The following is a 144,179-nucleotide window of genomic DNA, read 5'->3' on the forward strand; positions in this document are numbered from 1 at the left end:
CATGGCCAAGGATTCTAGGATTCTGACAATAGTGAGGATGAAATTGTTTAAATTGCTATGAAAGATGAATCTAATAATGATAAGGAGGATAAGATGGCACTTATCTCTCATCTAGGAAAAAATGATACATGGATCATAGACAGTGGTTGTTCACATCATATGACTAGTGATAAAACTAAGTTTAAACATTTTGAAGACTATGATGGTGGTAGTGTGAGGTTTGGTAATAATGAACATTGTTGCATAAAAGGAAAAGGAAGAATCTCACTAACCAAAGAGCTTGTATGTGATAATGCCTATTGGGTTGAAGGACTACAAAACAATCTATTGAGTGTGGCACCGCTAATCAATATTGGATTCAAAGTGGAATTCATGCATGGAAAAGAAAGATTGTTGGATGACAAAGGAAAGCTGATTGGATCTGGCATACAAACAAAAGGTAACTTGTTCTATCTTGAACTTGGTGAATGCTCATGTTTTATTGCTCAAGTTGAAGAAAGTTGGTTATGGAAAAGAAGGTTATGTCACGTGAATTTTGATAACCTAGTGAAAATAAGAAAATTCAAAGAAGTAGGAGGCATTCCTAGTATAAAGAAACCTGATGTTGGTCTATGCAAGAATTGTCAGATTGGTAAGATGGGAAAGACTAGTTTTAAAAGTAAGAATTATCAATCTAAAGAAGTTTTGGAAATTGTGCATACTAATTTTTGTGGACCTATTGGAATTGAGAGCTATATTGGAGAAAAGGGTTCTTGAATCAACATTTTATTCCTCGATTCCTTTGATGAGTTTTAGAGTTATTGGTAAAAATCAGTTTTAGGAGACCTAATAGGCTACTAGGTATAAAATTGCAAGTTAAGTTGTGGGTTGTTGGGAGTACAACCAATGGTTGATTTTCCTTATTTGTGTTGAGACTAAGTTGTCCCAAGCCCTTTCTAGTGGTGGAAAAGCCTAGAATAGTAAAATCCTCATTGTACCCATTTTGACTAATCAGTGCATGTATGTGATCTCCATGCATGCGTGCCTATCTACCATGATCCAACTCTTCACCATGGTACAAAGAACCTAACTAGTGTAGGGCACCAAGACAAAGTTGCATAGAAATAGGTTAAATGATGTAATCTTGAAGAGTCAAGACCACATATAAGGTTGCATAAAAATTGTAAAAATGCAAGAAAAGTTGCTGATTGCAAAAAGTTGTTAAACATCAATTTTTGCAAAATAAGTTGTTAAACTGTAAGGGATGTGTATGGTCCTCCCAACCATTCAAAAATTGTTTGTGACTATTGGAAGACATCTATTTAAGGTTTCCACAAGAGGAGAAACCCATCGTATGGATGGGTGAACAACAAACATTGAATAAAACTCAAAATTTATGCCTTTTTCTATATTGTTTCAATTCTATATGGCCTATACAGATTGGTAGGAGTGAAATTTTGGTATGATTGGATAGAGGATTGAGTTAGTGTTCCATTACATTTGTTTTTAAGACTTTATCTTATCTAAAACAAAAGTTACATCAGTTTTTGTAAAGGTTGGTCAGATTTACCCTAAATCTGAGGGTTTCTTCAAGATGGCCTCCTAACTTGCAATTCCATCATGGGATTTCAATGCCACTTTGGGGAATGAAAGTTAGGAGATGCTACTTAGAGATGGCAGAGATTTATAACTATAGGTTTAGGTTACCTATTTTTATTAGAAAGCCCTAGACTGAACATTGTTATATGTCTAGTCTAGATTTGAAAAAGAAAGAAGGTTCAGGCTTCCAAACTAATTGATTTGACCCAAGTGAAGGGTATAGGAGGATTAATTGGATTTGAAGAAGAGTTAAAAGGGTTGGAGTCAGGTCTATGAACCCATTTACTCATACTTCCTTTGTAACCCTACCTAATCTAGCCAATTAGGTCTGTGACTCAAAGTGGGTGTTAGTTGGTGCTGGAACATAGTTAGAATTTGATCTTTTTGAATCTCTAAGAGGTGTTTAAAGGGTGTCTAAAGAGGTGAAAAGATAGTGTGGACCTTTGAAAAGTTTTGGAGTTTGACCAAGAAAGCTAGGATTAGCTCTATTAGAAATGCTGGTAACAATTATGCAAATAAGTTGTTGGGGGTTTGAGAACTTTAAAGTTGGGTGTTTTTGAGAGATTAGGTACATAGAAACCTTTTCTATCATGAAATTTGAGTTCTAAATCCATCTAGGGAGAGTTTTCCTTTTTAGTCTTATTGGAGAAGGGGAATCCCTAAGAAGTTGTGATTGATCTAAGTTAGTTGAGAACCCTAGGTTTGAGGGTTGGGCATGTAGAGTGGAGTCCACTTGCAGGGTAGAGTATAACTTTTTTAAAAGCCCTTTGGATAAGTCTACAACCTTTAAGGAAAGTTAAGGTTCTATTTGGAAATTGGAAGTGCATTTGGTTCTTTTGGCTGCAAGCTCTGCATCACTAACCCTCTTTCTTTTCATGATGTAATAAGGATCTCCCTATGACCCATCCACCTTGTAATGGACACAAGACCCCATGGTACGACTATAAGCCTTGGGCATCAGTTGGCCCAATAATTGGATTTTTGGTCATTTTTATGTTTTATAGTAACATCTAGGTGTTTAGAACATTAATAAGGTTCCTACGAGTGAGTAAAGTCCATTTGCAAACATTCTTGCAATAAAACATGTCATAAGTGCAAAATTGCTAAAAAGTTGCTTAGCAACTTTTGCATTTTTGCTGACAACTTTTTGAAATGCAACTTCCAATGGTTCAAAATTTTTAAGGGATCATTAAAGCTATTTTAAATTTCCTATTTAGGCTTAGATAGTTCGAGGATGGTGAGGGTGTGAAGATTCAATTGTATTTTGCTCCCAAAATCAATAAAATTTGCTGATTTCCTATGCAATTTATTGGTTTTTTTTCCATATAGTTTGAAATATAAGGTCTACAAGATGATCTTTGGACTCTAAGAATTTGAAGCTATCTTTTGAGAATATTTTGGTGTTGGTTTGGAGTTTTCATTATTTACCTTGCAAAAGTTATCAAATTTTTTCGAGTGTGGGTCTATGAAACCCTTAATTTCAGGGTTTGGTCATAAAAATGGCCCTAACTTGAGTTCCTACTGGTGGATTTCCTTCTTCCCTAGTATGGAGAAAGTTAGGGATCTACTCTATTATATTTTGGTAGTTTGGGAGAAGGAAGTTGTGTTGGTGATTTTTTGGGATGAGCCCTAGGTCAAATATTCCCATGTATCTGACTTTTGTTTTGGAGAAATTCGAGTGGATAGACTGATGGAAAGGGTTTGAGGACCTAATGTGTGAACAAAGTGCCCTTTTTTTAGTTTGAAGAATAACCTAAAATTGGATACTATATTCCATGCACCCATTTTTGACAACTTGCATTGAAAACCAAGCCTAAAGTAGCTAATTAGGTCTATGTACTTGGTTGTGGTTAGGATATGCTAGAGTGGAGTTGGTCCCTGCAACATTGGAGTTAGTAAGAAATAGCAAAAGGGTTCTTAAATCTATAATTTATTCCTTGGGCCCTTTGGTGATTTTTAGAGTTATTGGTCAAAATCAACATTAGGAGACCTAATAGGCTTCTAGGCCTAATCTTGCAAATCTGGTTGAGGGTTATTGGGAGTGCAACCGATAGTGGATTTACTTTATTTAGCTTGAGTCTAAGTTGTTCCAAGCCTTTTCTAGAATTTGTAAAGCCTAGAACAGAAAAATCCCTATTTTTCCCATTTTGAGGGAGTTGGCTCTATTTGCTCAAGTTGGGTTTACATTAGCTTTGTGTCTTGCTTGGAGTGGTGAGACTTGAAACTTTCCTCAATGATTCCTAGGAGGGATATACACCTGTGAGAGTAGAACATAACATCAGTTCAACCCTTGGAGCAAATTTGAAGGTTGTGTGAGATTTTGCTTATTTGTTGGAGCCCTTCAACCACTTAAAGTAGTTGTAAATGTACATTATAATCTTAATGCCTTGTTTTTTAGCATGAAAATGGCTAATTTAACAAAGAAACTCCCAATATAATAGACTTCCAAACCTTTTAACTTTCAACAGTCATCATTCATTACATAAAACCCCCAATTCCATAAGCAATGTTTCCTAGACCTACTAGAACCCCAAAACCCAAAATTACCTTTTTTCAAACCCTCAAATCTAGGGTATCACCAATATCACCCTTCCATGTTGTTGGCTACAAATCTAAATGTTGATTGTGCCTAGAATGCCAATCACTAGCACAATAGTCCCTTGCTTTAAATCAATAAAAGGAAATCAAGATAACATAACACCAAAGGAAATGTCTTAATGACCCCAAGAAATGCACTTACAACATTAAATAATACAAATTACATTCAATCCAAAATACAACTTTCTGTTGCAATGACTGCCACGGGACAGTGAACATTATGAAATGCAGAGAATTAAATTTTTATTGCTGTAAACCATTGTAAATTTGTATTAGTGCTTATCCCTCAGGATTCCCTCTTCATTCTCATATTTCTCTTCCCCAAATAGACTCCACACATCAAGAAAATGATAGTAACTAGATCCTAACTATCTCTAACTATGACTTTGATGAACCAAATACATTAGATTTGACTATGACATTAACATTCAATGACTTTTAACTCCTTAAACCTCACGTGTGTCATTTTGGCCTAAGTTTTCCCATTCTTGGCAATATATTACAAATTTGACAATTGTGTGCTTCTCTTTAATGCTTAGGTTTTGTGGGAGAATATGGGGTCTATTATATAAAGGTGGCAAGGGAATATGGTGGATCGAAGGTCCAAATACAAACTCAATCAAATGCACAATTGAATCTAGTGACCAAAAGTGTCTTCAATAAGTGAACTGGTAAATTATCCATCAACAAGTCTTATGATGTGATTTGATATCCCTAAAATATGAAATCCAAGGTACTTTAACAGTTTTCAAACTTTATTCAATGGTTTAGACACCAAAACTTCAATATTCCTCAAACTACGCCTAATAGCATGCCTTGTAGCCCTACAGCAACACTCACAAGGATTTTTCATCAACTTTTTCCAAAGAACTAGCCAAATAAATTATACATTTGAGTACCCTTTATGGATTAACTTAACATACCAAAAGGATAGGGTAGGTTTCTTTGGAATGTATATGATTGTTTTCACTGTTTCTCAAATTTTTAAGGCTTAATTCTCATGCATTCACAAAGGAAGTGCTAACCATTCTAACTCTCAAGCTCCAAATATTTTCATAGTGTCATAAATAGGTTCAAATCAAATTAATATGAAGTCAATTTGACTCCAAGAGGTTTCTAGGTACCAAAGTCCCAAATTGTGCCCTCGAAACCCTTAAATTTAGGGCTTTCTCAATGTCACACTTCCCAAAGTTTCTGGCAACAAATAAAGGTTGGAACACCTTTTATACAACATTTCTATACACATTCCATCATAAAATAGTTCCCTTGTTTGGACAAAACTCTCTAACCTTCGGCCTATCCTCCAAATTCACTTAGTTTCTTAGTCTTCTTTATGGTGATCACCACATAAATTAATCAAACTTGCATTTCCAAGATTAGTAAGATAATATACATGTTAAATTGATATTATTTATGTTAATAAGATTTCATTCTATGAGAATCAAAGTGCTACATTCATAGAATGACATTCATAGTGTGAAATCTACAGAAAGTTGTCTTAAAATCAAATTTTCCAAAGATTGAACAGTACCAAAATGATTAACAATGACTATAGTAAGGATTTTAGAACATGAAATAATTCAAAGAGATAAAATATGAATGATCAAAACATTTTCCAAGGAAATCCAATCAATAAAAACTTTGAATCATACCAAAAAACCCTTTAGCTTTGCAAGAAATCGGAATTTTTTATTTAATTTGTTGTAGCAGTCCCTACCATGGATTCTCTACCCGTACAATGGATTTGTCAAACATTTAATAAACTCCAATCAACTACCCCAACTGATCCAAATTTTTTGGATGGTTTAATTTGGCTCAAAACAATAAAGAAACTAATTCCCTCCTAAATGTCCATGACCATTATAATTTGAAAATTCAAATTTATAACTTTGTAAGTTTTGAATTTTTGAAATTGCTAAGTGATAAAATTTTACCAAATCATTTAAATGGACCTATTAACGTATTAAAAAAAATAGTTTATCCTAAGGACCCTAGGACCTAAATTATCCTTATTTAAGGTATTTCTACCTATTTCCCTAGATACTAAATTCCCTATAGGTCTTAAGGACTCAAGGTTTATAGAAACACCAATGAGTCTCAAGCCTTTACGAATGGGCTGATATCAACTTGAAACTAGTCCTAACATTCTAAAACATTATAAGATCCATCATGAGCCACTTAGGAAGGTAGTGCTATGAAGGATCATTGCAATATCTTGTGAAATGCCTTGTATTGTCTTTGTAGAAACTATTTTTAAAAGTGTTGGGTATGTTAAGCAATTTGAGAAGTTTCCAATACCTATGCACGTTCTTCATATATTTTTGAAGTGAAGCCTGACTCCCAAAGTCTACTAATCAGTGTGTGCACATGATCTCCATGCATTCTACATTTTCAAGATAAATAAGTCAAATGTATACTCAAGTTTAGTTTAAAACCAAAAATGGTATTTTGGAGTTTACATACCAAAGGTTCATCATTTGAACTCCTTGCACCTGTATCTGATGATATCCCTATTTGGTCCTAATCTGTAATAGTTTTCACTTCCTTAGCTCCCTTAGATTTTCTTCCATTTCCATTTGTAGGTGTGTTCACAGATGCAACTTGTTTACTCTTTTTTCTTTGTCCTCCTTCAGTTACAAACCAATATTACAATCACATTAAATGTTGGAACAAAATCAAGAAATACAGTAAAAGTTGTTAACATAGGAACCATTTTATGGAAGAGTAAATTGATTGTTTGTATACTTTTAATTCTTGTCAAATCCATCAATAAAAATTTAATATCCTAAAATATCAAAAGTTCCATTTGTTTTCAATAGACTTAAATAGTCTTTTGGTTCTCTCAACTTATACATTGGCCAAACAACATTATCCTTAAAGAGAACTATATCTGTAACTACCCCATTATCATCAGATTGAGACCTGTTTTCCTTCTTACTTTTTGATGATTGTGATCCTTTGCAATCCTAGGCATAAGATGATTAACACACAATGGTACTTGAAAAAATCACTAATAAACATTGAGGATGTGAATTGATAATACCATTTCATAGATGATTTTGGCATCTCACCCTTTATCACTGGTGCTTCGACTTTATTAGCCCTCTTCTTTGGTGACCTACAAATGAAGAATTAGCACGATAAAAAATCTAAGATAAGATTAATCCACTAAAATTAGAGAATGAAAAAAATTGAATCTGGCTTGTCATTAAGAATTATCCATTTGTACAAATCCTTGCTTTCTGAGTTGTATGATAACCCTTGCTTGTGGAGTATTGGAAACTTCTCCCATCGTATCCTTGCGTTTTCCATTTTGAAGCTTTTGGTTACATGCACACAATCATGACTTTACATCACAAAGCATTCACATTCTAACAATTTTTATGGTCTTTATTACATTTTGATCTAAACAATAAATTCTAAACTTTCACTTATTCAAATGACTAATCTGAAAATGGGTCCTATTAAAGAATCTAATATAAATTCAAATAATGTATCTAGATTCTAAACAAATAAAAACATAAAATCTATGATTTAAACATATCTCATCACTTACACATAATAACAATACCCACCTTGTCATGTGGACAGTCTTGGGGGAGAGGTTGCAACATTGTATTTGGATCCAATTCAATCTAATGAGCCAACTGGATCTGCTCTACATTTTAATGTCTCAAGTTTTGCCTCATGGTCTAACTCGCAAACTTTCCAAAGAATCTTATTATTTGGTTTTCAACCATATTTTTTCAAGTGGACATTTTATGTGACAACAAGGTTTGAATAATGAAGAATCTTCCTCTCTGTTTGCCAATCCTTGAATAACCACAAGTTAGGGTTCTTCACAGAATATCGTCTAAGTCATGTGTCGGTTACAACCACTGCACTAACATGGTACTCTAAAACTTCACCATCTATAACTGAGTGATCCAATTTTTGTTTGGCTTGGACACAATGACACAAATAATAATCTTTCCCTTCTTCATTTTTTTTAGGTGCAATAACAGCAAAAATATGGCCTGCAATGACAAATGTACAAAATGCTGTCATTAATTTAGAAAATACTTAGGTAAAAGTTATAAAGTTACATATTGAAATTACAAATATATATATATATATCTATATATATATATATATATATATATATATATATATATATATATATATATATATCTATATATATATATATATATATATATATATATATATATATATATATATATATATATTACCAAGTTGCACTAGATCAGACAAGCAGTCAAATTCAATAGACAAATCCATTTGTACCATTTCCAGTGCTTACGGTGGATGATAGGTGTTAATTGAGTCCAAAACCCGTATATCCCATTTTTCCACCCATTCAATTGACTCATAGTCATCCCAATTTTCCTCTGCACATGATGGACAATAGCATACCATTATTTATGTGTGGATACTCCATGAACCTACATCAAAGTTTCTAAAAGAGTGCAACTCACTAGATCATGTTAGTGTGCAACAATCTTGATATGGTGGAATGTTATCTATCAACCAAAAAAATCTACGAATCGTAGACTCACCTTCCTTAACTAGACCCATTGTAGCATTACACCACTAGACGATGGATTTTGCATCTATCAATATTGCTCCATCTTTGTACTTTAGTTCTTCAAGAGCTAATTCTCTTTTGATGCATGTTCCTACACCATCATGCCTTCCCTTTCCATGACTAGCCTTTGTGAAATTCTACATATATTGAATTCTACACAACCTGTGCATCTTGTTCAACCAATATAACATTCATGCATTCTTGAATTGAGATACGCAATTGTCTGACCAAATAATGTGATGCCCCTATTAGCCAAATCTCCATAAAATCATTAAAAACAACCTTGTACAAACTCCATAGAATTTGGTCGATCACTGCTGATGTAAAAATGGTACTCCCTCAAAATCTTCCTGTCATCCTCTGTACTTGTAGGTGAATGCATGAATGTTACGTGAACAAATATGGAAACCTACTGAGAAGTATAATACTTTGCTTGCACCTCATTTTGTAGTTGTAGTGTGTAGTTTTCTATGAATTCTACAACCGAAACAATGGTATATAGTGGAAATGTATCCTTGCACAACTTGAATTGCAAATCCAACCATCGAGCTCTATGTGTATGCCTTCCATACTCGTAAATAGTCTTTTCATGAAAAATCTTCATGAACTCAAACACTAGAATCTTTTCAATGACTAAACCACATCTTTTTCCATGTTTCCCATCTTTTAGAGTATATGTCACTATCTTAAATTTTTCGTAATCTACTATTTCATTTCCAATTGCATGTGTACTATCCATATGTTGACAAGTTGATAAAAGTTGCAAAGAACCACAAAATAAGCATGTACCATCCAAGCATGATGTCTTGTAAAATTGTTGGTCATCCCCTATTTCACATAAAATGTTGGATATGAATTCTCTTGAAGATCTTGGTGGCGCATTCATGTTACAATCTTACAAAACAAAGTTAGAATGCAAAAACACACATATATGCCTAAAAACATCAAAATGGTTAGAAAATTCAATATATATCCTACAACAAGAAGTTGTGCGTGTGTGATTTATCTTGACATAAAAATGTTTACCCATCCCAAAAAATATTTGACTTATTTGAATTTGAGGATACATACCAATAAATTTTGCAAAAAATTGTATCTAAGTTGAGTCCAAAAAATGTTTCGCATGTGGGTCGTGATTTTGGCTACCAATCCTCCTTGTTACAACATCTCTTTGATTAGGGGAAACACGTGTGTTATTTTTCCAAAAATCTTCAATCAATGATTTCAAAGCTTCACTAATTTCTTTATCCTTTCATGGTAGTCTACAGCTAAATGTCCATAACTCATTTTTTGTTGGATCTTCCAATCTCTCATGCCTTAGCATGGCTCTCCTTTATGTACCTTTACCAATTTTTAATATTTTTCTTGTCTTTATGATGAGTCAAGCTTTCTTCATTTGGCTACTTACTATTGTCGATGTAAGTACTTGTCCTATGATATTACTATCTTTGGTGCATGATTTAGAACTCACTTTGTCATAAGCACTCATTAGATTCTTTACAATGCTTTTTTCATTTATTCTTAGCCCAAGAATCTTCATGATAGACCTAAATTTCAAATTCCTCATCATTTCAACAAATAATTGGCATTGACCTATACTATTTAATTCTTCAAAAAATAATCTCCACATACGATTAACTTTTCTTTGACAAGTACGCTTGCTAACCTTATTAGGCATTGATTTCAAAATGTTAATATCAATATCAATCAAATATTTTGGTCTTCTAAAATGAATTCTAGAAGGTGTTATAATCTCGTCCATTCCCTTAACATTTTGAACATCAACATAAGGTTGAGTTTATTACGTACCTTGAACTGAAGATGATTTGCCTTGGCAATAAGATGCAAAAGATGGAATATCACCTACTTGATGTGTTGATGTTGTGTCTTCAAGATGACATGATGGAGTGTGTATATCATTGGATCTACAAATTAGTGTCTCTTCAACGTGAGAGGATGATATGACTCCAATATTGGAAGATGGTGTAGCTTCACAATTCAATTGTCTCCTTGAGCGTAATAGTCTCATTCATTCTCTGTCTTTCCTATTCTTCCTCTTTGTTTATTTGTATCGGTGGTTCTTGATCCTCTTCAAAAGTCAATTCTTCATTATTGCTTTGTAATTTTCTTTGTTTTTATTTTATCTCTTTTAATTTCCAAATCTCTCTCCCTATCTTCATTTGTTTGAGTTTTTGGTTTCTTCCTTGGCATGATGATGATTCCTACATGTCAAATTATTCAAACATCTGAATTACTTACAATGTATAAATTATAAATCATTCAAATACATATAAAAATTACAATTATTTGAATGAATACACAATATATATCAAACAACTAGTGAAATTTCTAAACATTTTGAAATAACATTTCATTCAAACATATAAATTTCAATGAATTCACTATATATTAAACAAAATGTCAAATTATAATAAAATATGTATCTATATAACAATAAACAATATCTAAAAATGATTGCAATAGCCTTTTCTATACAAAGAAAATTCAAAAAGTCTTCAAATTGTGTATCCAATGATTGAATTTGTTGTTTGCTAGCTTCAAAAAGTCTTCAAATAGTGTTTTCTATGTTGAAACCCATGTTTTCTATCAGAACAATAGAATGCACAATAGACCAAAAGTAGAGAATGGATGAAATGAGACCCAAACTTTCTTTTTTACCATTTTTGGGTGATTTGACATAGTGCGTACACACTATAAAGTGTGTACGCACTATGTCAAAACACATCTCTCCCTATCCCACCATCCCCCATCCCCTGGTCTCTCTCTCCTCTCTCATCTCCTACTCTCTCAATCTCTCTCTCCTCCCCCATCCCCTACTCTCTCTCTCACTCTCCCTCTCCTACTCCCTCTCCCATCACCTACTCTCTCTCACTCTCCCTCTCCCACTCCCTCTCCCATCACCTACTCTCTCTCTCTCCCATCCCCTACTCTCTCACTCTCTATCCTCTCCCATCCCCTCCTCTCTCTCTCTCCTCTCCCATCCCCTACTCTCTCTCTCACTCTCCCTCTCCCATCACCTACTCTCTCTCACTCTCCCTCTCCTACTCCCTCTCCCATCACCTACTCTCTCTCTCCCATCCCCTACTCTCTCACTCTCTATCTTCTCCCATCCCCTCCTCTCTCTCTCCTCTCCCATCCCCTACTCTCTCTCTCTCTCTCTCTCTCTCTCTCTCTCTCTCTCTCTCACTCCCATCCATCCCTCTCTCTCTCGGGCTACTCTCTCCCATCCCCTACTCTCTCTCTCTCTACTCTCTCTCCCCTCTCCCATCCCCTTCTCACTCTCTCTCTCCCCTCTCCCATTCCCTACTCTCTCTCTCTCTATCTCACTCTTCCTCTCCCACTACCTACTCTCTCTCCCTCTCCCACTACCTAGTCTCTCTCCCTCTCCCATTGCCTACTCTCTCTCACCCTCTCTCCTCTCCCATCCCCTACTCTCTAGATCTCTCACACACACTCCCATCTGCCCTCTCTCTCTCTCCCTCTCCCTCTCCTACTGGCTACTATCTCTCTCTCACTCTCTCTCTCCCTTTCTACTCTCTCTCCCATCCCCTACTCTCACTCTCTCTCCTATCCCCCTACTCTCTCTCACACTCTCCCATTCCCTACTCTCACTCTCTCTCTCCCATCCCATTCTCTCTCTACACCACCTCCTACTCTCGCACACTCTCTCCCATCCCCTACTCTCTCTTACACATGCTCCCATCCCCCCTCTCTCTCTCCCTCTCCCACTCCCTCTCCTACCACTTAGTCTCTCTCTCCCATTTTTTACTCTCTCTCTCTCTCTTGGGCTACTCTCTCTCCCCTCTCCCATCGCATACTCTCTCTCTCTCACTCTCACTCTCACTTTCTCTCTCTGTCAATCCCACTCTCTCCCTCTCTACTCTCTCTACCACCCCCTACTCTCTCTCACATTTTCATACTCTCTCTTATCCCCTACTCTCTCTCTCTCTCTCTCTCTCTCTCTCACACACACACACACACACACATTTCCATCCCCCTCTCTCTCCCTCTCCCACTCCCTCTCCCATCCCCTACTCTATCTCTCTCCCATCCTCTACTCTCTCCTGAGCTACTCTCTCTCTTCCCCCTCTCCCATTCCCTACTCTCTCTCTTTCACACACATGCACTCCTATCCTTCTCTCTCTTGCTCTCCCTCTCCCACTCTGTCTCCCACCACCTACTCTCCCTCTCCCCCATCCCCTACTCTCATTCTCTCTGTCCCATCTTGTACTCTCTCTCTCCCCATCCCCTACTCTCAATCTCTCTCTCCCACCCTGTACTCTCTCTGCTACCCCTACTCTCTCTAACACTTCCTCTCTCTCCCATCCCCTACTCTCTCTCTCTTACACACATTCACATTCCCCCCTCTCTCTCCCTATCCCACTACCTACTCTCTCTCTCTCTCACATCTCCTACTCTATCTCTCTTACACACACTCCCATTCCCCCTCTCTCCCCCTCCCACTCCCTCTCCCACCACCTACTATCTCTCTGTCTCTCACTCTCTCCCTCTCTACTCTCTCTCCCATCCCCTACTCTCACTCTCTCTCTCTACCACCCCTACTCTCTCTCTCACTCTCACACTCTCTCCCATCCCCTACTCTCTCTTACACACACTCGCATCCCCCCCTCTCTCTCCCTCTCCCACTCCCTCTCCCACTGCCTACTCTCTTTCTCTCCCATCCCCTACTCTCTCTATCTCTCTCTCCCCTCTCCCATTCCCTACTCTCTCTCTTTCACACACACACCCATCCCCCCTCTCTCTCCTCTCCCATTCCCTACTCTGTCTCTCACTCTCCCTCTCCCACTCCCTCTCTGACCACCTACTCTCTCACTCTCTCTCTCTCTCTCTCTCTCTCCCTCTCTCTCTCTCTCCCTCTCCCCATCCCCTACTCTCAATCTCTTTCTCCCATCCTATACTCTCTCTTTGCCACCCCTACTCTCTCTCTCACTTCCTCTCTCTCCCATCCCCTACTCTCTCTCTTAGACACAATCTCATTCCCCCCTCTCTCTTCCTCTCCCACTCCATCTCCCACCACCTGCTCTCTCTCTCTCCCATCCCCTACTCTCTCTCCCCCCTCTCCCATCCCAACTTTCTCTCTATTCATAGTTTTGCATTAAAACCAAACCTAAGGCTTAGTTTTTCCTTGCAGATCCAACCCAAAGGTTTGGAGTTTATAAATAGGTCTAAGATGTGTTTTGTTGCAAACATACAAAAAATGATTGATTTTTCTTGTGTTCTCTCCTTCAAGATTCCTCATGGTTGGGCATTGATAAGATCATGTTACATGACATTGTAGGTCTTTGTGTTAGCTATATAACCATATAAAAAAAATTAATTTGAACTATTTCAATTCTTTCATCTATAATTTCTTTTGAATGTATGTCCACTTTTATATCAAAATCCACCATGTACTAATTGGGCTATAGATTCTAGCTCGTTCATCAAATTTTGCAACAACTTAGTTTTTTAGAAACTAGACTCCATTCTACACACTTTGAAAAAAAATATTTTGATTTTAGATTTATTTTCAATTATTTATAGGGGGAGCACACAAATATTTCATGTTTTTGGGATGTGTCTACTTTAAAAATTCATTGAAAAAAAATACACATTATAAAATTACCTGAAAAATCTAGGATAAACTACATAGTGTTAAGTAACTTTTGAATGGAGTGATTAAAAAATTTCAAAAAAAATGTTAAAATTTTAGGGTGGCCACACTTTGTACTATGTTATGTTTTTTGGAATAAACAGTACCACTTTCTGTGGCCCCCTTTTTTGAGGACCTAAAACTAAACCATTTTGAAAAAAAATTAGTAGTTTAGAAACTAGATTCAAAATGTTCTTATCATATCTTAAAATTTTGAGCATAAATATCTTCAAATTCTTGTTGAGTTTAGAAATTGTTGATTTTAGGAAAAAGGTGTCCACTTATAGCCCCCTTTTGGCATCACAACTTGGTGCACTTACACCATTATGACCATTTAAAACATATTAAAATCCATTAATGCCTCTTAGATAATCTTAAGGGGCATTTAAGACACACTAATGGGTTATAATATGCCCTAATGGGTCCCAATGTGTCTTAAGGGGTTCTAATGTGTTTTAAGTGATCCCATGAGCTTTTAGGACCTGTTAGGAACCCTTATAATCCATTAGGGGCCATTAGGACTCATAAGAACCAATTATAACCCCTCTAAACACATTCACCATCATATGATACATTACTATGTCCAAAGGCATTATAATAGTTCCTAAGTGGTTCTAATCAATCCTAATGTTTCCTCTTGGATTTTAAACTATGGTCTTCGTATATCATGAAGGGTCATAATGGGTTCTGAGTGGTCCTAGGACATCTTAAGGTCTATTAGGATCCCTTAGAACACATTAACTATAATAGGAAACACAAATGGGATGTTAATGATTATAATGTATCATAAGTGGTCATAATGGATTGTAAGTTGCCCCAGGACCCATTACAAAACCTTAGAATATCTTAGGACCAATCAGGACACATTAAAACTACCTCAATTTGATGTGATATTTATCCAATAATCTTTTTAATATTAGTACTAATGTTCTATAAATAGTTAAAATTATGTCAATTAGGAGTAGTACTTTAGGTCCTAATTTTAGATTAATTTTAGGTACGTTATCCATACATGTGTGTCGTAAGGGGACATAGGAGTCCTAATAGGTCATAATATTTTTTATAGGTTCTAATAAGTCTTAATATATATTATTAGGATATAATAGGTCATATTAGGTAATAATAAGTCTTACATTACCAAACAACACATAAGAGCCCCTTATGATACATTTCTAGGTACTTAGATACATATCTGTATTAAGGGGACCTATAGAGTCTTACTTAGTCCTAATATGTGCTACAGGTTCTAATATGTCTTAACATGTCTTAGTACGTAATAATTAGTCTTACATTAACATAAAACACATAAGGACTCCTTATGATACATTTCTAGGTACTCTGATTCATATGTGTGTTAATAGGACTTAGGGAGTCCTACTAGGTCCTAATGTCCAAAGGCATTATAATAGTTTCTAAGTCGTCTTAATATATCATGAAGGGTCATAATAGGTTCTTAGTGGTCCTAGGATATCTTAGGGCCTATTAGGACCCCTTAGAATACATTAACTATGATAGGACACACAAATGGGATGTTAATGATTGTAATGTATCATAAGGGGTCATAATGTGTGAAAGGAAGGGTATCATCCATCATTTCATTAAAAAAATCTTCAATATTTACCTAAATTTTATAAATTTGAATTTTTAGGATGAAAAATATTTATTTAATAGTAGGTAAATTTTATTTGTATGAATCTCAATGCATAAATTTGATGTGATATTTATCCAATAATCTTTTTTATATCAGTACTAATGATCTATAAATAGTTAAAATTATTTTTCATCTAGCATATATACGTACAAAATGTGGCATATGTTCATGAATAAAATATGTCACAATAAAGAAAATGGTTTGAATACTTAAAACATGATGAAACATAATAATATATACTACATACACAAGCATGATAAGAAGTCATAAAAAAATAGTACATGGTCTAACATACATCATAACATGATCTATGAAGTTAAAAAATACATATATAATACAGTTTTAACTTTCCTAACACAAAGAGTATCAAAATATACAATATGTGTCATAAAAACACAATCTATAGGTTCCAAAAAGACCTAATCTATCTAATCAAATGTCATCTTTACTCCATGTGAAGAGGACTCAGATGGATCATTATAATGGTTATGACTTTAATGTTAGCAAACTTACCTAGGATTATGGTTTTAGTTAGAATTATAATTAGGTTTTAGATATTTATTATGGTGCTATTGTTTAAAGGATATATAATAGATGGCGTTAGAATGAGAGTTAAGCTTACAATTAGAATGAAAGCTTAAAGATAGAATTATGATTTGATTATTATTTATGATTATAGTTCATCCTAAATATTATCCGCTTTAATGAAAACTATAAGTCTATATCATCCTAATTCTAATACATGAACCCTATCCCTAACCATAATAATCGTAATTCTAATCATAATACTTAAACTTATATTTAATATCTTCTTTAGTAATTTAAATCCTATAGATTATCATTTAACAATTGTTATGAATTGCTAATAGAACTTTTCTTCCCTCTAAATCTCTATGTTAGAATGTGTTATATTAATTGCATTTTCTAATTATGACCAAAGTCTTTTTAATATTAGAAAACTTGCATTATATTACTTGATCACATCTTTTATAATTACTTTTGGATTCTTACTTGTCTTCCACCTGCGAACTACTCTTGGCTCATCCAAACATTAGCCTTAGTAGTTTCAAAATTAATAAAATATGTTTTCATAATTCTGATTTGTAGGTGGAAGCAACTACATAAATTATCATTTTTCTTAAGGTGTTTTAATGAGTTGTTGGATATAAACCTTAATTATAAACCCTAATCATAAATCTTAATTATAAACCTTGATTATAAACCTTAATCATAAATCTAAATATACTTATTAAATCTAAATTATAATACTTAGATCCTATTTATATTCTATAATTAAATACAAATCCTAATACTAGATCTTAATCTTAAATGTTAAATGTTAAACCCTAACCTTATACATGTAAATCATAGTTAAGGTCAAGATTACAGTTTAACATTTAAGCTTAATATTTTTATTTAGAATTAGGAGAAGGGCTTAGCATTTATGATTATTTTTAGGATAAAGGTTTAGCATTTAGGATAACTTAGTTAGTCTAAGGGTTAAGAATTTAGGATATAAAGGTTTAGGATAATGGTTAGACTTGACATAATTAGAATTTAAAACTTAATGTCAAGGTTTAATATTTTATAAATTAGGCACATATAATCATAAAATGGATGTAATCATGAACTCAAGTCACACTAAATAAACCCTACATGATGCTAGAGAGGTATAAAGTGTAATGAGATTATGATCTTGTAATATGGATTAGCTCTCAAATGCCCATAATTCACTCAAAAGCAATTGCGAATCACCTAGAATGATTTGCATAACCTTATTACAAAAATGTAGATATGTCAAAAGCTTGAGTTGATGACACATTTATAGAAATCTCTAGGAGTTCAATGGTTTGTATTCATTCTCCATGAGTGGTGGAGGTTGAATCCTTGATTGATCAATACATGATTAAGCTTTATTGGTGAGAATTAATTTTATTTTCTATTAGTGATGATATGGATAATTTATCATTTTAATTAATTCATTTAATTAATATTTCTAGCCGTAGGATTTAAAAACTTGATTTGATTAATGTTGATTCCATTTAGAAACTCCACCTCATATGCATTCCCTAAATCATGTTTCTTCCAAATCTTGCATGGACCAAATTTCTTCATCTTCAGGTTGTTGTAGGTGCCCAATGGAAACCATTCTTTTCTCAAGTACACCATAGCATGATCCCCAACTTTGAACTCATTATGCCTCCTCTTTTGATCTACCCTATCCTTATACTACATGTTAATCCTAGTGATATGCTCTCACACTTCTTCATGTAGGTCCTTGACATGTGCAACAAATTCCTCTTCCTCAACACTAGTCTTTCTACCTTGCACCATCTTCTTCAATTTTGGTGCAATCCTTGGACCACTCCCATACACAACTTGGAATGGTGACCTATTGAAAATGATTGAGTAAGATTATTAAAGAGGGATATTGATATATCTATTTCAGTCATTATTTTGTCACTAATGTTAGACTTGTTATTTGCTGGTAAGACAACTACTTATATGATTTAAGTACTATCACTTATTTGATTTATGAAGTGGATTTCATCAAAAGATGTAACAATAGCACCTAGAGGAAAGGTTGAATTATGATTATGTAAAGGAGTATAAGAATTAGTTAAGACAATGATAACATGATGCATTGATAATCTACTTAGGGTTACAAAGGTTGGAAACACTAGGAAAGTTTAGAAGAAAAAGTTACATAAAGTTTGTTTGCAAAGCTTAACCAACTGGACAGTAGGTGCTGAGCAAAGTCAGTACAAGTCGAGCATAAAATTAGTTGGAGTTGAGTAAAAGAAAAATCTATTGCATGCCAAGCAAGTCATTTGATGTCGAGTAAAGTTTAGTTGATGCCAAGTAATTTTATAGAGGATGTCAAGTAACACAGTATGTGTCGAGCATTACAAACAAGAAATTTTTGGGTTGCTAAATTATTTCAAAGATCATGGATTTGATGAATATGAGCTGACAAGTTTATTTTCTTGGATTGTGTGAACCAAGTGGAAGATAAGGATGATGAGTTGGGGGCACAAAATTCAAGGTAAACTATTTTTAGGTAATTTCAAAGAGGATCAAAGGAGAAGTTTCTAGAAGAGATATGGAATATGGGGTAGATACATTGTATCCTACCTAACCCTAAATTGGATGATGGAGAATGAGAGGCAAAAGATCTTAATTTACTATTTATAGGGATGGTTGGTCATGAAGCAAAGGTTGTCATGTGTGAGAACCTAAGGAAGAGAAGGAGATAAAGTTTTTAATTCATCAAGTGACTTAGAGAAGAATCTGCATTTGCATGTTAAGAAAGACGGTTTAAGAGTATGAATTCTTGAAGGGTGAACAAGCTAAAAAAATTGCAATGAGTGAAGGCCAAGTAGAATGGAGGATTGAAATAGAGATCTATAATCTACAACTGAAGTTGTAAGTTTGTAAATCCTTTAATTGGGAGACATTCCAAGTGAATGGTCTAAAGTCATCTAACAAGGCTCACTCCTAATAGGGTGATTGAAATCCTTTAATAGGGTCACATTTAATAGTATGTATTGTAACTTTTAACAAGGTTGCCCTTTCATAGGGCATCACTTCACTAGAGTGAAAAAGAGTAGCATGTTACTAGTGGTTTTTCCCAAATTGGATTTCAACATAAATCATTGTGTCAAATGTGTTGTTGAATCTTTTATGTTTCATGTTTACATTTTTACAAGTTGATTTGATAGCAACATATAAGTATATAAGTGATTGCATAATCTCATAGATGCATGCATTATGGTAAATGTTTTATGGGTTCACTAAGATGTAAAAAGTTTTATTTATACATCTAGACCTTGGATAATTGCTTCAGCCACCCTCTCAGTTATTCTAAAGAATTTCAACAATTGGTATTAGAGACATCTTCTTAAGAGGGCTAGTTTGAAGGTACTAGAAGTAGAAAGATCAAGATGTCAAAAAGAGAAGTACCCAAGCTTAACAAAGAACTTTCTTGCATGGAAAATTTTGATGAAGCTACACCTTGGAGGACTTGGAGATCATGCATAATCTACTATTACTACTGAGCATGTTGATTCTACTAATGCACTAATTGTTAAAGATTTGATAAAGAAGAAATAACACAATCTTGCCTTTGTCGTAAGCTATGCCAAATTTGATGATATCAAAGGCTGTGATAGTGAAAAGAAAAAGTAGGATGCTTTACACACCATCTATGGAGGAGACACTAATGCTCAAAGAGCTAAAGCTAAGAGTCTTAGAGGTAAGTTTGATGGTATGAGAATGGAAGTAGGTAAGAATATTGCTCAATATGTTGCTAGGATAAAAGAAGTTATTAATGCAATAAGAGGAGCTACTAGTCATATCGATGATGATATTATGCTAAGAAAAGTTTTGAGAACACTACTACCTATTTATGCTATTAGAGTTTCTAAAATTCAAGAACTAAGATGTATACCAAGGAATAATCTAACCCTTGAAGGTTTGGTAGGTAGGCTCACTACTTTTGAGCTATCTAACTTTGATAATTAAAAACTTTAGAGTCTTGAATCTACTTTCAAAGCTAAGTTGTTATTGAAGGATTATGATGAGAAGAATTAGAAGAAGAAGAGAAAGTTAAAGTATGTTTCTAGTGATAGTGATATAGATGAGGAAGATGTTGAACAACTTGAAGTACTACTAGCAAGAAGATTCCACGGAGGTAAAGGCAAGTTCAAAGGTAAATTACCTATCATTTGTTTCAATTGTGATGAGGTTGCTCATATTGCTGCTAGATGTACAAAAAAGTAGAACTACAAAGGTGGTGACAAGTACAAGAGCAAAAGAGATGATGATAGAAAGGATTAAAAAGATCAAGGCAAAAATTCATGCTACATTGCTAAAGAGGAAATAAAAGATGAATTTGATGAACATGATGATGAAGTGGTGTATGTTGCAATGAAGGATGAATCTAATGAAGATGAGGCAACTACACTTGTGACTTGTGTGAACAAAAATGATAGATGGATCATTGATAGTGGGAATTCACATCACATTATTGGAGAAAAAAGTAAGTTCATTACCCTAAATTATTGTGAAGGAAATAGTGTAGTATTTGGTAATGATGCACCTTGTTTGATAAAAGGAAAATGTTCTATCAAACTCATAGATAAGATTTCATGTCACAATGCTTACTATGTTGAAGGATTGAACTATAATCTTTTAAGTGTGTCACAACTAAATAATGTAAGATGTAAGGTTGAGTTTGAAAACAAGATTACTAGGATATATGATACTAATGGTAAACTAATTGGAAATGGTGATCAAACTAGGAGTAATCTATTCTACCTTGACATAGAGGATGCTACTTGTCTAGTTGTAAAATTTGATGATGTGTGGCTATGGCACACATCATATTGGAAAGGGTGATCAAACTAATGGTATATGATACTAATGGTACTAATGGTAAACTGATTGGAAAGGGTGATTAAACTAGGAGTAATCTATTCTACCTTGACATAGAGGATGCTACTTGTCTAGTTGTAAAATTTGATGATGTGTGGCTATGGCACAAAAGGTTGTTTCATGTTAATTTTGATAACATTGTTAGTATCAATAGCATGAAGAAAGTTAGAGGTTTTACTGAGTTGAAGAAACTTGACAATACAATGTGCAAACAATGTCAGTTAAGAAAAACAACAAAGTCAAGTTTTAAGAGTAAAACTTATACCTCTAAAGGGATACTAGAGATTGTTCATATTGACTTGTGTGGACCTATTGATGTGCAAAGCTATAAAGGATATAAGTATATTATGCTATTTGTTGATGAATATTCTAGGATGATGACAGTCATGTTTTTGAAATAGAAATCTAATGCTTTCCAAATGTTTAAGTAGTTAAATAGGTTAAAGTTTGAAGTGTTTGAGATCTAATAGAGGAGGAGAATTCACATCACATGAGTTTGAGATGTTCTATAATGATAGAGGAATGAAACTATAGAAATTTTCTCCTAGAACACCTCCACAAAATGGAATTGTTGAAAGGAGGAATAGGTATGCAATGAACTATGCTAGGACACTCATGATGGAGAAAAATGTTGTTTTGAAATACTGGTGAGAAGCTGTAAGTATAGTTGTCTATAACTTGAACCATGTGCAAGTCAAGAAGTGTACCCATTCAACACCTTTTCAAGTATGGTACAAACACTCATCCAATGTGAAATATTTTAAGGTATTTAGAAGCAAATGTTACATTCTTAAAGACTTCAAGAATGGTAAACTTGATGCAAAAGGTGAAGAAGGTATATTCCTAGGATATTTTACAACAAGTAAAGCTTATAAATGTTTAAATACTAACACTAACAAAGTTGTAGAAAGTGCAAATGTAAATTTTGATGAATATATAGAAGTACATGAGGGTGAACATATGAAAGAACCAGAAGAATAAAAATAATTTGTATACATTTATGAAGGTATGTCTGTTGAAGAAATTTCTACAAATCAAACTGCAAATCAACAACAAGTTTCAATGACTACCAAGTCACATCCTATGAATGTCGAGTTACATTAAAGAGTTAAGATACATTTAGATGCCAAGTTACAAAATGAAGTTGGTACACATTCTGATTCTAAGGTCAATGTACATGAAAGAGATGTTGAGATACCTGACATAGAAGTACATAGTGACTCTGAAACTGAAAGACAAATTGAAGAAACTAAAGCTGAACCAAGATTGTCCAAATATGTCAAAAGACATCATCTTGCTACACAAATTATTGGAGATAAAGATTGTATATCAATGAAAAAAAATAGATTGAGAAATGATACATATTTTTTGAGTATAAAGGAACCTAAATCATTGAGAGATGCATTAGAAGATGTGAACTGGAGTAAAGCCATGGAAGAAGAGATTGAACAAATTGAGAAGAACAAAACGCAAAGTCTAGTTCTTAGATCAGAAGACAAAAAAGTGATTGAAACTAAGTGGGTATTTAGAAACAAGCTAGATAAAAATGGTGAAGTCAAAAGAAATAAGGCAATATTAGTCTACAAAGGGCATGCACAAGAAGAAGGAATTGACTATGGAGAGACATTTGGCCTTGTTACAAGATTAAAAGGAATAAGAACTCTACTTGCTTATTCTACATACAAAGGTTTCAAAGTCTATCAAATGGATGTTAAATTTGAATTTCTAAATGGCATATTGGAGGAAGAAGTTTACATAGAATAGCCAGAAGAATTTGTTGATGTTAACAATAAGAACATGGTATGTAGATTACAAAAAGCTTTATATGGTTTGAAACAAGTACGAAGAGCATGGTATGAGAGACTTCATAATTATCTTGTGAAGATTGGATTTGACAGGACTAATGATAACAACAATCTGTACATGAAGACAGATAAAGTCAAAGGTATTTTGTTATCTAAAATTTTTGTAATGCCTTGCTTGGGAACCCAAGAGAAATAAACCTAACATATTACAATGTTTACTAAACTATTTTTTTTTAAAGTTTATACAACATCAAATTAACAACGCAGAAGCAATATACATATACACAACATTTACACAAATGTAATTACAATATGGATTTCATTCCTAAAGGGTTCCTTTGTGTTGAGTCATGTTTAAGAAATTTTTATTAACTAGTTAAGCCTCAAATACAATGTTCATGATCATAAGGAAAAAATAGATACATCTCATAAGCCAATACATAAATACAACTAATACAATGAAAGTACATCCACTGCACATGTTGTAGGTTATGCGAGAATATATACAAGATGTTAGAATATATGATAACATAAATACATCAAAGGAATAGAAAGTATCCAAGATAGTAATAAGAATTATAAAGGTACAATTGCATCTATAAGCATCCAACATCTATAAGCCTAAGGGGGACCCAAATGGTAAGAAGACACTACCTCCCGACTATGTGATTGCCTAGTCAAGCTACCACTCCCACCATGCAGGGAAGATAATGAATGATGCATATATGGTTAATCAATCATGAAACATTCCTAGGAAAGTAATCCTAATAGTTAACAACTACCTCAAAGGTAACACATACTACTCAAGAAGAAAAGATAATCCAAATACAATGAACACTCAATCCAGTACAAACACCACAATCGAAACAACATACATTTACCAAGTAGAAATCAAAAGCCAAAATCCTGATATACAATCACAAAGGATATCCACCTCATAAAAAAAGCCACATGTTAACAAAAAATAACCATCAAATAACAACTGTCATCAATAAAAGTAAATCACCAACAATAAGTACATCACCAATAAATATACCACTTGAGGAAAATAAAAAAACTATGGAGGAGACTAAGGCTACATACTAGGGAGTGTCATTACATGGTCAAACTACTTGAGTTACCATGGACTGGTCTCTCATTAGACCCCAGACCCTCAAGCATTGAGTTACCTTGGACTGGTCACTCTAGACCTCGGACCCTCAACATGACACATGTGAAACTAGAATAACCTCTCATGAAGATGAGAAAAAAATAGTCATACCTCCCACTAGGTATCATCCCATTCCCATCCCTCACCTATACAAGCACTCAAGGCATGTGCGAGGGAAACATCTCTAACTTATCTTTTTAGTGTATTTCAAGGAAAAAGGGCTAGGCAAGATATTTTAATTACTATGTTATCACTTATTACACAACTTACTATAGGTTATCTTGGTACTAACCACTTTGGGTCTAGGACCCCTATTGCAAGCCACTCCCAAAGACATGTACAACCTCCCCAAAGCACATAACCCACAATCGTGTCCCATATCACAACACTCATAATGACCAAATTTGGTTCTTTAATAGACAACCCAAAAATAAGTTGGTTCTCAAAACCCAAATTATCATATATGCTCACCAAATAAAAATCTCATAAACATAAGCCTCAATTTTGAATCATCAAGTACATCTTGACATCTAGTCAAATAACCACCATAAAAGAAATCTTAAAAGATGCCTCTGGTGCACATCCTAGTTTGGTCAGCTAAATAGTTTACATAAAAGCCATCACAAAATAAAACATCATATTAAAATTTCTAAAACCCATCACAAAAAAAAAAACCACAAAACCTCAAATAAATACACATCAAATAATACAAGGTTACATCGAATGATTTGGATTAGATTGTTTTGAAATTTTTTTTTTGAATTATATAAAGGTTATAAAAGTTTAGATAAATTTAGTTTGATAATTATCTAATAAGTTTAGAATTAAATATTTTATATGTTAAATTAATAATATTTAAAATAAAGATAAAACATTTTCAAGGTTCATAACATTGAGTTTTTATGCATTTTCTCTATGTAAATCAATTTGTATTTTAAATGTTATAATCTCATATGGAAAGGTAAAGATCTGCAACCTATGTTGATGGAAAGATAATTTAATTTCATATATTATTTGTTATTATCAATCCTAAAGAAAAATTTATTTGAATGGTGTAAAATATGAATCTTCCTAGCAGCACTATTCAGATTTGAAGGTTACCAGTTTACAAGAAAGAACATAACTTTTGTTTGAACTGTTGGATCTTCATGAAAATAAATTAAATTATTCATAATAGACTTATTTAAAATAAAAAAGAAGATATTTCTTAAATAATTATTTTGCAAGTAATTGTTCGTGTATCTAATTGAAAAATCAAGCTCAAATAGGCCTTGTTTTAGCATGATAGTCAATCTTTGACTATGTTTGTACAAAACAATCATACATAATTTTTATATATGTTAAATAAAATCTAAATGGGTGTCTAAAAGTATCTTTATATTTTTTATAAAATATATGAAATAAAAGTTATAGGAAAATCACATCTTTCAATCCCTCAAATTGACACACAAGTAACTACAAACAAATTTATTCATAATCAGGAAAACACGAAGAAGAAAATCTTTCCAACATAAATTGCAAAGAGATTTTAAAACCCCTACCTTCAAACACCAAGTTGATTTGTTAAGAAGATGAATAAAACCCAATTGTAGACTTTACTCCCAAGCTTTGAAAACAATCTTTTACATCAAAATCTGAATGCTTAACCTGTAACTTGTCTCCTTAAATTTCTGTTCTAAATTATCTTATTGTTCTCCAAAACAAATTCTCCCCTCAAAAGACCAAAATCACCTCTTAATAAGTAATAAATAAATAAAAATAAAACTAATAAAACTAAGATTTCTAAAATAAGTAAACTTACAAAAGAAAGTAACACAACTAAAATAAAATAATAGTTTCTTTTGTTTTCTTATATTTAAAAAAAATAAAAAAAATCTGTTTATTTATTTTTTGATAAAAGAAATACATAATTTCTACATTTTTGCCCCCTTCTTTTAATATTAAATAAAGACACATTCTTTATTTATTTACTTTTGTTTCACATAATAAATTTATCTTTTTAATAATAAATTAAATAAATATCCTTTCTTTTAAATTAAATTATTTATTTCCAACTCAGAAATCTTATTTTAATTTTATTAATTAATGTGCAATTAAATTGCATATAATTAGTTTAATCATTAATAATAATTAAAGCTCATTAATTATGTGCAACTCTAATTTTATTATCATTGATTAAATATTCATGATAAATCAGTACTTAATATTTAATATTTTAATTTATCTTTTTTTCCAACTTTCATATTTAGAATTTTTAAATCAAGTCTTTTATATAAATAAATAAACAAATATTTAATTAATTTAATTTTCCAATTAATTAAATATCCTGATATTATAATTTTTCTTATTATTTAAATAATTTTTAATAATTCTTATATTATGTGATTGATCTAAATATCACAATTAAACATTTTAGCAAACAAATAACATAGTCAAATCCATAGAAGAAAAACTATTCAAAATCCAAACTCAAACAACACACACAAAGACAAACTTGGGGTTTAAAAAGGGGTAGAGAGTCAAATACGAGTCCTCCTTACAGGACAAGTGTTTAGGCTATGGTTGGGATTGGACCTGATCATTATCTTCCCATTTGTACCATTGAATTATTGTGATAGGGTAAAATTACCCTAGCAATTCAAGGAAGTCAATGCCTGGTCCTACAACCTGCATAAAAGACGAGCATGTACATATGCATATATATAACTAAACTATATAGGCAATGATAGGGTGTGGTACATCATTTAGATCCTGACTAGCAAGTGACTATGACTCCTTCCCTTAACCACAGTAGACACGTTAGACATAAAAGTAAAATAGACATGCACACCATACACATGCAAGTATGGGGTAATTACCATAATGAATCACAAGTCAACTCATCAAATGCTTAGATATAACAATGCATTACTATGAATGTAAAACAACCACCATTAAAGACATATCATCTAACATCATTATGAAAATAATCATATTTACTAACTAAGAATCATTAAAGCAACATTAACATGTAAGTAATCACAATCATTATACAACACATGAAATATAATCAACTATGTAATCATAAATGGTATTTTTAAGTAATGAAATAACATCATACTATATATCTCTAAAACTAACACATGTATGAAATAGGCCTAAAAGAGTTCAACATATATAATATAAAGAAAACTATGGGTGGGCATTACATCACTTTTGATCCCATGATGAATGGTTAGAGAGATTCACCAGTTGGTGACTTTGTACTAGCCAACATGGTGTAGGGGCACATAGTCAAACTCCTTATTTTGATTTCTAGTTTTGATTTTCACCATTGCTGACTCTAGCCAAGTCAAGAGTCTGAGTTTAGACCTTTCAAGTTTAGGTTTTGTCTCCTCCTAGATGGATTGTGTTTGGTTCAATCCAGTCTAGAGCTTTTGGTCTTCTTTGTTGTTTAAGGGGTTTTGAGAGAAAACTTAGGAATAGGGGTCCAATGCCTTAAAAATATTAGTAAATTTGGGATTTTATCTACATATGTCCTCTAAGGTGTTTTTACATCTTTTTTTATAGTTTAGAGGTCACAAGTTGTCATTTGGGGAAAGATTGCATAAGTTGTCAAAAATGTTGCAATATTGTCAACTAGGCCCAAGAGGGAAAAAATATGAACTTGCATTAAAAATGGTGGTCTGAAGGTTCAAACATGATTAGACATCATTAAGGAACCAAGTCAAGGGTGTGTAGAAAGTTCCAAGTGTTAAAATGCAAAGATGATTAGAAATGCAAAATGTTACTCATGACAAAATTGCATTTTGTGATATTGTCATGACAACATTATGACAACCTTTACATTTTCTCATCCTAATGACACATGGGTCTAAGAAATAGTTAGGGCCAATAGGGAAAAGGTATTTAATCACCTCCAAATGACATTGTAAAATTTGGATATTGTAAGAATGAAGTTTGGTTATTGAAAGCCATGAATTCTATCACATGTTTCAACAATTTTTATGTTTTTGGTTTGCATGGTCATAATAATGGATTGAAGGTTGAATTTTGGAAAAAGGGTACTTGAATCCATGATTTTTTTATCACCTTTTTTAGAGAAATTTGGAGTTATAGTCAAAAAATCCAAGTAGGAGGGCTAATTCAATTAGGACTATTTTTTACAGCTTTTTGGTAGATGCAAGGAACTTGGAGAAATCTTGTGGATTTTGTGTCCAAAATCCTTGATAAAGACTAACGTCATATGTATGAACCTCTCACTCCATGTAGTTTTGGAAATGAATAAGATAGATCAAGAATTGAAGTTGGCAAGTTAGTTTGTAGAGACATTTGGTGAATGAAGAAGCAAAAATCCTTGGTGTAACTAGGTAGTGAGAAGTTGGAGGACAATGTAGATATCCTCTAGAGGTTAGGGTATTAAAGTGAACCCTAATAGGCTAAGAGAAAGCCTGAGCAAGTTCAAGAGAAGATATAGAATAAGCAAGAAAACTACCTAGACTTACATATCAACACTACAAGTTTCAGCATCATACTATTAATTTTTATTTACAACTTAGCTCTGAAAGGCACTGATAGGAAAGAGGTAAGAGAGAAAACCTCTAGTCTTTCCTAAAAAAAATATATGAAATATAAATGTTACATCAAATTTTTTTCATAATTATATTCAATATAATAAACTAGTTGGATTTTCTCTACATTTTAATATCTCAAGTATTGCCTCATGGTCTGACTCGTGAACCTTCAAAAGAGTCTTATTATGTGGTTTTCCTCCATTTTTGAAAAAGTGGACATTTTATGCAAAAACAAGGTTCAAGTAATGAAGAATAATAATGAAGAACATTTTATGCAACACAAATAATAATTTGTCCCTTCTTCATTATCTTCAAGTGCAATAATAGAAAAAAACATGGCCTACAATGATAAATGTACATAATGTGCTCATTAATTGAGGAAACACTTAGGTAAAAGTTAAAAAGTTACATATTGAATATATATATATATATATATATATATATATATATATATATATATATATATATATATATATATATATATATATATATATATATATATATATATATATATATATATATATATATATATATATATATATATATATATATATATATATATATATATATATATATATATATATTACCTAGTTGCACTAGATTAAACAAGGGGTCAAAGTCAAAGGATGAATCCACCTCTACCATTTCTAGTGCTTATGAGGGATGATAGGTGTCAATTGGGTTCAAAACCTGTATATCCCATTTATCCATCTATTCAATCGACTCACACTCATCCCAATTTTCCTCTACACATGATGGACAAATGCATGCCAATTTTTGTATGTGGATACTCCATAAAGCTACATCAGAGCTTATAAAAGAGTGCAACTCACTTGATCATCTTTATACACAACAATCCTTATATGGTGTAATGTTAGTATTATCTATCAACCAAAAAAATCTACGAACCATAGACTCACCTTCCTTACCTGGACCCATTGTAGTGTTACACCATTGGATGATGGATTTTACATCTATCAATGTTTCTCCATCTTTGTACTTTAATTATTCATGATCCAAGGCTCTTTTGGTGCATGTGCCTACACTATCATGCTCTCCCTTTCCATGACCAACCTCTATGAAATTCCACATATATTGAATTCGAGACAACTTGTGCATCCTACTCAACCAAAAAAACATCTCTACATTCTTGAATTGAGATGCACAATTGTTTGACCAAATAATGTGCTAGCAATATGGTATGCCCCTATTAGCCAAATTTTCAAAAATAGTTGAAAAAAAAATTAGAAACTCCATAGAATATGATCAATCATTAGTTATGTAAAAATAATACTCTCTCAATATCTTCCTATCATCCTTTGTACTTGTAGGTGAATGCATGGATGTTATGTGAATAAATATGGAAACCTCTTGAGAAGTATAATACTTTCCTTGCACCTCATTTTGTGGTTGTAGTGTGTAGTTCTCTATAAATTCTATAACCAAAATAATGGTATCCAATGGAGATGTATCCTTAAACAACTTGAATTACAAATCTAGCCATGAAGCTCTATGTGTATGCCTTGCATACTCGTAAATAATATTTTCATGAAAAAATTTCATGAACTCATACACTAGAATATTTTCAATGACTAAATCAGATCTTTTACCCTATTTTCCATCTTTTAGAGAATATGACACTGTCTTATATTTTCCATAATCTATTATTTGATTTCCAATTGGATGTGTACTATCCATATGTTCACAAGTTTAATAAAGCTTCTAAGAACTGCAAAATAAGCATGTACCATCTGAGCATGATATCTTGTAAAAATTTTGATTGTCCCCTATTTCACATAAAATGTTGGATATGAATTCCCTTGAAGATCTACATGGCTCATTTATGTCACAATCCTGCAAAATAAACTTAGAATGTAAAAATACACATATATGCCTAAAAACATCAAAATAGTTAGAAACTTCAATATGTAAATTACAACAACAAGTTGTGCATGTGTGATTTATGTTCAAATAAAAGGTTTACCCATCTCAAAAAATCTTTGACTTATTCAAATTTGACAATACATACCAATAAATTTTGTAAAATATTGTGTCTGAATTGAGTCCAAAACAAATTTTGCATGTGGATTGCAATTTTGGCTACCATCCTCCTTCTTACAACATCTCTTTGATTAGGGGAAACACATGTGTTGTTTGCCCAAAAATCTTCAATCAATGATTTCAAAGCTTCACTAATTTCTTTATCCTTTCGTGATAGTATATCACTAAATGTCAATAACTCATTTTTTGTTGGATTGTCCACTCTCTCATGCCTTACCATGGCTCTCCTTAGAGTACCTCTACTAATTTTCAATGGTTTTCTTGTCTTTCTCATGATTCAAGCTTTCTTCATTTGGATACTTACTATTGTTGATGTAAGTATGTGTCTTGTGATATTACTATCTTTGGTGTGTGATTTAGAACCCACTTTGTCATATGCACTCATTAGATTCTTTACAATATTTTTTCATTTGAATCATCCATCATTCTTAGCCCAAGAATCCTCATGATGGACCTAAATTTCAAATTCATCATCATTTCAACAAATTATTTTCATTGACCTATCACATTTAATTCTTTCAAGAATAATCTCCACATATGATTAACTTTTATTTGACAAATACGCTTCCTAATCTTGTTAGGAATTGATTTCAAAATATTAGTATCAATATCAATCAAATATTCTAGTCTTCTAAAATGAATTATGAAAGGTGTTACAATCTCTTCCATTCTCCCAATATTTTGAAGATCAACATAAGGTTGATTGATTTGTGTACCTTGAACTAGAGATGATATGCCTTTGCAATAAGATGCAAAAGATGGAATATCACCTACTTGATATGTTGATGATGTGCCTTCAACATGACATGATGGAGTATGTACATCATCAGACATAGAAATTGGTGTCTCTTCAACATGCAATGTTGATACAACTCCAAAATTGGAAGATGGTGTAGCTTCACAATTCAACTATCTTCTTGAGTGTAAGAGTTCATTCTCTTTGTCTTTCCAATTTTTCCTCTTTGTTTCTTTGCATTGGTGGTTTGTGTTCCTCTTTGAAAGACAGTGATTCATTATTGCATTGCAATTTTCTTTGTTCACATAGTAGTTTCATTTCATCTCCTTTAATTTTCAGTTCTCTCTCCCTCTCTTCCATTGTTTGAGTTTTTGATTTCTTCCTTGGCATGATGACTATTTCTATATGTCAAATTATTCAAACATCCAAATTATGTACAATTTGTAAATAACAAATCATTCAAATAAATATACAAATTATAATTATTTCAATGAATACACAATATATATCAAACAACTTGTATAATTATAATGAATTATTCATACATTAAAATTTCTAACCATTTTGAAATAACGATTCATTCAAATATGAAAATTTCAATGGATTCACTATATCTTAAACAATTTGTCAAATTATAATGAAATTTGTCTCTATAGTAACAACTAATATTTAAAAAGGACTACACTAACCTTTTATATACAAAGAATATTCAAAAACCCTTTGAATAGTGTATCCAATGATTGAATTTGGTGTTTGCTAGTTTCCAATATCATGAAACCCATATTTTCTATCAGAATAGCAAAACATACAATAGACAAAAAACATATTATGGGTCATTAGGGACCCAAACTTTTCTTGTAACCATTTTTTGGGTGTTTTCATATAGAACATAAATACTATGTGAAAACTCTCTCTCTCTCTCTCTCTCACACACACACACACACACACACACACACACTTGAGCTCTATCTCTATTTATCTCACTCTCCTCCATTTCTCCCTCTCCATTCCCTACTCTCTCTCTCTCTCTCTCTCTCTCTCTCTCTCTCTCTCTCTCTCTCTCTGTGCATCCTATCCCATGCTCTTTCTCCATTCCCTTCTCTCTCCATCCTCTCTCACTCTATATCCTATACCCTACTCTCTCCCCATCTTCTACTCTCGCTCTCACTCTCTACTCTCTCTCCCTCTCTACCTATCTCCTTCCCTCTCTCCCTATCCATTATCTATTGAAATATAAGGCTTACAAAGTGTGTGTACACTATAGCATGTGTCATTCAACCCTTAAATTTAAAAATGCTTTAAATAGCACACACATGTTATTGCATGCACATGCTATATAAAGCATTGGATACCACCAAGCCTAAATCTTGGATTTTCCTTGGGGATCCAACTTAGAGGTTTGGAGTCTCTAAACTAGTCTAAGACATATTTTTCAGCAAGCTTACAAAAAATGCTTGATTTTTCTTCTGTGCTCTCCTTCAAGTTTCCTCGCGGTTGAGCATCCATAAAATTAGGTACATAATATTTTAGATCTTCGTTTTAGCTATATAACCATATAATTTATTTCAAATTCATACTATTTCAAGGATTTCAACTATAATTTCTTTCGAATGTATGCCCATTTTCTCTCAAAAACCAACATGTACTAATTGGGGTGTAGATTTTAGTTCGTTCATCAAATTTTGCAACAACTTAGTTCTTTAGAAGCTAGATTCATTCTACGCACTTTTTTTAAAAAAGAATTTTGGATTAGTTTTCAATAATTTCTAGGGGAGAACATATATATTTCACATTTTTGGGATGTGTCCAATTAGAAAATTCATTAAAAAAAAACACACATTATAAAATTATCCCAAAATATGGGATAAAATACACAGTTTTATGTAACTTTTGACAAGAGTGATTAAAGATTTTTTTTTTTAAGTTAAAATTCTTGAGGGGGCACACTTTGCACTATGTTATGTTTTTTTTCTAAAAAGATAGTACCACTTTTTGTGACCCCCTTTTTGAGGACCCAAAACTAAACCATTTTGAAAAAAAAAAAAATAGTTTAGAAAATAGATTCAAAGGACTACTACTTTTGTTTTTGTCATATCTTAAAAATTTGAGCATAACTATCTTCAAATCATTGTTGAAGTTCAAAAATTGTTGATTTTAGAAAAAGAAAGTGGCCACTTATACCCCTCTTTTGGAACCACAACTTTGTGTACTTACCCTATTTGTGGGCTTCATTTTTGGCCTTAGTTGTCACAAGATGTATATAATTTTGTGTAGAGTTTTTTAGTGTGTTAGATAGCTAAAGGAGTCAGTCAGAATATAGGACTCTATGAACCAATGCATATTCCATCAACACCTTGGGAAGGCATAAGTATGGAATTTGTTCCTAGGTTGCCAAGGACACAAAGAGGTAATTATTTAGTATTTTTAGTGGCTACCATGTTTTCAAACATGGCTCATTTTATTGCTTTCCACATGATCCATGATGTGATTCACATTGTATATTTATTTTTAAAAGAGGTGGTGAGGTTACATGACCTTGCAAAGAGTATTATTTCAAACTGAGATGCAAATTTTGTTGGGTATTTTTGAAGAACCTTGTGGAAGAAGTTGAAGATAGATTGAAGTTCAGTTCTACACATCACCCACAAACTAATGGGAAAATTGTAGTAGTGAATATAAGTATGAGTAATTTTCTAAGGTGTTTAGTAGGTGATAAGCCCAAGGAATGGGATTGGATTCTACCATAGGTATAATTTTCTTACAATAATTTTGTGAATAGGAGTACTAGTAGATCATGTTGGAATTCTTTAGAATAACTAAGAAACGGGGGGGCACAAATCAGCTATCCAAGGTCCAGATGTATAAATAAAACTTTTCACAGCTTGATGAACCCATAAAACATTTACCATCATGCATGCATCCATAAGATTATGTAATCACTTATGAACTTTTAGGTTATTGCCAAATCAACTTGCAAAAATATAAACATGAAATATGAAAGATTCAGCAACACATTTGACATAATGATTTATGTGGAAACCCAATTTGGGAAAAACCACTAGTAATATGCTACTCTTTTTCACTCTTCTGAAGTGATGCCCTTTGAAAGGTTAACCTTGTTATAGGTGACCCAGTTAAATGATTTCAATCAACATGTTAGGAGTGAGCCTTGTTAGAGGACATAAGATCATTTACTGAGAATGACACCCAGTTAAAGGATTTACAAATGACTGTTAGGTCAACCTTAATCAAAAGGATTTTACCCTAGACTAATACAATCATTAGAGAGTAATAGTAAGGCTTGATCTAATATAAAATTACAACTTCACTTGCAGATTATAGATCTTTTTTTTAGTCCTCCATTCTACTTGACCTTCACTCATTACATCTCTATTAGCTTGTTCACCCTTCAAGAATTCATACTCTTAAGCCTTCTTACTTAACATGCCAATGCAGACTCTTCTCTAGGTCACTTGATGAATCTTTATCTCCTTCTCTTCCTTAGGTTCTCACACATGAAGACCTTTGCTTCATGATGAGCCATCCCTATAAATAAGAAATTAAGATCTTTTATTTCTCATTCTCTATTGTCTAATTTAGGGTTAGGTAGGATATAATGTATCTTCCCCATATTCCATGTCCCTTCTAGAAACTTCTCCTTTGATCCTCTTGAATTTGCCTAAAAATGGTTTATCTTGAATTTTGTGCCACTAGCTCATCATCCTTATCTTCCACCTAGTTCACACAATCCAAGAAAATAAACTTATCAGCTCAGATTCATCAAATCCATGATCTTTAAAATAATGCAACAGCTCAGCACTATCTTTTTTTTAATACTTGACACATATTGTGTTACTCAAGATCTTCTATAAAATTACTTGGCATCAACTAAATTTTACTAGTGCTTGACATCAAATAAATTTTACTCAACATCCACTAGATTTTATTTTTACTTGGCTCTAACCAATTTTTTGCTTGGCTTGCACTGACTTTGCTCAACACCTACTATCCACTCAATCAAGCTTGGCAGATAGACTTTGTGTAATTTTTTCTTCTAGAATTTCTTAGTGTAGCTAGCCTTTGTAACCTTAAGTAGATTATCAATGCATCATACTATAACTATCTTAACTAATCCTTGTACTCCTTTACATAATCATAACTCAACCTTTCCTTTAGGTGCTATTGTTACATCTTTTGATCAAATCCTCTTCATCAATCAAATAAGTGATAGTACTTAAATCATACAAGTAGTTGTCTTAATAGCAAATAGCAGGTTTGACATCAATGGAAACACAATGATTGAAACATATATCAATCTCCCTCTTTAAAAATCTTACTGAATCATTTTCAATAATCTCCCTCTTTGGCATTGATGGCAAACCAAATTGATCAACCAAAACAACCAGATGGTAAACACCTTTGTTCAACCAAACTGACTAAGTTAAAATAGTAAGACCAACAAGATACCAAAAAGTAAATAATTCATTGTATTGAAATCTTTCCTTCTATCAAAAACTTTCATCTTTTAAATAGGTTACAAAAATCTTATAACTCCCACTAAATCACTTCTATATCTCACTCATATTAGGTAGATATTAGGATTTCTCCCTCTAGGATCAGTTTCTATCTTCAATTATTAGCAACTCTCTCTGTTTGATGATGATTAGTTTAATACTCTTTCTCCCTCTTTGACAAAAATGTCAAAGACCTATCATCTTTACATGCAGATATAAACTTCTTTAGTTCATCCCTCTATCACCTTGTAGTTTCAACACTTTGATTACTTTAGGTAGATCATAAAGTAAGATCCACTAAATCACTTTGTAACATATGGAAATCAACTTGTTTGATGCAAGGAAACTCTCTTTGTTACTTAAATAGCCTTTGATAGGGGTATCATCCCTAGTTTACCTATTAGATACTCATGAGCATCCTTAGGTAATGCTTTTGTGAAGATATCAGCAATTTTCTCTTTTGTGTTAATGTATTCCATCTTCACCTCTTTATCTTGAACTAAGTCCCTCAAGTAATGATACTTGATTGGAATGTGCTTAGTCTTTGTGTGCATCTTAGGATTCTTTGATATTTTAATAGCACTTGTATTATCACATTAAAGTATCACTGGTTTTGTGATCGCTTTCTTTATTCTTTTGAGTAGTTGTTTGATCCATACAACATGTGTACAATTTACAATAGCAACAACATATTTAGCTTCAACAATAGATTGTGAAGTGCAGTTTTCTTTCTTACTAGTACATGTAACTAGTCTCTTGCCTAAGAAAAATGCTCCTCCATTGGTGCTCTTTCTATCATCAATGTTTCTAACCCAATCAACATTAGTATAGGCTCTAAACTCAAATTTCTCAAATTTCTTATAGTATAGACCAAACTCTTATATTCCTTTTAGATATCTCATTATTATCTTCACAACCATTAAGTGCTTCTCCCTGGGATTAGTAGAGAATCTTGCAACTATCCCTACAAATAATGAAATACCAGGTCTTCTATGTACTGAATATTGCAATTTTTCAATCATAGACCTGTATAGTGTTTGATTCACTTCAACAGAATCATCATTCTTTGATAACTTGTGTCCTATCACCATAGGTGTAATTACTGGTTTAAAAACTTCCAATCTAAAAAAATTCAACATTTTCTTGACATATTTTGACTTAGTAATGTATATACCATATTTCATTTGATATACTTGCAAAGCCACAAAAAAATTGATCTCTCCAAACATAGACATCTCAAATTCTTGCATTATTTCATTTGCAAAAGTCTTGCATAAAGAATCTTGACCACCAAAAATGATATCATCAATAAAAAATTTAGATAATAAAATGGGGCATTACATCATTCTATCTACTTTTTTTATCACTGAGGTTAAACCCTAATCCCAAGCTCATCCCATTCTGTTGACTGCTTGAAAATTCATGGGCATGTTGAATGGATTAACCTAAGAGTCAGTAAATGCCATAGGGTAGCGATCTTTGATAGGGAATATCGTGGAGCTCATGTGAGATATGGATGTAATGTAGAGCACTACAAGATTGTGTTGTCAAAACATACAAAAACCTCTCTCTCTTTTTGCAAATTTGATTTTGTTTTGCTTTTGCACTCCCATCTTGGGCATGACAAAACTTGTAGTGTTGGCTAGTACAAAGTTTTCAACTATGAATCTCTCTAACCATTCATCATGGGATCATATTAGCTACTCTTTTATCTCTAAGTGGCTAGGTAAACCCTATTCCCAAGCTTGTCCCACCCCATTAACAACTCGAATGTTCTCAGGCATGCTAGAAAAAATTAACCTTGAGAGTCACTAAATGCCATAAGGCAATGATCTTTGATGAGGCATATCTTGGAGCTTATGCAAGGTATGAATGCAATGCCAAATCCTACAAGATTGTGTTTTTTACACCTATAATAATCTCTCTTTCTTTTTGGAGATTCGATTCCACTTTGATTTTGCAGCCCCATCTCATGTGATGCTGAAACTTGTAGTGTTGGCTAGTACAAAGTTGCCAACTAGTAAATCTCTCTAACCATTCATCGTGGGATCAAGCTATCTACTTCATTAGCTTTGAGTGGTTAGAAAACCTTAGTCCTAAGCTAGTCTTATCTCATTGACTACTTGAACATGCTTGAGCATGTTGAACATAATTGACCGAAAGAGTCACTAAATGTCATACGATAGTGATATTTGATAAGGCATATCTCAAAGCACGTATGAGGTATGGATACAATGTTGGGTTCTACATGATTGTGTTGTAAATTTTTACAATAACCTCTATCTCTTTTTGGAGATTCAATTCTATTTTGATTTTGTGGCCCCATCTCATGTGATGCTAAAACTTGTAGTGCTAGCCAGTACAAAGTCACCAATTGGTGAATCTCTCTAACTGTTCATCATGGGGTCAAACTATCTACTTCATTAGCTCTAAGTGGATGGGTAAACCCTTTTCCTAATCTTGTCCCATTTTGTTGATCGCTTGAACATTCTTGGGCATATTGAATGAAAGTGACCCTAAGATTCACTAAATGTTAGAGGGAAGTGATCTTTGATGGGGCATATATCAGAGCTCATGCAAGGTATGGATGCAATGTCAAGTGTTATAGGATCATATTTTTGACACCTACAATAACCTCTCTCTCTTTTTGGATATTCAATTCTATTTTAATTTTGTGGCCCCATCTCAGGTGATGCTAAAAATTGTAGTGTTGGCTAATACAAAGTCGCCAACTGGTGAATCTCTCTAAAAATTCATTGTGGGATCAAACTATCTACTCTATTATCTCTAAGTGGCCATGTAAACTCTAGCCGTAAGCTCATCTTATTTCATTGACCACTCGAACATTCTTGAGAATGCTAAACAAAATTGACCCTGAGAGTCACTAAATGCCATAGGGAAGCAATCTTTGACGGGGCATATATCGAAGCTCTTGTGATCTATGGATGCAATACTAGGTGCTATAGGATTGTGTTATTGACACCTAAAATAACCTCTCTTTCTTTTTGAAGATTTGATTCCATTTTGATTTTGCAGCCCCATCTTGGGTGATGTTGAAACTTGTAGTGTTGGCTAGTACAAAGTTGCTAACTAGTGAATCTCTCCAATCATTCATCATGGGATCAAATTATATGCTCTATTATCTTTGATTGGACAAGTAAACCCTAGTCCTAAGCTCATCCCACCCCATTGATTTCTTGAATGTTCTTGGGCATGTCAAACAAAATTGACCCTAAGAGTCACTAATGTCGTAGGGTGGCGATCTCTGAAAAGACATATCTTATAGCTCATGTAAGGTATGGATAAAATGTTGGGTGTTAAAGGATCATGTTATTCAAACCTACAATAACCTCTCTCATTTTGGATATTTGATTCCATTTTTATTTTGTGGCACCATCTTGGCTGATGTTGAAACTTGTAGTGTTGGCTAGTACAAGATTTCCAACTGGTGAATCTCACCAACCATTCATCCTAGGATTGAACTATTTTATCTATTAGCTTAGAGTGGCTAGGTAGACCCTAGTCCCAAGCTCATCCCATCCTATTGATCACTGAAACATTCTTGAACACACTAGATAGAATTGACACTAAGAGTCACTAAATTCCATGGGGCAATGATCTTTGACATGGAATATTTCAGAACTCATGCAGTGTATGGATGAAATGTTGGGTGCTATGGGATCATGTTTTTGACACCTACAATAACCTCCCTCTATTTTTGGAGATTCAATTCCATTTTGATTTTGTGGCCTCATTTTGTGTGATGCTAAAACTTGTAGTGTTGACTAGTACAAAGTTGCCAACTAGTGAATCTCTCTAACCGTCTATCATTAGATCAAACTATTTTCTCAGTTAGTTTTGAGTGGCCAAGTGAACTCTAGTACCAAGCTAATCCCACCCCATTGAATTTTCAAATGTTCTAGTGCATGCTAGATGTAATGGACCCTAAGTGTCACTAAATATTGTGTATCGATACTTGGAAGAATGAAAAAGATATAAGAAGTTCAAGATGACATCCTAGGGGTATATAATCTATCACCATACAAAGGAGTTCAAAGATAGCATAGTCAATGCATAGTGGATAATGACACACAAAAGACATGCAAGAAAAAATGCAACAACTATAGCTATAGGAATCATAAGAAGAGCATTTATAATAAGTTTATATGAATGAAGCTCTCGAAGAGATGGATAAGCAAGCAATATTGATATCAAATACCATGAGTAAAATAAAATCTCTGTTTCAAATCTTCTCATGTTGTGAAGATAAAGCATATATAAACCCTTGACATGCTTATTATGACACTAAGATTCAAGCTCAAATATTTACATAATGCAACCAACTCAAGATTCAAATTTCAATGTTAATTGTATAACAATAATAAGAATTCAAGTTTCACTATTTTCATCCCAACAAAAACTCCAAATAAGTTACTCATAATAAAAATTACTCATAACTTGTACAATCTAAATACAAATTAATATTATGAGCCTTATTCACATGTCAAAAGATACTATTAAAGCTTATTATAATGATTCTTGCCCTTATTTTGGATGCAAATTACATTAAAATGAAATACTTAAAATGTAAAAAATAAAAACAAGATATATATTATGATAACCAATAATGTCATACATTAATAAACAAATGCATCAAATTTGTAATTATAATAATGTCATGCATCAAATATATGTCATACATCAAATATCTAATGGCATGCATACATCAAACATATGTCAAATATGTCAACTAACATAAAATCCAAGATATATGTCCACTAATGCCTATACATGTGTCCATCCCTATATCTTCCTATTCCCATGAGGGAAAGGAAAAAAATCCCTAGAGGTCTTTAGTCATTGCATGGAGGGAGATGATGGGGTCTTCCTCACATGCTCGCTCGTCCTCTTGTTTAGGATCCTCTCTAATTGGAGCTGATACAAAAAAAGTTCATATGAATCAATAATTATTATACATTGAAATTACATATATGTATGAAAAAAATTAATTATTTTCTTACCTCCATCAAATAGTCCCTCTATACATCCACCTCAAAGGCTTTCGGACGATCATGAGTAACAAGGCCCTACAACAATTCAATAAATATAATCACTTGATCATAATTATAAATACCATTTCAAATTTAAATTCTAACTATTATAAATAAATTAAAACAATGAAAGCTCTTTCATACCTTAGTCAATGACTTTGAACTAGCCATCGTGACAACAGCTCCATGATCGAAAGACTGGCAAAGATGAGGAGGAGTCTTTGATGTCAACAATTGCAAATCATATAATACAATTTAAATATTTTTTTATAGAATATAATATAATAAAAAGAATTAAATTAACATGAAATAAATGTACCTCTATGAAGCTCATATCATGCCTAGGCTTAGAATCCCTTATGAATTTTGATGGTCTAGTAGAGAACTAATGCACATGGATAAATATTTTTTCTGAATCCTTCATATAATTACTTAATAAATATATGTATTAATTGAAAGATTAAATCAATATACACTTTTCGGCGATAAGTAAAATGGGACTGGGGAATCTATACTAGGGTCATCAACACTCTTACCCTAAATTTTGAACAATGTCAAGATATGCTAATTTATTAGTCATTCATTGTACATATGAAATGTGATCAAATTCTATTTTATTATAATTGTAATTTTCCTATGTGTCAATGCCAAATGTCTCACTCAAGAAATCATTAGTGACTATCCCATCATCCATAGTGTCTCCAATGTGCCTCCCAAATGTGCATAAGGATCCACATGATGTGCACATATGACCATGGCATAAATAAGGCCCCTCCTCAACTAGTGGACTAGTGCAATGAATGAGGGTCTATGTCAAAGAATTGATAGTCCCTAGAGTACCAGTCTCTACATGTTCCTTCATAATTGAAGGAATAATGACATGCTCAACTTGTGGCTTGACAATAGGTGCCCTAATTTCATTAGGGTCACAATATACCCCCGACCTCTCGAATGACAACCCCCCACTTCTACCCTGAGAATCTAACATGTTTAAATAATTGGAGACCTCCTCGAGGAAAAATATACAATATAATTTTTGTCAAATATATATATTGAAACCTCATGATTATTGTAGGGAGTGCATCAAAGACCATCCACCATCTATCCCAAAATTTATTTCGAATATCAGCATGGATGCACCAGTGGATGGGGAACCTTTTAATTGTAATTTTAATAGTTTTTTATTCTCCCATATTTTTAAACAATGCAGATATGTTACCTTTCATTACATCCTTTTCTCTACATCTTTGTAGGATAATTTTTTTGCATAATATCTTCTTTATTCTTCTCTCTTAAAATGCCAAATATCCAACTGATGTCACCATGCTCTTAAGGGAGGATGCCAATTGTTCTCTTATAGGATTAGTTTTTCTGAAATCTTTTAACCTACCAATAATTATTTCTAATTATTTTTTCCTCTTTGTATTTCATTCATTATATTGTCTTGGGTGCCAAGAGGAGGTCTTTCAATCAGTGGAGGTTGTGGAGGTTCTTGCTCTTCCTCAAAAGGGTTTTCATTTTGATCTTGTGGAGGGTTTTCATTTTGATTTTATGGAGGATTTTGTTGATCAAGTTGGGGATTTGGTGGTTGATTATTCACATTTCTTGATAAGAAACCAATTGCATTTTTAGAAACTAAACAAACATGAAGCTAAACTTTAAAAAACATACAAAATAATGCAAAAAAAAGGTTAGAAGACATACTTGATGAACCCGATCTTGATCTCTTGCAACAAGGAGAAATTTTGAGGATGATAGTGAGAAGATATTTCATCTTCTACAACCTGCATGTGAACTATTGGGGGTAGAGAAGGAAACCAACAAAAGAAATGGAAGAAAATGGTATGGGCCATGGGTTGCAGTCTTTTAATATGATTTTGCATAGTCTGTGCGTGCTATGGCTTGGGCTCCACAAGCCTTAGGCTTGTGGAGCCCAAACTATATCACATGAATACTATAAGAAAATTTGAAAAATGAATATGGTTGTGGCTTGTGGAGCCTAGGCCATAGCGTGTGTATGCCATAGGAAATTCTAAAAAATGTATATGGGTGTCATCTTTTTGGTACCACAACTTGGTGCATTCGACCAACAATGGTGATGGTTTTTTTTGAACCAAGGTGTCCTATTATTCCTCCACTCTATTCCAATTATAGTTTCAAACAATCTCTTTCTTTGGCATTGATGGAAACACCTTTAGTTACCATGCAAATGAAAAAGTGTTCACTTGATTTTCACTGTCAACTCCCTCTATGTGTTATAATGTTTAGAATAACTGAGAAGGGGTGGATGGGGTGAATAATTTATCTAAGATCTAGATGTACCAATTCAACAAACATACATTTGAAAAACTTCAGATCTTAACATTCAATAGCTCGACCTCTATAGTAAAATTTAGTAACATAAACTAGTTGTTTATTGTCCTAAATATAATAGAACCACATAATGTAAACATTAATAGTAAATCACCAAAAATAACATCCACACAAGTTTGAACTACAATTTAACATGAAAACCCAATTTGGGAAAAACCACCAACAACATGTCACCAATCTTTTCACTCTTTTGAAGTGAGATCTATTAGGAGCCAACCCTCTTAAAGGTTACATAACATACTATTAAATGTGACCTTCTTAAATGATTTAATCACCCTATTAGGAGTGGCCTTGTTAGAGGACTTTGGAACATTCCATTAGATTTCCACCTTGATTAAAGGATATACATATGATTGTTAGGTCAAATTTGATTAAGTGATTTCAAAATGATACAATGGTTAGAAAGTAACAATATATTTTGATCTAACAAATACATCTGACTTTGCAAATAGAAATCTTAGTTAAGCTCAAATGTTGATCCACTAGTAGGCCTTCACTATCATCTCACTCTCTAATTCTCCTAGAAACCCTTCAAGCAATCACGCTTCACCTCTTCTCAACTCTTCTCAACGTTCTCCTTAAGTTTTCCAGTCAATAGCATCAACAACTAATCCAACCTTAAACCAATTAAAGGTTAGCTCTTGTACATCCTTAAATAGGTAATTCTAATCTTTTTCTACTTGGACACTACCACATATCTTAGGGTCAGGTCAGATTCATTGAATCCTTCTAAAATTTTATCTCTTCCTTTATGTTCTAGAAATTTCTCCAAACTTCTCCTTGAATCCTTGCTAGAAATGTGCAAACATGATTTCCCTTAATTTAAATATTCTAGGTCATCAATCCTTATCTTCAACATGTTTTATATATTCCAATAAATTAACTTTGTCTCCTAGAAATTATGATTTCTTATAAACTATCAAAATGTTGTCCCTTGACCAACACTATGTTATAATACTCAATCATCACTAGGTTACTTGGTCACTAATAAATTTCTATTTGACACATATATTGATGCTCGACCAATAATAATACTTAGTCAACACTATTTATACTTGGCTTATACCATGGCTCGTTTGACACTAGCATCACTTGACATCTACTTTAAGTTCCGTAATATTTTTCTCTATTTCTCAGTCAAGCCTATGCTTTTGGTCAATCTTTGATCACTTCTTCAAGACTTTAGTAAAAGTTTTTTCTACACTTGCAACATGATTTAAACAATCACTTTATCTTGTCAAAGTCTAATTAATCAAGTAATTTCTTCTCATAACTCAACCTTTTCTATAGGTTCCTTTGTTATGACCAACTTCTCAAATTGTCTTCATCAATCACACACACACACGCGCGCGCGCGCGCGCGCGCGCGTGCTCAAATTAGATAGAAAGTTATCTCACCAATAAGTTTTGACATCAATGACAACATAATAATTATTCTAATTGTATTTTCCAACAATCTTCCTCTTATGGCATTGATGGAAACACCTTTAATGACCATGTACTGAATTGATGAAAATCCCTCTATGTATAGTATCAGATCTTCATTAACATCCTTAGTTTCATTTTGATTCACATCTCTATGTCTAAAAATCTCTTTCTTTAGTTCCATTCTAATTCTCATCCATGCAACTCTAATATGCAACACATAATCTCTCTTTATCACATCATATCATGAAATCAATTAGATTCTTTTGTATTGCTAGCGACACCTTGCTTCTCTCTCTCTCTCTCTCTCCCTCCCTCTCTCCCTCTCTCTCTCTCTCTCTCTCTCTCTCTCTCTCTCTCTCTCTCATTGATCACTTAAATCTTATATCTCCCTCTTTATGGTAACTTCTTCACAATATCTCCCTCTTTGACAACAATGCCAAAGAAAATTTTTCTATCCCATGCATATTTTCTGTAGATATCTTAATGTAAGTTCCAAATTCATCATTTTTCATCTATTTATGACTAATAAAACTTTTTGTCCTTCTTCCTTCACTGTTACTTTAGGAATCTCCTAAAATAGGACTACCTACATCAACTTGTAAGATATTATGATCAACACATTTGATGCATAGTACCATCTCAACTTAAGTAGCCTTGTCTAGGGAAATTTCCCCTAGTTTACCTCTTAGATATTCATGAGCATCCTTAGGTAAAACTTTAGTGAAAATATTAGCTATTTTTTCCTTAGTATTCACATACTCCAATCTTACTTCTTTGTCTTGAACTAGCTCTCTCAAGTAATGATACTTGATAGAAATATGCTTAGCCTTTGTGTGCATTACATCATTCTTTGATATGTTTATAGAATTTTATAGCATTAGTGTTATCACAATAGATAACAACTAGAATAGTAATTTGTTCCTTTATACCTTTCAACAATTTCTTGATCTATATAATGTTTGAACAATTTCCCAGTTGTTACCACATATTTAGATTCAGCTATTGATTGAGAAATGTAATTTTGTATCTTGCTTGTCCATGAAATTAGTATGTTTCCTAGAAATAATGTTCCACCACTTGCACTTTTTTTTCCATTAGCATTTCCTACCCAATCAAAATTAGTGAACACCTTTAGTTCAAACTTATCATTCCTCTTGTAATACAATCCATAGTCTTCTATCCCTTTTAGATATCTTAGTATCATTTTCACTAGCATCATGTGATTATCTTTAAGACTTGCAAGAAATTTCATAGCTATCCCAACCACTAATGCAATATTAGGTCTATTGTGAATAACATATTATAGTTTTTCAATCATTGATCTATACAATGTCTAGTTCACATAAGTAGAATCATCATTCATAGATAACTTATGTCTAGTGGCCATAGGTGTAATGACTGGTCTTGAATCTTCCATTCCAAATGATTTCAATATCTCCTTGATGTATTTGGACTGAGTAATTAAGATACCTTTCTTCATTCGATGTATTTGTAACCTAACAAATAATTTGATTCACCAAACATAGATATTTTAAATTCCTTCCTCATCTCATCAACAAATGATTTTCATAATACTTCCTTGCCTCCAAATATGATATCATCAACAAAGAATTTAGATAATAATACCTCATTTTTCTTACTAGTCTTCAAGTACATATTGATATTATCATTATGGTAAGTGCACCATGTTTTTGTGACAAAAGGGGGGTATAAGTGGACACCTTTTTTCTGAAATCAGCAATTTTTGAACTTCAACAAGAATTTGAAGATAGCTACACTCAAAATTTTAAGATATGACAAAAACAAAAGTAGTAGTCCTTTGAATCTAATTTCTAAACTAATAATTTTTTTTCAAAATGGTTTAGTTTTAGGTCCTCAAAAAAGGGGGCCACAGAGAGTGGTACTATTTATCCTAAAATTTAAACTTCTTTTTTTGAAATTCTTTAATCACTTTGGTCAAATGTTACTTAACACTATGTAGCTTATCCCAAATTTTTTAGGTAATTAAATAATGTGCAAGTTTTTTTAATGAATTTTTAAACTAGACACATCCCAAAAATGTGAAATATTTGTGTGCTCCCCCTATAAATGATTGAAAACTAATCTAAAATCAAAACTTTTTTTTTTCAAAGTGTGTAGAATGGAGTCTAGTTTCTAAAAAACTAAGTTGTTGAAAAATTTGATGAATGAGCTAAAATCTACAACCCAATTAGTACATGTTGGTTTTTGACAAAAAAATGGACATACATCCAAAATAAATTATGGATGAAAGGCTTGAAAAAGTTCAAACAAAAAATAAATTATATTGTTATATAGCTAACATAGAGACCTAAAATATCATTAACCTGATCTTATTGATGTTCAACCATGAGGAATCTTGAAGGAAAGCACACAAGAAAAATCAATCAATTTTTGTATGTTTGTAGCAAAACATGTCTCAGGCTAGTTTATAGACTTCAAATGTTTGGGTTAGATCCCCAAGGAAAAACCAAGCCTTAGGCTTGGTATAATGAAAAGGTTTGGATAGCATGTTAACCCTATAGTGTGTATGTGCTATAGTGCATACATTCTATTTAAAGCTTTTTAAATTTTGGTCTCAATAGAATGTGCGCACTATAGTGTGCATGCACTATTGAGACCTATATAGTGCATAGAGAGGGAAGAGAGGCAAATCAAGAGAGAGGGGGGAATGTGTGTGTGTGTGTGTGTGTGTGTGTGAGAGAGAGAGAGAGAGAGTAGGGGATGGGAGAGAGAGGAAGTGAGAGAGAGTAGGGATGGCAAAGAGAGACTACAAGATGGAAGAGAGAGATTGAGAGTAGGGGATGGGAGAGAGAGGAAGTTTGAGAGAGTGAGTAGGGGTCGCAGAGAGAGTACAAGATGGGAGAGAGAGATTGAGAGTAGGGGATGATAGAGAGAGAAGGTAGTGGGAGAGGGGGAGAGAGAGAGAGAGAGAGAGAGAGAGAGAGGAGGATGGGAGTGTGTGTGAGAGAGTAGGGCATGGGAGAGAGTGTGAGAGTGTGAGAGAAAGTAGGTGTGGTAGAGAGAGAAAGTAGGGGATGGGAGAGGGGAGAGAGAGAGTAGGGGATGGAGGAGAGAGAGTAGAGAGGGGGAGAGTGAGAGAGAGATAGTAGGTGTGGGAGAGGGAGTGGGAGAGGGAGAGAGAGGGGGGGTGGGAGTGTGTGAGAGAGATCTAAAGCATATGGGATGGGAGAGGAGAGAGGGGGGGGGATGGGAGTGTGTGGGTATGTGAAAGAGAGAGAGTAGGGGAAGGGAGAGGGGAGAGAGAGAGTAGGGGATGGGAGAGAGAGAGAGTAAGTAGTGGGAGAGGAAGTGGGAGAGGGAGAGAGAGGGAGGAATGGGAATGTGTATAAGAGAGGGAGAGTAGGGGATGGGAGAGAGAGGAAGTATGAGAGAGAGTAGGGGTGGAAGAGAGAGAGTACAGGATGGGAGAGAGATTGAGAGTAGAGGATGGGGGAGAGAGAGAGTATAGGATGGGAGAGAGAGATTGAGAGTAGGGGATAGGGGAGAGAGAGTAGTTGGTGGGAGACAGAGTGGGAGAGGGAGAGTAAGTGAGAGAGGAGGATGGGAGTGTATGTATGTGAAAGAGAGAGAGTAGGGAACAGGAGAGGGGGGCAAGAGAGAGTAGCTTGAGAGAGTAGGGGATGGGAGAGAGAGAGTAGGTGATGGGAGAGGGTGTGGCAGAAGGAGAGAGAGGGGGGATGGAAATTTGTGTAAGAGAGAGAGAGTAGGGGATGGGAGAGAGTTTTAAAATGTGAGAGAGAGTAGGGGGTGGTAGAGAGAGAGTAGAGAGGGAGAGCGTGAGAGAGAGTGAGAGTGAGAGTGAGAGAGAGTAGACAGTGGGAGAGGGAGTGGGAGAGGGAGAGTGAGTGAGAGATAGAGTAGGGGGGATGGGTGTGTGTGTGTGTGTGTGAAAGAGAGAGATTAGAGAATGGGATAATGGAGAGAGAGAGTAGGTGGTGAGAGAGGGAGTGGTAGAGGGAGAGAGAGAGGGGGATGGGAGTGCATGTAAGAGAGAGAGAGTAGGGAATGTGAGAGTGTGAGAGTGTGAGAGAGAGTAGGGGTGGCAGAGAGAGTAGGGGATGGGAGAGTGAGTGAGAGTAGGGGATGAGAGAGAGTAGAGAGGGATAGAGAGAGAGTAGGCAGTGGGAGAGGGAGTGGGAGAGGGAGAGAGAGGGGGAATGGGAGTGTGTGTAAGAGAGAGTAGGGGATGGGGGAGAGTGTAAGAGTGTAAGAGAGAGTAGGGGTGATAGAGAGAGAGTGACAGTAAGGGATGGGAGAGATAGAGTAGAGAGGGAGAGAGTGAGAGAGAGAGACAGTAGGCAATGGGAGAGGGAGTGGGAGAGGGAGAGAGAGGGGGGATGGGAGTGTGTGCACTAATACATTAGGGGTCAATTTGCAATGACAGGAAAATGTTATGTGGTTTTGGCTTTTTTTTTTCAATTATAGCCCGACGACATCACAATTGCGATGATAGGGAAATGTATGTGTCGCAATTACGACATAGGCGAGCTATAATTGAAAAAAAAAACATTTGGTAGGTTTTCGACATACATTAATATATGCACGCCATTGTAAACATTTCATGTCACATACAAGCATTGGTCAATTCATTTGCATCTACGAGTTATCATCCCACACGCTACGAGTTAAAATAATCTAAGTTATCATCCCGCATGCTACAAGTTCAATAATCCAAGTTCAAACCTCTGCAATTGAATAGGGTTTGACTGCAATGCCTGTAATCCAAGATGCGTGAGGGTGATAAACATGAAGCCCATCATAATCTCCTTCCTCTACATTGTAATGAGCATCCCACAGGCTTAAACATCCATTGTTGTCTCCACTCACCACTATAGCCCTTTCTCTGTAAGGAAAAAACTCGACACACGTGATTTCGCTTGGAGCAATTTTAGATATATGCTTATAGTCTAGCGTTAGGTCCTCCAACTTAAACTCAGGCATATGGTATTTCATATCCACTGAAGAGGCAATATTTCTGAGACCTTTGAACTTGTCAATATCAAGATTTTAAGGCACTAGCATTTTGCGCACTTTGAGGCTGCATTTTTTCAAGGCAGGGCACCGTTTGCAACCTACGTGGATGTTTTATCAAATGGGAGCAGTTGGTTGAAGGAAGGGTGATTAGCAGGAAGAAGGATCTCACTGCCAATGTCTGGCATGTACATGTAAATGTGATAAATTTGTTTATTATTTCTGTGTTTTTTGGATTACTGATTATACATACCTCTATCAATGAACACATTTATTCCACCAAATAGGAGTCGACATCTTAGGGTAAAGCTGATGTGCATATTTTATTACACAATGCAATTGTTCATTATTAATTCTCAGCTACTAAAAAGTAGAAAATATTTTTCTTTAGAAATATAAATCATTTTAAACAACATCCCCCTACTAACTATTGACAATTAAGTGCAAAATCACATATCAACATAATCAAAATTTCACACAAGCAAAGTTTAGTGAAATGAATGCCAGGATAAGCATCATTTAGGGCATCCAAAGCTCAACAATTAGAATAGTTAAAATGCATAAAGAACAGAATAATAATGTCACATATTGTTTAGGCGGGAAGGCCTTTGTATTTATAAATATAAACTTAAGATGACATAACCTACATACCTTGAGAAATTACCTAGAGCTATACAACAAAATTAGCCACTTAAGTGAACCTTATAAGTTAGTTTTTGTTACTTGGAATAATATACCAAAACACACCTTGGGTGACCTTATAGAATGTAGTATTGACTCTCCATCTCCCCTATTAATGATAACTTCAGCAAGTCCAACAAGATCTCTAAAATCGAGAATTTTAACCTTAAACAACAAGCTACCCAAAGCTGGTATCTGGTAATGGCTTCTACAATATCAACTTCAACCATCCTATCCAGCTTGTACGATCAAATACTCTACTGATGAATCTCAATATGTCTGTTCATGGTGTTTAAAACCCAATCACCCTTGCTTTCAGAAAATAGTACCACTAATTACTTGGAGATTCATAACCCAATACTCACAATAATCTCGAATCAATGCAATTGTGGGTTTGTTCAAATTTGTGACAGGAAATATTGCAATATTTAGAAGAAATTGTTCTTTCACTAAAGAGAAGGCACAGGAAATGAAAGTTACTCTGATACCATGATAATAATATGAATAAATTGATAATAACAAATTATTAATCTGAAGGCCGATACTTATATTTCTATTGCTGCCTGTTATATATTTTCTAAGTCAGCCCTCATACTAATATATATACGGACAACCACTTAAAAGTCATACTTTATTAGTAACGACCATTCATACAAATGGTGATCATTCATAATGAAAATTAATTATAATTATGTTTATAACTTTATATATATGCATGTATGTATGTATGTATGTGATGCAGAGGAAGGGTGGTGAACTTCAAATGCACAAGAAGATTTATAAACTTGAGAGGTTTAGGCACTCTCGCCTACCCAATCCCTTAAGTGACTTGCAAGTTTCACTTCTTAAACTTATCTCCTAGATTTCCCTGTGATGTTTTGGACTCAATATATTCCAATCCTCTTGGATTTCAAGACTTTTAGAGTTCTAAGTTAATACCAAACTCCCACACTTCACAATCTCCTTTAATCTATCCTAGAGACCTGACTGGCAGCCTAGTAGCCCAAAAACCTTTGTATGACTATTTTGGGCCAACACCAACATATTTCTATGGCAGATGCTCTATTTTAATTGCATAAATTCACCAGATTAACAAAGGAACTATATGTAAGACACTTCCTAACACCTTCAACTCTTGGAAAATGCCTACTTATACTATCAAATGGTCAATTCCAAAAGGAATTAGCCCCAAGAATTCTGCAACACCCAAATCCCCAAATCTGGACTCCAAACCCCTATTTTAGGGCCTCCTTGATCTCTTGTCTGCACATACTCTTGTAACCAATTAAAGATGGGTTCACCATCTACTGGACATCACATAATATTCCCAATCACCACCTATCTCCTTTGCTTGGCAGATTAGCCGCTGCTACACTTTGTTACACCTTTACAACACATGGTCGGACTGTTCTCAACAATGATCACCTCTGTCCCAATGAATTCTGCATATGCATGGTCAATATTATATAATACATGTTAAATTGATTCATTCCATGAATATCAGGCCTACATATTCATGGAATGATCACCATTTCTCTTAAAACCTGATTGTGGTAAAAAAATAGTTAAAGAAAATTACTGTTATTTCAATAGGCGCAGCAGTGAATTCAAAACAATATGGAATTCATCAACTAGTAACTACAATAGTTAAAGAAACTCTTGTCAAATCCTATGAACTCCAATGAATCAATAAAGACTTCCAAAAACCAAAGAATAGTAGAAATCTCAGAGTTTTTTTATTCACCAATGTTACAAACCCGCACACCAGTCTCATTCATTGTCGCATAACAGAGACTCCACAAGATTAAATAAGTTAAGAAACTATCTCAACCAACTTGTCATTGAATTGAGAATAATTCATTAAACAAAGCACAACTAAACTCTAACTTCACTCCAATCCCAAACTAGTCGTTTATGTTTAAATAGTTGAATATTTAACTAACAAAAGGTTTTATTTGAATATTCACCCTTAATTTTAATGTCTTGGGATTACTTCCTATCCAACCTAGACTTATCAAACATTATTAAAAGAATTATTAAACATTACATCCCAATACTTAGTCCTTTGTGGACATGACCAACATTACACAATGAAGAGTAGTCCTTTAAGGACCTTGTAAATATGCCAATGTAGTGTACTACTTGAAGGTCATGATCGATGCTAGGTTCTTCCAACTGATCCTTGGACTCCGCTTATACATTCCACACCTCTGATTTTCTTGGAGAGTTTTGAAGGTCTTCATGATCCTTAAGCCTGACTTGAGTGTTTGAGGTGCTCTTGCACCAGTATATTTATTATTTCCACATATATATTAAATATACAAATATATATTCAAACTCATATCCATTCCAAATAATAACCAATATAGTTCATATCGAATTCAAGATTAATTCTATATTAATCCATTACTGATCTGACTGAAACTATAACACTGACAGCAATATCATAGATTCATGAATTCAAATACAATTGGCCACAAACAATACAAGCTTATAGAACATATAGGTATATACCTATGCTCCACGGTATAATGGCCCGCCTAGGGCAAGACATGAAAAATAGCAAACTGCATTTTTTCAACCCAAAAAAGATATAATACACTATACATTGAATGCCCTCAAAAGGCTGTGAAACACTGTGGGAGTTCAAGAAAATGGCATGTTTATTCAAGAAACCCTAGTTCTGGCAGTGAACAGGCCAGTGGGTTTGGAATTTTATTACACTATGCCAAACTATTCACAAAGATCTACCAAAACATATAGAGCAAGGAATCAAAGCAAACTAACTAAGAATAAAAGAAATTGTGAATTTCAATTCATATTAAGGTAGTTTCTCGAGTTGCAAGCCAAACTGTGACAAAATTGCAGTGTAAATGTTATTGCTTGCTATTGAGGTTTGAGAAAAACCTCAACCAATACATACACCAGGCCTTGTATGACCTTATATATCTCCATATGCCATGTTCCAACTATTGGAACTGACCCATAACCACCTTTGGAGATTTTGTAAAATCTTTCCCAAATGTTGAAGTTAAAATGACAACTTTACAACTTTTCAGCATCTTGACTCCTATCAACCTACCATCACCTCAAATTGATGTAGAATGCCTTCCTCAGCTACATGAACCATGTCTCCATCCTTTTCAAAAAATTATGCTAAAAGTGTTAGATGATACTCATCAATGGCAGGTTAAAGCAATGTAAAGTTCTTCTTTTCCTGCAACACATATAACAACAATGTAAACTTATCTTGAAACTTCTTCTTTTCCTGCAACACATATAACAGCAATTATAAGTGCTTGCAAGGTATATACTTATGAATAAATATTACATCCTGATTTAAATGTATGGAAAAAATTTTCATTCCTTTTAAGCTTCATTCATCTTGAGGTGCAATTCACAAACTCAAGAATAGTGGCTTTTGTTCTTCAGGATACCTTTAGGGGAAGAGTATGTGAATGCCCCCTCGTGTCTGGAGTCTAGTTTAGAGGAGATGGCTATTTACACTACTAAGGGTTGTTGAATCTAATTCTGAATAACATTGCTTGCTATTGTATCATGATAGAAATGAAAGCAAATGATTTAAGAGTTAAAAGAACAAAATGGATTTTTTGAAAAGGCTTTAGAAACTTTCAAGTAAATACTATTGCTAATGATTTATTGCTGCTCTATTTTGGTATTTGATGATTGTCCATGCTTAAACATTTAATGTCATTATGGTTATATGAATGGATTCTTTGCCTTAGAACACTATCATCTTCAAAATCCCATATGAAATCTATATGACCATATCATTTCTTCAATATGCCCTATGGATGTCCCTATCTAACTTTATATCTTTTAATTGCATATAATAACTAATTTATGTGCTTTTTCATGACTATGTTTGACTCATATAATTGTGATCTCTCTAGCACTATGTTGTCATTTAATATTTCTTGCTAAAGCTTGTAAATTTTGTTGCTTTTTCCATGTCATGTAATATGTCTTGACTTGTAGCTTATATGTTTTGAAATTTTTGTTAGGCCTTGTAGCTTGTATGATTTGATTGCTGGAGAGCTTCTACAACTAAGCAAGAAGGTCATTGCACAAGTTATAGCCGTGCGTTAGGGTATGAAAATTGTATATTTTTTAATCTAATGTATATTTTAACTAGACTTGTAGCTTATATGTTTTGAAATTGTTGTTAGGCCTTGTAGCTTGTATAATTTGATTGTTGGAGAGCTTCTATAGCTAATCAAGAAGGCTATTGCACGAGTTATAGCCGCACGCTCGGGTATGAAATTTTTTTTATTTTATTCTAATGTATATTTTAACTAGAATTTTAGCTTATATGTTTTGAAATTGCTTTTAGTGGCTTAATGTTGTAAGGTCTCTTGAAATAAGACCTTCAAGCGGTTGGTCAAAGTTTTACAAATAATCTTAGGAATAAAGTCAAAGAAAGTATTTTTAAAATATTAAAGTATTTAGCTAGGTCTAAGAAGATTTGTGTAATTTCGAAAGTTTTGCTTAGTTTTTGAAAGTTGCAGTAGACCAAAGTTTTCATAGCCCAATTTTTGCTTCCTGCAAAGAACGATCATGTTAGATAATATAAGTGAAGAACAAAATAGGGAGACAATCACTAGATTGTGGTCTAACTTGAAAAGAAAAGGTGATGGAAAATGTTATTGTCCTTGCAATATTTGTAAGGGCTTAAACCGTAGAAGACTGCTAATCAAAATAGTTAAGAGACATTGTAGGGAGAATGGTCACATTGAAGGGGGGCATGACTATCATCCACTGGTAAGTCGTTCATTATATCGTTTTAACAATTTATATACATATGAAATCACTTGATGATGAGTTGATGATCATGGTTTATTTATGCTATTAAATTTAATATAGGTTGATCTTCCCAGGGAAGTACATGATATGAACCACAACAATCTGAAGAATATGGTTTTCGAAGTGGAGGAACATGGAGGTGCAAATATCCAAGGTGAAGATAATGATCCCATGGAAGATGACGATCATGCACCAGAAAACACAATTGAAGAGGATGGTATAAATACATTGATCCATGACACATCTAGTCCAAGAATATATGATCATGATGATGATGATAGCCTTGATGTACCTCTACTTCAGAAGGCATACGAGCCCCTATACAAAGACTCCCAAACAACTCTTCTCTCTGCTGTATTGTTGTTGTTGAACTTGAAGGTTATGAATGGTTTATCCAACATAACAATGTCACGTATGTTAAGGTATGTCATATAAGTCTTTATAGTTAACAAAGGGTGAATAATGTACCACTAATATTGTTTATATTAACAACTTATATTTTTTGTTGTAGATTGATAGGCGAGTTTTTGTTACCGTCATCAAATATTCTACCTCGCTCATATCAAGAATTAACTGCTGTTATGAAAGATATTGGAATGGAGTATGAAGCAATACATGCTTGTCCCAATGATCATATTATATATTATGAAGAACATGAATTTTCAACACAATGCCTTGTATGTCATACGAGTAGATATCGAACAGATCGACTAACAAAAAAGGTGCCTCAAAAGGTTCTTCATTACATCCCCATTATTCCACGGATGCGACAATTATTCAGGTGTAGTAGCTTGGCTCAATTTATGGATTATCATGCACGCAATAGAAGTTGAGATGACATTATTTGAATCCCTGTAGATGGTTCGGCATTTATGCACATAGAGGAAAAGTGGCAACACTTCAAAGAAGAACCTCATAATCTCAGGCTTTCATTGGCAGTGGACGATGTCAATCCATTTGGAGAGATGAGATCTGTTTACTCGGTGTGGCCTGTTTTTGTTATCAACAATAACATTCCTCCGTGGATGTCAATAAAGAGGGAGCACATTATGTTGGCAATGATTGTTCCAAGTATCTTATCATTTGATAGTTATTAATTTACACGTACTTACAAATCTTGCAGTAAAACGGTCACAATAACTATGTAATGTTATTGTTCATTCAAGTAGGTAAATATCAAGTAAAAGATATGAATGTATATATTGAGCCTCTTATCGACGAGTTGGTGGAGTTATGGAATGGTGTCACTATGTATGATGTGTCTAGACCAATACAACAAAGACAATTTCAATTCCATGCAATACTTGCATGGACAATACATGATGCCCCAGGGCTAACACGTTTTTGTGGTATGTTATAGTGAATTCAAGTTGCACACAATAATTCTAATTATAAAAATCAACATATTTAATAATCCAATTACATCATTATCTTGTAGGTCTTCAAACAAAGGGAAAATTTGCATGTCCAGTTTGTGGTCCAAAGATGAAATCTCGTCATTCAAAAAGTTTAGGAAAGTAGGTGTTTGATGAGTGTAGACACTTCCTCCACAGGAATCATAAGTATCGAAGTACGGAAAAACATCTTTTAAATGGGAAAGAAGAGACTACATCAAAGCCACGAAGAATGACACCTCACCTATGGAAGTTGGAATATAATAGAATTAATCATTGAGGTAATGCCGTTCCACCTAATGGTTTATGTTTGTAATTTATATATTTCTATTGTGATTTTTGTTGACTAATTGTGTAATTGATGATCATGAAGGTCGTCAAGGCAATACTGACAACCTTCCAAAGGGACTAAAAAGCTATCCCAGACAATTTAGTAGGTTGCCCTACTACAAGCACTTACAAATTGTGCATTTGTTTGATAGTATTCATATTGGAAAGAATATAACAGAGACATTGTGGAAAATATTGGATGGAAGGCGTGACAAAGAAAAAATTGTCAAAATTTGTAATGACATACATGAATCCAATCATGCATTGAAAAATTTCATTCACTCAAATAGCAACAGAGATCAAATTAATATAAGTGCCCTTCCATGATTATTAACGGAGCAGCAAAGTGATGCCATAAAAGAAGTCATACGAAAAATTTGATTTCCCACAGGATTTGCTGCGAACATAAACACTCTCATATCAAAAAAAAGTGAATTTGGGCCAGGGCTCAAAACGCATGATTGGCATACTTTCGTCAAGGTAAGTTATGTTCTTCTGTATTTACAATATATTCATAAACTACATGAATTGTTCGTTATGTTATGTTAGAAAACAATGAAATGATTGGTTTATAATTACTGCAGTACGTGCTTCCTCTATCTCTCCCAGAGCACTTCAACAATAACATCAAACAAGTGATATACGATCTTGGAAAATATATGAGGTAAGCAGTAATATCTATTCAATTTGTTGTATATATTTATTATATTCGTGATTTTTTTTCTTGCTATGTAATCTATTGTATATTATTTTGTAAAGTCTCATATCTATATATTTTTTGTGACTTGAATCTCTTAATGTAGGTGGTTGTCATCTAAACAAATCCATAAAGAAGATATAAACTATTAGAAGAGAAGAATTCCTCATTTACTGTGTGAAATACAAAAGTGTCTACCTCCAACTTTTTTCAATGCACAGGAACACTACCTCATACACCTAGTTGAGGAGATTGAATTGTGTGGACCTGTACACACTAGGTCAATGTGGATGGTTGAGAGGCATTTGAAATCTTTGAAGGCTTTGGTTTGACAAAGAGCGCATCCTAAGGGTTCTATGGTAGAGGGATATATGGTATACCAGACTATGGTGTACATTACTAAATATCTTCCTAAGTTTGTATCAAATATCCATGTAGATCGCATTTGGGATCTCGAGCCTTTTAAAAAATTAGAAGGGGAGTACTTGATGGGGAAAGGTACATTGAGGAAAGTGAGAGGTAATAAATTATAAGATATTATTGTAATAAATTATTTCTTAATCTTCAAAATAAATCGGTTGTAAGTTGTCTATTTTTTTTTTGTACAAGTGCTCGAGAGTGGGATGCACTACATTTGTATATTGCAAACAATCTTGATTGGATGACGGTATGGATTGAACGATGTCAACATTCTAGTTGCACATTAACATGGGAAGGTGTATCTTCATTGTTTAAAGAAGCTCATCGTAATGGAGATTCCAATGTTACGCAAAGGGAAATAGATTTAGCACGTGATTCAAGAGATTTCTAGGTACGTACAAATTTATTGATCACCCGTATGTTTATCAACTCACGATACAATAATTTTGATATGTTTCAGATATTATTGCAAGTTAAACACCACAAGGCTATTTTTTGTAATTGTCAAAAATTTTGCGTCAAAGTGTTGGATGACACGAAGAAAACTTGTGATTCAGGAATAACTGCAGTCTTTCAAGTGACTAATATTTCATCTAGAAACGACTTACATCCTCAAGAGTCTGAAAATTGATACTATGGCATTTTGGATGAGATAATTGAGTGTGACTTTAGTTCCTTCAAATTAGTACTCTTCGTTGTCAAATGGTATAGGCTATGACTTAATCCAAATGATCCTAATAGAACTGTTATTGAACATGATAATGGATTTACAATGGTTAATTCAAGGTCGTTTGAGCTAGTTGGGGATGAGCCTTATGTTCTTCCAAGCCAATGTGAGTAGGTATTTTACTTAGAGGTTCTACATAAACCGGGTTGGTCATTTGTTGTTAGACATGAACCGAGAGGAAGGCCAATAAAGTATAATGCGATGGAAGAAGAAGATATCGAAGAAGTAGAAGATGATGTAGATGGTGATCACGATCAACAGTTATTGGATGATGTTCCAGACACAAATTTTCATGAAGAAGAAGAAGAAGATGATGACGATGATGCTACTACTGATGATGATGATGAAGATGATGTTGATGTTGATGATGATGTTGATGATGATGATGACGACGACAATGACGATGACGATGATGACGAGGAGGATGATGATGACGACGACGATGATGATGACGATGACGATGATGATGATGATGATGATGATGATGAGGATGATGATGATGGAATTTAGAGGTATGCCATCAATCCTTAATCTATTTAATATTCATTTCTTGATAGAAATATATTTGTCTTATATATATGGTTACATATTTTATTCATTATCTATTTAAAAGCTACAAGTTTCAACTACAAATAGAATACTGCTAATCTAAATTAACTATTAATCTAAATTAATTAAATAAAACTATTCAAAACACATATTGATGCGTGAATGTATTGAGCCTTATTTTCTTTCAGGTCAAAAGCATTTGTAAGTGTTTAGTTTAGAAAAGGGAATTCAATAATTATCTATCAAAGAGAGTTGTACCTAGAATATAATTCATAGGGAAAACATAATATAAGTGCTTACCCAATTTGTTGGTTAATAATTCAAGTATCTCTAACATTTCATTTAAGAATAGGAATAACATTGTATTAGTATGTTGATTTACAGACTAAAACTAGAAAACTTATTTTAGTACATGTATTTGGATCTATGGGATTTACACGTTAAGTAAAAAGAAACCAGTAATCCATTTTAAAATTATTATAATGGGTTTTGGAAGAAATTATAGTTATCTTAATTAATATAAAATATCTAACTGAATTTCAAAATGTTATGCAAGTGGCTTTAGTCTAGGTGTTTCCTCCACCTCCACACACATCAAACAACTTCAAATAGCATGTCCCCAAGGTGACTAAGCCCTCAACTCATCAGCTGATACAAAAACCTAGTTTTAGCCCTTCACTAGGCCTACTTCCCTAGTAGGCTTATGATGTGAGCCTGATTTAAGTGTTTTATTGTGTACCTTTTAATGTTTTTAATTTTTATGTGATGCTAATGATGGATTTGATTATGATTATGATGTGATTATGCTCACAATAATTGAATTACATTTGCAGGAAATTGAACACCTTTCAGGAGCACCCTGCACAGTCATATGGATCGACAAGTATAAGTCAATACTCCTTATAGACAGTCTATTTAATACACTTATCAATAGTAAGATTGATGTCTTCTAAGATCTCTCCCATTTGCAGGTACCAGTGAATAGGTATTTGTCAGAAGTGTCTTCCTCGAGTGAGGGAAATATAGGAATAGAAGAGGAAAGTGAGACATGTAGTTTATCTAGAACAGGGAGATTAACTAGAGGTCAAAGGACTAGAAGGAAATTCAATAAATGCATGAAATTTTTCCTTGCTCAAGGGGGGTCATGTTCTTATGATGATGAGATGAAAGGCAACATCGAGGTGCCCTTGAGGTACCAACATCTACAGAAACATTGGGTACCCAAGGAACTTCCTCCAATAAACAATGATTTTTGTGTTAACGAGAGGATATATCGCATAGCACCATCATCACTACATGGTTTAGACCTATTTTCTATGGACGGCATAAAGGTGTCTTACAACAAAGTTTCTAAATTGATGGAGTATGTTGGACCATGTTACGATTACAAAAGTTGGATGCATATTGTTAAATATAAAAAAAGTATGCGTAGGTATGCCCTCTCAAAAAATTATATACAACAACAAGACAATAATCAAAGTAAAAGTGTGGCTATATACATTGATGGAAGGCCAAAAGAAACAAGGAATATTGTGGGTTTTATAAATAGTACACGACCTGGGTCAACTATAAAGCAACCCAATTGCATATTTGAGGTGCGTGAGGGAAATCGTGTATTCATCTGTGCGATAAAATCAATACATGCAGGGGAAGAGCTTCTTATTGATTACAATTTGAACCGCATAGATACAAATGAGGCTACTATCATGGGGGTGGTACATACTATTAAACCAACTTCTAATCAATGACTCCAACATACCATTTAGTCAATAAATTTTTGGCTAACATTTTTATACTTCATCTTTGACACAGGGGCACAATATGGAGCAACCACCCAGAGGGGATGCTGACGATGCTCCCGGTTCATCTACACATGAGCAGGTAAAACTCATTTGTAATTGTGCAAACTAGATAGAAGCAAAATGTTATTTTTTTAATGTTGTTTTCTTTATTGTTTTGGAGTAATTTTGATAATACTAATACTATTGTTTTCATAGAGGGCTAGTGGTCAGATGGAGGGAAAGGAACCTGCAGTCCCTCAACAGGCCCCCCCTAAGGAGGACCCTTTCTATATCGATTTAGCAGAGACCGATGACCTGATCGGTTTGATTAAAATTAATTTAAAGAAAATTAGCAAAGAAATTCTACGTTTGGCAACCATAAAGCCTATGACTCAACAAATAAAAGATAGGGCATCTGAATTGTTACACACCTCTGAGTCCTTAAAAGTAAGTATTAATGAAATTTTTAATTATAAAAAGAGTTCAATAATGGTTTTTATGTTATGCTCTTTTATGGCATTAATTAAAATATGGATGCGTTGTCTTTACAGATTTTTTTGCTTGATTTCGAGCCTCGTTCCCATGATGAGGGTGCTGCAGGTGGTTCAGGTAGATCGCATGTTCCATTCCCCACTTCTATTTTCCACTGAATATATATAGGAATGATCATAATCATTGACAATACATGCTCGAACAATCCTTTTTTTTAATGCTCTAACAATCTTGTCCATGCCAGTCCACGCATTCTATATTTATGCATGCTCTAACAATTTTATTCTTCAGCTTCACATCAATTGAATCCTACAATGACGTCGCCTCCATCCAGGACAACCACAAATCTCTTTCCGATTGCTGAGTCAGCAACACATAGCTTACATGCATCGACTGTTGCACCATCTGCTGGTACACAAATCCCTCTTTTTCTCTCTTATGATAGCAACAAACAGTTTCTTTTTTACAACTTTATAACATCAATTATCATTTGTTCTTTTATACATTGATCGTGACAAAGACTTATGAAACTTATGAAACTTTTTGCAACAGGACTTGCAACATCATTTCTTGGATGTTCCTATGTTCCTAGTACGGGAACGGTGAAGGATGTCACATTGATCGTCAGCGACGATGAAGGCATTCCATTAAAAGTAGCCAAAGTTCTAGGTACTTTAAAGTTATTATTATTCTATAGTGATATAATAGTAATTTAAATTTTGATCACTCTTCATCGACTAATGATCCCATGATTGTTTTGTAGAGAATGATCTTTTTTGGAGAAAACTTGGTGATGAGTGTTTGCGAATATTTGGGCCCACCATGCGTACTTGGTAGAACATCATATCCTAACTAAAACCCCAAACCACTATTTTGATTTCATATCATTGCTATAATAGTTTTCCTTTTCGTCCATTTCTTGAACTATATTAAAGGTAGCTTCACTTCATTTATGAGTCTAACATGTTTTTTTTTACTTAAAAGGTGGAATCACCAACACAAACCGTTGAAGGATGATCTTATAGAGAGCATGACCCAACTCTTTGGACCTCATGCATTCGAGAGAAACAAGCTCCTTGAAAAAGCTGGTTTATGTTTGAAGTATATTAGGGACCAGTACAGAAAAAACTTATGAGATAACCCTAGGTACGAGCGTCCACCCTATGTTCCTGAGGCTGAGTGGCAGGCTCTGATTTTGGATGGAAATTATAAAGCTGACAAGAAAAATAATATTACACCAGTGGAGAGTACATCAAGGTATGTGATACCGTTGAGAATCTAATTATGTACTAATTAACCTCCATATTTATACTATCTAACATATTTCAAACTTTTCTTAGATTTCCTGACACATCAAAGGCAACAAAGGCAAGACTAGAAAAGCACGGGACACACAAGCTCGGCTCTGGTGGTTTTTTGAAACTTCAAGCAAGAGTTGTAAGTATTAGTAAATGAAAAATTGTATCAAATTTTTATATAATGTGAAGGGAAATGCTAGGACTCCCTTATTTAGCTCATCAATTATAAATAGGTCAATAGAATATAATAATAGTAGTGGATTTTCATATTCAATATAAACAATTCAACAATTGAAGTCAAGACTCTGCAATCTAGATTAGTGAAGAAAACTTGTGATTCACTAATATGACATTATTTAAAATCTCACCCTTGACTGAATTTTCCTCCAATAGTTGAGAATAAAGGCAGTGATTGAAAGAATGAGGGAATGCAACAGCACTTGCAGCCATTTTTATTTCCAAAGAGCTGAACTAACTTTTACCCAACTTAAGAATTTGGAGAAAAAATGTTGGTACAAGCAAAGCATACAAACACACAACATTTATATAGTAGATTGCTCCATCAAAACTGCTCGATTTTTCTCCTATTATATTGTGATGGATATAGATGATTTGTTGTTGATATTTTAACTACCCTCCATTGGTTGATGAAACAATGCAATTAAAATTCACCATACCATGCAAAAATGCAGGGCTTAGAGTTCAAGAGATGCCTCACAGAAGACGATAAGAGAATTGGCTTCCAACAAGGCTATAGAGCCGTGGCTGAATAGCTACGAGTTGAAATTAGTGCGGAAGGTTCTAATACTGATGCATCTCAGCCACAGGTAAATAAGCTAAATGAAATTTATTTCAAATTGAATACTTTACTAATTAGTCTATTTGATGTTAAGTTCCAATATAAAGTGAGTATATCTGTTTTAAGCAAGCAATGATAACAATGCGTAGGATGTTGGAATGCAGCCTGACAATCCTTCTACACAATCTGTGGATGTCGAAGGTTTGCATGATGTGCATCCCAGTGGTGGAGGTATACATTTGCTATTAAATTTTTTATATGTAATTGCAATTGGTGTTTGGATTAACGTAACATTTTGTATAGCAGCTATAGAGGATTGAGGGGTCGATGTTCATGACCGTGTTGACATTGAGTCCAGACAAAATGATGTGGTCAGATCAGGTAAAGAGACACAGTTATGTTATTTAAAATAATTAAATACTTGTAACAATTATAATAAATTATTTTTAATTTAACTCTTTTATTTGTTATTGCAGAGGACCCCCCTTTGCAACAGCATAGGAATTTGAGATCATCAAGAACAGAGAACAGAACAACTGATGAGGGGGGAATTGATGATGACACTGATGCTCCTCTTAGAGCTTACATAGAAAAAAGAAATAGAAAGAAAAAAAATAAATGATTGTCACTACATACCTTAATTGATAATGACTATATTTTATGTCTCAATGAATTTAATTATGTGCTAATGAATGTTCATGAATTATGTGTTAATGCAGAATATTGATGAATGTTGCATGTTAACGAATCTAATGTGTTAATGAATGTTATCATGTGATATTGATTGAATGTTACATTTTATTAATGGTTGAAAGAATGAATGAATTTTAGATGTTAATGGGGAAAGTAGAGTGATGTTAGGGGGAGGGGGGTGGGGCCAAATGAGCTTCCACCTTCACGTTGTTGGCCCTATTTAGTAGAGAATATTAAACTATTCTCGAAACAAAGTGAAGCTCAATAAGATGTAAGTGAAGCTCAAATCGGCACAAATAGGGAGTCTATATGATGTAAGGGGTCATTTGAAGTCCTAGGGTGTCCTAGGAAGAGTTATGGGTGGATGGTAGTGTTTACATGATGTAATAGGCTATTAAAGCCCCTAAATGATGTAAAATGCACTGAAAGTGCAAGATCCATTATTTCCCGCTCCTTCCCCAATATCAAATGCTTTAATTTTGATCTCCCTGAAGTCATCTCAAAGGCTCCCAATTACATCGATACATGGATGCAAGAACACTGGCAACAACCTCATGTGTTAATAGGATATGACATAAAGCTGCACAAGATGACAAGTTGTGTTGGCTCTTGGTGGATTTTGGAAACTATATTCTCTTTCCCTTTGGCCTATGCTTAATCCATCTACTTCTTCTTCTTCTTCGCCATGTCCATTGCCTTCTCAAGCTTTGTCTCCCTTCTTATCAAAGCCTGGTCTGAATAAAAAGCACAGTGCAAAGACTCAATCTTGGGGTAAGGATGAGATTCATCTTTCTCTTTCTCTTTTCTCTATCCATTGGTATGAGAAAATGAGTAGTCCTCCTATGCAAAACGTGTCCTCTGCCTAGTTTCAATCTTCCAAGCATCCCATATTTGAAGATGCAAGAAGGCCCAAATAGGTATAAATCCATGTAGCCCCACAATAGATATTGCTGGTATTTCAGTTTTGTGTGTATTAAATTTTCATGAAGACCAAAGTTTGTATCTTTTCATTCCTAATTTGATCATGGACTTGTAAGTAAACATCAGAACCAGATAGACCTTATAGTTTTCATGTTAGATGTAAATATATAGCTAGTTTGATGCCCATACGTCTTACACTGACTGGTCAGAAGGAGCGCTCGTGTGCAACCTTGAAACCCTTCCAGGTGGCTGATAAGAAGGTAAAATTTCCAGATTTGATTTTTTTAGAGTGTTCCGTGATTGGTCATAGGTATTGATGCATCAATGGCAATAGCTTATGAGAAGAAATTAGGTATTGATGCACATAAAATTATTTCTGTGCAGTCTATTCGTGCATTTGTTGATGCATCAATGGCAACAGCTTATGAGAAGAAATGGCCACTTTACCTGAGTACTAAAAACACAATTTTAAAAAAATATGATGGAAGGTATGTTTTCAAATCAATACAAGGATTGATGATCTTATTTTTACCTTTTTCTCTAACACACCTTACTTCCCATGTTATCATTCTTTATGATTCTCTAGCTTAAGGATCCTCATATTCTCGGAGATTCTTCTTATATGTGACTTAAATTGGTAGGTTTAAAGATATCTTCCAAGAGGTATACGAGGCCAGTTGGAAAGATAAATATGACACAACAAGAATCTGGTTGGTTTTGTTTCTTGGCACAATAATATGAAGATTGCAATGTTGATTATCTTGATTCTGTTGGGCACACAATAACTTCTTTCAATGATTGATTCATGAACAAGTATGAACATAGGCTTATTGATGACATGGTAGCCTATGATTTGAAGAGTGATGGTGCCTATGTTTGGGCATGCAAAAATTATGATGGTGATGTGCAGAGTGATTTCCTTGAACAGGGTTAGTGGTGCAAAATACTATTTTTCATTGAATCTGGCTTTGAACTGATCATTATATCTAATCTTACATATATCTATTGTTTTTGTAAGGAAGGAAACATGAATTGAGATTTTTTCGGGGAAGATATTGGCTAGCTCCACAATCATGATTAATCAGGTATAATCAGTGATTTTGCAAATTATTGCTTCTCTGGTTTAAATCTGTCACTTCTTTTACATAGATAATATAACAATTTATAAATTATATTGCTTATTCAACAATTACAGTACTAACAGATTTGAAAACACCAAGCAATAACAATATAAGCATTAACTCTTTTGAACATATAGATGAATATTCTATGGAAGGCTTGTACTACCGTGTTTCATTGCAAGGTTATGCATATTTTTGTTCTCAATAAGATATCACAGATAGACTTGAGACTTGATACATATTCCAAATTGAAATAAGTCACCATCTTTTCTTGAAGTAACCAAATTGCGTAAATATGTTACCTTGGATATTTTAGTCTTACAATTTATGTATAGATTATTTTATAGTATGATTAAGTATTGTTAACTGTGTATATTTACTATTTAGTTGTATAGGATACTTAATGAAATAAATTAATGTAACTTTTTTGTTTTTTTTTTTTTGTATGGAGTTACCTAGCCCCAAAAAACATTGTTGTATTGGTATGTTGTATGCAACTACCCATTCCCAATTATGATTCCAATTTGGCAACTTAGGAGTTGTGAGAGCAGTTCAAATCACTCACTGGGGAAGATGGTTCATAATCATTTCCCCACTTGCTTCCTTGTATTGTCATAATTGGAACATAGGCATCTCTCTCTAATTAATGCTTACCTCTGATTTATTAACCGTATTGTTACTATGGATATAACACAATTAAATTTAAATCTCTTGATATCTAGATCATCAATCCAAGCATGGGTGTAGAGAATCGTAGCTATGTAGACACCAAATTTGAACAGTCCACTTACAATTGAGAAATAGATTATTGGTAGTGTCCTCATCTACTTGACAAATTGAGCATGCAGAAGCTTGGTAGGTGCCTCAAACCTAGCCCTAGTTTCATTGCCAACCAATAATTTGGTGTATACACGAAAGCTATTTTGATCTTGTGAGCATTGAATATCAGGATCTCCATTTGACTTCTCGTTATTAATGCCTTGACTCACTACTGCTAGATAAACAACCTAGTTGAAGTCCAGTGCAAAGAGGTTGCTGGCTACCAAAGATTTGATAAGTGTTACAAAAATATTCACTGTAACAATATCCTTCTAAATTGAACTCCCGATGAATATTAATCTGGAATTCTTTTGGCACCATCTTTTTTATTTGTTTTTTAATATTCTAAATTCCTACTCTAGCCTTATTGCTCTATTTTTGTTTTTATTCTATTTAATTATATATGTAATATTACAATGTGAAATTCAATGTTCAGATGTTTGTGGATGAAGTAATGGAACTTGTGGAGCTCACTTCTTTGAGAGGTGCCTTGGTTGGGCTTCCTAGACTAAATGGCCTATCTACTGAATAGCATAAGCGGTTAACAATAGCAGTAGAGCTTGTGGCTAATCCTTCAATTATATTCATGGATGAGCCAACTTCAGGCTTGGATGCTCGAGCAATAGCTATAATTATGAGAATAGTAAGAAATATAGTTGACACAGGGAGAACTATTGTTTGCACAACCCATCAGCCTAGTATTGATATCTTCGAGCTATTTGACGAGGTAAAGATTTGGTTTTCTTAAAATAGCTTTGTGAAGCATTTGAAATTGGCATCTTCTTAAAGCTAAATGAAATATGTTGTAGCTATTCTTAATGAAGAGAGGAGGTCAGCTTATCTATGCAGGTCCACTTGGTCACAATTCTAACAAACTTATAGAATATTTTTTGGTAAGATGTCATCCACTACGGTTTTATTCTGTTGAGAGATTTAGATCTGAATCTGGTACCTTTTGATGAGCAGTTTGAATTTTAGAGTTGTAAGTAGTCATAGTTTATTGTACTAGAACCAATAGGAAGTTGATTTTATATACAAGGAATTGGTCATGCTGGATAGTGTTGACCACTAAGCTTTTAGCAAACATTCTCAATATGTTGAGCTTAAGAGTCAAGCACTAGCTGCAATCATCATATATGTTTCAACTAATTGAAAATGATTCATGTAGGCCATTGAGGGGGTTCCACAGATCAAGGAAGGTTATAATCCAGCTACGTGGATGCTGGAAGTAACTTCTATGTCAGAAGAGCACCATCTAGGTGTCAACTTTAGTGAAATCTATAAATCATCAGAATTGTATAGGTGAGTGAGTTTTCCTTATTGATCTCTTCAGCCTATTCCAATGGATTTTACATTTTATTTTCTATCTTGTACATTTTTCTATCACAGGCAAAACATGGAACTGGTAGATAGTTTGAGCAAGCCAGTTCCAGGCTAAAGAGAGCTTCATTTTGAGATAAAGTACTCTTAGCCCTTTCTAGCATAATGCATGGCTTGCCTATGGAAGAAACACTGGTCCTACTGGATAAACCCTCAATAAAGGCATCCAAATATCAATTGAAGGACAGCTTAAAGCATGAATTTTGTTTTGTTTTGTTTTAATCCTTCAACCGTCGCATGTACAGTAACCCCGACGCAATTGGAGGGGTTGGCATCACAATTGCGATGGAAAACACCAGAATTGTGATGTGGTTTCCATCACATCTACCCTCCAATTGCAATGAGGTTGCTGTAGGTGCGACAGCAACCCCGTCGCAATTGCGACGAAAAACACAAGAATTGCGACGAGGATGACGGGACAACAAGGTGGCTACATAGCGACGGATAGGCATCACAATTGCAACGACAAGGGTAGACATCGTAAATTGTGACTAAATAACTACGACGTCTATGTCTGTCGTAGTGGCAACACATTGCTGTCATAATTGCGACACATAGCCATCGCAAATTGATGCCAAATCTATTAGTGGTGTGAGAGATTTAGAGAGAGAGAGAGAGAGAGAGAGAGAGAGAGAGAGAGAGAGAGAGAGAGAGAGAGAGAGAGAGAGAGAGAGAGAGTATGAGATGGGGGAGAGAGAGGAGGTGGTGGGAGAGGGAGTGGGAGAGGGAGAGAGAGAGGGGGAATGAGAATGTTTATAAGAGAGAGTAGGGGATGGGAGAGAGTGTGAGAGTTTGAGAGAGAGTATGGGGTGGCAGAGAGAGTATGGGATTGGAGAGAGAGAGTGTATGTGAGAGTAGGGAAAGGGAGAGAGTGTGAGAGAGAGTAAGGGATGGGAGAGAGAGAGTGAGAGTAGGGGATGAGAGAGAGAGAGAGTAGAGAGGGAGAAAGAGTGAGAGAGAGATAGTAGGTGGTGGGAGAGTGGAAGAGGGAGAGAGAGGGGGATGGGAATGTGTGTGAGAGATCTAGAGAGTAGGTGATGAGAGAGGAGAGAGAGGAGGGATATGAGTGTGTGTGTGTGTTTGTGAAAGAGAGAGAGTAGGGGATGGGAGATGGGATAGAGAAAGTAGCAGATGGGAGAGAGAGAGTAGGTGGTGGGAGAGGGAGAGGGAGAGGGAGAGATAGAGAGGGGGGGGATGGGAGTGTGTGTGTGGGAGAGAGTAGGGGATGGGAGAGAGTGTGAGAGAGTGAGAGAGAGTAGGGGGTGGTAAAGAGAGAGAGAACATAATGGGAGAGAGAGTCAAAGTAGGAGATGGGAGAGAGTGTGAGAGAGAGTAGGGGGATGGGAGAGAGAGTGAGGGTAGGGGATGGGAGAGAGAGAGTAGAGAGGGAGAGAGAGTGAGAGAGAGCAGGGGATGGGAGACATGAGAAAGAGGAGAGTAGGGGATGTGAGAGAGAGAGTGAGAGAGAGAGTAGGTAGTGGGAGAGGGAGTAGGAGAGGGAGAGTGAGAGAGTAGGGGATGGGGGAGAGAGAGTAGGCAATGGGAGAGGGAGAGAGAGGGGAGATGGGAGTGAGAGAGAGAGTAGGGGATGGGAGAGGAGAGAGGGTGAGAGAGAGTAGGGGATGGGAGAGAGAGAGTAGGTGGTGGGAGAGGGACAGTGAGAGAGAGAGTAGGGGGTGGGAGAGGGGAGAGAGTAGGGAGAGAGAGAGTAGGGGATGGGAGAGGGGAGAGAGAGTAGGGGATGGGAGTGAGGAGAGAGAGAGTAGCCCAAGAGAGAGAGGGGGGATGGGAGTGTGTGAGACAGAGAGAGTAGGGGATGAGAGAGGAGAGAAGGTGAGAGAGAGAGTAGGCAATGGGAGAGGGAGAGTGAGAGAGAGAGAGTAGGGGATGGAAGAGGAGAGAGACCAAGAGAGAGTAGGGGATGGGGGAGGAGAGAGAGTGAGAGAGAGTAGGGGATGGGAGACGATAGAGAGTGAGAGAGTACAAGATGGGAGAGAGAGAGTGAGAGAGAGTAGGTGATGGAGAGGGAGAGTGAGAGAGACAGTAGGGGATGGGAGAGGAGAGAGAGACTAAGAGAGATTAGGTGATGGGAGAGGAGAGAGAGTAGGGAGAGCGAGAGAGAGTAGGGGATGGGGGATGGTGGGATAGGGAGAGATATATTTTGACATAGTGCGTATGCCCTATAGTGTGTACACACTATGTGAAATCACCAAAAATGGTCACAAAGCAAGTTTGGATCCCTTTTGATCCATATTCTACTTTTTGTCTATTGTGCATTCTATTGTTCTGATAGCTAACATAGATTTCAAGCTATTTAAAGTCAGAAAACACTATTTGAAGACTTTTTGAAGCTAGCAAACACCAAATTCATTCATTGGATATGCTATTTGAAGGCTTTTCAAATATTCTTTCTATAGAAAAGTTTAGTGCAATCCTTTTTAAATATTGTTTGTTGATATATAGAAACAAATTTGATTATAATTTGACATGTTGTTTAATATATAGTGAATTCATTGAAATTTGTATGTTTGAATGAATTGTTATTTGGAAATTGTTAGAAATTTGGCAAGTTGTTTGATATATATTGTGTATTCATTGAAATAATTGTAATTTTATATGTATTTGAATGATTTGTAATTTTCAAATTGTGAGTAATTTAGATGTTTGAATAATTTGACATGCAGAAATCATCATCATCCCAAGAAAGAAACCAAAAACTCAAACAAATGAAGATAGGGAGAGAGATTTGGTAATTAAAAGAGATAAAGTGAAACTACTATGTGCACAAAGAAAATTGCAAAGCAATAATAAAGAATTGACTTTTGAAGAGGGTCAAGAACCACTAATACAAAGAAACAAAGAGGAAGAATTGGAAAGACAAAGAGAATGAATGAGACTATTATGCTCAAGAAGACAATTGATTTATGAATTTACACCATCTTCCAATGTTGTAGTCATATCATCCTCACATGTTGAAGAGACACTAATTTCTAGATCTGATGATGTACACACTCCATCATGTCATGTTGAAGGCACAACGTCAACATATTAAGTAGGTGATATTTCATCTTTTGTATCTTATTGCCAAAGCACGTCATCTTCGGTTCAAGGTACACAAAACACTCAACCTTATGTTGATGTTCAAAATGTTGAGGGAATGGAAGAGATTATAACACCTTCTAGAATTTGTTTTAGAAGATCAAAATATTTGATTGATATTGATACTAATATTTTGAAATCAATGCCTTACAAGATTAGCAAGCATACTTGTCAAAGAAAAGTTAATCATATGTGGAGATTATTTTTTGAAGAATTAAATATTATAGGTCAATGCCAATATTTGTTGAAATGATGAGAAAATTGAAATTTAGGCATATCATGAATATTATTGGGCTAAGAATAATGGATGATTCAAATGAAAAAATAATTGTAAAAAATCTAATAAGTACTTATGATAAAGTGGGTTCTCAATCATGCACCAAAGATAGTAATATCACAAGATGAGTACTTACATCAACAATAGTAAGTACCCAAATGAAAAAAGCTTGACTCATGAGAAAGACAAGAAAAACATTGAAAATTGGTAGAGGTACTCTAAGGAGAGGCAAGCTAAGGCATGAGATATTGGAAGATCCAACAAAAAATGAGTTATGAACATTTAGCGGTAGACTACCATGAAAGGATAAAGAAATTAGTGAAGCTTTGAAATCATTGATCGAAGATTTTTGGAAAAATAACACACATGTTTCCCCTAATCAAAGAGATGTTGTAAGAAGGAGGATTGGTAGCCAAAATTGCAACCCACATGTGAAACGTTTTTTGGACTTAACTCACACAATTTATTGCAAAATTTATTGGTATGTATCCTCAAATTCAAATAAGTCAAATATCTTTTGAGATGGGTAAACCTTTTTATGTGAAGATAAATCACACACACACAACTTGTTGTTGTAGGATACATATTGAATTTTCTAACCATTTTGATTTTTTTAGGCATATATGTGTGTTTTTGCATTCTAAGTTTGTTTTGCAGGATTGTGACATGAATGAGCCACCAAGATCTTCAAGGTAATTCATATCCAGCATTTTATATATAATAGGGGACAACCAAAAATTTTACAAGACATCATGCTTGGATGGTACATGCTTATTTTTTGGTTCTTTGAAAATTTTATCAACTTGTGAACATATGGATAGTACACATGCAATTGAAAATGAAATAGTAGATTACAAAAAATTTAAGATAGTGATATATGCTCTAAAAAATGGTAAACAAGGTAAAAGATGTGATGTAGTCATTGAAAATATTTTAGTGTATGAGTTCATGAAGATTTTTTGTGAAAAGATTATTTACGAGTATGCAAGGCATACACATAGAGCTCAATGGCTAGATTTGAAATTCAAGTTGTGCAAGGATACATTTCCACTGGTTACCATTGTTTTGGTGGTAGAATTTGCAAAGAACTACACACTACAACCAAAAAATGAGGTGCAAGAAGAGTATTGTACTTCTCAACAAGTTTTCATATTTGTTAACATAACATTCATGCATTCACCTACAAGTATAGAGGATGATAGGAAGATTTTGAGGGAGTACCATTTTTACATCAACGATGATCGATCACATTCTATAGGGTTTGTACATGGTTGTTTTTAACTATTTTATGAAGATTTGGCTAACAAGGGCATAACTTATTATCAGCACATTATTTGGTTAGACAATTGTGCATCTCAATTCAAGAATGCATGGATGTTCTATAGGTTGAGTAGGATGCACAAGTTGTGTAGAATTCAATATATGTGAAATTTCACAGAGGATGGTCATGGAAAGAGAGAGGACAATGGTGCAGGCACATACATCAAAATAGTCTTAGCTCATGAAGAACTAAAGTATAAAGATGGAGCAATATTGATAGATGCAAAATCCATCATCCAGTGGTGTAACACTACAATGGGTCTAGGTAAGGAAGGTGAGTCTATGGTTCGTAGATTTTTTTGGTTGATAGATAAGAATAACATTGTGCCATATGAGGATTGTTACACACTAATAGGATCTAGTGAATTGCACTTTGTTAGAAGCTCTAATGCAGGTTCATGGAGTATCCACACACAAAAAATGACATGCTATTATCCATCATGTGCAAAGGAAAATTGGGATGACTGTGAGTCAACTGAATGGGTGGACAAATGGGATATACAGGTTTTGGGCCCAATTGACACCTATCGTCCCCCACAACCACTGGAATTGGTAGAGATGGATTCATCTATTAACTTTGACTACTTGCCTAATCTAGTGCAACCTAGTAATATATATATATATATATATATATATATATATATATATATATATATATATATATATATATATATATATATATATCTTTCTAATTTCAATATGTAATTTTATAACTTTTACCTAAGTATTTTCTCAATTAATGACTCTATTTTGTACATTTGTCACTATAGCCCATGTTTTTGTTGTTATTGCACTTGAAGGCAATGAAGAAGGGACATATTATTATTTGTGTCATTGTGTCCAAGCCAAATAAAAATTGGATCACTCTTTTATAGATGGTGAAAGCTTAGAGTACCATATTGATGCAATGGTTGTAAACGACACATGGCTTAGATGATATTCTATGAAGAACCCTAACTTGTGGTTATTCAAGGATTGGAAAATAGAGAGGAATATTTTTCATTATTCAAGCCTTGTTGTCGCATCAAATGCTTGATAAAATATGGTGGAAAACCACATAATAATAGTCTTTGGAAAGTTTGCAAGTCAAACCATGAGGCACTACTTGAGACATTAAATCGTAGAGTAGATCCAGTTAGTTCATTAGATTGAATAGGGAGAGAGGGAGAGAGAAAGAGAAATAGTGATCAATTGGATCCAAATACAATGTTGCAACCTCTCCCCTAGGACTGTCCACATGACAAGGTGGGTATTTTTATTATATGTAAATGATGAGATAAGCTTAAATCACAGATTTTATGTTTTGATTTGTTTAGAATCTAGATACATTATTTGAATTTATATTAGATCCTTTAATAGGACCCATTTTCATATTAGTCATTTGAATAAGTGAAATTTTAGAATTTGTTGTTTAGATCAAATATGTAATGAGAAAACATGATTTTTTTAAGAATGTGAATGCTTTGTGATGTAAAGTCATGATTGTGTGCATGTAACCAAAAACTTGAAACTGGTGAAAGCAAGGATATAATGGGAGAAGTTTCCAAGACTCATCAAGCCATTCAGTAAGCCACTTGATTATTGCTAGAAGCTCAAATAAATAATTCTTTGCATTTGGAACATTGTTACCAATAATGATATTATGACTAACATGATTTTATCATTTATTTGTTTTCTCATCTGTAATTATTTTAGATAAACTCCAAAACAAATTTATTTTTGAATCATAAACTTATAAAACCCATCTTATAAATTTTTTAGATGTTTTCTATTTGGAAGTGTTAAGACTAAAGTGTATGATCTTTGCTTCACTCCTAGTCACAAGATTCAAGTTTTTAGCATATGTATGGGTTCGGGGGTCAAATCCTTTAAGGATGACCATAGATTGTTATGTTTGTTCACTCTTAGTCTCAAGATTATAAGGCTATGATTGTGTGGAAGAACCCACACCGTTAAGGATAATCATAGGTGGTTCATCAATGTTTGATTTGTAGCCTTCCTTCTTCCCTTTTGAACTAATCATGTTTATATTCTCACAAGTTGGCTCAATCATATGTAGTTGATCTTTGCATCCTATTTTTCTTCCTAGAACTTTCTTCTTGTTCATGATTGGGTACCTAGATTCATTGAAAACATTATGATTAGTATTAGTCATGAGTCCATCCACCCCAAATTTCTTATCATCAATGAGATCTTGAATGAGGTATTTAAGTTTCATATAATTTGATGTAGAGTTCAATAATGGAAGCACAACCTTAAGACCCAACCTCAAAACTGACACTCAAGATGTTCAAAGGATTGAACAATAGGTTTGTTTCACTTCAACAAGTGTATACCTCTATAAGGAGCCACTATGATGGTTTTAAGAATCAACATACACAAGTATGACACAAAGTAATTTGACCCAAATCAAGCCTTTAAGGACAAGTTCCCTTAATTTGGGTAAAATAGAGATTTTATGGTTCTAGGCCTCACAACTTCCAACAAAGGCTAGAAACTATTGAGTCACAACCCAACTAAGCAAAATCAACCACTGGTTGCACTCCCAACAACCCACAACACAAATTGAAAGGAAGGACCTAAAATCCTATTAGGTCTCCAATCCCTGATTTTTGCCACTAACTTCAAAAATTCCCAAAAGACTTAAGGAAAAAAATCACACTATTAGATACCCTTTTTCAAGTTCTCTCAAACCCCAAAGTTGTAGAGATTGGCTCCATTCCAACATATCATAACCCTGACTAAGTCCATAGGCTTAATTAGTTAGGTTAGGCTTGGGTTTCAAAGAAAAAGGTTAGGAATGGGTGCATAGAACCAAAAATCCACTTGTAGAGTGTTTTACTAACTCAAAAAAGCACATTTTTTTTTAACACCAAGTCCTCAAATTCTCTCCATCTCTTTATCTAATCTGATCTCCTTAAAATTGGTCAAATACATGCTGATATTTGACCTAGGGCTTGCTCCCAAAATTCAATGCCTTCAATTCCTATTCTAGAACTACAAAAATATTATAGTACACATCCCTAACTTGCTTCATACAAGTGGAGAAGAAATTCCACCAATGGATCAACAAGTTAGGGCCATTCGAATGCCAAAACTTTGAAATTGAGGGTTTCTTAGACCAACAAGCTTATCAATTTGATTACTTTTGAAAGAAATAGGATAAAAAATTCAAACCACTACCAAAAGCCTTGAAAAACTTAGCATCAAATTTTATATTGGAAAGGTCACTGATGGGAGCATTTTATGTCCCAAATTATATCATATTTTAACCTTCATATAAGCATCCACACTCATTTCAATCCCCATCTTCTATTCCATTTTCTCCTTCTATGTTGCATATGATAAAATATTTATGAGTAATATTTAATATAGTTATTAGATAGAATATGTGAATAAATAAATGAAATTGTATTTATCTAACAAGTTATGGTTCTTCCTGTCACCCACTATGCATGTTCATATAGCTATTTCAAAAATACAAATTTCCATCCACTTTGAAATAGCTTAACCAAAATAATTACCAACTAAAGATGAGGACACATAGTTTTGCATTTCCATTTGCAAATAGATATGGATGTATTTAAAAAATCTGAGACATGGGTATTGTCCAGAACATGCCCAATTACAATCTCCCGCGGCAGAATCTTCAGAACGTGCATGATGGAAAATTTAGAGGCCATTTTCAAAACGTGATTTTTCTATTACGAGTTTGGATTTTCAAAGTTTTTTTTTGCTGTTGTTACCAACTCAACTCCTCCAATTTAGCTGAATTCATACGTGGACAATAGAGAATCCAATCAAACATTGTTGCTGCAAAACATTGGATCTTATGGCATGATTGCTAACTGTACACTACCCTCCTTTGGTTCTTTCTGCAGATAGTTTACTAACGTTGGTTTCTCTTCATCATACCTATTATGGGCAATTCAAACTCATGCAAGATGCATCCTTTAACAACATAGAGACCTTCAATTTTCATTTGCTAATATTTATGTGATCTCACATCAGCAAATGTATATGCACGTCTCACATGCAACAACCATTTCAAACCATTAATCAGCAACTATAGTTTGTTGGAATGATCAGAATAATTACCTATTCTTAGCATGAGACCAAAATTTGTTATAATTTGTTATTATTTGTATCATGGTGTTTAAATAGATGGTTGTAAAAATGTGATATAGATCTGCCTATAAAAGAAATGTAAGGCATATTTGAAAGGGCAGATTTTATGTAAATGAGAAGCATATTAGAATATAGTTTTCAGCAAGAAGAATGTATAATGCAGATCTAAACATCAGTATTTTGAAGTAAATGGAAATATTTGTTTTTGCATGATCATAGTGTAGAAACAACATTTTCTCTATCCACCATGCAAGCCAAGAGCAAGGGCCCACTCCATGGTGAAACACGGTGATGTATTTCATTAATGTTTTATTCTATTTTGTATGCACTTATATTTCTTCCTTAGATTATTATCACATCATATTTTAGTGTTTATATTGGTTTGTAATTTTTAGATCAGTAATCTAGTAATTAGAATATAATATAGAAATAATTTCATTACTATTTTATCTATAGATTATTGTCATTATTATTTTAGGAAGATAGTTTTGTTTTTGATCTTTGTAGCGTTAGGAAGTGACAATTCCTGTTGCTGCAACCATTTTGATTTCTTGTAGATTTAGTTTTGAGTGTTTTAGTTGCATTCATAAACCCTCATCTCACAACTATCATCCCTTGATAGCATACTGCTCGAACACCTTTCACAAGCTTACACTCTTGGATTGACACCTATAGACCAGCCTAACTTCATCATAAATTGTTAATTCTTTTGTTATTATTTGCCCCAGTGTTGGCCTATCAGTCATCATCCACCCCTTATTCTTTTGTACTGTACTTGTAAAATGTCAAGAAATTGCACTAAAATAGGTATATTTTATTGATTTGAAAGTAAGTTTACAATTGGATCTTTCCTCTTTATCCATTTTCGAATGTCTAAAGCCTAAATAGGCTATTTCCAACCATTCCACTCAACCATTAAATAGTTTGAGCCATTGGGACTCCTAAACCAAAAGTTTCTTTAGCAAATTGTAAAAGTTGGTAACAACTTTTAAGCAACTTTTTCCGCTATAGCAAGAAATGTTGCATTTAAACATGATTAACACTTAGAAACCTTGTTAGGCTTCCAAACCCCTAAGACACACTTAGAAAAACATAAAATGACTAACATATCATCTACTAAGACCAAATGATGCCCAAGGTTTATAAACACACCAAGGGGTCTTGTGTCCTTAACAAAATGGATGGGTCACAGGGAGATCATGAGATATATCCCTTGACCTTATTACAAACATATTGATGAATGAAAGTTAGGTGCTCTGCACCATAATTTTTAGTCTTATGACCCTTATTCCTATCATAGATACAATAGTAATTGTCATTCCAAAATTTAGGCTTAACCTTGGGTTCATAAGGCTTACAATTATATGGTGGTGTAATGATCTTATTCGATATCAAAGTATTCAACACCAGTTCAAGTGAGTCTCCTAGAGGTGTAAAGGTGTGCTTAGATTTGGAAACCCATGATGTTTTACCTCTACTAGAGTTATTAGACTTGTTTGAGTCAATATTCTTGGAGAAGCATATTGTTTTGTAGTTTGAATTTCATTGGTCAAGTTGATCACATTAAGCTCCTTAGGTTTGGGTGTGTTCATTATACCATCATTTACCACATTCTTTTTCTTGTTCCACGAGTATGATTTACCCTTTACATTACTGTTGTTTTGATCTTTGTTGTTCCAATTTTGTCCTTTATCAATTGAGTTCACCCTTTTTAACTGAAACATCCTCAATTTGTAAGGAATTGGAAAATAGTTGTTTCCTAAGTTCATGTTGTAATTAAGGCACAAGGTTGTTGATAAATATATCAATCTTTTCAACTTTAGGGATTTGCCTTGGATATCATGAATAAGGCTTCCTCCATCATTGAAGAAAGGAAATAGAATATTTTCCTTGGTTTTGTTTGATGTTTCATAATTCTAGCATAGTGATCACATGTTGAATACTGTAGGAATAATGTCGGAAATACCTTTTTCCATTTTTATCAAATGACATAAGTGGAGGATAGAATTTTGTGAACCATTCCATACCTTGCCCACTAAGACTTCTAGAAAAAAAGACTTATGAGATAAGTGAGTTCATGTAAGAATTTTATACTTAGTGCACAAAAATCTCTAATGTGATCATGAGGATCTACACTACCATCATATTTTTCATACTAAAAAAAATTAACCTTACAATTAAAAGGATACATTTATAAGTATTTGTCAAAAGGAAATAGACATATAGACTCAAGTGAAAAAGATGCCTTAGGTTTCTCTTGCTCATTTTTCATGTGTAACATATCCTTCCTCATTTCTTCCATTTGTTTCATAACAACTTCTAAAGGTGAAGGTTCCTCCTTTTGAATCAAGTTGTCAACATTGAGGTTGTATGAAAATTTTACTCCTTGAGAGAATAAGTGCATGAAGCATTTATCTTTTTCTTGGTCCAAATTCAATTTCATGAGATTTTGTTAATATTTATCTTGTTGAAATTTTAAGATCTCTTCCTTAGTGATTTTTGGATTTGGAACATTATCTTGTAAACCATGTCTAGTATGTTTTGACCTTTGGGGTGAAAGTGAACAATGTCTAAAAATTTAATTGGTAAATCCTTGAGAAAATTAACATGCTTGTTCCAGATAGGCTTGTTTTTCTTATTCTGTATGTTGTAACCATTTGTCTACCATCCTAGATAGGAGTTTGTCGATCCTCATTTCATGCTTCTCCCTAGATAATGTCAATGAGACACTATTTTCAAATCTAGGTAAAGAGGGTGTATACTCACTAAAGGTAGTAGAAAATGGATTAAAACCCAAAAATCCTAACTCTTTTCTAGGTGATATTTCAAAGATAGCCTTAGGTCACTTTCCTTAGCGAATCTTATATCTAGTTGTAACTGGCATGAAAGAAGATACAATAATTCAATAGGATAACTAGAATAGAATTTATTTTCAAACTAGGTTAGTAAAATTTCCACTCTTCCAAAGTGATTATGTAAAAGGAGAAAAAAATAAATTGTCCAAAGGTGTTTAAGTCATGGGTAAATGCCCTATGTACAAAACTTTTGAAGCAAGCAAAAATAAGATAAAAAGAACAATTAAAGTTATGCTAAGAAAGATGGATAAGTAAACACCCCACTAACTTACTAGTATAGACCAAAAATTAGAAACACCAAGTATAGGTTTTCCTAACCAACCAAGAGCAAGTTTGAAGTTTTAGAGGCTTGGAACAACTGTCATTTGATGACAATTACACTATGGGGCACTTTTTAGGAATAAAATGTTGTCCTCTTGCATTTTTATCCAAATTTTTCCATGACATGAAGAAAATAAATTGAATATTAGGATACCCATTTGGATTCTCTATAACATATCAAAAGATGAGGTATGATTGTTTTGGACCAAATCTGTTCTGTTACACTATGGGCCACTTTTTAGGCATAAAAACCTCTCCATTTACAAAGGAACTATATGGAATAATTATCCCTCAACCATAAAACTTGGTAAAGTATCTTAATATGATCCTAAAGTGAGGATTCTTCAATTATATTGAACTCATCAACTCTCTATATGTGCTTTTTATGAAAACCTCACCAAACAAGGCTAAAAACTAGGGCCTCAAATCTAACCAAGAAATCACTTCCAGGACCTATTAGTTGATCCTAAACCATGTTTATGATGATTAATTTGATTTTTTTACATAAAACCATGGCCTCCTTTATGAACATCTCCCACTGCTATATGTAAGGGATCAAATTTAATGCATTTTCATGCACCCAAGCACTTCAAACTTGTCCAGTTGGATGATCATTGGTGTAGGTAACCAAGGAAAATAGATAGGTGCCATCCTAGTTGTGAATTAGGAACAAGGTTGCAAAATGATGTAATAAGACCCAAGATGTAAGGTCAATTGGACTCTAGGTGCCATTATAACCTAGAGTGTCAAATTGAACCAAAGGGTTAAACATGAGCAATATAGGTGATTTTTCAAGGAAAAAATGATTTTTATGTTTCTTAGAAGGTTATATAGGTCCTTAGTGTTATTGGATTAATTTTTAGGTGTCTAGGAGTTAAGATGTCAAAAATTGTAGAAAATTGCAAAAGTTGTTAAAGTAAAATTGCAAAAATGTTGACAACTTTGCAATTTTGTTGAAAAACCAAGTGTATGTTACAACCATCATTTGAAATGTGGTTATAACTATTGGAATGGAAGCATATAGGTATGAGATGACTATACAGGCCTCAGTGGGTGATGGTTGTACAGATTTGATGTCTTTTGAAGTAATAAAAAAATGATTTTCTGCCATTTTTCTTGTGTTTTTCTATTGTACAAATGTGTACGGATTGGCACATGTGAAAATTTGATATGGTTGGATATGTATTTTAAGTATATTTTATTTTCATTTGGTTTGAGGTTTTGATTTTTTCATTTGTGTAAGATATTGCCATTTTACTGAGGGTTGCCTGGGTAAGCCTGTAAATTGACTAGATTGCACTTATGGCCCTCTAACTTGCAATCCAATAGTGGGATCTTGATGCCATTTTGTGGGAAGAAATTTAGGGTGTATTTTTACATATGGAAAAGTTTCAGTGGTAGAAAATTTGGTTTACTATTTTTGCTTGCAGGCCCTAGCCTAAACATCATCATGTGTTCAGCCCAGTTTTGAAGAGAAATTGGTGTTAAACTCTCAAATTTGTTGTAATGACCCAAGTAAAGAGTGGAATGGATTTTTGGCATGGTGAGGAAGAGTCCCAAGTGGCTGTGCTAATTCTGGAGGGCATTAATATATGGATTGGAACAAGTTGCAAAGAAATAAATTCAATTTTTGAGTCATTTGACTATTGTTTGCACATTGAATGAAATGTACAAACTTTTAGACCAGATGAGAGAGATTTTTGAGATAGAGCTTTGAATCAACTTTCTTTTTCTTCTAGTATCATCATTCTATGTGTATTCTAACTCAAGTTATTGCATTTTTAGTGAAACTAGGTTTTTAAGACAACATTTTAGTGCACATAGCAAAATAGGGCCTCTAACTACAATTTCCTTAGTTGAAATTTCATGCCCACTTGAGAAATGGTAGCTAGTAGGGTCCTTTTTTAATATTTCAAGGTTTCAAGACTGGAGGGTGTCTTTTGTGATTTTTCCAATCAAGCCCTAGGTCAAGTACCATGAAGGATTTGACCTCTTGTAGCATGTTGATTTGTGAATGGCAGGAGTTTGGGAATTGGTGAAAGGCTTAGCATTTGAAAATAAGTGATTTTAGTGTTGCCAAATCTTTTCCTAGTTTTAGAAGTTGAATCAAGTGAAAAATGTAAAAAATGCACTTTTTGCGCAAAGTTGCATTGTTGAAAGTTGTAAAATTTGCTCAAATTTGCAACTTAGTGGAAAAAGGGTTGTGAGATCAAACTATCTGTTGCATTAGCTTTAGGTGGCTAGATAAAACCTAGCCCCAAGCTTTTCCTATCCTATCGAGCACTCAAACATTCTCGAGCACACTGAACTAAAATATCCCTAAGGGTCACTAAATGCCATAAGGCAGCGATCTTTGATGGGGCATATCTCAAAGCTTGTGTGAGATATGGATACAATTCTAGGTGCTATAGGACTGTGTTGTGGAGATCTACAATAACCTCTCTCTCTTTTTGGTGATCTTACTTTGTTATGATTTTACAATGCCATCTTGAGTGATGTTGAAACTTGTAGTGTTGACTAGTACAAAGTTGCTAACTACCAAATCTCCCTCACCATTCATTGTGTGATCAAACTGTCTATCTCATTAGCTCTGGGTGGCCAGGTAAACCCTAGCCCCAAGCTTGTCTCATTCTGTTGAGCACTTGAATGTTCTTGGGTACAACTAACTGAAACATCCCTAAGGGTCACTAAATACCATAGGGCAACAATCTTTAATGAGGCATATCTCAGAGCTCGTGCAAGATAATCACCTAAAAATGGTCATCTAGACTATTAGCCCCTTTCTTAGCATTTTGGCTAAATTAATTTAATCACTTGGCTAGACCAAATTGCTAATAATCAATTAATTTGGTTATAGACCTATAGTTTGACTATGCTATTCTAAGTTCATGATTTGATTAAAAGAACATGTCCCCTTTTAATTAAATAAAACATCCCTTTCTTCTAACCCACTTAAAGTGCACACATAAAGTCCTTTTTCTATTTTACAATTAAAAGAAAAGGCTTATGAGACTTTTGTCTTATGTGACAAGTCAACTTATATTCTATTGGTTGACTTGTTCATGAACATGGATTCCCCCCTATTTTTGAATTCAATCATTTATTGTCAACCATCTTCATCTTGATCTCCACCGTCCATACGGCTTTAAAAGAGAGAGCTCTCTTCTTCATAGAGGATCCATCTTTTTGAGTAAGGTTATGTTGTAGGTTTTCTAATAGGTTTATTGGAGCTTTCTGGAGAACTTCATTTCCTTGTCTTCATTCTTGCATATAACAATTATTTTAGCTTAATTTGCATACTTTCATGCTAGTGTAGTTCTTTTTTTGCAATAATCCATCACACATAGCTTAATATTTGAAATAGTAACACTCTCATACATGTTTTAGTACAATTTCTTTCTTGCATACTCATCCTAGTTTAGTCTTCATACTTGCATTGCATACTTGAGGAATTCCTTGAGACATTTGCATTCTTGCATCTTGTCCTTAGAACCTCCAATTGCATGGTTTATTAGCAAGAAGCACATTTCTAAGGCTCAGTTGAGAGCCTTCATACTTGAATCCTAGCTTCTTGCACTCTGTGGATAGGGAGCTCTAAGTCAGTATCCAAGCATTCCAACCAATGGAATCGTTCGGATAAAAGGGTTTAGGGTGTGACACATATCGAGTGTACATTTTTGCGCCCACTATGGGGCTAGACTGTACATTTTTCCCTACATCTTTCTATTTTCACTTTCATTTCCTTTATTGTTCTACATTTTTAATTTTTTCACAGTCGCAGTTGTGGGTGACATTTTTCTAGTTTTGCGCAACAATTCACATTACTGTCGTGCGATACTTTTTTTGGAAATAGTGTCACACTTACAACTTGTAATATGTTGCCCTCTATGTAGAACTCTGTTGCATGGATAAGGGGAAAGTATCACCTGAAGATAATCTATCGCCTTGATATACTGTGAAGTATTGCATGATATTTTTCCAACGACAAGTATCACCTCACAGAGATTTTTCCTATTTATTGAGGAATTTGATCAAGATTTTCCCTTTTTTGGCTCGTTGTTGGTTTTTATAGATGTCTAGGCTATCTTGCAAAGGTTTATTTTGCAGGTTTTGTGTTATTTCATGCTAACTTGTGGTGCTAACAAGTTGCGATTGCAGGTTGCCATCCTTGTGAATAACAATTGAAACATTGCACAAAAGGAATGCATGTCAAAGCTTCAAATGTACAAGGGCTACTAATGATTGTTTGCAGGGTCATCCAATGCATAAAAACCCAATTTTGTTTGTTCTTTACTTTTACATGTGCAACATATACTAGTTGTTTTTTTTTAGGCACATTAAAACTTGTGATTGGAGTCTTTTGGTGATAGGAGAGTATGCTCTTCACCCTTGCGGTGAATCAAAAATTTTGACTTGCCATTTGGTTTCAAAAGAAAGGGGTAATTGAATATTCTTAGCGTGTTTGGGAGAAGACGATTGGAATAGGAGAGTATGCTCTTCACCCTTGTGGTGAATCATAAATCTTGACTTCTGAAAGTTGACCCACTCTTTGTGTAGTTTAGAATCCTTTAGAGGGCCTACTCTTGGACAACCTAAGAGAAATGACCTAAGTGGGGACAAGCCAATTACCTGGCTCTTCCAACCCACTATAAACTCAAGGCTACCAAGGACACAGAACTTTGGTAGACATAGTGTTTGTCTTCACCTAGTGTGACCACTTGTGGGATTGCGACCATGAGGAGATCTCTAGGCAATAACGCTTAAGGTGCTCTTATGACCGCGAGGTCTATTACCCACTACAAATTGGGGTGTCCCTTAATTGGGTGCAAGAGGAACATTACGAATGAAAGCTCTATCTAAACACCCTAAGTTAGTAACTACCCTTTTTAGCTACTCAACTTCTTGCTGCAAGGATCGATCCTAGTGGACTACCCAGATCACCCCAAGATTTTACACTCACCATATGTGTTCCTTTGGTTGTGCTTATGGCACTTTCATGACAAAGCCAATATCTCTTGTGGGAAACCACTTGGTGTGAGGCAAAGGAGCATCAAACATGGGCCAAGTTGTTGAGTAATGAATCGTGACTCTAAGGTAGATTGCTTGGCTATTTTTTTTGATGTGTTGACCTATGTTAACATCCTTGCAACATAAACATTTTGATAAAATTTGATAGAAAGGCTATTTGGATATCATAAATGTGTATTGACAAGGCTTTTTTTAACCTTGATCAATTGTTTTGAGACATGTTAAAACACTTATTGTTTGCGAACCTTGATGATGACTGATAGGAACTGAAATGAAACACTGTCTAATTGAAACAACTGCCTGATTGACAAATCGAAACAAACTTCAAATCAAAAAAATGGTTCTTTTTACTCAAAAATTGGCACTCTGTCACACACTTTCATGAGAAATATTGTGCGACAAATTTTACACAAGAAATCTGTCATAGGTCAGTTGTAAATTATGTTGCAGTCTTTGGAAAAGTCTGTCACACTATGTTAAAAGAACTACCGCCTAAAGGAAAAATGTCATACCATGTTCAAAGTCCTGTTGTACGATACTTTATGCTGAATTTTTGTCACCCACTTTCTACAAAAGTATTGCCTGAGGTTATTTTGGGTCAAAACAGAGTTTGCAGTTAGATTTTTCTGGTCTGAGGAACATCATATCAGTCACCCATGATCCTGGCTATGTATCAGTGTGTGAAGAATTTTTCCTAGGTTGAAAAGATGGTTTTAGTCTATCAAATGTAAGCCTTCAAACATCCTTGATGAATCACTTGTCAAAATCTAGTTATTGTTCTATTATAGCTATTCACTATTGAGCTTCTCACTCGCTCGCTCAACTCAAGTCACCAGTGTTGTAAGATCTTGAGCACTATTTGACAAGCCATTCATTACACTTTGACAAGTGACTAGTCCTAGTTTTAAAAGCTTCAAATTTCACTCACTTTTCTTGTCCTACTAAACAAATATAACTCTTTACATGCTAGTCACAACTAGACATCAAGTTGGTAATGGTAACCATACACCTTTCATTTTCAAACAATTGGAAACACCACCCAAATGACCTCGCAAGCAACCTTGTGATCACAATCTCAAATCTGCCCAAACATAAATGGCCAACATTTGGCACAACCCACTTTATAGTTTTGAGAATCCATTTGGTACACCTTTCGAGACACCCAACGATACCATCGATATAGTCACTATGGTGCACCCAAATGAAATTAAACGTTTCTTAGAAGAACAAGTGCATGAAACACAAAGAACCTTGGATGCTATATACACTATAGAAAGAGAAAACCAACATGTCGACACTGACAATCAACGATGGCAACCATATGCCACCAAGGACTCCTAAAGCCGCCATTGGCAAATGTCCTTCACCAACTAAGCCTTCTCATCATGATAGTGATGAAGAAATAACCACTGAAGATGTGATCAAGTTCCAACAAGATGGCCTTGCTCGAAAACTAATGCTCAGGGCCTTAGAAGAGAATGGAGATGAATACTTCCGCTACATGGTGGCAAGGGGATGGAAGCTACCCCAAGGTTCTGACATTGAGTGGATAATTCACAAACGAGAAGCCACTGAAGCTGAGATCTTGAGAGAAGAAGTACAAGAACTCAAAAATTAGTTTACATAATTACAAATGTCAAAAGAGAAACCTAAGACTTCTTTCATTGACTCAATATGCGCTCTCCCATTTGATAGGAGTTTATACATGCAACCATTTCCTAAGGATATAGAGATTCCAAAGTATGACAAATACGATGGAAATGGTGATCCTCATGATCATGTGAGGCATTTCTATGGTCTTAGCATGGACTTTATGAATGAAGACACCTTTCATATGCATCTATTCCCCAAAAGTTTAAGAGGACAAGCTATGGAATGGTTTACTAAATTGAGTCCCCCTCTTAAGACATTTGATGAACTTGCACAACATTTTATCTAACAATATTCATACAACATCTAACATCCTATGACTGTGTTGGACTTATGCCAAATCAAGAAAAAATTAGGGGAACCTTTTGCCATCTACCTCCAATAGTGGAGATCTCTATACTCACAATACCCTTGGCAAGTTCCTAAAGCTGAGAAAATTGACATCTTTGTCAACTCACTTGTACCTGAGCTTTACTTTGATTTGAGAAAGTAATTATTCACATCCTTCAACACCATGGTTGAGAGCACATATTGCATTGAGGATGTTTCTATCAAGAAAGGGGACATTGTCATAAACAAGGATAAAACTAACAACAAAAATTTTAGAGACAAAGGCAAACCTTGGAATAAAAACACATATGTTGTCAATGATAGAGTGGTGGACACTCCTAATACTAAGGAGCCTTGGTTTAATCTTTCCAATGCCATCTATGCAACAAAACAATGAGAAGGTTCAAAGCCACAAACCTTTGATAAAGGCTCTAAATTTGCAAAGAAGCAACGTGTTTACACACCTATAATTGAACCTTATGAAGTGGTTTTAAAAAATTTAATTGCAAACAAGTTGGTTAGCTTGCCAAAAAACTCATTTCCTTATGATCCACCCATTAGACCGCCATGGTGGAGAGAAGATGATACTTGAAACTGTCATTGAAGTAAAGGGCATAACACAAAAAATTTCTTCAAGCTCAAAGACGTAATTCAAGACCTCATTGAAGCTAGCAAAGTTTTCACAAATGGCCTTGTGAAAAATGTTGATCATAAGGCCTTTAAACAACCCCTACCAGAGTATGAAAAGGGTTAGACCTCAAAGGTGGCTACCAAAACAAATCATGAGGCCAAAATCAGTTATGCTTACACTGACACTGATAATGTTATAGGCATGCTTGAGCTCGTTGGATACATATGTATGGCAAGCTCCAATAATGATAACTCGCCAAATTATGATGTTGAAGATGAATGACCAAAAGTGGTCTTAAGGACAAAATCTACTCCTCAAGACCATACTGATACTAGACCCAAGGTGGTGCTCTGAGTGGCTGAGTCTTCGTCTTCTCAGAGTGAACCACTTAACATTGTTACTAGGGGGGAATCTAAGGCTGTCCTAAAAGTTGCTCATGACCCTAAAAATGTTTCATCATCTAAGCAACTGATTACTTCCAAGATATCCAACTATGATCTTCTTAGCCAACTACAATGCACACAAGCACAAATCTCCATTTTCAAATTACTAGAGTTATCTCCTTTCAACAAGGATATCCTTCAAAAAGCTTTACCCTTTGCCAACGTTCCCACAGATATTGATGCAGAACAATTCCAATCTATGGTGAACTGCATCTCCTTGCCTCACTATCTCACCTTTTCTAAAGAAGATGGCTGAGCTCTAAGACATCCCCATAACCTTGCTCTCCATGTCGAAGTTCAAATCTTCCATACCCGCGTCCGTCGAGTCTTAATAGACAATGGTGCAGGGTTAAATATTATCTCATTCAATGTGATGCAACAGTTGGGTATGTCAAAATTTTCCATTGACCCTAGGTGAAAGATCACCATAAAAGCCTATGATGAGGTTGAACGCCCTTCTAAGGGTTTAATTGTGCTACCAATTTGAGTTGGTCTAGTGGAAAAAGATGTTGTCTTCCAGGTCCTAGATATACCTCTCGCATATAACTTGTTGTTGGGATGACCATAGATTCATGACATGCAAGTGGTGCCCTCTACGTACCATCAATGCATCAAGTTCCCATTCAATAGTACTAAGATAGTTGTCCCTAGTGACAACTCAATGTCCATCAACACATTGTCCGCTACTAAAATGTTGGTCCCACACAACTGCTCTTCTCATGAACTAGCACCATCTTTCACAGAATGTGAACAAAAACTAAAAATGATGAGCCTTGGTATGGGTGAGTACACTTTGGACTCTATTGCTACCTTACCAATTTCCCCTTGGTCCTATGGGAAACCAACTACCACAAAGAAGCCTTCGACTTTTGCTATGAAAATTTTTGGCACTTTTGTGCAATCATCAGTATCTCTAGAAGTAGAAAAGGAAGAACGGGCCATTAAGGATTGGATCTACAGAGAAGAGGAAGATGAGGAAGTTACAGTGACTACTCATATTTCTCCCAAAAGATATGGAAAAGGCTATAAATTTCTAACAAAAATGGGCTATTAGGGCCATGGGTCCTTAATTGGTCATAAAAATGCTCTAGTTGAACCTTTAAGTCACACTCAAGGTCGTGATACTTGAAACACTGCTAGTCTAGGCTTTTGGCTAGACAATGATATACCAACATGTGATTGAAGATTGCTCACATCTAGCGAATTAAAGGATGATGACCCTCCCATAGTTGCTACCACTTCACAAGATGAAGACTTTGTCCCCCTCACTTCCCTCCTTTGGGGAGAATAAATATTGACTACTAATAATAATGAGGAAGCTTCTACCTCCCAACAATAGTAACAAGAAGAATATACTCCCGAGGACACGAATAAAGGATGAATTAGATAGAATATTGCTTGTCTCATAGCTAGGGATCAGAGTACAGATTCTCATGAGTATGAGTGGGAAAGTCCCTCAGATGCATCTTGCAAGCTAGGGGTGGATGTAAGTCATGCCTATACAACCCAACCAAATGTAGTTGAATGGTCTAGTATAGGTCGGATGAGTTTGACTCACAACATGTCTCAATTGATCATGCTAGTCCCTCTAGGTCTATTCCTAAGCTAGACTCCTTTGCGACATTCTCTATATGCTCAACTTCACAAGTCACTAGAGATGACTCCTTCCATATCAATCACATCAAAAATTCTACCTCATTCTCACTAATTCACATAGATCTCATAGATTGGTCTCTCCAAAATTAAAGACTTGAAATATGGTCTTTCCAAAATGACTATGAGATTGCTTGTTACCTGGATGCCATTGAACCCATCACTTCTTCCACCAGTGAACCCATGGTTAACATGACAGAATTAGATATCAAGTACCTTAGTCAAAAAATTAAAAGAAAAAATAAGTGGTCAAATGGCAAAAACCACATTGTGGCAATGTCTGATCCTTGAGCAAAAAAGTAAAAATAATGGTGTATCTAATGGTGAAAACCTCCCTGAGGCACCTGCAAATGAGGTACTTGGTAGTCTACCAAGCTATTTCTAGGATAGATCTTAGGTTCTCATTGAACCTACACAACCTATCAACTTGGGTACAGAGGAATGTCCTAAGAATATTCATGTAGCACAGTCCTTGTCAAACGAAGAAAAGACACCGTTTGCTCAATTCTTTCAAGACAAGGAGGTCAACTTCACATGGAAATACATATCAAGGCTTGATACAAATCTCATCATGCATCACTTATCAATCTCACTAGATGTAAAGCTTGTCAAACAAAAGTTGAGAAAATGCATCCACATGTGGCCTTACTAGTCAAGACAGAGTTGAAAAAACTCTTAAGTGTAAAATTTATTAGGGCCATTGATTATGCAGAGTGGATTTCCAACATTGTACCTGTCTCTAAGCATGACAAATCCATCCGAGTCTATACTAATTTTAGAGACCTCAACAAAGCATGCCCTAAGGATGACTTTCCACTACCAAACATAGATATGATAGTGGACATGACTGCGGGTTATGAGATGTACTCTCTCATGGATGGATTTTACAGGTATAACCAAATCAAGATTGCTCCAATAGACCAAGAAAAGATAGCTTTACATGTGCATGGGGTACCTTTTGTTGGAATGTCATACCTTTTGGGCTTAAAAATGTTGGCACTACATATCAAAGAGCAATGACAACCATCTTTCATGATATGATGCATAAAAACATGGAAGACTATGTTGATGACACAATGGCTAAATCTAAAAAATGAGACACACATCTTGAAGACCTTAGTCTGGTATTGGACCGTATGGAACCTTTTCAACTTAGGCTAAATCCAAAAAAATATGTCTTTGGTGTCACTTCTGGGAAATTGTTAGGCTATATCATTTTAGCAAAAGGCATTGAGGTTGATCCTAAAAAAGTCCAAGCTATCATGGATATGCCTCCACCAAAGAATATCAGTCAACTTAGAAGTCTGCAATGACGTCTACAATCCATAAGAAGATTTATCTCTCAATTGGCTGATAAGGCTCAAGCTTTCAATAAAAATATACACAAAGGATCTACACATATTTGGAATAGTGGTTGTCAACAGAGTTTAGATCAAATCAAAGGCTACTTCTAAAAACCTCCAGTTTTGATGCTACCCATCCCAGGAAAACCTTTGATTCTGTACATTTCAGCTACAGATTCTTCTCTAGGAGCACTCTTAGTCCAAAGTGATGAGACGGGTAAAGAAAGAGCCATATACTATATCACTCAAACTTTGGTGGCCTATGAAATCAACTATACAAGTATAGAGAAGGCATTCCTTGCTATCGTATTTGCTTCCCAAAAACTCTGATATTATATGTTGGCACATATAGTTCACTTGATTGCTAAAATAGATCCCTTAAAATATCTATTAAGTAAAGTTGTGCTTACTGGTCATCTTGCTAAATGGATGATGATTCTTTTTGAATTTGACATTCAGTATGTTGAACATAAGGAAATCAAAGGGCAAACCATAACTGACCAGTTGGCTAACTTTCCACTTGAAGATACAACACCTATGCAAGTTGAATTTCCAGATGCCTCAATCATGTACATCACTGAGAGAAAATTGAAGATGTTTTTTGATGGGTCTCATACACAGAATGGAGCTAGAGCAAGGGTTTTGTTCATTTCTCCTCATGGTTATATGATCCCAAAGTCCTACAAACTCCTATTCCCTTGTACAAACAATATTGCAAAATATGAAGCATTAACAAATGGGATCAAAATGGCTCTTGAATGGTGGATAACTAAACTACATAACTACGATGATTCTTAGCTTGTTGTGAACCAAGTGAACAATGAATATAGACAAAAGATGACAAATTGATCCCTTATAAAAAGTTGATAGATGCTCTAAGGAATTATTTTACCTTTGTAACCTTCCAATAGATTCCTAGAGTAGAAAATAAGGTTGTTGATGCTATGGCCACCTTAGTGTCTATCCTCCAACTGCAAGAACATGAATTGTGATTTGAGTTCCTGGTGGAAGAACTGTGTCATCTCGCCTATGATTCCTCGGATAACCAAGTGATTTGCACTATTGTGGGTCATGATTCCTCCTGCTACATCGCTATCTTTTCCTACCTACGTGATCAGGTTATCCTCGAAACCCTCACGTGCAAACAAAAATGCCAACTCCTTTGTAACGCTTCACATTACACTCTGGTCTCTAGTGACTTGTATAGGAAGGGTCTAGATGGGACATTGCTTAGGTGTTTAGAGCTAGAAGAGTCTTAAAAGACACTTGCCAAAGTCCACTATGGCATTTGTGGGGGCACTTTCTAATGGCCTTGCACTTGCTTGAAAACTGCTTAGGACAGGTTATTACTAGACCACCATGCAAGCTGATGTTGTTTGTTATGCGAAGTCCTGTCAAAAATGTTAGCTCCATGGCAACTTGATACATGCTCTTGGATTAGAATTAATCCATTCTATGACATATTGACCATTTCAACAATGGGCCTTTGACTTGGTAGGAAAGATTCATCGAAGCTCATCCAATGGTCACAAATTCATCATTATAGCAACGTAGTATTTTACCAAATGGGTTGAAGTTGTACCACTATCTGCTGCTACAGGAAAACATGTTGCCCTATTTATACTAAATCACATCATTTGCCGATATGGTATCCCATCCTCTATTGTTACAAACAATGGAGGACAGTTCAAAAATAAGGACCTAAAGCAATTATGCAAGAAATTCTGAATCAAACAATATTGCTCCTCTATTTACTATCCCCAAGGGAATGACCAAGCTAAGGCCTCTAATAAAACATTGTTGAAAATCCTCCACCGCACAGTTCACAAGTCTGGGAAAGATTGGCACTTACAGATAAATTCGACACTTTGGGCCTATAATGTCATGCCCAAAATTTAGGACTTAAACACCACAAATTTTTAAATTTTTATTATTTTTAAAAAGAGATTACACATAGACAGAAAATGGTTAACTTGCATAGTTATGTCTATGAATTCTTTCTATACTTTATCATTCTTAATTTTAGTAGGATGTTTTAATGTTGGCTTCCCTTTTTAGATACCTGAATTCCTATGTCTAGACTTAGGTGAAATACCATTAATTACGTTGAGGGTGTGAAGCTTAATTACTACTTGAGGAATGAAGAACCCTAAGTCACTACAAGAATATTGAATGCTAATCTCGTACATCAAGGTCAAATTTATTTATTCCATCTTATTATTTAACAAATTATATCCATTTAATTAACTTACTCAAAATGTTAAACCTCCTATACTTGAATATTATCACTAACTAGTTTTAGTTACTATTTTATTTCACTATTACCCTTTATCCAAGATTTTACTTTAAGCCACTTACTATGTATAGTTAGCTTTTCTTCAACTAGATTATTGAGGGCTCCTATCCTTCCATATACTTGATTATATATTAATCGTTAAAATGATATTTACTGATCCTCAACAAATTTTTATCTTTATAACCTATGTAAGTTAGTTACTAACACTGACCAATACCCTCTTTGCCCCATTCATATTAAGGGCGTTCATTTAGCCATACCCTAACCTTATTAGATGAATTGTCAATTACCACCTTACTAACTTATCTATTAATTGTATAGTGCCATGAGCCTATACTTGTAAGTTGCCAATATAAAAGCATTGACTTAATAAAATTTTATATGAAGAACCTATACTATTTGTCCTATCTACAATAAATATTATGTTACTCATTGTATAAATATACTTTACCGGCCATAGCAAGATTCACTCAATACTCATTTACTATACTTGAAAATATCATGTGTTACTCTCTATCCTAGCCAGACCAACTCCTAATTTTCTAATCGCTTACCATATTCTAACATGAAATGTGATGATTTAATAAGCATTAATGATCCTAACTACACCCTCATTGAAGCTAATTCCAATAGCATATCTATGTGCTTGCATTTAGGGTATTCCTCTATTCATGACATTATATATTCCATAATTTATTTATAATATGTTTATTGGTGATCACTAATAGTTATGTAAACTATAATTCAATTATGTCTCAATCGTTGACTGTATAGATTGTATACAATTATTATTATTATTTTTGCTAACAACTAATCTCCAATACCATTTCAATAAGCATTCTAGTAACACAAGAAGAATTACACTAATTGAATTCGCCATATCAATTAAATTTCTATAACTAATATAAATCAAATTACACTAGTTGCATTTAATCATATCAATTTTTATTTCAAATTGCACTAATATCACTATTACACTAATTACCAACTACTTTTCACCTCTTAAATAAATTAATAAGATGAAATCATATTAGTACATTAATTATCCATCTAATAGTAAAGTATCTAAACTTAATCCCCCTCACTTTCTATTATCTATACTAATCGCAATTAACTTCCCACTAACTAGCACTAACATTTTTAAAAACTTTTACTAGCAAATCTTTTGACCCACCATACTGACTTCATGATAGACATCCCTCTCCTCCAACTACCCCCTATAGGTTAGCGAATTCTACCAAGTCAGCACTCACCGACCCCATCACTTGTCCCATCTTCAAGGCTAATGGACGTGACACTTTCCAAGGCAGTTTAGTTTGGAGTTAAAGCCCTTTGAAGCCACTTGGGATGTGTTCCCAATTTTCCCACTTCTCATGCAAATTCTCTTCCTCTACTAGTGGGGCACCCAAGGAAGAAATTGACATTTACACCTTGCTACAGGTGTCATATCTGATGCCGCCCCTTTTTGGTTTGAAATTGTTGTCAGGTGAATGCAAGGGTACCGAGCTTCACATGAGGCGATAATAAGATTGCCCATGATTATTTATCTATTATTTTATTATTATTTGTTTGGTATTTGATTTGTTGAAAGGACCTTTAAGTCCTGGTCACGGGTCTCATTTTATTTTATTTCATTTTTGTACATTTTGTTTATGTTCTATTATGGTCTCACATTCTTTTTGTTAAATCCTTTAGAAGATTTCTGTTGAATATTTTAATGAACTGTAATAGGGACTGGGTTATTTTTCCCACTTCCATACAATTTCCAGAGAGCTGGATGAGCATGCACAGGATTTTTTTTTTGTTTTTTTTTGGTCAGCAGTAGTTTAACTATTCTCTTCAGCTTCTTAAATCCACTATGTTTCTATGTTTATGGTTTGGTGTTAGGTTGACACGATTTTCTTTCAATGTCTATATCTAATAAAGTGAATATATTTTAAGTCACTTTGGAGGTGAATTCATTCATGAGATACATTTTATAGACGAACATATATTTAAATTATACAATACTTGATAATGCATATTCTTGATGTGTTTCTTGATTCATAATACAACAATATATCTATATATTTCTTAGGTATCACTTGTATGGCTATCCTTGAATTTAATCCTTCTATATTTCTAATTATGATGCAATAGTCTCTCTCTTTCATTACATCTAAATGTGTAATCTAGAATTTTACAATGCAATCACATGTGATATTGTCCCCAAAAAAATGTATTCCTTAATGGATTATTTCTGCATACAAAGTACATAAGGTGACAAACTCACTCTTACAATACAATACCATGGACAAGAACATAAGTGAAGGTTGCAATATACAATGATAACTATTCATCCTATAACCACATTACCAATTGTCATATTCCTTCCCTTGATACTCTGCAATCTTTCTTTCAACAACATAAATGAGATGGAGAGGAATTCTCCATTATGAATATAATGCATAAGGAAAAAGTTTTCTCCATCAAGGACATCTACAAGATGACCATTCCAAGCTTATTTCCATTACTCCCATGAGCTCAAAATCTGCAACACATCACAAAGAAAACAACAAGGACCATAGGTGCTCCCCACCCTACCATAGGCCTCCAAAGAGACCACCCCTGCGCTAGGGGAACAAGGCTCAAACTGGGTTACACAAAACAATCATTCCAATGCATACACATTACATATCAAAACTTGAACAATTCCCTCCCAACGCTATTTCACAATGGTTTCACGAATGAAACCATAAACATAGGGTGAATGTATGTTCTAAAATGGAGACTTGCCATACCAAACTATATCTGCAATAAACAATTTTCATGCCCTCTCGGGGCCTCCACAATTCATCCTCCAAACCCACTACCATCAGCTATAGCCTCCTTGAAACCCATACTCCACAACTTCCTCTCTACACCATACTTTCCTTATCACCCGAGCAAGATATGAATGGTTATGGCATACAATGGAGCCCATACTCCAAGGTTCTCAATACATTTTTCGAATCCAACTTAAGCCCTTCACCCTGAACTTCTCTTCCCTTCCCAAAGGGTGAGTAAAGTCACACACCCATAACAACACTCATGCACAAACATGGAAGGTCCAAAAACAACAAAAAAACAAGGGAAATCCAAACTTCATGCTCAACACCACACAACACAACACAACACAACAAGTTACAAGATGGTAACACACATTTCCTTCCCAATGTCATACTCACTACCTACAATCTCATGAATGCAATCTCAAGATTCAACTTCAAAATGCAAGAAAAATAACTACATGGAAGAACACCATTCAAACATTCATGTGAACACTACATCACAATACAATGCCATGAAATCTACTCACAATATGAACTCACAACCCTACATGCTCATGAATGCAATACCATTATGTAAAATTGAGAAACAAAATATTGCATGGACAAGGAGAAACTAACCTTCAATTTGTTGCAAAATGGTAATGACTGTTGTAGAAGAGCTCCTCCTCCTAAGATTACAAACTCTACGAGTCTCTAAAATTAGAGAGTGGGTAGACAACCCACTAACTTCCCCCAAGCCCTCTAAAAAAAATCCCCAAAACTCCCTCTATCTAAAAATGGTGATAACATGAGCTGCCTTTTTCTTACACCCTTGTCTCCTTCTAAAAATGTAGCCTTTACCAACTATTAGAGTGGAAGGAGTCATGTGACATTCAAATTTCGAATTATTTGAAAGTGACTTGTTTGGAGGGTTCCCAAGGTCACCTAGGCCTACTTAGGGTTAGATTTAGACCCCCAACCCATAGTTCTATCATGAGAGCACTTATTTTTCACCAAAATAACCCCCTAGGGCCTCTTTTTGACCTTGACAAGCTAGTAGGAGGTTGGAATTCGAATTTCCCCTGATGGAGACTCCTCATAACATTTTTCTATGTGATTCTAACTTGGGTACTACCTCGGGGTTAGGTTTAGGTAAGGTTACTTCTTGCCAAACCTTGAATGACATGGCATCTCCACATGGACAACACAAGTGTCAAGTGACACACACAACACAACACATTACATTAAAAGTGACTTGACTCCAATAATACATGAACTAAGTTATTACACACACATGAAATTCACTTATACGAAGTAAAACACATTACAATGAGGTTTGAATCTTTTCCACTGATTCAACCTTGGCTATGTCATGTTTGTAGTAGTTTGAGCCTTGATTCCCTGCTAAACCCATGCTCAAATTCTTGCACACTAAACTTGAGCATCAGTAGTCCAAGAATTCATGTAAGAAATAAGTACATATGTGAAATAAATCATTAGCTCATTCAATATTAGACTTGCATATATTTCATCATCCCAAATTACTTTCCCTTTCTTAATCATTTCAAATATAGTATTCAAAATATTAAAATATCAAAACTTTCATATCACACCCAACATTTGAGTTCCATACTTCATTCTTTCAATTAGATTATTTTTCTTAACAATTTCTCGTAAAATGCTCATAATAAAATAACATCAAACATAGCATGGTAAATTTAATATTCTAAATAACTTCATAATTTATTTTTATCATTGTGCCAAGATGTTGAATCCACAACTATTGAATCCCTAGGTATATGGGTTAGGTCTCAATGCATGACACAATCTATCCTTTAACTCTAATCTCCACTTAAACATTATACCCTTACATTACAAGCATTTCTACCCTTCAATTTATATGAAAGCACCATTAAATACATCAATTAGGTCATAATATGCATAGGTAAGTGCAGATCATCAAAATGCGGATATTAAAATGACATAGCTCTATAGTCTCAAAAGTGTATCAAACATTGAATTAGAATCATCGTAATGTAATTATCTCATTTATACCAAGACAGATTGGGTGAGGCTTCACATATAGAACCACTATTCATACTCCTATAGGGGCTACGCTCTTTTCTCTAATCTATGGCTCTAAGGTTGTTCTCCTGTTAGAGGTCGAGATACCTTCCTTGCGTGTCTCCTTACATGGGTTAATAACTGATAAAGATCATAGAGCTATGTGAGTACAAGAATTAGAAACTTTGGATGAACATTGCAAGGTTGCTTTTGATCACATGAGGGCTTACCAAAAGCGCATGTCTATGCAATATAACAAAAAGGTTCACCCTTGTGAATTTCAAGTTGGTGAACTTGTGCTTAGAGAAAATCCCAAAAATCAGCAGCATCGAGAATAGAAAGGAAAGTTTTAACCTAACTAGTTAGGCCTGTACATTATCACAATGGTATTTGGGTCTAGTGCTTATCAATTATCTACTTCAGAGGGTGAAGAACTTGCAAAGCCTATCAACGTCTTACATTTGAAGAAGTTTTATGCTTAGAGGCTTGCTACTTAGCTATCTTCTATATATTTATGATCTTGAAAAAATACTAAAAATTGGAAAATATCTTGAAAAAAGATCATCTTAGTGAAAACCTAGCAATAGGAGCTTTGATGTATCACCAAGAAAAAAAATTAAAAAAATCCTAAAAATTGAAAAAAGTCCTGAAAAAATCTATCAAGTGGTGAAAACCTGGAAACAAGCACTACTTGAAACCCTCACACCTATGTCTATCAGTCTCAATCACCCATTTTGCTACACATTTCCTAACTTGGGATAGTTTCTTGTCCTCGTCTTGGGGACACCGCTGCTTAGTCTATTGAGGTATTCTTGTGCATTAGGGTTTCTTTGACAACTCATGAAATAGTGTTTCTCAACACTACCCCCATCCACCTTGACATCAAGTGTTTCTCAACACTTCTCAGATAGTTTACCTACAGTCTCTAGTGTCATGACATTTCTCACTATCAAGATCAAGTATTAAAGGAATGGCCAAGTGACTTACACACACACACACACACACACACACACACACACTTAAACATTTAAACGACTAAGCTATGTTGATCTTTATATACTTTGTGTGTTGTCTATGATGATTTCTTTGCCATGTGTTCCCTCCCTAATAGTCTTTCGAGGATGTTGTGGACTAGAAGACTAGGGGCATAGGGCATGTTTTTCTTGATTTCTGCTTGTGGGTATACTTTGTTTGTCTATAGTTTTGTAAGCATTCATGCTTGTCCTATTCAACACTTTGACTTATAAACGTATCATCCTTGACTATTTTGCAAGACCACACTTAGGGGTTATCCTAGCGCTTATGCCTTGATATAGGTGTAATCTTGCTAAATCAAATATAGGGAATCTAATCGCGTAGTTATCTTGACTTACATGTCTCTAATGCTTAGATTGGATTTCCACATACCTATCTAATATTGATCATATTCATATTTTTATAGTTATACTAGTGATAATTATATGATCTCATGATGTCCCTAATAAATGCTCAATGATGAAATTAAGAGTCTAAATGTTATGTGTTTCTTGCTGGTAAACCACTTTGCATACTAGCTTGCATTTTAGGTTCATTCATTTTTTATCTAGTTGTGCATTCCTACATGTGGGAAGAGCTCTCTCTTCATACTTTTTTGCAAACACACCATCTAACTACTTTCATCTTTGCTTTTTGCATATCTTTTCCTCCATCTTCTTAATCCTTTGCTACATCTGTTTGTTATCCTATCATCACAAGGGGTTAATCTAAAAACATCACATGCAATCTATCCAAGTGTCACATATTTTCACAAAAACATTAAAGTCTTTACCTTACATATGAGAGATTAAAATCAATACACATGAGCATATACACATACATGAGCTGAAAACAACAATTCAAACATCACATGACAAGCTAAAACATCCATTTGGGACAAGTACACAAGAATGCCAATAAGTCCAGTGTCTCATATATATATCAAATGTGTCATACTACATATACAAATGTGAGATCCAAAATTTGGACATATGTCTCAAAAATACATGATGTACAAACATAGCTATCACTAACTGTCATGTCTGACTGCCACCCTCTATGGCTAGTGCTGGCCCTAATGGGGGAGCCTATCTCCTATCTGGTGGCTACACTACACCCTTTGACCTACCTGCTTTCTCTAAATAATCATGGAGACCCTACCTTGGTGGCACTACAACCCTATAGGTAGCATAACAGTACATAGCTCGTGCACCATGGTGTGTTGCCTCTTGCCTCGTTGCATTCTACTCTCTACGTAGCTCATCTGCTCATGCTCACTCATCCATCAGCTGCTGATCCTGTACTGCAATGATCACTTGAGCTGCCTGTAGCTCTACCTCCAAGGCACAAATCCTTGCACCCTGATCCTCTCCCCCAACTGGCTACTCTGCAGGCGCCTCCACCCTAACTGCTCATTGCCGCCTTAGGGGCACCTCCTCCTCCTCAGCCCCCTCCTCCTTGTCATCATCCTCTGACTCCTCCACCTCCTCCTCCTCCTCCCTAATGGCCTCTACCTACCTCCTCCACCCTACTTAGGATCCCTCCCCCACCTCCCTCTACTGACCACCTCTCCCTCTCCCTCTCCCTCCACTTCCTCCTTCGCCTCCTCCACCTCTGTGTCCCCCTCTTGTGGTTGGTGCATCTAGCTCAGTTAACCATGGGAAAGGGTGCCTCTGCATCTCATATAGGTATCCCAGCTCTGCTCCTACATCCACCACATCTGGGCAATAGTCCCAGGGAGTCGCTACTAGTGTTGTTGTATCCTGAACTGCTATATGATAATCCAACATCAGTAGCCACCCCAATGCCTCATCTAGGCGCATCCATGCATAGGTGGTAGTCTCCATCGATATACTTTACTGCTCTGCAAACTACCGCCATACGCGACTGATCACAAATTGCTCCACAATGTCTATGCTCCGACCCACTAGTGCTCTACTATACCTCATAAAGTCAAGCTCCCATGAGTTTGACCATCTGCCACACTCCTGGTAAAACCACCATGTGAATGCAGTTAGCTCATCAAAGACACGTCAATAATAGGTCACATCTCCACTATGTCTCTATGGAATGAACCCTCTGTATCCAAAAATATAGGGCTAGCTATGCTCTCATGGTTGCACCCACGGTCAAATCACAACGATGTGCTCCCAAGCCCAAATCTGTGTTAGCACCACTCCACATGCCTAGGAACCACCCTTATGATACACTATCTCATGGAGCTCATGGTACATCTCCGCTAATATGGTAGGTCCCATGCCATCCTGCATGGTCGAGCTATTAGATCATATACCAGTCGACCCCACCCAAGAGGGAAGACCTTTTGGCCTTGGTCTATCACTAGGGCCTGTGCTGCCAACAAACAAAGCAAGCTGGGCAAAGGATAGTCATCTTTGTTCTCCACCATTAGTCTCTCCCAGCCTAGGTAACAGTCCAAAATAGCCACATCCTGGAATAATTCTTGCATCTGTGCTCACCCCTTTGTCGGGGTCTAATCATAGTACACCTGTGCCATCATCAAAGCTTAACATCAGTTTACCTAGCATCAAAATTGAAATTTCTCAATCAACAAAGCTATTTATCCAATAAACTTATTGGTTCACCATGGCATGGCACTCGAAGAATTTGATATACATCCTCTAAAGTAATTGAGGCCTTGCTGGTTGGTAAATGAAAGGTGTTATGCTTGCTATGCCACCTCTTTGCCAACATAGTCAACAAACCATGGTTTGCCTGTATATGGGGCATCCGTATCACCCATCGTAACCCCATGGCAGATATAGTAGTGTGCTCATCATCACTCAAATACTAAACAATGCGCAACCCTACCACTTTGGGGGCCCTGGTCTATAATGCTAGGAATACCTCCTATCAACACAAACAATATAAACATCATTAACATGGTCATATGACAGAAAAATGCACCAAAAAAAACCATAAAAATAGCCCATGCGACACTTTTTCTATATAGTAGGCAACATAATTTGTTGAAACTTTATCGCACGATACTTTTTTTCACTATGTACGATATAATTTTTTCATGCAACATTTTGCACTGGCCCGTGTGACATTTGGGTATGACCCTAGCAACAGACTCTACTACAAGCATGTGATATAATTTTGAAAACAATGTATCACACGATAGTTTTCCAATACTTGTGGGATACTTTTAAAGTATCACGTGACATTTTGTGGAAAAACCCTTCGCACATGCTAAAATAGACTAAAAATCTCGCAAAACATGTAAAAAATGTAGTACTTACCAGTACCCTATACCACTCTGGCCGGTTGTGCAACCGACTGTGCTCAAAATGGTGTCATTGAAGAGGAATGTTCACCAAAGCCATGATGCTATGTGGACCACTCACAAATCTCTCAAATCACAAAAAGGCAAAATGAGTAGTGAAAATGACACTTGGGCCTCTTTTATAGCCCCCAACCTCATTTTGACCTAATTTTCAAACTCCTTAGAGTTACAAAAAAATTGTACCCCTGGGTAATTTTGACATTCTGGATCCATTTTCAGGATCGAAATCAAAATTCGAGTTCATCTTGATGGTTAAAATTACATTTTAAAAATTTCACCTCTTCTGAGTAGTTAGCTGACCTTTTGAGGTCTAATCTCTGAATCATCATCAGGGCATCTTCATTTCTTCATATCTTTATCATTTCCATGCTTTATATCTACTCAAATTCACCTTTTCATGTCGAAAAACATCTTTCTACTCATTTTGACCTAATTTTTTTGATATATCCTTCAAGGTCAACTCTAGTCAAACAGGGGCATTTTGTTACTCTTTAATAGTCATTCTTGAGTTCTAATCATCTATCTATCATCTTATACATTGCTATATCTCAATTTTATCATGTCTAGCTTGTTTCTACACCCCCTTACCTCATTTTGATTTCGATCCTGAGGGGGAAAAAATACTCTATCATTGATTGCTACAACTACTTATTTCTTAGGAGCATTTTTTTGACCTTATCACTTGCTCTTGGTCTATTCCCTTTGCTAGGTGTTAGCATTCTTCTTGGATCCTGACATCATCTTCTCCTAAGTGTTCAGTACTATCGCTATCAGGCTTTACATTTAGGACTTACTATCTCTTTTTGCATTTCGTTCTACAGAATCAGATATCTATATCTATTTCTGCCTACTTGGCTTCAATTTTCTTTGACATAATGTGTTCCTAGATCAATCACACATTAGTCAAAGAGGGGAAAATGTAATCACCTAAAAATGGTCATCTAGAGGAAAATGTAATCACCTAAAAATGGTCATCTAGAGGAAAATGTAATCACCTAAATGGTCATCTAGACTATTAGCCCCCTTCTCAACATTTTGGCTAAATTAATTTAATCACTTGCCTATACCAAGATGCTAGTGTAGTTCTTTTCTTGCAATAATCCATCACACATAGCCTAATATTTGAAATAGTAACACTCTCATACATGTTCTAGTATAGCTGCATTCTTGCATACTCATCCTAGTTTAGTCTTCATAATTGCATTGCATACTTGAGGAAATCCTTGAGACATTTGCATTCTTGCATCTCATCCTTGGAACCTCCCATTGCATAGTTTACTAGCAAGAAGCATGTTTCTAAGGCTTAGCTGAGAGCCTTCATACTTGAATCCTAGCTTCTTACACTCCATGGATAGGGATCTCTAAGCTGGCATCCAAGCATTCCAACCCATGGAATCATTTGGATAGAAGGGTTTAGAGTGTGACACATGTCGAGTGATACCATAGGGTAGAAATATTTGACGAGGCATATCTCAGAGCTCATGCAAGATATGGTTGCAATTCTAGGTCCTATAGGACCATGTTGTGGAGACCTATAGTAACCTCTCTCACTTTTTGGATATCTTACTCCATTTTAATTTTGTGATGCCATCTCAGGTGATGTTGATACTTGTAGTGTTGGCCAATACAAAGTTTCCAACTACCAAATCTCCCTCACTATTCATCATGGGATTGAACTATCTATTCCATTAGCTCTAGGTGGCTAAGTAAATCCTAGCCCCAAGCTCATCCCATCTCGTTGAGCACTTGATCATTCTCAAGCTCGTCGAACCAAAATGTCCCTAAGGGTCACTAATGTCATAGGGCAACAATCTTTGATGGGGCATATCTTGGACCTCATGTGAGTTGTAGATGTGATTCTAGGTCCTATAGGACAATATTGCAGAGACCTACAATAACCTCTCTCACTTTTTGAAGATCATACTCCATTTTGATTTTGCGATGCCATCTTTGGTGATGTTGAAACTTGTAGTATTGGCTAGTACAAAGTTTCTAACTGCCAAATCTCTCTCACCTTTCATCATGGAATCAAATTGTCCATTTTGTTAGCTTTAGGTGGCCAAGTAAACCCTATCCCCAAGCTCTTCCTCTCTCATTGAGCACTTGAACATTCTTGGACATGCTGAACTGAAATGTCCCTAAGGTTCACTAAATGCCATAGGGAAACAATCTTTGATGGGGCATATCTCAGAGCTCATGTGAGGTATGGATGTGGTTCTAGGTCCTATAGGACCATGTTGTGGAGACCTACAATAACCTCTCTCACTTTTTGGAGATCTTACTCCATTTTGATTTTGCAATGCCATATCTGGTGGTGCTAAAACTTGTAGTGTTGGCTAGTACAAAGTTGCCAACTGCCAAATCTCTCTCAGCTTTCGTTGTGGGATCAAACTACCTTTCATCATGGGATCAAACTATCTATTCTATTATCTCTATGTGGGTGAGTAAACCTATCCCCAAGCTCATCCCATCCTATTGAGCACTCAAAAATTCTCAGGCACGCTGAACTGAAATGTCACTAAATGCCATAGGACAATGATCTTTGACAGGGCATATCTCAGAGCTTGTATGAGGTATGGATGAAATTCTAAGTCCTATAGAACCATGTTGTGGAGACCTACAATTAGCTCTCTCAATTTTTGGAGATCTTACTCTATTTTGATTTTTCAATGCCATCTCAGGTGATGCTAAAACTCATAGTATTGGCCAGTACAAAGATGCCAATTGCCAAATCTCCCTCACCATTCATCGTGGGATTGAACTATCTATTTCATTAGCTTCGAGTGGCTAGGTAAACTCTAGCCCCAAGCTCATCCCATTCCATTGAGTGCTTAAACATTCTTGGGCATGCCAAACTGAAATGTCCCTAAGGGTCACTAAATGCCATAAGGGAGCAATTTTTGATGGGGCATATCTCAGAGCTCGTGCAAGGTATGGATGCAATTCTAGGTCTATATAACCATGTTGCAGAGACCTACAATAGCCTCTTTCACTTTTTGGAGATCTTACTCCATTTTGATTTTGCGATGCCATCTTGGGTGATGCTGACACTCGTAGTTTTGGCTAGTACAAAGTTAGAAAATGTTTTGTAAATAATTTGCCTCTTTATTTCATTATTCAAATCGATTCACACCTCCTCTAAAGGTTATGGAAAATTTTAGAGATTTATAATTCATTTCTTTCCAATAGTGATTATTATTTAGTACCTTCTAACAAATGCATGAATTTACAGGTTCTAAAATTTGAAATGTGAGAAGAGTAGGCAAGGAAGTTATTATTATCAATGACATGTGAATAGTGCATGCACAATTCTTTGTGTTTGCATTTATCTTTAATTTTGAAATTTGATGGAGCCCCATTTTTCAAGGTCGTGATAGTAAACTTCTCCACTCAATTGGCGAGTAAAAACCTTGTATGAATGACTTCCTTATTTACACTTGTAAATTAATAATTTTGTAAACATGATATAAAAAATCTCCTAGGTCTTCAAATCTTGGAGATACAGAAATCACAGACATAAAACATCTTAAATTCTGGTTGATTTTGTGTTTGTAAGATTTAGTTTTCTTCATCTTTCCATTACTATTGTTGGGATTCGAAAATGCTCTGCTTCTCTTGTGCTTGAATATTTTTTATTATGTATGCTCTATTTCTAGAGTTTACAATTTGATTGCATCTCATTACAATTATTCACTTATTTTACAAAGAAATTTGAAAAAGAAAAATATTTGAGAAATTAATGATTTTGTTTTATTTCACAAAGAAAAATTTATTTTGAGTAGTTCTATTACAGCAATTAGAGTTGAGATAGTGACTTTAGGGGGAAGATTTGTCTCATGTAAAGTTTAAGTTTTCCAAATAGTAGGGTGGGAGTTGATTGGGTTTCCTTCAAAGGAGATGGAGGTCTACCTTTTTCTTTTCTCCTAGACCCTATAAGGTTTGGTGAGAAGTTAAGGTCTTGTAATTATTGAAATATAGAATCAGGGATACCTTCCATTTTTGAGATCTACTGTATTGTCTAGATAATACAAACTCCAATTTTCCCAACAACAGTTCATAGACTAAGATATTTGGGATTCTTGGTTTCTAGAAATTATTTGGTTTTGTCTTTGTCTTTGTTGTTGTAGTTTTCTAAGAACATCATCTATATCTTGTTCCTCCCTGAGAACTCTACTAGCTCTATGCTAATCTTCTCAAGTTCTCCTAGACTGCCAAGCAAAAATATTTAACTGACCAAGAATATCTTCTTTCTTGTCGTGAAAACCAATATTGGGTTCCAACATAGGTATAATATTTTCATGTACTTTGTAAAGAAGCTTTGAAAAAGCCCTAAAGCCTATCTCTAACCCAAGGAGAAACCTATTTATGCTTGGATGAACCCTAATCAAGGGTTAGCAACTCATTTCTTGTATGAATCTATACTGTTGGAATGTATGCAACAAACTTTTACTATTTTAGCATAGATTTTACTAGTTTCTAATCTTGTTTGGAGGAAAATAATTGGGCTATTATCATTTTGATGCATGTTGTAGTTTTCTTATTTTTTTAATTCATTTTCCATGCATTAGTCATAGTTTGTGACCAAGTTTTGAAAGGTTTTGTAAATTTCTTCAAAGATACCTTTCTACTACCAGTTTTGGAGTTGTTTATCATGAAAGCGTTGTAAGTCTTGTCTCCACCATGGAGATTCCATGATCTTATAGATTTCAACGCTATAGACCCTAATGTATTATATTATGCAGGCAAGGGCCCTAAAAGTAAGTGCAAAGGGTTCTTTGACCAAGCCTTAGGTGAGCAAGGCAATGCCTGACTAGGGACTGTCAACAAAGAAAGAGCTCTCAAGAGAAAAAATTGAAAAATGAAGACTTTCCCTTATGAGGGATTGAAGAGGGGTATGAGGAGGTTCTAACTTGTGGAGGAGGAGTCTTGATGAAGTGTGGAAGGTGTCTTAAAAGTAGGGACAAGCAGCATCCAATAAAACCCTACCAAACCCTCAATTTTTCTATTTTTGTTGTACGACCTATATGCACCCTAAGACCCTAAAAATCCTTGAGCATGGGTCCTATGTATAAATTTTTATTAAGGATAGAGGTTTTTAAACTCTAAGAAAAAGGAGCTATTGGCCCTAGAAATCCAGGTGGAGGCCTAATTAGGGGCTCTCCTTGTAGCACTTTTGTGAAGAAATCTTGAAATTGGGTACAAACTCATTATTGTTATCCATTCAAGCAAAGGAAAAGTGTTCCAATAACACCCTAGGACATCATGGAAACCTTGGTTGGAATGGGGAGTGTTGTGGTACCCTAGTAGACCTAAAAACCCTTTGGAGGGATATTGTTCCTAGAAGAGTAAGGGAGTGATATTGCAAGTTTGGATCAATTAATCTAGTGAGGAGGTTGGGCAAGGTTAGGGGATTTTCTAAGTAGCAAGAGATCCTATAGAACACATAGGTGTATAGAAAACACCAAGATCCACATATAATATATTAGGTTGCATGAGGAAAGGGGTATTTGGGGTACTTAGGGTATGGGTATGGGTACGGGTACGGGTACAACTATTTTTTATAATAGGGGACAGGGGTTCTTGGGTATGTCAAACTTTATTTTTAATTATACTTTCATATTTATAGAAAACTTGAATTTATGAGTCATGACTTTTTCAAATCAAGAACAGTGATAAAGCTTGCAAATGTAATGTGTTATTTTTAGTTTCTAATTTGTTATATGTTTTTAATGATAATTTATAATAAATGTTTAGATGCATAACATAGAAGGAAGGTTTAAACATGAACAAGAAGATCATAAATCATATGACAATGACATATTAAAAATGATAAATTTCTGGCTTTAACACTGATAAATTTTATTGTTGATCAATATTGTATCAAAATTTCTAACTAATTAGGTATTGAATTAAGCTTGATAAACAAATAATAGAGAAGGAAAAATTTAAACATGAACAAGATCATAAATCATATGATGATGACATATTGGAAATGATAAACTTATGCTTAAACAATGATAAAGTTTATTGTTAATCAATATTCTATCAAAGTTTCAAACTGATTAGGTATTGAATTAAGCTTAATAAACAATGAGATGATATACAAACAAAAAATTGAAAAAAAAATCTAAAATCTCAATCAAGGTCCTTAGCTATGATGCTCTCCACCAAGTACCTGGTACTTGGGATACGTGTACCTGGTTCTTGGGTATGTGGGTATGAGTACCAAGGGTGTGGGTACAAGTACCCATGCAACCTCATAATATATTATGATAACCAATAATGTCATACATGAAAAAACATATAATATATTATGTTAACCAATAATGTCATACATGAAGGAACATATAATATATTATGATAACCAATAATGTCATACATGAACAAACATATAATATAAAATAATAACCAATAATGTCATACATTAACAAAAACATAATATATTATGATAACCAATAATGTCATACATGAAAAACTATATCATATATTAACCAATAATGTCATAAGTCTAATAATGTCATGCATCAAATAAATGTCATACATCAAATAAAAAATGTCATATATACATCAGATGTATATTGAATATGTCCACTGACATAAAATTCAACATATATGTTTGTTGATGCTTATACATATGTGTTTATCAACTATATCTTCTCCTTCCTACAAGGGGAAGGAAACAAATCTCTAGAGGTCTTCAATCGTCGTGTGGAGGGAGATGATGATGATGATAAGGTCTTCCTCACATGCTCACTCATCCTCTTGTTGAGGCTCTTCTCTAACTTGAGCTGATACAAATAAAGTAGATATGAATCAATAATTATTATACATTGAAACAAATATATGTACACACAAAACTAATTATTTTCTTACTACCATCAAATAGTCACTCTACAAGTCCACCTCGAAGGATCATGGATGATTGGGTGTAACAAGACCCTACAACAATTCAATCAATATAATCACTTATAAATAACATTAGAAACTTTGATACTAACTATTATAAACAACAACTAAAACCAAGAAAATTCTTTCATACCTCAATCAATGGTTGTGAACTAGCCATAGCTCCAGCCATTCGATGATTGATGGATTGTCAAAGATGAGGAGGAGTCTCATATATCAAGAGTTGCACGTCATACAACACACGTTACATGTAACATGAAACATGAAACAAATATAATCAAATGAATTAAATTAACATGAAACAAATATACCTCTATGAAGCTCGTATCACGTTTAGCCTCAGCATCTGTAGTGAATGTCGACGGTCCTATAGAGAATTGATGCACATGCATAATTTTTTTTGTCAATCCTTCATATGATTACTTAATAAATATAGTATTAATTTAAATGATTAAATTAATACATACCTTTGGACTTGTCGACGAGATGAAAAATGGGGCCAAGGGATTGCTACTAGGGCTGCCAATACTCTAACTCTGAATTTTGAACAATGTCAATACATGCTAATTAATTAGTCATTCACTATACATATGAAATGTGATCAAATTAGTTTATTGTAATTCTAATTTACCTATGTGTCAATGCCAAATGTCTCATTCAGGAACTAATCAGTGACTAGCCCATCATCCACACTATCTCCAACATGACTGCCAAATGTGCATAGGGATTCACATGATGTGCACATGTGACCACAATGTACAAAAGGCTCCTCCTCAACTAATGGACTCATGCAATGAATGAGGGTTTGCATAAAAGCATTAATAGTCCCTAGAGCGTTGGCCTCTACATGTTCCTTCACAACTGAAGGAATAGTCACATGCTCACCCTGTGGCTTGACCATAGGTGTCCTAACTACATTAGGGTCACAACGTGCCCCTGGCCTCTCAAATGATGTTCTCCCACCTCTACCCTGAGATTCTAATATATCAAAATAATTGGGGATCTCCCCAAGGAAAAACTCACAATACAATTTCCTTAAGAAATACATTGGGACCTCATGATTATTGCAGGGAGGGGCATCAAAAACCATCCACCATCTATCCCAAAAGTTATTTTTAATACCATTGTGTATGCACCAATAGATGGGGAACTATTTAGTTGTCTCTCTAATAGTATTTTGTTCACTAGCCTTTCTAAATAATGCACAAATGCTACCTTTTGGTATATCTTTTTTTTTTACATCTTGATATGATAATTTGTTTGCATAATATCTTTTTTGTTCATCCCTCCTAGCTTTCCAAATATCTAGCTAACCACTAACAGAAGCTATGTGGATCATAATGGACTCGAGGGAGGATGCCAATTGAGCTCTCATTGGATTGGTTTGTCCACAAGATTTCAACCTACCAATGAGTGCTTCTAATTCATTTTTGCCTCTTTCTATTTCATTTATTATGTTGTATTTTGTGCTTGGAGGAGGTCTTCCAATCAGTATAGGTTGCAAAAATTTTTGTTTTTGTTGTGGAGGGTTTTGATTCTCATCTTGTTGAGGGTTTTGGTTTGGATCTTGTTGAGGGTTTTGGTTTTGATATTGTTGGGGATTTGCCAGTTTATTATTCACATTTCCTAAAAAGAAACCAATTGCAATCTAAATAAATAAACAAATTTAAAGAAAAAATGAAAAAAAACCTACAAAACAATATAAAAACATATAAAAAATGCAAAAAGAAGGTTAGACAACATATGGCATGATCGTGATCTCAAACTTTGACAAGGAGGAGGCATATTGATGAGGAGGGTGGAAAAAATCTTCAAATTTCTCAATTCACATATATGCTGTAAGGAGAGGTAGTTGGAAAATGAGGAAAAAATGAATGGGATGTGAGTTTTCAACCCATTTATAATAATTTGGAGTTTTAAAAAGTGCGTACACACTATAACACATATGCACTATCCTATACCCAAGCCATAGTGCGTGCATGTTATTATAAGTTAGAAAAAAAGGGTGTCATCTTTTTGGCACCACAACTTGGTGCACTTACCCATTAGTTCTCACAAAACCAATCTTCATCAAATAATTGTGTAGTCTCTCATACCATACCCTAAGGGCTTGTTTCAAACCATAGAGTGCCTTGTGCATATTGCACACCATATTCTTCTTGTTGGGGTCAACAAAACCTTTAGGCTACTCGATGTATACTTCTTCTTCAAGTATTCCATTTAGAAATATAGATTTCACATCCATTTGGTATACCTTAAATTCTTTATAAGTAGAATATGTAAGTAGGGTTCTAACTCCTTCTAGTCTTGCAACAAGGGAAAATATTTTCCCATAGTCAATTCCATCTTCTTATTCATATCTATTAAATACTAGTTTAGCCTTATTCTTTGTGACTTCACCTTTTTCATTTAGCTCGTTCCTGAATACCCACTTTGTTCTAATAATATTTTTTTCCTTAGGTCTAGGTACTAGTTTCCATGTTTTGTTCTTTTCAATCTGTTCAATTTCTTCATTCATTTCTTGTATCTAGTCCTCATTCTCCAAAGAATCTTTTATAGATTTAGGCTCAAACTCCCAAAGTAAACATATTTCACTTTTGAGTATCTTCCTTGTCATAACACCAAATTCTTTATCTCTAGTGCATGATGTCTTGTTACATATTTTTCTAATATGGGTTCATCTTGAAAAATGATTTCAAACTCATTTTTTCTCTCTTGTTCAAGTTTTGGTTCATGTTCTGCTTGCTCAAAAATGTCTTCCTAATGTTCGGTTCCCTCTTTCTATGACTCAACATTATTTTTTTGTTGTTCGACACCCACAATCTATTGCTCTGCAATAAACTGTTGCAACTCAACATTCCCATTTTGTTGTTGATTTTCAGCTTTGTTCTCTTGATTAGGTTATGTCTTACATTCATCTTCATTCATTTTTGCATATTCATCAACTTTCACATTTGCACTTTCCAAAAAAAAATTAGTGCTAGATTTCAAATACTTATAAGCTTTTCTCTTAGTGCAATAACCTAGGAATATGCCTTCATCACTTTTAGCATCGAGTTTTCTATTTATATTATCATTAAGTATATATAATTTTCTTCCAAAAACTTAAAGACACTTTACATTAGGTGCATATCAATGCCATAATTCAAAATGTGTAACATTTACACCTTTCTTGATGTGCAGTATGTTCAAAGTATAAACTGTTTTACTTACAACTTCTCTCCAATATTTCTATGACGCATTTTTCTCCATCATTAGTGTTCAAGCACAATCCATAATTGATCTATTTCTTCTTCTAGCTATTCCATTTTTAGAAGGGGTTCTTGGTACTAACATATTCCTTTTGATTCCTCTATTATTGCAAAATATAATAAATCAATTAGAAATGAATTCTCCACCTCTATTAGATCTCAAGCACTTCAAATTCTTTCCCGTCTCCTTTTCAACTCTACCCAAATACCACTTAAATATTTAAAAGCATCATATTTTTGTTTAAGAAACAACACAATCATCATTCTAGAGTAGTCATCAACAAATAGAATGAAATATTTTTCTCCACAATAGCTTTGAAAGCCAATAGGTCCACATAGGTCAATATGAACTAATTCCAAAATATCATCGAATGAATATGTTTTTTTCATGAAACTAGACTTTGTCATTTTTTGCAATTGACATTGTTTACACATAGCATTGCTAGGTTTCTTTATTTTTGGAAATATCTTTCTCTTTTCATCTTGCTAATGCTAACCAAATAATAAAACTTTACATGATATAACCTCTTGTGCCATAACCAAATATCTTCATACTGTGCAACCAAACATGTCTCATTAGATAAATCTAGATAGAAAAATTTATCTCTTGTCTGATCACCACTTCTAATTAGTTCACCACTAGCATCATATATTTTGGCCATATGTGATGGTGTTCAACTTTGTATCTTGATTTTTTCAATTGTGAAACACTCAACAAGTTATAATTAAGTCCTTCACCCCAATAAACATTATCATATTTGATCTTATCAGTCTATTTATTGACCTTTTACCTTTCACAAGACATGGTACATGTTACTACCAAATTTAACACAACTACCCTTGTAGGGTCCAATGTTCTCAAATTTACTTCTATCACCAATCATGTAATTTGAACAACCAATGTCAATTATCCACTATCACTTTTTTTCACATATGAGATTAATGCATTTTTCTCATCTTTGCTAGAATCTTTTTTCATAGCAATATAGAAAACTTCTTCATCATTACTTTTAGATTCATTATCAGTTTCTTCTTCAATAATGTAACAAGATTTCTTACCTTTGTCTTTGTATTCCATATTTCTATTTGTCTCTCAGTCATCTCAACTTCCTTTTTTACTTTATTTCCCTATTATCATCCTTCTCTTCTCTATTAGGACATCTTGCAACAATATGACCAACATTTTTGCATGAAAAATAAATTGTAGGAAGTTTACCTTTGTATTTTCCTTTGCCTCTTGGAAGTCTTCTAGCCATCAGTGCTTCAAGCTCATCAAGTTCATCATCAAAAATATCATTGTCACTTTTCACATATTTTCCTTTTCCTTTCTTACTAAGAACCCATTGTGATGTAAAAGAAAATTCAATAGCGGTAGGAGTGACATTATCAAAATTTGACATCTCAAAAGTAGTAAGCCTACCAATCACACCTTCTTGAGTTAGGTCATTTCTTGTAGTACATTTTAGTTCTTGTATTGTAAAAACCCTAATAGCATAGGTATGAAGTATATTTGTTAATACCTTGTTGATTATAGTGTCATCGTCTATCTTTCAATTGGCTACTCTTATAGCATTTACAACCTCTTTGATTCTTCCACAATACTAGACTATAGTCTCACCTTCTATCATTCTCATCTCATCAAGCTTACCTCTCAAGCTCTTTGATTTTTCTCTCAAGAAATTCTTGTCTCCTCCATAGATGGTCTACAAGGTATCCCACATTTCCTTAGCATTCTTGCAAGTTTTAATGTTATCAATATTGACATAGCTTAGAGATGATTCAGTCTCCAAAATAGCTTGGTTGTGCTCTTGCTTCTCTTTGAACTGTTGAGCTATTAAAGGGACTATTGTTATCTCCTCATATGCATTGTCCATAAAATATGTTGCAACTTATCCAATTCCTACTAGATGTTTCTTCATCAAACTTTTCCATATAGAGAAGTTCTCTTTGTTAAACCTTTGCACCCCATTTTTGTACATCTTAATCTTTAGCTTCAAGTACCTTCAAAATTTTCTCTACAAGCACCATTTCTCTAATACCAGTTGTTAGAATGTTTAGAATAATTGGTGGGGGGGGGGGGGGGGGGGGGTGTGGTGGGGTGTGAATCAGTTATCCAACGTCTAGATGTACCAATTGAACAAACAAACACTTAAACAACTTTAGATCTTAATATTCAATAGCTCAACCTCTATGGTAAACTTTTAGGAACCTAAACTAGCAATTCATTGTACTAAATTTAACAAACTTGTAGAATGTAAACATAAACAATAAATCACCACAAATAATATCCACACAATTTTGACACTAGGATTTAACATGGAAACCCAATTTGGGAAAAACCACTAGTAACATGTCACCAATGTTTTCACTCTTCTAAAGTGATTTCTATTAGGAGTCAACCTTGTAAAAGGTTACAAAACACATTGTTAATTGTGACATTGTTAAAGGATTTAATCACCCTATTAGGAGTGGCTTTGTTGGAGGAATTTTGAATATTCCTTTAGAATGCCACCTTGATTAAAGGATTTACATATGATTGTTAAGTCAACCTTGATTAAAGGATTTAAACTAATATAATGGTTAGAAAGTAACAATAGGTTTTTATTTGACAAATAAAACTCACCTTCCAAATACATATCTCAGTTTGGCTCAAATGTTGATCCAATGACAAGCCTTCATTTTCATCTTGGTCTTTGATTTTTTTGGAAAACCTTCAAGCAATCACTCTTCACCTCTTCTCAACTCTTCTCATCCTTTTTCTTAAGCTTGTGAGTTAATAGCATCAAAAAATTCTCAAAGCTTCAATTAACTAAAGGTTAGCCCTTTTACCTCTTTAAATATGTAAATCTAATCTTTTTTTACTTAAACACCACCACAGATCTTAGGGTTAGGTCAGATTCATCAAATCCTTTCAACATTTCATCTCTTTCTTTCTATTCTAGAAACTTCTCCTTGAATCCTTGTATAAAGACACAAAAACATAGTTTTCCTTAATTTAAATGTTCCAAATCAATTCTTATCTTCAACACATTTTATATATTTCAAGAAATCAACTGTGTCAGCAAGAAATTATAATTTCTTATAAAGAGTCAAAATGTTATCCCTTGGCCAACATTGTATTCTGACACTTGATCATCACTAGGTTACTTGGTCACTGCTAAATTTTAATTCTATACATATACTGATGCTCAGTCATAACTATTTCTACTTGGCTTATACTATGGCTTGGTTAGCACTAGCATCACTCAAAATCTACTTTGAGTCCCTTAATCTTCTATTCTGTTGTTCAATCAAGCCTATGCATTTGGCCAATCTTTGATCACTTCTTCAAGGCTTCAATACAATTGTCTTCTTCTCTTGTAACATGATTTAAACAATCACTTTATCTTTTTGAAGTCTAAATAATCAAGTGTCCATTGTAGTTTCTTCCCATAACTCAACCTTTCCTCTAGGTACTCTTTTTATGACCAACTTCTGAAATCCTCTTCATCAATCATATAGATATGGCACTCAAATTAGACAGACAACTATCTCACCAATAAAGTTTTACATCAAATTAAGTTAGATAAAAAATTGTCTCACCAATAAGGTTTGACATGAATGAAAACATAATTTTTTTTCCAATTGTAGTTTTTAACATTGTGTTATGTATTAGATCTTTAGTAATAGCCTTAGTTTCATTCTGATTCTCATCCATGCACTCTTTACACTCTCCCTCTATGATACCAATTCCGATTCTTCATTGTAATGCAAATTTTATTAGCTCCCTCTTTGACATATCTATCTCTCTATGATGGTAACATAACATACTTCTCCCTCTTTATATGTAAATTGAAAACATATTGTCCCCTTCTTGTAACTAGATGGTAATTGTCATAGTTCTCCCTCTTTGACAATAATGCCAAAAACATCATCCACTTATACAGATCATCTCCTCTTGTCACTTTTTGTACTAACTAATCTTATCAAATATAACTCCCTCTTTCATCTTCTACTTGCAACTTCATATTCACACAACTCCTTTTCACAACTTTAGGAAGATTCTAAAGTGTGATCTCCTACATCAATTTGTAACATATTATGATCCTAACAATTGATGTAATATTGCATCTCTTCTTAGTTTTCTTTAGATAGGAGAATGACCCCTAAGTTATCTCTTAGATACACAAATGCATCCTTAGGTAATTCCTTAGTGAACATGTCAGCTACCTACTCCTTTGTGTTCACATATTCTAGTCCCACTTCTTTGTCTTAAAGGAATTCTCTCAAGTAATGATACTAAATAGAAATATACTTGGTATATGTGTGCATCACAGGATTCTTAGATATATTTATAGTACTTGTGTTATCATAATATATCACTATAGGTTAAGTAATATCTTCCTTCATTCCTTCAAACAATTGCTTGATTGATACAATGTTTGAACAATTAACTACTGCAACAACATACTCAGCCTCGGCTATGGATTGAGAAATATAATTTTTCTACTTTCTTGTGCATGAGATCAATTTCTTGCCTAGAAAGAAAGTGCCTCCACTTATACTCTTTATGTCTTCAATGCTTCCAACCCAATCAACATTTTTGTACACTCTCAGCTCAAAATTTTCATTCTTCTTATACCATAAACCATAGTCTTCTATTTTGTTTAGATATATCAATATCCTTTTAACAACCATCTTGTGATTCTCCTTAGGATTATGATGTAGGAGCATCCTAGGTATTAGAGCAATCTTACATCACCCAAAAATATTTCCTTTCAGTTGTTTCAATAAGGGTTGTCTCAATGTAGAGTTATTGTCTGTGGAGGCTTGCTACTTAGTAAGTCAGTCATACGAGTTTGAAATGTTCAAATTTTAGAGGTGAAGGTTCATTTTAGATATATTAACTTGTCAATGGAGTTTCATGTCCAGATTATATGTATTTGTGAAGTTATTGTAGATTTTTGGTGTGTAATTTTTGTAAAAAAACTCCAAGCTCCATTTTGAAGGCCTTAGAGGCCCTGGATGAGGTCTAAAAACTAAAAAAATGAGCACTTGGGTCAATCCAAGCCTATAGATCAGGAGCTAAAGTTTTCAAAAAGTGTTTATAATAGCCAATTGGAGCAATGGTTTGAGAGTTATGGCCTTTCGAAGTTGGGCTACCCAAAATTTCTAAAATAAGTGTCAAAGGTCTATTTGGCTAAATCTATATGTATTGCTAGGGTTGGTCCACCCTAGGTATTAAATTTGAGTGTCTAGAACCTTCCCAGGTGGCATAAAATTCCCTATTTAAGAAAGGCCCAAACATTGTCTAGAACTGCTTTGGTTGATAGCTTATAGCTTTGTCTTGCAAATTACTGTAATGAAGGCACCCATGTGGGTGAGCATATTGCAATTTTGAATTTTTTTATTCTACATTTGTGGTAAAAATAAGAAGTCCATATTTTTCTCTCCCAGATTTCTATTGTTTCTGTTATGAGTTTATGGTATTAAGGTGAGTATTGTTCATCAAGTGGTATTGGAGCTAGAGTTCCTAAGTGCGTGGATAGATCACCAATTGTGAGGCAGTTCGCACTAGGATCATGGTTTGGGTTGTGCATGCAGATAAATCATTGATCGTGAGGTAGTTTGGACTAGTGTTTCTGTAGAAGTGTGAAAATGCCTCCATAAAGAGAATGTGGTGGAAGAGTCGAAGGTGTTACACCTAAATATTTTAGAACCCTCATAGGAAAATGAAAGCATTATAAGAATAGATGCACAAAGGAATGAATCTTGTTGTATGAGATGATGAAAGCAAGGATGAAAGAGAAGAAGAAGGAAATGTGGACAGGGCCACAATAGAGGAAAATATTAACCCAGAGGAGGCAAATATTTTTAAAGCCATTTCCAGTATTGGAAAAAGACCTATGTTTGATGTTCGCACATTTTTGAGAAATATCAACCCAAAGGAATTGATTTTTTTGGATCAATGAACTAGAAGAGTACTTTGAATATGAAGATCTGTATAGGGTCAAGTTTGCAAAGGCCAAACTAAAGGGTCATGCAACGATTTAGTGGTAGGAGATCCAGTTGGATCAAAATAAAAGAGGATAGGAAAAAATCACTAGATGGGATCGGATGGTAGCTAAAATGAAGCAAAAATTCATTCCCATGGATTATGAGCTTGATCTGTTGAAGAAGATGCAAGGGTTGAAGCAAGTAGGAAAATATGTTCAATAGCATATTGAAGAGATATACAGAGTTCTCATTAGAATTGGCCATGCAAAAGTTTTTGATTAAGTAAAATAGGTTTTACAAGGATCCCGAAACCCAAAAGTTTTACAACAAAGAGAAAGATAAAAATTTAACAAATTCTAGCTAGCATGAAACTACCATGAAAAGACAAAAACAAACATAAGGCCCAAGGCCAGGAGGCAAAAGCCAGCAGCCTACCCTAGAAGAGAAACCAAAAGAGAAAAAAAACTAATGATTATCCTTATCTAGGTCCTACAAAGTTTCTATAGCTTCATTTTCCTTCTAATTGTCTGCTCCTTCCTAGTCTATGTTCTAGGTGTCCACTTAGTCCACCTAGTCCACCTAGTCCCTGGAAGCTTTCAGAAGTTGATAAGGAGAAAGTGATAGATTATCTTAAGGGGTTAAGGCCAAGCATTCAAGAGGAGCCAACTCTTGTTCAAGTGACTAGTATTGAGGAGGCATACCAATTTTCCCTAAGAGTTGAGGAGAAGTAAAGAAATTTTTTTGATAACAAGAATAGTGGAAGAGGTCATGGTGGAATATTTGGCAAATAGTCTTATGAAGGTCAAAATGATGATCAAAAGAACAAGGATGAGGTGAGTAGTCATAGTAAGAACTAGAGAGGGAACAATTCTAATCATTTTCATGACCAAAATAATAGAGATTATAGAGGAAGAGGTAGAGGAAAAGGATCTAGAAGAGGAGGCTTCCATGGGAAATGTTTTCACTATGGAGAAGAAGGGCATAGAGCATTTGAATGTTCCTAAAACCAAGGAAGGATAGATTGAAGAATAGAAGGCTAGGCCAGAGTTGCACATGTTGATGAAGATGCCAAATCATCACATTCTAAAGATGTTGAAAGAGGATAAGTCCTAGTTAATAGAAGAATCTTATTGAGTGGTGAGAATGAACCTGATAAAAAAAGGATCTTGTTTCACACAAGATGTAGATATAAAGATAAGTATTGTGATGTGATCATTTATGGTGGAAGTACTAACAATCTGGTGTAAAAAATGATGGTCACAAAGTTGAAGCTAAATAGGTAGAAACACCCACGTCCATACCATATTTCCTAGGTACAAGATGACCACAAGGTCATGGTTAGCAAGAAGTGCTCAATGAAGTTTAAAACTGGGAGCTACCAAGATGAGGTACTTTGCAATATCATACTAATGGATATATGTCATATGTTGTTGGGTAGGTCATGGTAGTTTGATAGGCATGTTATACAGAATGGGCAAGCAAATACCTAGACTCTAACCAATGATGAAGTGAAACCTAAGTTGAAGTCATTGAAGGAGAAAGAAGAAAAGGTTTGTAGTGCTACCAGAATATGTTTTGTTGATGGAAAGAAGTTTCTCCAAGGTATGAAGCATGATCATATGTGTTTTTCTATTATTCCAAAAGATGGTAAAGAAGAAGTAAAGATGGTACATGCAAAAGTTGCAAATATGTTGGGAGAGTTTTCTAATATTGTGGTAGAGAATGTACTTGATTGATTACCACCATTGTGGAAGATTAGTCACCAGATGGATTTGATTCTAGGAGTCATTTTTACAAATAAGTCAGCACACAAAATGACACCATTAGAAAGTGGCGAGTTGAATAGACAAGTGCAAAAATTATTGCAAAAGGGGTTGGTTTGAGAGAGTCTAAGTCCATGTGTTGTACTAGTAGTATTGAAATTGAAGAAGAATGGAGAAGGAAAGATGTACACATATTCATGGGCTATTAACAAGATCACAATCAAGTATAGATTTCCATTGCCAAGGACGGATGATATTATGGATGGTTTGAGTGGAGCTGTGTATTTCACAAAGATAGATCTCTAAAGAGTGGATACGATTAGACCTACATCAAAGAAGATGATGAGTGGAATAATTATTTCAAGTAAAGGGAGGGACTATACGAGTGGTTAGTCATGCCTTTTGGGATATCTAATGCACTGAGCACTTTCATGTGGCTCATGAATGAGGTACTGAAGGATTTTCTCGATAGGTTTTCCATTGTTTACCTAGATGATATATTGATCTTTAGTAAGACATTGGAGGAGCATTTTAGGCATATTCAAAAGGTGTTTGATAAGTTGAGGGAAGAAAAATTTCTAATAAACCTAAAGAAGTGCAGCTTTGTGAAGAAGGAGTTGGTGTACCTAGGATTCATAGTCTCAACAAAAGGTCTAAAAATGGACCCCAAGAAAGTGAAGGCTATCCTTGAATCACCTACTCCAAAGAGTGCTATAGAGGTAAGATTTTAGTAGTATTTTTGGACCCTTAACTAAAAAAATGAGAGGGGATAGGAAAGAATTTAAGAAGATTGTAGGAATGGATGAGAGTTTTAATCTATTGAAACAAAAAGTTACAGAGAAACCTATTTTAGCACTTCCATATTTTAAGAAGGTGTTTCAAGTATATTGCGATGCTAGTGGTACTACAAAAGGAGCCATTTTGAGCCAAGAAGGTAGACCAATTGCTTATTTTAATGAGAAGTTGAATGATGAAAAAAGAAAGCATTATGTTTATGATTAGGAATTTTATGCTATAGTTCAAGCATTGAAGAAGTGGAAACACTATCTTCTTTGCAAGGAGTTTGTTTTGTATACTAATAATCAAGCTTTGCAATATTTGAATAGTCAAGAAAAATTAAACCAAAGGCATTTGAAATGGGTTGAGTTTTTGTAGAGTTATACATTTGTTTTAAAACAAAGGAGTGGGATGTCTAATAGAGTTGTAGATGCTCCTAGTAGAAGATAAATTTTACTAATAGAGATACATATTGAGGAGGTTGGGTTCAACGAATTCAATAATTTTTATCCACAGGATCCTAATTTTGGTGAAGCATGTTTGAGAAGATAAAGTGGTTGGATTTCATAATCCAAAATGGTATGTTGTTCAAAGGAAGCCAAGAAGTTCAATGAGAGAGAATCTCACCAAGGAAAAGCATAGTGGAGAGTTGGCTAGAAATTTTGGTAGAGATAAAACTATTGCTTTGGTTGTTGAAAAATATTATTGGCCATAGTTGCAACAAGATGTGAAGAAGTTTTTATAGAGTTGTAGAGTATGTCAGATGGCAAAAGGAGTTAAGAAAAATACAAGTTTGTATTATCATTACCTATACCAGAGAAGTCATGGGAGGATGTCAACATGGATTATCAAGGACTCAATGATAGAATGATTCTATTTTTATGGTGGTTGATAGGTTTTCAAAGATGGCACATTTCATTCCCTACAAGAAGACTAATGATGTTGTTAATGTGGTAGAGTTGTTTTTAAGAGAATTGGTGAGACTACATGGTTTGCCAAAGAGTATAGTTTCAAATTGAGATACCAAATTTGTTAGATATTTTTGGCTTACATTATGGAAGAAATTGAAGCCAAATCAAAAGTTTAGTTCATTGTATTATCCATAGATTGATGGGTAGACAGAAGTTGTGTTCATCACAGTTTGAGAAACTTGTTGAGATGCTTGGTTGGAGAAAAGCCAAAAGGATGGGATATGATTTTACTAAAGGCAAAAATTGTATATAATAATTTTGTCAACACGAGTACCGGTAAATCATCATTACATATCATATATAGGAGTAGTTCCATAAATGCTTCTAAATTAAGGTAGTTGGATAAAGGAGACATAAGTAGTGCTAAAGTAGAAGAATTTGTTGAACATTTCAAGAACATCCATGAGGAGGTGAGGAAGCACATTATAAAGATGAATACACAATATAAAGCTAAGGAAGATGTGAAAAGGAGGTATAAGGAATTTCAGATTAGATATGAAGTCATGGTTCATTTGAGAAAAGAGCATCATATAATAAGCTAAAAATGGAAGAAGTTTGGGCCATGAAAGATAGTGAAAAGACATGATTCTGGAAATGCCTATGAAGTGGAGTTGCGTGCTGAATTGATTATTTCACTAGTATTCAACATTTTAGATTTGATAGGGTATTATGAAGGAGCTGATGTGGATGAAGTTGCAAAGTGCAATGGAGTATTTCAATAGCTAGTTTGACTACAAATGAGATTCATGAGATACTGGATAGTGGTGTTGGAAAAAGTACAAGGAACATAGCTTATGAAGAATAACTTGTCAGATAGAAAGGGAGGCTAGTAGAAGATTCATCATGGCTAGCAAGGGAGGAGGTTAACCATCTTGATTTTCCTCTAAATACCTGAGACGTGATGAGATCACTTCTCAAATTAACCTCAGTGTCTAATATATGAGCATCCTAGGTGTAAGCACAATCTTGCATCACCCAAAAATATTTCCTTTTAGTTATTTCAATAATGGTTGTCTTAATGTAGAGTTGTTGTCTATGGAGGCTTCCTACTTAGTAAGTCAATCATACAAGCTCGAAATATTCTAATTTTAGAGATGAAGGTTCATTTTATCTATATCAACTTGTTAGTGGAGTTTCATGACTATAATTGTTATAATTCTTTAGAATAACTGAGAGGTGGTGGGGCAGGGGGGGGGGGGTGTGAATCAGTTATCCAAGGTCCAAATGCCCTAATAATACTTTTTCTACAAATCCTTAATGGCACATAACTTCAATTATCATGCATGCAATTGAACATTAAACAATCATGAAAAGTAAACATGTATCACACCATAACACTAAGAATTTGATAACCCAAAAACCCTCCAGGAATAAGAAGGTAAAACTGGAGTGGCGATGATACCCACAAAATAACTGCGCAATTGATTTCAACCACTTCTGATGGTCTGCCCTGTTAAAGGCTACAAAACATTATTATATGTGACCTTGTTAGAGGATTTCACCATACTATTAGGAATGGGCCTGGTTAAAGGACTTTGGAACATTCACTTGGAATGTCACCCTGTTAAAGGATTTACAACATGGCTATTAAACCAACCTAAGTCCATAGGATTTATTATAACTATTACAATTGCTAGAGAGTAACAATAATGGCTTTTGATCTGATACAACTTACAACATATCTTGCAGATTACAGATCACACTTCAGTTCAATCCTTTGCTTGGCTTTAATCACTGCAACTCTGACAGCTTGTCATCTCAAGCTTCATTACCTTGAGTCTTCTTACTGATCATACCAATGCAATCATATCTATGGTCACCTATCAAAGCATAGTATCTGTGCTCTCTTCCACCTTAGCACCTTCTTTAGCACTTCATGTTTTCATGCTTGATCCTCTCTATGCTTCGTGACCTTATGACTCCTTAAATAGAAATCTAGAATACCTTTCCCACTCGATTCTCCCTCTCCAACTTTAGGGTTTCAATGGATTAGGTAGGATACAATGTATCTATCCCATATCTTGCTCTTATCTAGAAACTTCGTCTAGTTCTATCCAATTGTATTTGCCAAAAATATTTTTTTACATAGTGTTTTGTGCCGCTAGCTCAACATTCTTATCTTCTATCTGATTCACAAAATTCTAGATAACTACCATGTCGGCTCAGATCTAGAAAATCTTTGATTTTCAAAATAATGCAGCAACTCGACATTATTGATTTACTGATGCTCGACACCTGAAGAAATTTTGTGAAACTCGGCTCTTGAAATTTACTTGGCACCTCAATATCACTCGGTACTTATATCTTGCTTGAAACTTGAAAAATTACTTGGTACCTATTGTCTTTTCTGCTACTCGACACTTGATCTTCCCTCGGCACCTGAAGACTGCTCGGCACCTAAAGATCACTCGGCACACACTAAGTTGAACTTTTCTCAGCTTCAACTAAGAATCTATTCTGCACTAACTAGCTTGCTTGACTCTCTCTAATGAACTGAGTTAGGCTTTACAAATGACTTAGCTAAACCTTACATCTTTGATGTGTTTTAGTGTGCCCATTCTCTGCGTGTGACATCAATGCACTATTTCATCAATGGCTTAGCTGATCCTTATACTTCATTACAACATCATAACTTCAACCTTTCTCTAGGTACTCTAGTTACATCTTATTGATTGCCACCTCTTTGTCAATCAACCAACTTATAGTATTTGAATCACTAAAGCAATTGTCATTCTTGCAAGTAGCAAGTTTGACATCAATGACAAAACAATGATTGAAAACATTCTTTACTAGTTCGATTGCTTTTTCATTCATGTTCTTTTCAATCATTTCCAACAATCTCCCTCTTTGACATTGATGGAAAACCAAACTGATCAATTGATCAACTTTTAGTTACCACCAAAATTATATACGTTTTCTACTACTCTCTGCTTCCTTCTTGACTGCTGCATCCTTTACTACTGATCTCATATATCTCCTTATCTTTACCTTTTAGTTTCTCATAAATCTCCCTCTTACTTTGTGTTGATCAATTTTCTGCATATATCTCCCTCTTTGACATAAATGCCAAAGATGTAGCATCTTTAACATGCAAAATATAAGCTTTGCATCTCATATTTTCTCCCTCTGTCACCATGCTTGTGACTGATTTGGAGTTTTTGTTACTGTTGTTATCCTCTTCATCATTCTTCTGATATTTCAATGATTTTTTCATGTTGATGCGGGGTAGCTTCTTTGTTTTTTTAAACTACTTGAGTTAGGGGCATTACCCCCAACTTGCCTTTAAGATATTCATAAGAATCATTGGGCAATGGTTGGGTGAAGATATCTATAGTTTGTTCCTTTGTGTGAATGTACTCTATCTTCATTTGTTTGTCTTCTACCAATTCTTTGACATAGTGATACTTGATTGCAATATGCTTGGTTTTTGCATGCAGTACTAGATTCTTGGATATGTTTATAGCACTCGTATTATCACAATACAATATCACAGGTTTGGTTACCTCTTCTTTCATTCCTTTCAATAGATGTGTGAGCCACACAATGTTTGCACAATTGACTGCTGCTGCCACATATTCTAATTTTACAGTGGACTGAGATGTGCATGTTTCTTTCTTGCTAGTCCAAGTAGCTAGTCTTTTACCAAAAACTAATGCTCCTCCACTTGTGCTTTTTCTATCATCAATGTTGCCTCCCTAATCTACATCTTCCTATGCATTGAGCTTAAAATTTTCATTCTTTTTATAATATAGGCCAAAATCATTAATTCCTTTGAGATACCTCATTATTCTTTTTACTGCTATGAGATGATTTTTTTTAGGATTAGCATAAAATCTAGCCACTATTTCAACTGCTAATGCTATGTCTGGTTTTCTATGTACAACATATTGAAGTTTTCTAATCACGGATCTGTACATTTTTTGATTGACTTCAGCTGATAGATCATTTTTGGATAGCTTATGTCCTGCTACCATTAGTGTGCTGATTGGTTTGGAGTCTTCCAATCCAAATGTTTTAAGTATCTCTTTGATGTACTTTGATTGTGTCATAAATATACCATGTTTTAGTTGATGTACTTACAAACCAACAATTTTTTTTATCTCTCTAGACATAGACATCTCAAACTCATGTTTCATTTTCTTAGCAAAACTTTTGCAAAGCACTTCCTTTCCTCCAAACATTATGTAATCCACAAAGATTTCAGATACAATAATATCCTTACCTTCTTCTGATTTGATGTACATGTTGCTATTATCATTAGTTCTTTCAAATCCTATTTGCACTAGATACTTGTGAAGTCTCTCATACCATGCTCTAGGTGCTTGTTTCAGACCATAGAGTTCTTTATGTAGTTTACAAACCATATCCCTATTGTTCTCATCAACAAATCCCTCTGGTTGTTCAATATAGAATTCCTCTTCCAATATACCATTCAGAAAAGTAGACTTTACATCCATCTGATAGACTTTAAAACCTTTATATGAAGCATATGCAAGTAAAGTTCTTACTCTTTCCATTCTTGCAACAGGGACAAATGTTTCTCCATAATTTAATCCTTCTTCTTGAGCATAACCCTTACATACTAGTCTTGCTTTGTTTCTAGTAATCTCACCATTCTCATCTAGCTTGTTTCTGAATACCCACTTGGTGCCAATCACATTCTTCTCAACTGGTCTGGAAACCAAACTCCAGGTTTTGTTCTTCTTTATTTGATCATTCTCTTCTTCTATAGCTTTATACTAGTCACCATCTTGTAATGCATCATACACTATTTTAGGTTCAAATTTTCTTAATAGACATGATTCATTTCTTAGTCTATTCCTTATCATTGGTCTTGCATCTTTGTCACCAACTATGTATTCAGCAGGGTGATGTTTCTTCACATATTTTGATAATCTCGGTTCTGTCCTTGTTTCCATGTTTGATCTTTTAGATTCAGGGTCACTATGCACTTCATTGTCAAGTAGTTCTACATCTCTTTCATGTGTACTGACTTCAGAGTCAGAATGTGCATTTCCTTCATTTTGCAACTCGACTTTTGAATACAGCTCAACATTTATTGGTTGTGACTCGACTGAAATTGAAACTTGTTATTGACTTCCTATTTGATTGATAGCATCCTTGTCAATAGGCATTCCTTCATAAGAATACACAAAGGTTCTGTAGTCATCCATCCTCTTTGGTTTTTCAACTTGGACATCTGCATGCTCATTAAAGTTTACATTTGCACTTTTCACATTTTTTTTAGTGTTAGTATTTAAACACTTATATGCTTTACTTCTAGTGGAGTAACCAAAGAATATTCCTTCATCACTTTTTTCATCAAATTTTCCATTTCTAGCATCTTTAAGGATAAAGAATTTGCAACCAAATACTTTGAAATACTTTACATTGGGTGAGTGACCATACCATAATTCAAAAGGTGTTGCACTTGTACTCGATTTAGTATATGAACAACCACACTTATAGCTTCTCTCCAATATTTTAAAGCAATAGTCTTTTCCATCATTAATGTTCTGGCACAGTCAATCATAGATCTCTTTCTTCTCTCAACAATTCCATTTTGTGGGGGAGTTCTAGGAGCTGATGTTTGTCTCTTGATTCCTTTGTCATTGTAAAATGTCTCAAATTCATTTGATGCGAATTCGCCACTTTTGTCTGATCTCAGGCATTTAAAACTCTTTCCTATTTCTTTTTCAACTCTAGCCACATACCACTTAAACAGTTGAAAACCATCAAATTTTTGCTTTAAGAACATAACAATCATCATCCTAGAATAATTATCAACAAACAAAATTATATATTTATTTCCTTTGTAGTTTTGTACTTCTATTGGACCACATAAGTCAGTATGGACTAACTCAAGTATTTCTTTAGATGTATAGTTTTTACTCTTGAAACTTGACTTGGTCATTTTTCCTAGTTGACATTGTTTGCACATGATATTGTCAGGATTCTTTAGTTTGGGTAAACCTTTGACTTCCTTCATTTTACTGATATTGGCTAGATTATCAAAGTTGACATTGTATACACTAATATGTTAGCAAGAAATACTAATCTATTAAGAGAACAAAGTATTAACTAACAAATGTTAATATAACATATAAGAGAGACTAAAGAGGAACCCCTAATTAGAAATGTGAGCCAAATAAATGGACTCTCCCAATAGGAATTAACTCTTTGCTTGGTAGATGAGTCTAAGTAAAGGATTGGTATGTATGCTCAAAGGGCTTCAAGTTTGCTTCAATGGTGGAGATGGATAATGAAAAATTGGTAGCCTTGTGAGCTCTCAATTTGGCATCATAAGGGTATGGTTGATGGCTTTTGTTTCTCAAACTAGCATTATAACTTTAGCTTAAAAAATTGTGATTGAAATAGCTTGGGAGGGGATTCAATTTATAGGCTAAGGGCTTGAGGGTTTGACGGCTAAGATATAAGGATGGGAAAAAGCTTATGGAGGGCTCAGATTAAATGAGAGGAGAGTACATGAATTGTGCTTCCTTACAGCCAATCAGGGAGTGACACATGTCACAGGGTGAGTGGATGGAGGAAAGGGCAAGGATGAGTCAACAAAGGAGGCTCAAGGCCTTAAAGACCCTCATAAATGGTTTGTAAGAGCAATGAATGGGCTTGTAAGACTCTTTATGGCCTTGTAAGAGCATTCATGGTTGGGTGGTTGAGATATTTTGGAGGGAATTGAGATTGTTAACTTTGCTTGGTTTAGGAAAGTCTTAAGCTTGCTTAGGGAATGTGACAAGGTTAGGGGGGATTAGAGATGATTTAGGATTTAGATTAGGGATGTTAGAGATATGCAAGTGGATGACATTCAATGAGGGTGGGTGAGTTAGTAGCTAATCTTGGTTAGTATGGGTGGATGGGGTGGATTAGGCTAAAATGGAGGTTTAGAGATAGGCTTAGGATGAGGATAAACACTTTCTAGAAGAGTCTAGAATTTCCTAGGATGAGGATAAAAGGTTTTTTAGGAAATAAATAAAGTTTTATTTATTTCATGGATTTGGGTTGAGGAGATATTTATTAAAACATTTTTAATGAGGATTAATATTTAACTTTAATTAAATATTTTGAGTTGGGATTAAGGGTAGAAAATGATGGGATTAGCCTTTAATCAAAATTAAAGAAGGATTAGGAGATTTTGGAAGAGGTTAGTGATTTTAAGGAAATTGGCCAAGTTTTGAGCAAAAAATAAATTAAATATTTATTTTGAAATTTTTGGTCAATTTATTAATTAAATAATTAATAAATAAGGAAATAATGTTAAATAAGATTTAAACTTTTTTGGGAGGGATTCCTTAATTAAATATTTTAAATTAAGATAAAGGGATTTAATGGCATAAAAATAAATAAATTAATTAAATAATTAATTAATTAATTAATGATGATGTCATCAGGGACTTTTTAAGAAAATAAAAATACTTTATTTTCTAAAAGATTTTAGGTGTCTATATTTTGCCCCTCTTTGATGTGATGCTGCAAGTGGCATGACATCAATGATAAGAAAATAAGATGCCCAAGGCTAGAGTAGAAGAGGAGAGAATGGACTGTGAGATGCCCCCTCAAGAAGGCGATGGGGAGAGAAAGCGAGAAAAAAAATACAAGAATTTAGGATGAGTAAGGAGACTCAGATTGGCAAACAGAAGGGGCTGAATAAGCTCAAACTCTCACTATAAGAGAATGATAAAGGGAGAATCAGAGGCACAAGAGGAAGAAAGCTTAAGACTTTAGGGAAGGTGGAGGATGAAGGAGTGGAGCACTATAAAAAGGAAACCAGGATGAGGGATTTAAAAAGCTGATGCAACAGGATTTCAAAGAGTCACATTGATAGAAGATGGGTTTCGGAGATCCCTAGGACTAGGATTGCGAATCTCGAAAGATGAGGCTTGGTGGATCCCTAAGACTAGGATTATGGATCCCTAAAGCTAAAAGTGAAGATTGATTCAAAGAGATATTGATGCATAAGCTGGGGTAGGAGAGATGAATGCTAGATATGGATGGGGGATAATGGAGATGAAGGGAATCCATTGAAGCTTTTTGAGCAGGGGGATACTTCAAAGAGAAGTACTACCATATAGTTGAGCACTAGATTTTCTATAGGACTATTGGTTAATTTCCAAGGTTATCAAGAACATCAAGGCCTTTTCACTAACTGTCCAGAGGACTAACGAACTAATGAAAAACAAACACACAAGGATTGCCCCAGCATCACACATGATTCCCAAGGGAAGCAGCGTGGAATCGACACTGGGTAACCCACAAGCAAAAAAGAAAGACAAACAAAAGACCTGATTAAGACCTTATGCTTAGATTGTCCCATTCGTAGTATACCATGATATGGAAGATCGTGGCAACCCTGAGGAGGGAACAAAAAGATTGTTTGGAAAAGATACCTCAAGACCCAAAAGGGAAGATTTCAAATCAAAAGAAAGCGAAAATCTAAAAGAGAATTGTTTGCCAACGAGATGGGTGGGACGAGGTACTAACGGACCAAGATCAGACATGAGGAAAGCTATATCCTACAAGGATCTATCGGAGAGCACCTAAGCTGATGGATCTGGATGAGTGATGCGTCTGGAAAATTGAACTAAGAAGGATAACACTTTGATGATAGGAGATCTAGCTAAAGGATGCATTGGAATAGCTAACCAAGAGTTTTGTGATGTGTGCAAGATGTTGATCAAGGACATAAAAGATGGATAGATAAAATGGCACTAAGAAAAAGAGGGTTTACAAGCTAATAGACCCAGATATGTTACAAATGTACAAGGTTGTTCATGTTTTGGTTTTGTGAGATGGAAATGTGTGTGAAGGGTGGGATGCCTGTAATAGTTGATATGTGGATAGGTAGATGGTTTGCAAAAAGTGTAAGTGAAAATGGGGTTCTATGTGTGCATGCGATAGGATACAAGGTAGAATACAAAATTATTTACAAGCTAGAATATGGTACAAGCTTTGGACAAGATTTGAATATACAAGCTATGATACAAGGGATGATACAAGATTTACAAGCTGAGGTACAAGATTTACAAGCTGTACAGGAGGTATTTACAAGCTTCATTAGATTTTGGATATTTGGTTGGAACACCAAGGGAACAAGCAGGTGTTTTATGGGATGGTGCGTGAATGGATGAGGGATAGGATAGTGATATATAATGGATTAGTCTTAGTACACAAGGTGCCTGAATTACCAAGTTTTCACCAAGGTACCTATCCAAGGCACTTGAATTGCCAAGTTTTCACCATTGGATGCTTATTTCTCTTGATTATTTTTTTGTATTTTTCAAAAGCTAGGTATACCAAGGATCTTCAAGCATAAAACTTCTTGAGATGAATGATGTTAGTAGGATCATTAAAGAGTTCTCCTTCTAGTGTAGATAGCTGATAGGATCTAGAGCCAAAGGATGTAGTGACAATATAAGGACCAAGCCACGTAGGTTCAAACTTGCCTTTCTTTTCTTGATCTGCTTGGACTTTCATGTTTTCTTTGAGGACCATGTTGCCTAACTGAAAGTGTTGTGGAAGCACCTTCTTGTTGAAATTCCTTTTGAGATGAGTTTGATAGACTGTGAGATGATCATAAGCTTGTTGTTGCTTCTCATCTAAGAGATCTAGCTAGGTGAGTCTGGCTACTCTATATTCTTCATCTGATATTTGCCCTCGCTAAGATATGTGCAAGGAGGGACGTTCAACCTCTATGGGTAGTACCACTTTGGCACCATAGACTAGGGAGTATGGAGTTGTTCCTGTGGATGTATGGAAGGAAGTTTGATAGGCCCATAGGGATGGATTTATTTGTAGGTGCCAATCATGACTGGAATCATTGACAACTTTCTTTAGGATTTTGAAGAGGGCTTTGTTAGTTGCCTCTGCCTGGCCATTACCTTGTGGGAAATATAGGCTAAAAAAGCAGTGATGGATGTGAAGGGAAGTGCATAATTCTTTCATGTTGAGATTTTCAAAGTTACCTCCATGGTCGGTGAAGATGGTGGATGGGATGCCGAAGCGGCAAACAATGTAGTACAAGATGAACTTGGAGACCTAAACTCCTATAGCTGAGACTAGGGGGACTGCTTCCACCCATTTAGTGAAATAGTCTATAGTTGTTATTATCCATTTATGTCCATAAAATGAGAGAGGTGTGATAGTTCCAACTAGATCAAAGCCCCAACAAGCAAAAGGCCAAGGTGGTGCAATAGGCTATAGATCTTATGCTGGAGCGTGCACAAGATTTGCATGCTGCTGACATGGGAGACACTTTCTGACAAAGTCACATGAGTATTCTTCAATGTTAGGCCAATAGTAGCCTACTATAAGGATTTCTCACGCTAGGACAATACCACTCATCTGGGCATCACAAAGTTTGGAGTTTACTTCTTTTAATGCCATCACGGCCTCATTTTCATCTAAACATCAAGAGAGAGTATCATGATAACCCCGATGATATAGGGTATTAGCTATGATAACATAAGGGAATGAGTTTTGGATAAGGTTCTGGTGTTGGGTACATGTGAGGTGAGGGGATATGATACCATATTTAAGATAAGCATGAATCTCATGGTACCATGGGGATTGGGGACCAACTAAGATACAAACACAGTTTGAGTCATCATTCACATAGGTAGGTGCGAGGAGCTGTTCATCTAAAAACTCATACTATGTAGCTGCTTTGGGAATTTCCAAGAGCAAGCCGATAGTAGCCATAGCGTCTATTGCTTTGTTCTGCATTCGAGGCACTTTTGTAAACTGAAGCTTTGTAAAATGCTGGGTTAGCTGATCAACTAGCTCTTTGTAGGGTAATAGCTTTTCATCTTTGGTTTGATATTCATTTAGGGCTTGCTTGATGATGAGCTGAGAATCACCAAAGATTTGTAACTCAGTGATGTTCCATTCTGTAGCTATCTTTAATCCTACTATGACAGCCTCATATTCAGCTATATTGTTGGTGGTAGGGAATTGTAGCTTGAAGGCTTTTGGAGTGTAATCTCCTTGAGGTGTGACCAACAGTATTCCTACCCCTAATCCATGATATTTGTATGAGCCATCAAAATAAAGTTTCCATGGGGGCTGTTCTTCAATTAGATAGATATGCTCATCTAGAAATTTTGTGATCAAAGGATATGTATCTACTAGAGGCGCATCAGCTAGGTGATCTGCTATAGCTTGCCCTTTGATTGCCTTTCTGTCCACATACTGGATGTCAAATTCACTAAGGAGCATAACCCATTTGGCCAAACGGCCTATAAGTGCTATTCTAGAGAGCATATACTTGAGAGGGTTGATCTTGGAGACTAGTTGGATGGTATGACTTAGCATGTAGTAGCGAAGCTTTTGAGTTGAGAAAACAACTTCCAAACAAGCTTTTTCCATAGGAGTATAATTGAGTTCATAGCCAACTAAGGTTCTACTGATGTAGTAGATGGCTCTTTCTCTGCCATAGTCATCGAGCTATGCTAGAAGTGCCCCTAGAGCAGTAGGCATTGCTAATATGTACAAGGTCAAGGGATGATTAGGAACTGGTGGAACTGAGATAGGGGGATTGGTGAGATAATACTTGAGCTGATCGAAGTTGCATTGACATAAAGGATCCCACTTGAAGTTTTCATCCTTCTTCAATAAATGTGCAAATGGCATACACTTATCTGCAAGTTGGGAGATGAAGTGCCGAATAGATTGAGGCTTTCGTTAAAGAGTGCAAAGCTGTTGCAGTGTCTGGGGAGGAAGCATGTTTAAGATAGCCTTGACCTTCTTGGGGTCAATCTATATACCTCATTTAGAAACTATAAAGCCTAGATGCTTGCCAAATGTGACTCCAAAGACACACTTCTTGGGATTCAGCTTGAGATGATATGTGGCTAACCTATAAGAGACTTTCTCCAAGTCAGCAAGATGATCCATGAAGGTATGAGATTTGAGCAATATATCATCCACATAATCCTCCAAAATGCTATGGATAAGATCATGGAAAATGGCTATCATAACTCTTTGATAGGTAGCCCCTACATTCTTTAGGCCAAAAAGCATCATGTTGTAACAAAAGGTTCCCCAAGGGGTAGTGAATGTTGTCTTATGCTGATCCTCCTCTGCAATCTTGATTTGATTATACCCAAAAAATCCATCCATGAGGGAAAAAATATCATGTCTAGCTGTAAGATCTACAATCATATCTATGTTGGGCAAGGGAAAATCATCTTTTGGACAAGCTTTGTTAAGATCTTTGAAATCAGTGTAGATTTTGATGTCACCGGAAGGTTTAGTGATGGGGACCATGTTGGAGATTCACTTTGAGTAGTTGATAGGTCAGATAACCTTAGCAAGCTAACATTCTTTCTAGTTCAGCTTTGACTAGTAAAGCCACCTTAGGGTGCACTTTTCTAAGCTTTTGTCTGACAGGCTTGATCTTTGGATTGATTGCAAGATGATGAACTACAAGCTTTGGATCCAGTCCTGGCATGTCCTGATATGACCATGCAAATCAGCCAATGTTCTCTCTTAAGACCTCAAAGAGGAGGTCAGCTTGGTCTTGTGATAGGGATGCAACAATGTGAACAAGTCTAGGGATCTCTGAAGAACCGATGTTGACTTCTCTAGTATCCTCAATTAGAATAGAAGACACCTCTGGTTGATTATCTTGAGGAGGCAATGCTAAATCCTCATGTTCTACTTGTCACTCTAGATTTTCTTGCTGAGGGGCTCTCTTCACTGCCTTAGCTAGTCTCGGATTCACCTTAGTTCTAGTTTTGGGTGTATCGAAACTAGTTTGGGGATTTTCTCCAAAATACCCCTTGGTATCTAGCTTATAGACATAGGCAGAATCTGGGTTTGTTTTCTTGTGAGGTGTTTCAGCTCCCATGAATCTTAGAAGTGATTCCTCTAATGTGAACTCATCAATGTGTATGATTCTTGGTTGGTCCCAATCTATGAGTTGTGGATGGACAAGTGGGAGGTCAATGAAATGGATGGATAGTTCTTGGAGAACAGAGTCTTCGAGGAAGATTTGGTCTGAGATATCATCCTAGGCTCTCTTTTCAACTTCTTCAGGAATGTCTTTGATTTCAACAAGGTCACGGTGAATTTTCAAAAAAGCATGACCATTCTCATTGGTGCCCCCAATTGTGGGTATGCCAAAGCCAAGACCTGACTTTGTTTCCCACTTGTGTGCTTCAATGGGGCACTGCATGCCTCTTTCTTCTGGTCCTAGACCACCACCTTGATAGTTCCATTTGTCAGTGATGAGCTTATGTTCTTGGGGATACTTCTGGCTGAAGTGATCAAGGTGTGCTTGATTTCTTGGAGGTGCATCCTTATGTAACCAATTGTTGATATCTGGAGTGAGCTCCTCATGAAGAGGGATTTTCGAGTATACAAAGGTTGTTGGGCCAAATTGTTTGTATCGACGAGGTGGAATCTCCTTAGCTTTGTGATATGTTGGTCATCCATGGGTGTGTGGATCAAGTGGGAGTGCCCCAACAACAAATGCATCTGATAGACTATACTCTCCACAACCTTTGTTATTGATCTTCATAGTAGACAAGGTGGAAGTGAGGATGGTTTTTGGGTCATTACAAGTGTGGGATGAGCTGGCGATGGCTATGCCGATATCAATTCTAGGACAATGGTTTGTATATGAAGCTTCAACCGCATTGCAATAAGCAAAGGGTTCTGGGTCGACATGGATGGTTACCTTAGTGCCCTGATGCAAAAATTTGATGCACTGATGGTAAGTGGATGGAACAGCTTTCATGGCATGAATCCATGGGCGACCGAGGAGGATGTTAAATGGTAGGTTTAGATCAATAACATAGTAGAGTGTTTCTTAGATGACTGGCCCAACCTTGATTGGAAGCAAAATAATTCCTTTTGTGGTTCTTTCTAAGTTTTCATAAGCTTTGATGGTGATAACCTCGTTGAAGACATCTGCCTTAGTATACCTAGCTTGTTTTATGAATTTTAGCGTACAAATATTCAAGGCTGATCCATTATCTATCATTACTCTTTTTATGACAAAATTGGATACCATGATGGCTATGGAAAGCATGAGGGTGTGATCTAGCTTGACCACGGGTATTTCAGTGGGTTTGAATGATAGGGCACATGAGGAGGATAGGTGTCCAACGAGATTAAAAAAATTAGTAGTGTTGATATCTGAAGGGACATGGGATTCTATGAGAGCACTGTCAAGGATTTTTTTGTACACAAGACTAGTGTGGAGGAGGTCTAAAATGGAGATTTGGGCTGGCATTTTCCCGAGGTGTTCCAAGATATTGTATTGGCTTTTTGATGGAGCTGATGGTGCTGGTGAAACGGGTGGGCCTACAATGTTAAATCACACTCTTCAAGTGGTGACTACACACTCATTTTTTGGGCCTTGGATATTGATAACATTGACATAAGGCTCTTTTTCAAATATACAACTGATGAGGCTACCATAGTCTACATAGGATGAAGTGTGGTCATTGTTCTTCCGATGCTATTTGTTTGGCTGGCAGTTGTTGGTGTTGTTTGTGTTGGTTTGGATAGGTTCTTTTCCAGGATTTTGGTTTTTGTGAAGAGGAAAAGCATTTTGATAGATTTGTAAGCATGCATTGGGAGAGGTTTGGGCACCAACGGTGATTTCTTTTCGATCAATGAGGTCTTGCACATAATCTTTCAATTTCATGCATCTGAGGGTGGTGCGACTTTTTACCCTATGAAATTTGCAGTACTCATTGTCTTTGTACCATGTAGCTTTGGATTGGCCTGGGTCAATTTGTTGGGTATGAGGAAATTTGATGAGGTTTTCTTTAGTCAATTTCTCAAAAATGACATCCAATGGCTCACCAAGGGGTGTATAGTTTCTAGGTGTAGGGTGGAACTTAGGCTTTTTCCCTGCAGCTACATTGATGGCATTAACTTGATTGCTAGACGCTGGAAAGTTGGGTCTTGGATTGTGGATTTGATAGCTTTGGTGATTCTACTATTGGTAGTTGATAGCTTGTTGATTGTTTGCTTGGTATGGTGGGTTGGACTGATTTTGGGAAGGACCAACAATATTCACATGTCTCATATCGGTAACCCCATGTGTTGCAACATGGTTGTTTTTGTTCCAATACCTAGACTTGTCATTGGAATGTGTTTGATTTTGGTTGGCTTCCTTATAAATCTTGACCACACCATCTTTAATGAGTCCTTCCTCAAGGATCATTACTTTTTCTTTGATATCTTTGTAGGTCTGCAAATAGTTCATGGTCATGTGGTGAGCCAAGCTAGGATGGGCATTATCAATAAATATTTTCACCAAATGGCATTTTGGCAAGGTGCAAGATATGCGGGTGGTAAGGGTTTGCCATCTTTGTAGATATTCGGGAAGGCTTTCTCCACCTTTTTTCTTAGTGTGGACAAGATCAACTACTAATAGCTCTGTTTCAACAAGGTGGGCATATTGGGCTACAAATGCCTCAGATAATTCAACAAAGTTTTCAATTGTGCCATATGGGTTTCTATAAAACTATTCAGGAGCTAGTCCGGCCAAGCTTTTGGGAAAGAGATGCAAGAGGAAGATGTCACCATATGCCACTTCTTGGCAGTGCATGTAAAATTGTTTGATATGTGTGACAGGGTCTCCTTTTCCTTTGAATTTGTCAAACTTGGGTATCTCAAAGTGTTTGGGAAATGGTGTCATAGTAATGGTCCTATCAAATGGATAAGGACATACAGTCTCAAACTTGAAGGTTTTTGGATCATTTCCTTCTTGGATGTTTTTCAAAGCTATCTTCATGGCTTCCCTTTCTAAATTAATGGGTGATGGCTGGGGTGCCCCCAATGTAGGAGTTCCCTGAGGTAGGTATGTACTAGATGGGGCAATGGAATATGGATGGCTTTGAGGTATGGGCTGGTAGGGATTGTACATGGCTTGCGAAACTGAATGGTGGATGGTGGGTTGCTGAGGTGGAGGTGGCACATATTATTGAATGTGTTGCGAGGCTTGCTGCTGATATTGGATTTGAGGTTGGAATTGAGGAACATAAGCTGGCTATGGGATAAATGAATTTCTTTGTGGAGGTAAGGTATAAGAAGGTTGTGAAGCTTGGGGAAAGGATCGGGGAGCTTGTGGAACTTGACTTTAGATTTGAGGAGTTTGATCAATATATGTGGGTTGTGCCCCCATTTGGGAAGGTATCTGTATGAAAAAAGAGGCCAAGTAATTGGTGGTTGGTGGTGGTGGATTTCCTCCTAGAAGTGTCATAGAAAAATAGTTGGTAATAGGAGGTAATGGTTTAGTTGGTGGTGGAGGTGGTGGAAATTGAAAGCTTGGAAATGGAACTGATGGGGTTTGATAGCTCGATGGCTGGATTTGAAAGCTTGGTAGAGTGGTGGCAGGAGCTTGGGTCACTTGAGAGCTTGGCAGAACATTGGTAGTAGCTTGTGGGGTTTGATAGGTTTGTGGGGTGAGGGTAGTAGCTTGTGGATTTGTGGCTGATGGCACTGAGCTCCAAGGACCTAGTGAAAATGATGAAATTTTGTTTTGAGCTAAGGTAAACAAGCTGGAGGTGATGAAGGGTTGATTACTTGGCCCCATGGGTGGCATCCTGGTTCTATATTGCTGAGGTTGGCCAAAGATGCTAGCACTGATTTGGGAAATGGGTGGATTTGGAAGGCTGGGTTGGAGAGCAGTAGCAGCAATAGTGAAGGGAGTGAATGATGAGGTGTTTTGGGTGAAGGGGGTTTAGGATGGAGTGGTATGGACCAATGGTGGAGTGGTGGTGGCTGGATTGGCTTGTAGAAGGGAGATTTCAACTTGAGTGGAGGCTGGTATGTTTGGGTCTGTTGGATCATATGGGGTGGGTTGAGGTTCTTCTTTTGGCACATATTGAGGATAATTTGAATCATAAGAGCCTATGGGTGGTGGGAGTTGCCCAAACAATAGGTGAGATAGTTCTGATAAGGGAGGGGGTCTTCCAAAGTTGAAGGCTCCGACATTGTCCCTTCGAAAGTTAGCCATGATTATTTCTTTGTTTTTGTCTATAATGGCATTTACCAATACTGCATTTCTTGGTTGGTTCATGAAAGCTTCAATGTTAGTAGGTGATGGTATAGTGTTCTCTGGGCTGAAGGATGGTTGAGTGCTCAAGGGGAGAAATGTTGTTTGATCCAAATGATAGGGTTCCATTGTTTCTTTCTTCTTCTTGGGTAAGCGAGTGACAGGTGGCATGAAAATGTTCCTAGGGATGAGATGCAAAAACGCTAATAGATGCAAAATGGGAAGGATTTTCTATGCAAATGATTTCCTAGGTTGAGGCAAAGCTATATGACAAAACCTCAGGAGGATTGGGTTGGGGATTCTAACTTCAAAGATAGACTGATGATCTTTTAAAAAGAACATGAGATTGACCACTTGTGGATCCCAACCTTTAGCTCAAGATGATGAGGGATAACAAGTGACAAAGCTAGATTACCCTAGACAAAGCTCTGTCAAAGGGATAACCTTAGTGAGATTGGTGGATTTGGAAGATGTTAGGAATGGAAAACTTTTGGCAATGTGACAACAATTTTGAAGGCTTGGATGTGAAGTTTTTGGATTGCTGGCTAGATGGTTTGATTCTAAATGAGATGGATGAGCTAAAATGCTTACAAGAAGGACTAAAGATGGTTGGCTTTCCTACAAAGATGACTCTAATGCAAAAGTGAAGCTTATGCAAGAAGATGTGGAGAAACAAGGGGGTCTAATGATAGAAATCATGCCTAGTTGGTAAGGCATAAGTAGGGTTAACTCTTGGATGTTTGCTAAATTTGATAGTGTGATCTAACCAGGCATCTTGAAGGGCTTTGTCGGTAGCTTTGTCTTCTTCTTTGTGGAGTTTGGAAATTCAAGGGCTTTGTGTTACTTTTTTTTCTTAGCTACAATTTCTTGATATACCTGAGATGGCTTGAGTTTGGCTTTGTGAAACTTCTGTTTGGGATTGGGTTGTTATGACATAAATTATTGAATTTGTTTGGCTTTGAGAGATCTCGGTTGTTTTGTTTCGACTTGTTCAATCTTTTGAAACAAGCAGTGACTACGCTAAGTATGCCCTAAACTAGGATTGACCAAGTTTGGCAAACATTCATTCAACAAATAAAAAATCAAGCAATAGATAGGAACAACTAGATAGAAGTTTTTGATTCTCAGAATGTGATACTTGCACCAAGGAGTGTGTATGTTTTACAAATGTTTTGATCAGTCACTTCAAACACATTAACACCCTAGATGGTTGTCTGCAAGGCTGACAGTTGGTTTAGCTAGGGAGTCTTCGATATACCCAAGGTACGTAAGGCCCAAATCTATAGATGAAACCAAAAAGATGTCACACAATTGAGAGGAGCAGTAACCTACTTCTCCTCTTTCACTTCTCAAGGGTATAAAGTTCGAGTGACAAAATCTTGATTCCAAGAGAGGTGTCTTTGGACTCACCTCCTAATCTTTATACTCTGCTGGAATGCTGGAGTTGAGGTCGTCCCAAGGGGTAATGAAATCTCCAAGCAGGCTTCCTAAAAAATTAAACAAAATTTTGGATCCTAATCTTATGCACCCAAGATGGCCTCGAAAGATGACAAGGGGATTGAAGACTTGGATGATCTTGGGCTAAAAGACAGAGTTCTTTATTTTTTTCAACTGACGCTTAAGTTTTCTGATCTAGACCTTGAAAACACACATGTCTAGGATGCAAATGTTCAATTCCAACTTGAAGCATTAACAAAAGTAAATTGATCAAAGAATGAATACGCCAAGAAGATTTAGGGTCAACAAAAGTAAACTCACACCCTCGAAGGCCCTCCATGTCAAGTATCAATTGATTTTCTTTAGGGCATTCAAGATTGAGTGTGAGTTTATTTTAAGTCCAAAACAAAGATGTGTGTAACTCGATTTCAAGCGCACGCCTGGAGGCCCTCCATGCGAAGAGTTGTTAAATTTTTATGCCCAAATGAAGTGTTATCGAGATTAATTTTCATTCAAGAGATTTTCTAACTTAGAAAAACTACTAAAACTCCAAGTGAGTGGAGTTTGATTTTTGTGGAGCACTTAACACCCTCTTAGGTAGACCCATCCCCATAGATGGTGCTAAGATTGCAACCAATGGTTAAAATGATGGGTGATTAAAGAGGGTGAGTCCAACTACAAACTTATTCAAAGTGTTTTTATTAGTTTTTATAACTTAAAGTTTTTCTAAAATGTGGAGTTAGGTTCTTTTTTTTTTATGCCCAAAATTAAAGTGTGAGATATTGCAATAGTTAATTGATCTTTTGCATTCAAGATTGTGTTTGTTTGTTTTAAGCATGCATTCCAAGAAAAATTGATTTTAATCCATGGCATTCAAGATTGTGTTTGAGCAACATTTATTCAAAGAAAAAGATGGTTAACCATGCAAGTTCATTCTAAGAATAACCACAAAAATGCCAAGACAAAAATGATGATGGTGCAGATGGGCAACAATAATAGGCAGAGATGACAGTTCACCAAGCAAAGATGCCAAACTTCAAAGACGCTAAACTATGGAGACGTCAATCTGCAGAGACGATAGAAAAAGAGGCAGAGATGATAATTCAGTTTGGTGGCGTAGGCAACCGAAAAGCAAGCATAGATGGTAAACTGTAGAGACAACAGATGAGTTGGCGGCGCTGACAATCGAAAACTAGGTGGAGATGCTAAACTGCAAAGATGACAGTTGAGGTTGCAGAGATGATAGTTTGGTGGCAGCGCAGCCAACAAGAGACTAGGTGGAGATGCCAAAATTTAGAGACGACAGTTCACCAAGCAGAGACCACAATTGATCTGGTGGAGACGACAGTTGACCAAGGATAGACACCAATTTGCGGAGATGACACTACGCATGAACAAAACTTATGGGCATGATTTTTTCAAAAAAAAATTATTTTTTGATTATTTTTGGATTTTTAGAGGGTATGTTGTCTTCCCAAATGTGTCTTTCAAACCTGTAAAAATAAGAGAAACACCTTACAACCTACTTAAACAAAAAAAAATGTTAGATTATTAGTTTATAATGACAAAACATGGATTGAATGACCCATAGCGGGGTCCCACCGAGTGTGCCAAAATGTATACACTAATATATTAGCAAGAAATACTAATCTATTAAGAGAACAAAGCATTAACTAAAAAAGATTAATATAACATATAAGAGAGACTAAAGAGGAACCCCTAATTAGGAATGTGAGCCAAATAAATGGACTCTCCCAATAGGAATTAGCTCTTTGCTTAGTAAATGAGTCTAAGTAAAGGATTGGTATGTATGCTCAAAGGGCTTCAAGTTTGTTTCAATGGTAGAGATGGATAATGGCAAATTGGTAGCCTTGTGAGCTCTTAATTTGGCATCATAAGGGTATGGTTGATGGCTTTTGTTTCTCAAACTAGCATTATAACTTTAGCTTAAGAAATTGTGATTGAAATGGCTTGGGAGGGGATTCAATTTATAGGCTAAGAGCTTGAGGGTTTGAGGGCTAAGATATAAGGATGGAAAAAAGCTTATGGAGGGCTCAGATTGAATGAGAGGAGAGCACATGGATTGTGCTTCTTTACAGCCAATCAGGGAGTGACACATGTCACAGGGTGAGTGGATGGAGGAAAGGGTAAGGATGAGTCAACAAAGGAGGCTCAAAGCTTTAAAGACCCTCATAAATGGCTTGTAAGAGCAATGAATGGGCTTGTAAAAGTCTTTATGGCCTTGTAAGAGCATTCATGGTTGGGTGGTTGGAATATTTTAGACGGAGTTGAGATTGTTGACTTTGCTTGGTTTAGGAAAGTCTTAAGCTTGCTTAGGGAATGTGACAAGGTTAGGGGGGATTAGAGATGATTTAGGACTTAGATTA

Source organism: Cupressus sempervirens, chromosome 3 (genome assembly GCF_028749045.1).
Source record: "Cupressus sempervirens isolate cs-2001-9-10 chromosome 3, ASM2874904v1, whole genome shotgun sequence".
In the NCBI taxonomy this organism is placed as follows: domain Eukaryota; kingdom Viridiplantae; phylum Streptophyta; class Pinopsida; order Cupressales; family Cupressaceae; genus Cupressus; species Cupressus sempervirens.